Genomic DNA, 132,443 nt, shown 5'->3' with positions numbered 1-132,443 from the left:
CTGTCTGCTTCCTCTTCCTCCTGAAGAAGAAGAAGAAGAAGAAGAAGAAGAAGAAGAAGAAGAAGCAGCAGCAGCAGCGGAGTTTGGATTTGATATCCCGCTTTATCACTACCCGAAGGAGTCTCCAAGCAGCTAACATTCTCCTTTCCCTTCCTCCCCCACAACAAACACTCTGTGAGGTGAGTGGGGCTGAGAGACTTCAGAGAAGTGTGACTATCCCAAGGTCACCCAGCAGCTGCATGTGGAGGAGCAGGGAATCGAACCCAGTTCACCAGATTACGAGTCCACTGGTCTTAACCACTATACCACGCTGGCTCTCTAAGTCTCGATGTTGCTCTTATCACAGCAGGGGCAGGGGCAGGGGCAAAAGCATTCAAGAAGCATTTGCGCTGGAATAGTCTAGCACCACCTACTGGCCGGAGTTGCTACATACATCCCCCCATGAATTTCCCTTTTTCTCCCCCAGGCTGGTGTAGAAGACCATTATATAGATTCACTGGTGGGAAAACAGTCCTGGGACATTTTGTTTTAAAAGCCCAGATGGGAGGGACCTCTTTTAGAGGTGGGAAGCCAGTGGGCCTACCCACAGAGTGAACCTAAAAAGTCATTTCCAGCCCTTTGACTTTATGATAGAAACTCAAAATATGAGGAGAAACACCTCCTGGCATCCGGATAACCGCTGTGATTGATGGTAAGTTCCTTCTCAAAGAGTAAACCTAAGTACACATTTCACTTTGGTTAACAGGAACTGTCTGTTGAAGCTTTACAAGTTCCAAAAAGTTACACTCTTTCAGCTGTGCAAACACCCCACAACCTTCCATTTCAGTGGGGTGGGGTGGGTGTCCAAACATTAGTAAGTTTAAAATCAGGACCATCCCAAGAGGCTCCAGATGCAGAAAATGTGTCCCTACTATAGACAAAAGAATAGCAAACAAACCCATAGTCATTTTTCTTTCTTTTTATGGTGTCCAGAATCATTTGCATGGCAGAAAGTGTAAGGAGCTCAACCTACACTCAAGTAGGACCCTGGCAGAGACACCATGCCCTCTCCCTCCTGGTCGATCGTTCAGGAGCTTCATAAACTTCCTTCAGCCCGAACATCACAGCGACCGATGCCAACCGACACGGGCACACTTAGGGATCCGCAGAGTTTGCGCATCATGCGTGACAGACCTCAGCAACTCAGCATTTTGGCTAATCTACTTCATATACATATAAACACACACGGAGCATTGCAACATGGCTCCCTCTCTCTCTAGCATCGGACAGCAAAGAGAAAAAGAACAAAGGACAATAGTCCCACTTCACGGAACACAGTAACACAAACATCCCGTCTCCATCACTTCCCACTCTGTGGAGTCAAAACATATATCGTCATGTGATAGGTAAAAATCCTATGACTGGAATCACGGAGCCAGGAATTCTAACAGAAAGATCTTCATCTTCCTCATGACAAGTTGAAGGGAGCACCCAGGCCCCTTCTGAACTAGACATTTGAAGAAGCATCATGCTGCTTTAGACAGTCATGGTTACCCCAAAGAATCTTGGGAACTGTAGTTTGCTGGGAGTTGCTTGACTTTCAAAGATGGAATTGATGTCGGGGGGTGGGGAGGATTTCTGAAATGCATCACTTTGTCCTAGATCTTAGGTAAGTCAAATTTTTTAAAATTGTGAGTTTTGGGCATTTTTGTAAAGAAAAGCTCAACAACGTTGAGGTTTTCCTTTAAAAAGCTCAACAATGTTGGGGTCCTCCTAAAAACAGCTGAACAGCTTTCGGGGTGTCCTGGTTTTTACTTTTTGAAAGATGGCAACCCTACGTTAGAATACCCCTATTCCCCTCACAGAGTTACAATTCCAGAGCGGTTTAGCAATCTACCCTCTGGGAAACAACAACTGACGATTATAAGCAATGTGTTGGGAATGTAGAAAGAGCAGTGAGATCTTCTGACCACAGAGTCATAGATGGTGAGCGTTTGTCCTTCCAGACAAGTCTCTCAGCCACCATGAGTGCTCACAAGGTCCACTTTTGTGGCCCATGTGTTAGTCTCCACATGACAAGAATATAATTTAAGTGTGCATGGACATCCACAACTATCAACAGTTTTCCCCAGAACAACGTTAATAACGTTAACATGGACAATAATTTCTAAACAGAAAGAAGACACCACAGTACATCCATCCCTCCGGAAAGTCCCCTTCTTGTGATGCCACAACTTCTCCCCTCAAATGCCTGTCCCCTATACAAACACATATACACACAATAGACACATTTCAAGTCACTTATCCCTTTGTGTCTTGTCTCCCTGGTATCTCCTAGTCACCCTGCCTTCTCCTATGACTTCTTCTCTTGCCGTAGGTGCCCAGAAGTAGGTACAGATATGTCTACAAACTACTTGGAGCTGGTCCCTAGCCAAGCCATTCCAACTGGGTCCTTGCTCAGTAAAAGAAGGCAGGGATTTCTTTTGCCAGGATGACTCAGAGTGCCACTGAACAGTACTTAATGGGAGCAGGGGAGGAAGGAAGTTCAAATGACTCACACTTCCTCTTCGAATGCTTCTTTGGGCCAATGTCAACTTGAAGAATCAGTGACTCACATATCCTTGCTGCTCTTTACACTTCCGGATCACACCTAGGTGGCAATGTGTGACTTGGCTGTGAGTCTTGGAAGACCAGCTCCCTGCCTCACAGGCCTTTTCCCACCTGGCCTAGGACGGTGGGGCACGGACTGACTCCAACTACAAAAGCTGAGGCTGCTGAACAGACGCTTGGGTTGGGCTGTTGTTTGCAGGGCTTTGTTGAAAAAGAAAGCCAATAGACAAATCCCATTTCTGCAAAGGGATGAGAGAAAAAGAGGCAAAGAAGTGTGGCTTTGTTGCCAAGCGTGGCTTCTACTCACATGAATTGGACACCCCTGGGACACAGCTCCCTATATTTCCCCTGGCTTAATGGCTGGCATGTGATTTGCGTGGTTCGTTTCTTTCCCCCGCTCCTTCCAAGTTATCCCTAATCTTAATTTAATTTGTCATGAAAGTGTGGAACTTTTGGAAACTGAACATTAATCTCCAAAGATTAAGAAACTTTCTATGGGGAAAACTTTCAAGGGCCAAAGAAAAAGAGGGGAGGGGAATCCATCTAACCCCTGTAATTACACACTAGCGTGTTTTTCAAAGGCTTATTGGAAAGGAGGTTTAAAAGGAGATAAATTCAGACTTAAAAAATAAATACATGAAAAATGACTTAAGGAATATGTCAATGTGATTTAAAGAACGTTTTTAATGTGGGCTGCGGAGTTCCCAATCGGGGGAGGGGGGGTCCTTTGCCATTTCCACTGAAGTTGCTGGAAACTGGGGGGGGGGGGAGGTTAAGTAGAGAGATATCTGAGCCAATCCTTTATTCCTTATCCTAAGGGCACAAAATGCCTTTCATGTGGCTATTGGCCCAGTGAAGCTTCTATCTGCTCATATGAAACCACCAAGCTGGCAGTTCCACGAAAACCCCGAGCAAATAACACTTCTTCATGTTTTCGCTACTGATGTCCAAAAGTGACATATGAAAGGACTTCAGCGCACGGCTTGAGGGTCACGGAGGAAGAGATGAAGCGAGGAGCGGAGGAGCAGAAGCCACAGAGGCCAGGATAGTTATCCAAAGTTCAAATAGTTTCAGGCTGGGCTCTCTGAGGCCACATCCCCGTGATACATTTAAAGAACTCATTGTACCACTTAAACAGTCATGGCTTCCCCCAAAGCATCATGGGAACCTGTAAGGTGCTGAGAGTGGTTAAGAGACTCCTATTCCCCTAACAGAGCTATGATTCCCAGTACTCTTAACAAACTACAGTTCCCAGGATTCTCAGGGGGAAGTAATGTGCTCTAAATGTAAGGCGACGTGTTTGTCTATGCACACATCCCTCTCTGTCCTCCATCCAAGCAAGAAAGCAGCTTTGCCAGAGTTCAAGGACATACTCCTGCCAGACAAAAACATGCAAGGAGGACATATGGCAAGGTCAGTGAGGGGTGAACTCCACAGCCAATCAGAGCATGTGCTGCCTCAGTAGATGATCATGCCACTCTACCTGATGGCTAAGCAACACTTCTATCCACCCACCCTTTTGGCTGGTTGAGTTACTGATAACAGAATTAACCCTTGGAGTGCAAACTGAATGCTCCCTGCTGTTGCATTTCCAATGGCAACAAGAGAACACATTGGATGGTCACAGGATTGTCCTCTAGTTGCTTCCCCCAGGACAAAGTTAAGTACAACATTTTCCCCTGAAGATATGTGTCTTCAGCTATTAAATAATCACATCCTTGTTGTGTGCGGTTGCCTTAAATAAGTAGCTGTTGCAGGAGGAGGGTTTTATACATTTGGTCCCCTGGCTAAAATCCAGACTTACTCGCAACTATGCCAGAAAACATTTCCATGGGCTTGATTCATCTCTGTTATATGTCACGCTTTAAAAACAAACAAAAAACAAACTACAAAATTCAAATGCACCCATAGCTCAATCACACAAAAATCATGCATGCTTGAATATCTAATAATTTAAATACTTGCACAGTGTTAAAATGAATGTTTAACAAGTGGTCAGCTTTCACCATATGGCTGCTGTCAGCAAAGGGCTTCCCACATCCCTTTTCTCCTTATTGAAATGAAATGACAAGTGTAGTCTATTTTTACATCACATATATCTATATCTATATATACAACCATCTGCATCTCAAAATAGAAACATCAAGCCAGAGTGATCAATTTACATTTAGAACAAATATTTCTTTAACTTGCATTTGAGTGAGCAGCTATAAACATCGCAGCAGTCCTCTCTCACCTCTAGAAAAATCGGAGAATTGTAAGACTGCAAGTTAGGGCTGTGGGGACTAAAACCTCTGACATCCCTGGTCACTGGCTAGTCTGGCTCGGCTGATGTGGGTTTGGAAGCCCAGCAAGATCTAGATCAGGCATAGGCAACCTCGGCCCTCTAGATGTTTGTGGCCTGCAACTCCCCTGATCCCTAGCTAACAGGACCAGTGGTCAGGGATGATGGGAATTGTAGTATCAAAACAGCTGGAGGGCCGAGGTTGCCTATGCCTGATCTAGAGGGTCACAAATACCCAAATACCCCTGCTTACTATGGTAAGCAGGGGAGGTGCTCCTAGTGAACACACATAACCCTGCAGGAATATTCCATACACAAGTAAAGCAAGCCTCCTGTTCCATTATTACTCCTCCTCCTCTATCTACTGTTACCTCCTTGGGCAGAAACATTTCTCGTTGAAAATGCTGCTCTGCAAAGCACCAGCTATTCAATAATAATAATAATAATAATAATAATTTATGTATACCCCGCCCATCTGACTAGGTGTCCCCAGCCACTCTGGGCAGCTTCCAACAAAAACCAAAAATACACTCAAATGTCACACATTAAAAACTTCCCTGAACAGGGCTGCCTTCAGATGTCTTCTGAATGTCAAGTAGTTGTTTATCTCTTTGACATCTGATGGGAGGGTGTTCCACAGGGTGGGCGCCACTACCGAGAAGTCCCTCTGCCTGGTTCCCTGTAGCTTTGCTTCTTGCAATGAGGGAACCTCCAGAAGACCCTCGGCGCTGGACCTCAGTGTCTGGGCAGAACGATGGGGGTGGAGATGCTCCTTCAGGTATACTGGGCCGAGGCCGTTTAGGGCTTTAAAGTCAACACCAACACTTTGAATTGTGCTCGGAAACGTACTGGGAGCCAGTGTATACAATAGTTGTATACATTGGGCTGTAGCCTGTTATTATGATTATTATTTATTACATTTATATTCTGCCTTTCTTCCAAGGAGCTCAAGGGGGCATGCACACATCTCCTTCTCCCAAATTTTATCCTCACAACAACCCTGTGAGGTAGGTCAGGCCCAAAGTCACCCAGTGGACCTTCATGTGGTCCAAGGGAAAGCAGAGCAAGGCGTTTGGCTCCAGCTGGGCCGAAGAAGTTGCCAGAAGGAGGCATACAAGGCGTCATCCAACCGTCTTAGGGACACCACTCTAGGTTTGTGAAGGGTTCACTCCTGAGCCTTTTCTTCTCCTGAAGATATCCCACAAGGCAGTGGAGATTTAGGATCAGATATTTCCTTCTCCTTGATGGGCTACCTTCCCAGGTGGACGAGCCCCATCTGCCCCTCACTTCCGTCTACAGCATGTGCAGAAACTGCCTTCTTGATCATTGGACCCACTTTTGGCCACATTCACTCAATCCGCCAGGGCTTGTTTCTGCATGTAGGGGAACACCCTAATTCACTAAGCTGACCTCACCTGGTTTAGCCGGCCACTCGAAGCCGTTCCCTGGGATGTGGCTGTTTCACATACTGGCAGCTTCCAGGAGCCACAAATGAGAGCTGAGTGCAGGATAGGGACCAAAGGTGGACAAACTACCCCAGAAGGGACATGACATGTCCCCCAGCAGAGATACTACCCCTCCCCTAACAACCCATACACCCTGGTAGACTTAATAGACTTAGGCATTCAGATCTGTCTGCATTATAGCAGGGATGTCCAGTTTACAAGAGACTGTGATCTACTCCCACTATAAAAAAACTGCCAGTGATCTACCCCCATTGGATTGACAAAAGTTGTTGAGCTTTTTTTTAGGGACCCAAAGTTGTTGAGCTTTCTTGGGGGGGGGGATTATCGCAATTGACCGTGATCTACCACGGACCCACTGTGATCGACCAGTAGATTGCGATCCACCTGTTGGACATCCCTGCATTATAGCAACGATCAAGCAAAAAACCATCATAAATAGAGTTTTTGCTTCTCTCTCTTTTTTGTCATTTGCAGCAGGGTATGTGGGGCTTCTGAGGAATTCCTGAAGGGATGAGTCATTGAGCAGACATATAAATTAAGCAGCAAAAATCACGACAGATTAGAATTAATAGCACCGTTAAAGGATTTAAACACTCAGGCAGGCTGATACAAAACTTTTCCAGAAAGCCCATCAGCCCTTAACAGGATCATACGCCGCAGAACACAGGGGGTGAGATGCCTGCTACTGTAAATTGTTTAATTGGGAAATCAGAAAGACTGCTTAGATGTGTTTTTTTTGGTGTGGGGAGGGGGGTGTAACAAAGCAACCACTGTTTGGACTACTGACAACAAAAGCATGAAGATGAATGATAAGTAACGTCTATGTGATTTCTTTTATGGGGAGCTTTGCTTAAAAGGCAGCGTTCTTGAAGCAATAGCTTTCCCGAAGTCTCTATAAACATAGAGAGAAAGAGGGAAGGCTTGGAACTTGGTGAAGCCATGACTGTAATCGAGCCCTTCATGTAGATCAGGGATGAGGAACATCAAGCCTGAGAGCTAAATGCAGCCTCCCTTCAGGCTCTCTGTCTGGTCCACAGGGGCAACCCTAGGCCATAGCCCTCCCTGGTCCTGATTTGCATCCTTCTTGAGTGTTTTTTCCCAGGCTGGAATGCGTCCTTGAACTCTGATTGTGCTTCTTGTTTGTCTGAAATACTTTGTCCAATTCTGGGCACCACAATTTTAAAAGGATGTTGACAAGCTGAAAAGTGTGCAGAGGAAGGAGACCAAGATGATTAAGGGTCTGGAAACCAAGCCTGATGAAGAAGAAGAGAAGAGTTTGGATTTGATATCCGGCTTTATCAGTACCCGAAGGAGTCTCAAAGCGGCTAACAATCTCCTTTCCCTTCCTCCCCCACAACAAACACTCTGTGAGGTGAGTGAGGCTGAGAGACTTCAGAGAAGTGTGACTAGCCCAAGGTCACCCAGCAGCTGCATGTGGAGGAGCGGAGACGCAAACCCGGTTCACCAGATTACGAGTCTACCGCTCTTAACCACTACACCACACAGGTTCTGGATGAGGAACGGTTAAAGGATCTGGGTATGCTTAGCCTGAAAAAGAGGATACTGACAGGAGATACGATAGCCATCTTCAAATATCTAAAGGGCTGTCAAATGGAAAACAGAGCAAGCTTGTTTTCTCCTGCTCCAGAGGGTAGGACTCGAACCAATGGATTCAAGTTACAAGAAAAGAGATTCCGACTAAACATACAGAAAAGGCTTTCTGACAATAAGAGCTGTTTGACAGCGGTACACTCTCCCTCGGAAGGTTGGGGACTCTCCTTCCTTGGAGGTTTCTATGCAAAGGCTGAAATGCCATCTGTCATGTATAATCAAGTTGAGATTCCTGTGTTGCAGGGGGTTGGACTAGATGACCCTTGGTGTACCTTTCAATTCTACAATTCTAGGATTCGTGGGTTCAGCCTCAAGTTGGGCAAAAGATTATTCCATTGCAAATATCCCTGCATTGCAGAGAATTGGACAAGATGGCCATCAGGGCCACTTCCAACTCTACAATTCTAAGAGAGCTCAGTGTTATTATCTATAATCAAGTAAATGATCATAATTACATCTAAATCTGCATCTCTCTATATAAAGTAGCATATGCAGGTTGCATGCAAATCTGCGTCCTCTTCTGCCTTTGCTGTGTGTGCATGAGGGATACATTTCGCATACCGTCCAACCATCCCTATTTGAGTGGGACATCCTGAAATTACAAAAGCCGTCCCGGATTGAATCCCAGAATGTCCCAGTTTTTGGTCCAGCGCTTTGATGCAACTTAGCTGGTTTTCGCCAAAGCGCCTGGCCAAAAGACACTCATTTTTTAGTCTTGCTACCTCCCACAAGAGCTCAGGACCAAAAAAATAATAATAAATGAGCATTTTGATCAGCAAGATGTTACAAGGTTGGGTTTCCTCTCTTTTGGCAATACCTAAATGGCCCTTCTACACAGGACTGGACTCTTCCAGCTGCATTTGATAGGTGCTTCTAGGTAAATAAAAGAGCTAAACTTGTGCCAGGTAAGATGATATTGGTGGCCGAGCAGGAATTCCTGGCAACCCTATAGATGGAGCCTTGTTCTTTGTGGCTTCAGAAGGTTGGACAAGACCCCTCCTCCTCCTCATGCCCTAATACCCCTTTTGCCTGTCAGAGCAGCTGTGACGTGGAAGACACACTGACCAGAGCCATGCTTAGTTAGGGAGCCTTGCAGAGATACAGGCCCCATCTGCACTGTGCACATTAAAGCAATATCATACCACTTCAAACAGCCATGGTTTCCTGCAAAGAACCCTGGGAAGAAGGATTGGTTGCTAAACCACTCTGGGAATTGTAGTTCTGGGGACTGGGGACAGGGACAGGGAATCTCCTAACAACCCTCAGCACCCTTAAGAAACCACACGTCCCAGGATTGGGGCCTCAATGCGCAAACTTAAAGTTCTGCTTTGCGCTTGTCTCCCTCCTGTAGAATATGGACAGTCCGGAAGCACCTTTAGTAGCCTGCAAATTAGCACAGGTTGTTCCTCTTGAGGTACGCACTTAATTTGATTCCTGGAGCTGAACCAGACCCCTTTCCTCCATTTCCTTTAGCTCCCCTTACATTTGTCCGTGTTACAGTCTGTGGAACGCTGAAACGGCATGCCGTGAGCAGGGAGTGTCCAAGATGACTTAATAGGTCAGCCCTATCTTTAAGCTTTGCTCTTCAAAATAGAAACAAGCCTCTCGTCAAAGCCTTTTGAAGGTTGCAAAAAAAAAAAAAAAAAAGATGGAGAGTTCGCTAACCTTTCCTATTCTTGTGGGGTTCCTCTTCTGCCACCATCAGAGTATTTCAAGAAATCCAATGTGACAGATCCAGGCACTTAAGTTGTCGGGAAAGGTCATAATCTCCCCAAAACGGAGAATGTGGCACTTCCAAAAACTCTTATTGAATCCCTTGCAGCATATTTCGATTTTATAAAAAACCTCTTTGCTCTCAAGGGCCACCAACCAAGCCAACAATATCTCTAGAGATCTTTTTTGAGGGGGGCATGGGAGAAAGAACCATTGTTGCATGCAGATAAATGAGACCCTAGTAATATGTTAGACCCTCCAAGTGTCCCTATTTTCCAGGAACACTCTCAGGTTTACAGAAGCCGTCCTGGTTTCTGATTTGATTCCGGAATGTCCCACTTTTCCTTAGGATGCCCGTATTTTCATCGGAGAAATGTTGGAAGGTATGGAATAGGCTGCCCCTATTTTCATCGAAGAAATGTTGGAGGGTATGATATGTTCGAAGCACAGCTCCTATGCATGTTTACTCAGAACTAAGGTCCACTAAGTTTTATGGGGCTGACTCCCAGGAGAGTCTAGGATTGCAGCCTTACAATGATTAAGTGAGACAGTTTTCAGATCTGCTTCACATGAGACAGCAAGCCAAACGACGGCTCACTGAGACCACACAACTGTGAGAGCTCCCACAGAGGAGCTGGCACGCATTTGGGTCCTCCTCGGACCTTTGTAAGATCCTGCCGTGCTGAGCTGAGCCAGAGTTTGCCTTAGCGTGTCATCTGAACTAGAACTCTAGTTAGCTTCTCTGCTCACCAGCTTGCTTTGTTCTTAACTAGAACTGGAGAGCTTAACTACAGCTTAACCTTTGGCCTAGCTCAGCACATTACTGAGGAACAAAGTAGTCATCATCATCATCACCATCACCATCATCATCATCATTATTATTAATTTTATACTTCCTTTCATCACAAGATATTGGGGAGGTTCACAGGGTGAAAATACAATGTAAAAAGACAAGTAAATAGTTAAAAGAAAAACAATGACACAATAATCTCCCCTCCTTCAAACATATTTAAAAGGCTGTAGAATATTAATCAGCCAAAGGCCTGGTTAAAGAGGAACATTTTGCCTGGTGCCTAAAGATATATAATGAAGGTGCCAGGCAAATCTCCCTGGGGAGAGCGTTCCACAAACGGGGAGCCACTGCAGAAAAGTCCTGGTTTTTTGTGGCCATCCTTCAGACCTCACGTGAAGGGGGCACATGAAGAAGGGCCTCAGAGGATGGACGTAGAGTCCAGGTCAGTTTATATGGGGAGAGGTAGTCCTTGAGGTACTGCGGTCCTGGCTTCCACCCAGATAACTAATGGTTTCCCCTGGGAGGTGTAGTTAAAGGTGATAGAGAATTGATAGGAGGACCCTGTTCCCCTCCCAAGGCTACAATTCCCAGAGTTCCCTATAAAGAACGATTTATGGTTAAAGCACTCTGAGAATTGAAGCTGTGTGAAGGGAATACGGATCTCCTAAGAACTCTTAGCATCTTTAACAAGCTATAGCCCCCAGATTTCTTTGGGGGAAGCCACGACTGTTTAAAGTGGTACCATATCCGTTTTTCTCAAACTTGGGTCCCTAGCTGTTGTAGGACTACAGCGCTCATCATCCCTGACCACTGGTCTTGCTAGGTAGGGATGATGGGAGTTGTAGTCCAACAACAGCTGGGGGACCCAAGTTTGAGAAACGCTGCAAAGTGCAAATGTGACTACAGTACTGATATGTCAAAGTTTGGCTTACCAGATTGTCCTAACCAAGCCTAGGTCCAGCAACTATATCTTCAGCTGATCTCCATGGGCTCATTTCTGCCTTTGCTGGTGATGAAACTTGAGGTGAAGAAGAGAATTTAGGAGTCATAAGCCAGCCAACAGGCTCTCTTCCTTCTTCCACTTCTGAGAGAGGCTCTCTCACCCCACCAACTGTCCCTGGCTTTCATTCCTCACCTCTCCTTTTTTGGAGGAGAAGCCTCTCCAGGCAAGGAGGAGGCTTCTAACCACAACCTGTTTGAGCAGTTTTCCACCTGACCTGTGTGCCGTGTTTTCCTTTTCCATTTTTAGCACCTAAAGCCTATTCAGATACAAGTGAAGAGGGAAAGTCCATCCTAGACCTGGCAACTCTTGTGCCCATGTGAGAGAGACTTTGTCAATGGAAACCTTCAAGTGTGGTTTAGCACAGGATCCCCCTGGAGGATCACCTCAGGCTGGTTCTTCTACCACAGCCTCCTGAAAAACTGTAAACAAAGCAAATGTGCCAAATACACCAGTAAACTCCAGTGTACTCTCATCCAAAGCAAGCTAACCGCCCCATGACACTGTCCCTAGAATTTCTCACCACTTGGAAGTGGGGAACATGCATATAGTCCTGGGGAAAGCCTTGCTGGGTCAGCTAGCCTTGTCCAGCATCCTGTTCTCACAGCGGCCAATTGTTGTTGTTGTTGTTTAGTCGTGTCTGACTCTTCATGACCCCATGGACCAGAGGACTCCAGGCACTCCTGTCTTCCACTGCCTCCCGCAGTTTGGTCAAATTCATGCTGGTAGCTTCGAGAACACTGTCCAACCATCTCGTCCTCTGTGGTCCCCTTCTCCTTGTGCCCTCCATCTTTCCCAACACCAGGGTCTTTTCCAGGGAGTCTTCTCTTCTCATGAGGTGGCCAAAGTATTGGAGCCTCAGCTTCAGGATCTGTCCTTCCAGTGAGCACTCAGGGCTGATTTCCTTAAGAATGGAGAGGTTTGATCTTCTTGCAGTCCATGGGACTCTCAAGAGTCCCCTCCAGCACCATAATTCAAAAGCATCAATTCTTCGGCAATCAGCCTTCTTTATGGTCCAGCTTTCACTTCCATACATCACTACTGGGAAAACCATAGCTTTTACTATACGGACCTTTGTTGGCAAGGTGATGTCTGTACTTTTTAAGATGCTGTCTAAGTTTGTCATTGCTTTTCTCCCAAGAAGCAGGTGTCTTTTAATTTCGTGGCTGCTGTCACCAACTGCAGTGATCATGGAGCCCAAGAAAGTAAAATCTCTCACTGCCTCCATTTCTTCCCCTTTCTATTTGACAGAAGGTGATGGGACCAGTGGCCATGATCTTCGTTTTTTTTATGTTGAGCTTCAGACCATATTTTGCGCTTTCCTCTTTCACCCTCATTAAAACTAGATGGTGATGGTGATGGTGATGATGATGATGATGATGATATATTATTTGTACCCCGCCCATCTGGCTGGGTTTCCCCAGCCACTCTGGGCGGCTTCCAACAAAGATTAAAAATACATCAAAATGTCACACATTAACAACTTCCCTGAACAGGGCTGCCTTCAGTTGTTTTCTAAATGTCAGGTACAGTGGTACTTTGGGTTAAGAATTTAATTCGTTCTGGAGGTTCATTCTTAACCTGAAACTGTTCTTAACCTGAAGCACCACTTTAGCTAATGGGGGCTCCCGCTGCCACTGTGCCACCGCTGCGCAATTTCTGTTCTCATCCTGAAGCAAAGTTCTTAACCCAAGGTAGTATTTCTGGGTTAACAGAGTCTGTAACCTAAAGTGTATGTAACCTGAAGCGGCTTTATTTTTATTATTTTTTTATAATATTTTATTAGATTTCCACAATAAAAAGATTACAAAACAATAAATAGGAAAAAAACACAAGGAAAAAAAACAGCAAAAACCACAAAAATACAAAAAAATACAAAGGTACAAGCACTTAACATAGAAAAGAAAAAAAGAAAAAAGAAAGAAAAAGAACACTCTTTTCAGATTCATATCCTTCATAGCCTTATTATCTTGACTTCCACCCGCCCTCCTTTCTTGTATTCCACTTCAAATTTAATTTAGCAAATTCATTTATATTAGTTTTATCCTTTAAAAGTTCCTTCAAATATTATATTATTCAAATTTTCATCCAATGTCTATCCCTTCTTTCATATTTTTATTTATCTTAATCACTTGAACCTCTTCTTTTCATTTCAGTGTCTTCAACATTCAAAAATTTTGCAATGTTTTTGTAAGTAGTTTTTAAACTTCTTCCAATCTTCTTCCACCTGCTCTTCTCCTTGATCTCGTATTCTGCCAGTCATTTCTGCCATTTCCATATAGTCCATTACTTGCATCTGCCATTCTTCCAAGGTGGGTAGATCTTGTGTCTTCCAATGCTTTGCAACAAGAATTCTTGCTGCTGCTGTAGCATACAGAAAGAAAGTTCTGTCCTTCTTTGGCACCAATTGGCCGACCATGCCCAGGAGAAAGGCCTCTGGTTTCTTCAAGAAAGTATATTTAATTGCCTTTTTCATTTCATTATAAATCATCTCCCAGAACGCCTTAATCCTTGGGCATGTCCACCAAAGGGTCATGTACCACCTATACATGACTGGGGTCATGTACCACCTATACATCATTTTCATAATATTCTCCCTTAAGGCATTACATGCCGTAAATTTAATTCCGGTCGTCCATAACTGTTCCCAGTCAGCAAACATAATGTTATGTCCAACATCTTATGCCGATTTAATCATAGTAGATTTCACTGTCTCATCCACAGTATTCCATTTCAACAGCAGATTGTACATTCTTGATAATATCTTAGCATTGGGTTCTAACAATTCAGTTTCTAGTTTTGATTTTTCCACCTGGAAGCCAATCTTTTTATCTAAATTATAGGCCTCTCTTACTTGGAAGTAATGTAGCCAATCCCGCACCAGAAGCGGCTTTAACCCGAGGTACCACTGTAGTTGTTTATCTCTTTGACATCTGATGGGAGGGCGTTCCACAGGGCGGGTGCCACTACCGAGAAGGCCCTCTGCCTGGTTCCCTGTAGCTTTGCTTCTCGCAGTGAGGGAACCGCCAGAAAGCCTTCAGCACTGGACCTCAGCATCTGAGCAGAATGATGGGGGTGGAGGAAGCAGGATTCAGGCAAAAGAGCATGCTCCCTTCCAGTGGTTTCCAGCAACTGGTACCCAGAAGTATTACTGGCACCAACTGTGGTGGCCGAGTTTAGCCATCGGGGCAGACCCTCCAAGTGTCCCTATTTTCCAGTGACATTCCTGGAGCACCACCTCTGGCAGCAGAGAAAGAACACAGCCAACATAGCTAGTAGCCTTGGCCTCCATGGATTTGTTTACCCCCCTTTTAAAGGCCACCCAAGTTGGTGGGCATCACAGCCTCCCGTGAAAGCAAATCCCATAGTTTAACTATAAAACGTTGTCTGTCCTGAATCTTCCAAGGTTTAGCTTTGCTGGACTCAACATTACATTGGTCCATCTACTGTAGCTCAGGGTTGTCTGCAACAGAGATGGGGAAATTGTGGCCCTTCCATTGTTGCTAGACTACAACACCCATCGATCCTAGTCAGCATGACCAATGATAAGGGGTTATAGGAGCTGTAGTTCAACAACACAGGCCTCTTAGTCTATGTTGAATTGCCGTAGTTCTATGGGGCTTCAGTCAAGGGTTTTTCCCATTCCTACATGGAGATGCCAGTAACTGAACTTATGACCTTCTGAATGCAAAGTATGTGCTCTACGACTAATCCCTAGCTTTTCCCTCAAGCATTTGATAGCATTTCTATATTATAGGTATTGTCTCAGTCGTGCTGGAGAAGTAAAACTCTGATTCTAAACCTCTGCTGCCTTGAGGCTATACTCATTTGCGAGAAAGGTTTTAGGAGTAAACGCTGATGAAAAACCTGTACCTGCTGCCTTGCGGGACGCCTTTGGGAGCAGAAAAGGCTAAGGAGTAAATGCTACAGAAATCTAGACTGGAGTCGCTAAGGCAGTTGGATAGCGTCTTGTATAACTCCTTCCAGCAATTGCTGCAGTCAAGCTGGTGCCAAATGTTTATTAAAATGGTATAGAACTCCAGCACAAATGGCATATATAGTGAAAGGGTTTAGCCCCAAATGCTGGCATTGTGGTCAGGAAAAAGGACTATATTCACACATGTGATGGGAATGTAATTTGGTTAAGGAATATTGGCAAAAGATTATAAAGGTAATTTCTGGTTTATTTCAAATAAACATAGAAGTTAATAGGGATTTGTTATTTTCGGGAATACTGGGAAATAACAAAGTAAAAAGTAATAAGCAAGAGTTGTACAAGATTATGATTCTAGCTGGAATGGCAGTTATTGCTTTGGGATGGAAAGAAAAGGCCAAATGGAATATGGAAAAATGGAATGCTTATGTTTTTGAATACGTACAATCAGAAATATTCGCACAGATAGTGGCAGAGGATAGATGGGAAAATAAATGTCAAAGAATCACAAATACAGGAACTGGATAGAAAGAGGGAAAGCCAACCCTAACATACAAACTCGAATGAACAGACTGTGTACATGGATAAAGATATGAAGAAGGAAGGCCTGACCGGGGGGGTGGGGCTGGAGTGGAGGGGGGAATTATTTTTTTAAAAGCTGGTGCCAAATGTACAGGCAAGAACCGATTTTTATGCACGTCCATTTGACATGCGACCATGCAAACGTGCATCGTGGCAACCCAGAAGTGGCCGGGAAAGAGGGCAGGGCAGGGATGTAATGGGGTGCAAAGGGACAGGCCATGGTTATGTGCACTCTGCTGTCGCATATAATGACCCAAAATGCAACCTCCGCACAAATCGAGGGTTGCCTTTATTGCTCTCCTTTCCTTTGGACCACATCAGTGAGGTCATAATGTGAACAGCCCAGGACCTCCATACACACTGCCTTGCCTTGTGTCCCAGAGAGGTTTCTTTGGTGTGCTAACACAGCAAAAACATGGGAGGCAGCAGTTACGAGTTACTGGTCTCTGCAGCCACAGCAGGCGCTGTGATTCTCCAGTGGTTTGACTTCACACCATGAGACACACTCCAGTGTCTCTCAAGACAGACAGATCCCAACAACAGAATTTCAGTCATCCTTACAATGGCCCTGCCTAACAGCTGTAAAGGTAAAGGTAAAGGGACCTCTGACCATTAGGGCCAGTCGTGACCGACTTTGGGGTTGCGGTGCTCATCTCGCTTTATTGGCCAAGGGAGCTGGTGTACAGCTTCTGGATCATGTGGCCAGCATGACTAAGCCACTTCTGGCAAACCAGAGCAGCACACAGAAACACCGTTTACCTTCCCGCCGGAGCGGTACCTATTTATCTACTTGCACTTTGACGTGCTTTCAAACTGCTAGGTGGGCAGGCGCAGGGACTGAGCAACGGGAGCTCACCCCATCATGGGGATTCGAACCGCTGACCTTCTGATCAGCAAGCCCTAGGCTCTGTGGTTTAACCCACAGCGCCACCCATGTCCCTTCCTAACAGCTGTTAGGATAATTATTATCTAGGGAAGTTGTGGGATCTCCTTCCTGGGAGCTTTTCAGACATACACACACAAAATTTTGGACAGATATATGCTGGCAGTTGGTGGTGCTTTAAGGTTCCAGACACTTTGTTTCGTGATTGAATCCTTTCCAGTTTTATACAGCCAAAATCTAAGATGAAGGCAGAAGAACCAATGTGAAACCCGAACCGCATTATCCAGAGTGTTGGGGCTATCTTCCAGCCAGCTGAAGTAGCCCCACCAGAAGGTCCATATTCAATCTATATTGTAGCTTGACAGACAACCACATCTTCCTCTGGACCAAGTCCAGACCCACAAAAGGGGCGGGGTGGGAAGATGAGTGTAGGGGTTTGCCAACTGGCACCCAGCTCATGTGAGCGGTGGGCAGAGAGATACGGCTGGCAAAGAAGAATATGTGCTGGCAGAGAGCCTTCCTTTCACATCTCAGACAACGAGTGAGGAGGCACATTTCCCACTGAGGTCGCCGTTCGGTCAGGGGGATACCAGTTTCTATAAACATGCTCACAAATAGCTACGCAGCGACTAAATTAGCCTGCTCATCAGTCAGCAGGCCCAACGGCAGCATATCTGCTTACTGAGGGAGAAGGGAGAGGGAGGGATTGCTTAAATTCTTCCAGGGAGGTTCCCTTGACAGAATTGCTGTTTTATAGGGTGGGAGGATTCCTCCCCCTCCCCGATCTTGAGGGTGCATTCCTTTGTTATGTACTAAGCTTGGATCCTAGAACAATAGGCAAGTAGGATCCTAGAATGCAACAACTGATTGGCTTGCAGGAAAAGACCAATCAGGCTCCAGGAGGGAAGCAGAATCAGCCAGTCAGACAACACTCATTGTGTAAATAATTTATATAAGAGCCTGAGATTTGGGGGGCAATTCAATCACTGTTTTACAAGCTGCAATAAAAAGCATGAAGTCACTACAAGACTCCGAGTATATTTTACATAATCTGTTTCAGAGTGCTTGGTGGCTGTGAGTGGGGCTGAAGTCAGTGGTGGGCAGAGCCAGAGCCAAAAGTAAGCGGGGCTACTCATTTTCTCTCCCTTTTTCTGCCTCCTCTCCTCTCTCTCTGAAATATACTCAGAGTCGAGAGTGGATTTCATGCGCTTTATTCAGTTCATAGTGGTGAGGAGGAATGGAAGTTCCCCCAGAATGTCTGCTTTATGTACATTATTTACACAATGAGCCCCACGTGATTGGCTAATTCCGGGATTCTCCTGTAGGTCAATCAGGTCACGGATTCACTTCCACCTGGAGCTGGATTGGGTGGCTCCTGCAGCCCATCAGACTGCTGCATTTTGGACACTATTGTTCTAGGACCAATCAGACTGCTGCATTCTGAATCCTATTGTTCTAGGACCAATCAGACTGCTGCATTCTGGACACTATTGTTCTAGGACCAATCAGACTGCTGCATTCTGAATCCTATTCTAGGACCAATCAGACTGCTGCATTCTGAATCCTATTGTTCTAGGACCAAACAGACTGCTGCATTCTGAATCCTATTCAACTCAATACATAACACTCTCTCTCTCTCTCTCTCTCTCTCTCTCTCTCTCTCTCTCTCTCTCCAGCATAACATTTCCATCTCCTTCTCTCTGACACCCACATCCTTTATCACCTACTCTGTCTCCCTCTTTTCTCCTCACACATCAGGATGCCATAGGAAGGAATACGGGTTTGTGAGCAGACCCTAAACCGGAAGTGATCAGCAGCACCACACCTCGCTCCATCGCTCTCTCTTTTTGCTCCCTAATGTGGGAGAAGACCAGATGAAAATGTAAGAAGAGCCCTGCTCTCCATCCTGTTTCCCACAGCATCCAATCAGATGCCTTTGGAGAGCCCACAGGCAGGGCTGGACCACCCTTCCCTGCTGCCACTGTTATTCTTCTTACATAAGAGCCCTTGGCCAGCCTGTTGAGTTGGGTCATTGGCCCGCATCCTGTTTTCATAGGGGCCAACCAGATGCCTGTGGAAAACCCACAAGACAGATGGGATTGCAGCAGTCCTTGCCACACATAACGTCTCTGACAGTGGAGACAGAACATAACCATGGTGGCTAGTAGCCACAGAGAGACCTGTCCTCTGTGAATTTGTCCAATCCCCTTTCAAAGCCATGCAAGTTGGTGGCCATCACTGCCTCCTGTGAGAAACTATGGAACTTCTGCTCATGTTCCACAGTTTGACTATGTGTGGCTTGCGGAAGTATTTTCTTTTATCTTCCAACATTCAGCTTCATTGGAGGCCCACAAATTCTAGAGAGAGGACTTGTCGCTATCCACTGTCTTGCCAACATGCATAATTTTACAAACCTATATGATGTCACCCCTTCCTCACTTTTTCTCTAAACTGAAAAGTCCCCAACGTTGCAACCTTTCCTCATGCAGGAGTTGATTCAGCCTCTCGATCATTTTGGCTGCTCTGCTCAATCTGGCCCTGGCATATAGTTGTCATGGGCAATACCCACAGTTAGATTTCTCCAATCCCATCTGAAGGTATCTAAGCCCAAAAACATCTTGTGGCAGCCAATTCCATCAATTGATTGCTTTGTTGTCATCATCAATAAGTGCTTTCTTTTGGTCCAACCTGAATCTACCGCCTAGGAAACTGCCTTGTATCAGAAGAGACTATTTGTCCACCTGGCCCAGTATTGTCTACTCCGACTAACAGTGGCTCTCCAAAGTAGCAGGTGGAGAGGTGTTTCGTGTAAACCAGTGATGGGAAACTTAGGACCCTCCAGACATTGCTGGGCTCCAATTCCCACGAGCCCCAATCAACATGGCCATTTATCAGGGATGATGGGAGTTGTAGTTCAACGATATCTGGAAGGATACAGTTTCTCCATCCCTGATATAGTCTGTCCCCTGATCATTACTGTTAGCTGGCAATTATAATTAACTATTGTATTTTAATAGGGACGCGGGTGGCGCTGTGGGTTAAACCACAGAGCCTAGGACTTGCCGATCAGAAAGTCGGCGGTTTGAATCCCCGCAAGGGGGTGAGCTCCCATTGCTCGGTCCCTGCTCCTGCCAACCTAGCAGTTCAAAAACACGTCAAAGTGCAAGTAGATAAATAGGTACCGCTCTGGCGGGAAGGTAAACGGCGTTTCCGTGCGCTGCTCTGGTTCTCCAGAAGTGGCTTAGTCATGCTGGCCACATGACCTGGAAGCTGTACGCCGGCTCCCTCGCCCAATAAAGCTAGATGAGCACCGCAACCCCAGAGTCGGCCACGACTGGACCTAATGGTAGGGGGTCCCTTTACCTTTTATTGTATTTTAATATTTCGTTGGAAGCCGCCCAGAGTGGCTGGGAAAACCCAGCCAGATGGGTGGGGTATACGTAATAAAGTATTATTATTATTATTATTATTATTATTATTATTATTATTATTATTTAACTTTATTGTTTTAACTGGAGGTATCAGGGATTGAACCTGAGACCTTTTACTTGCAAAGCATACAGTACTCTAATCACTGAGCTATTGCTCCTGCTGAGCCTAACTTGTTGGTTCTATATCAAGCTCAGCCCCATACCAGGAGGCCAATAAAGTTACTCTGGGACTGATGGTGACCCACCTATCTGAAGAACACAGGGAGTTCCTTATACTCACTCAGACTATTGGACCATCTAGCTCAGAATTGTCTACAATGACTGGCAGAGGCTCCCCAGGATTTCAGACAAGGTTCTCCTCCAGTCCTACCTGGGATTGAACCTGGGACCTTCTGTCTGCAAAGCACACTTACTTTATGAGTAACTGATGGTTTCTTCATAGAGTTGGAAGGGACCATAGGGGTCGTCTAGCCCAACCCCCTGAAATGCAGGAAACTTTTGCCCAACAGGACCTGAGATTAAGAGTTTCATTCTCTACCAACTGAGCTATCAAGGGTTGCTCTCAAGCCCAAGAGAATGGGGTCCAATATGCGCAAGATCTAAGCCTCCATTTTCACCGTCTCCAATAGTTAAACGCTATGGCAGGAAAGTCAATCAGGTGGATTTAACTATTCTATAATTGGCAAATGTTTCAAGCACGCTGGAATGGATTCTGAGACGGAAGAAGATCTGTTGTTATGAAAAGAGCGAGAGGAATAAATTCAGCCATCTCCAACACTGATATTTCATTTAATAGCTTTTCCCCAAACTGGTCTTTCTTGCCTATAGGAGATAATTTCCACAAAGCCATCTCGATTTACCCCACATCCCGAAGAACCGAGCAAACGGGAGATGAATTGTTCAAGCTACCTTTTTCAAAGTGTATTAGAAGTCATCTAGGTTGCTGAGCCGCGAGAGATGTGTGATAAAATTTAATAGTATGAAAATGGATCACATCTGTACCTCATTTTCCACTGCGGTAAATATTATATCTGCAGGTAGCAATTTAATGGCAATGGACATCTTATTTTTGTGCTCAAGGAAAGTGGGGGAAAGAACATCAAAAACTAGCTGGCACCTGCTGTGGTTAAGATAGCAGAAGGGGGGGGTGAAATTCTCCCATGAATATTATTTACCAGGGCTGCAAGCTTTAAAGTGCTAGCCAATGCATATTTATTCAGAAATGAGTCTTGCTGTGTTCAATTGGACTTGCTCCCAGGTATGTGAGCACAGAGCTGCAACCATGGTTAGTTAATAGTTAGATTAAAATTAAAAACCTTTCGGCTGAGGGGGGGGGAGTGCCCCTGATTAAAATATTAGAATTACAGGGCTGGAAAAGGACTTCAGGGATCATCAGATCCTACCCCCTGCTAATGCAGAAATTCCTCTGCTACAACATCATTGATAAGTGGCCATCCAGCTTCCACTGATACACCTCTAACAAAGATAAATGTTTTACTCAATGGTACAGAAAAGTAAGGCTCAAAGGCTAGGTGGGACTGGTTCCTGGGATGTTGCTCCAGTAAGAGCAAGCTGGACAAGTGGGGAGTGCCCAGCTCTGCCTGGGTATTTTTTAGAAACCCTAAAATATTGTCATTTTTAAATAGATATTGTGATTCGCCCCACACAGACCACCCAGCCGAGGGTGCACAAAGTAATAATAAGAGCCATAATGAAGCCTATATTTAAAGGGGTACCTACTGTGAAGGATGGGACGTGGGTGGCGCAGTGGGTTAAACCACAGAGCCTAGGACTTGCCGATCAGAAGGTCGGCGGTTCAAATCCCCGCAATGGGGTGAGCTCCTGTTGCTCGGTCCCTGCTCCTGCCAACCTAGCAGTTCAAAAGCACGTCAAAGTGCAAGTAGATAAATAGGTACCTATCCAGCAGGAAGGTAAACGGCATTTTCATGTGCTGCTCTGGTTCGCCAGAAGTGGCTTAGTCATGCTGGCCACATGACCCGGAAGCTGTACGCCGGCTCCCTCGGCCAATAAAGCGAGATAAGTGCCACAATCCCAGAGTCAGTCATGACTGGACCTAATGGTCAGGGGTCCCTTTACCTTTTACCTTTACTGCGAAGGGTCAGATAGGGCTTATCAACCTGGGAAGGTAGCCCATCTACGAGAAGGAAAATTCTGATCCTAAACCTCCGCTGGAAAAGGCTAAGGAGTAACCCGCACACAAATCCCTTGTTGTCCCTAAGACAGTTGGATGGCACCTTGTATGCTTCCTTCTGGCAACTCCTGCAGCCAGGCTGGTGCCAAACATATTGCTCTGCTTTCCTTTGGACCACATCAGCAAAGCTGAGAGGGGGGTCTTGTTGTCTGGGCAGCCCAGGACCTTCATACACACTGCTCAAGCCCACATCCCAGAGAGGTCACTCTGGTGATACTAACACAGTAGTTTGACTTCACACCCAGAGAGCCTCTCAAGAGACACAGATGCCAACAACGAGTGTGATTTGTGAGTTAGGCTCGTCACGCCAAAAATTGGGCGGTCACACCAATGTCATGTTTTGAACCACCATCTTGATTCAAAATGGTACCTGGTGTCCAAACCTCAACCGGAGTTTGGCTATGGTATCTCGATTGTGGCTGAACTAATGCCCCCCAAAATGGGTGTCATCCCACCAAAGTCACATCTTGGTCTTCCATCTTGATTCAAGTGCCCAGTGCATTCTGGGAATGTGCCAACACCCTCCCATGGGTTGTGCACAGATCTCACAGGTATATCTCAGAGCGCATGCCCTCCCCCTTCTGATTCAAAGTCCTCACACTCACCACCTGAAGATAAAGAATTCAACTCCAGGGTCATGTCAATAAGTCCAACATGTTCCAAAGCAATTTGTTCCACAGTTAATGTCATCACTGTTTTAAAAGGATATTGTCAAGTTAGAATGTGTGCAGAGGAGGGCAACCAAGATGATAAAGGGTCTGGAAACCAAGCCTTATGAGGGGCAGTTAAGGGAGCTGGGTATATTTAGCTTGGAAAAGAGAAGACTTGAGTGATGATATGATAGTCATCTTCAAATATCTGAAGGGCTGTTACGTGGAAAATGGAGCAAGCCTGTTTTCTGCTGCTCCAGAGGGTAGAATCCATACCAACAGGTTCAAATTACAAGAAATGAGATTCTGAATAACGATTAGGAAGATTTTTCTGATGGTAAGAGCTGTTTGACAGAGGGATGGACTCCCTCAGAATGTTGTAGACTCTCCTTAACTGGAAGTTTTTAAATGGAGGTTCAGTGGCTATCTGTCAGGGATTCTTTACCTGCGAATCTTGCATTTCAGTAGATGTGGACTAGGTAACCCATGAAGGTCTATTCCAGGCATAGGCAAACTCAGCCTTCCAGATGTTTTGGGACTACAACTCCCATCATCCCTGACCACTGGTCCTGTTAGCTAGGGATGATGGGAGTTGTAGTCCCAAAACATCTGGAGGGCCGAGTTTGCCTACGGCTGGTCTATTCCAATCCTACAATTCTACGATCTTGGTTTTCAAATAGATCAAATCCGTCTTCTCACACACTGCACAGCATTCCATCAATTACACATCAGCGGCAACTTAAGAAAAATCAGGTTTCATTGTTTCTCAACTGAGGTGGAGGGAGGCCAGGCACACAGCAGCTGTAGAAAGTGCGGAGTGATTCGTTAAGCATTTGGTTGGTATCAATAGCCATAGAAAAGGCCGTGAAATTAGTGGGGTTTCCATGGCTCCATAACCAAGCATCAGAGAAGGTAAAGAGCTTGCCATGTGGCTCAGAACAGCATTTCTCATGTTTACGGGAAGAATGAACCCTCATCTTGAATGGCATTAATGGCCGTAATCCCTGCAGGCTCCGTGGAACATATGAGAGCTGGTGTAGCATAGCAGCTAAGAGAGTGAGATGCAAATTCAGTGGTTAAGTTCAGCCATGTTTTACATGTAGAAGGTCTCCAGGTTCAATCCCTGGCATGTCCAGGTTTACCTGAAAGAGACCCCGTCTGAAATCCTGAAGAGCTGCTGCCCCTCAATGTGGATTAGCTAGTTGCACCAATGATCTCATCCAATACAAGGTAGCTACCAAAAATCGCAATGTAAAAAAAAAATGTCTTACAGCAGGGGTCAGCAAACTTTTTCAGCAGACCTTTACCTCAGACCTTGTGGGGGGACAGACTATGTTTGGGGGGGGAATGAATGAATTCCTATGCCCCACAAATAACCCAGAGACACATTTTAAATAAAAGGACACAATCTACTCATGTAAAAACATGCTGATTCCCGGACCGTCCGCAGGCCAGATTGAGAAGGCGATTGGGCTGGATACAGCCCCCCAGGCCTTAGTTTGCCTACCCATGTCTTACAGCTTCCTAGATTGCTATACTACCTACCTGCGCTTCTTGACAGGCTAATTAGCTGTCAATATTATAGCTAATTGGTCTGCCACATTTTCCATTATATAGTAGCTCAGCATCTGTGTGTGGTAATTAGCACATGTGGCTTTGATCGAAGACACCCATTTCTTGGTCCTGAATGAAACTTACCTGTCCAGAGCAGCTAGATTAAAGCAGCATCCTCTGTCATTAAGTTCTGCCCATTGATTTTAAGATTACCAGCAAGTTGAATTGTCAAGGGACTCTGGTTCTGTGTGAGCCAGTGTGGTGTAGTGGTTAAGAGCGGTAGTCTTGTAATCTGGGGAACCGGGTTCGAGTCTCCGCTCCTCCACATGCAGCTGCTGGGTGACCTTGGGCCAGTCACACTTCTTTGAAGTCTCTCAGCCCCACTCACCTCACAGAGTGTTTGTTGTGGGGGAGGAAGGGAAAGGAGATTGTTAGCCGCTTTGAGACTCCTGAAGGGGAGTGAAAGGCGGGATATCAAATCCAAACTCTTCTTCTTCTGCAGCAGCATACGTATTTCTGCAGCCTGCAAATTTCTCCAGCCTTCTTTTCACAACTGCCTGGCAACAGCCCCCTCTGCCAGGGAAGTTAAAGGCTTGGATCTAACAATGAAGTAAAAATGGTGATTGTGTCATTTAAAAACTTAAGTCCTTTAATTCTTTGGGCCACTGAAAAAGTTCATGGAAGAGCTGCCTTTTTTCCAGACCACTAAGATGTGTTCCTTCTTATAGGCATTTTTCACTGCATTATATATCCAGCTATGGATGGAGGAGAAATTTGATTCAGTTCGGGTTTTAACATGAGTCGTCCTTATTTGCACCATCTGAAACAGTACAAGAACTGAAATGCAGCCCTGCTTTGTGTGGGGTAACCAGCCTCGTATAGCCAGCATGCTTAAGTCTAATTAATGCATGAAGGGGTTAAGACCATAGAGTAAGCTGTCCAGCCAGGCTTAGCTCACCTTGGGATCAACTAAGTAATCAAGCCTTTGTCCCCCACGCCAGTCTACCTGAGAAGCTCAGTGTGTGAAGAAACTAAGCTAGTTGGTCCAGCTTAGCCACTTGGCTCTCACAAGCCACTCTTGAGTTCCTATACCAATAATTTAGGAGTTTTCCCCACTTTGCAACGAAGCCAAGTTTTACTGCCTGTGAAACTTTTCTGACTGATGTATGGAAGAGCACATGAAGCTGACCTTTGAAGGGTGTGTAAGTAAACCAATTTTAAACTTACCAAATGTGTGGTCTTTTCCTATGCTGGGGGAAGAGGATGGTTTGGGAACTCTGAAGGGCATATTTTAAAGGTCTAATAACCTATGTTTCTATACTTTGTTACATGTTTTGTGATTTTAGATCTCTGCTGGGGTTTTCTCACCAAAGACCACTTGTCCCAGCCTAGATCTTGGCATCCAGGGACTTCTCCTTTTCATACCTATTTTTTCCTTAAACCAATATTTTAAAATCATATTTCTACAAATGTTACAATACAGTTCTCCAACCCAGTAATGTATAAAAAAATGCAAGTATTAGGGGAATGCATGAATATATTACTGAAAATAATGCAGAAAGATGCATTGCATTACAGAACACTTCCTTGCAAAAAATCTCCATGTTAAGCAAAATCACATTAAAAATGTGTATATTAGAAGGAATTTGCATAAAATGTTGCTTACAATCCCTACATATCACCCAGTAGTGGCTAGGAATGGAGGAGGCATTTTATTCTGTTCCCATTTAAGGGCAAATCTACCTAAATGGCAGGCAGAGCAGAGCCGTCCATTCAAATCTTCACTTTTCTGGATTTTGCAGTGAAGTTCTTCATCTAAGCAACGTGTATGAAAACACATTAGTGAAACATATTAGTGGAAAAAATAAATAGACGCATTGTCTTTGGGGTATTTGCTTTGCAAAAATGTGCGTACTGGGGGAAATTGCCTACAAAAATGTGCATGATCGGGGGGGGGGGAAACATAAAAATGCTGTTTCCCATCTTTTCACCTGCCTCCCTCATTAGCAACTTTCAAAGAAATTAATAATAATTTCCTGTTTATTCAGGCATTTACTCCCCATGGCAACCATGAAATGAACACCTGTGGGGATGTGTGGTTTCTTTTAACTGTTTTTAGATGTTCTAAAAATGTTTTTAGACAGTTTAAAAAATGTTTTTAAATGTATTTTTTCAATGATTTTAAATTGCACTGTTTTAATAGTTTGCCGTTTGTCGCCCTGTACTCCTGGGAGGTGGGGAGGAAGAGTGGGATACAAATTTAACTAATAAAGGTTACCAAGCATTTGAAAACACGAAACTCAAAAGTGCAGCTCAGGAGCTACGTTTACCATCTTTGGCAGAAAAGGAAAACACAGAGGAGAACAATAGTGAGAGCTTTAAAGGCCAGTAAGTGTTGGTCAGATTTCCCACACACAAACACACACACAAACACCTTGGCCCATTGTGTTTAAACCAGAGTTTTGAGAGCAGGATGCTGAGTAAATTACACAGGCCTCCAGAAGGCAGGTCAGATTTGGAAATAAATGGTGCCTTTGGCTCCAGTGCCAGGTGACTCTGCTCATTTGGCAAATAGGAGCGGTTGCATAACACTTCCTAGAAGACTCCGCATTCAGATTTGGCCTGGGAATTATTATTATTCAAATCAGAAGCTAAAATGAGCCAGGAATAAGCAATATCCGTACAATAGAGTTGGGCAAGCGGGAGATTGGGATCTACTGGCAGTTCATACGGTTTGCAGTAGATCAACAAGGGCCTCCTCTGACTCCCAATTGTTTAGCGAGAGCCGCAACAAGAGCAAAGTCACTTTCACCCCCAGCCGTCCTAGTTTGTCAGAATCTCTGCTCTGTAGTAGCTCCAGTGTATATTTCCGATTGTATATGGAAGTGGGCTTAGATAAGACTCCTGTAATGATAGTCCATTAGAAAGAGTGGGGCCAGGGAGAAGAAAGGGAGGGGGCACTGCCTAGCCAACCACAGCCTGTCTGTCCTGCGCCAGTCCCCACCTGCCTGCCTTCCTCCTTCCAACCAGATCAAGGCATGCCACTGCCTGCCAGCTTCCTCCTCTAAGTGTTGCCTTAAAATCATAGAATTGTAGAGTTGGAAGGGACATTGAGGGCCATCTAGTCCAACCCCCTGCAATGCAGGAATATGCAGGTGGTTCATGTGGGGATCAAACCTGTGACCTTGATGCTATCAACACCATGCTCTAAGCTAATTCTCCCCTGGCCTCTTTGCTTGCCCAAATAGGACTAATTTAGCCAGCTAGCCCTGGTGATCATCTAATGTTTATTGGATGGATTTCCCCCCTAAACTGATTTTTGAATTCTGAATTTATTGTTATTCATGTTTCATACTGTATTTTATGCTGTTTTCTGTTGCATCAATTAAGTGTTTTAAATTTGTTGTTAGCCGCCCTGAGCCCAGTTTTCTGAACCGGGAAGGGTGGGGTATAAATAAAAAATTATTAGTAGTAGTAGTATTATTATTATTATTATTATTATTAACCAACTGAGCTAACGGAGTCCTTTGTAGAACTGAACAGGGAGCAGGAGGAGGACAAAACTGTCCTGGCTCCCATCCCAATGTTTCCACAGAGGCTGTGTGTAAGTAAGCTGTATCCAGGTCAGACTACACATATAGATTAATAAGGCATAACTGTAGAGTTCAAGAATGACATCAGGAGCCTGAGACAGGCCAAAAGCTTCCAAGATGTCACAACAACTAGTCACAACCACACCCGCCAGCTTTTAAAGGTGAGACTGGTGTAATCATTTGCAATACCCTCTCTTCCTTCAAGACTAGTGTGCTTGGAGACATGCGAGTTCCCAAGGGACTTGAGTCTGTTGCCAGCAGTGAAGTTTCCCAGTTTGTGGCTGTTTGCATGGGTTTTGCTTTCCACCTTGCTAGCATACTGCTGTTGCTGTTCTGTAGATGCCCATTATAATTCACATACAGCACCAGTCTTCCAGTCCACGGATACATTTGCCCTCAAGGGGAAATTGCACTTGAAACCATTGGCTGCAGATGCCATTGTACCGAGAATATTTTATCAATGGGTAGAATGAAGCTCGGTGCTCATCTAATTTGAACTCCGGAGGCAAACAGAGCTTTTTTCCAATTCTCCCGATTCCTTATATGGCAAAATGTTAGAAAATGGGGAGTTATTTATATCACACTTTTTTGGGTTTTGGAGGGGAGGCTGGAATGTTTGCAGTTCAACCGAAGTATCACGAATGACATGGAAATCTTCAAACAACAGTTGCTTTAGTCCCATAACGTGGTGAATTGCCATCTCCGTGGTAATTAAAATGTTTGTGGTCATGGCTCTGAATACTTTAAAAGTACAAATCATAGGCTATATAGATAGGCAGGGAATATGATTTATTTGCATGCTTTTCGAATTTTATGCTTTCTTCTTTTCTCGTAAGAGACCCTAGAAGGAACATGTTTTGCAAAGGGTTCTTGGTTCCTTATGGACGTAATACTGGCTCCCTGTAAACCATGGTTTGCAAATCAGGAGGGGACTCTCAAACATGCTTTAGCAACACATCTGCTCTGGTGCAAACCATGGTTAGGGGAAGGACCATAGCTCAGCAGTAGAACATCTGCTTTGCATCCACAAAGTCCCAGTCCAAAATCCTGGAGAACCACTAGCAGTCAGAGTAGACACTATTGAACGAAACGAACCATTGGTCTCATTCAGTATAAGGCAGCTTCTTATCTTCTTATGTTCCAAATGCCAACCAGGGTTTCCTGCCTAACCTGAATTTGGAAACAGGGGTTTTTAATGTGTTTTCAGAGTCCCCAACCTCAGTTTCAAAGGAGCTTAAAATAATTCAGCTGTCTGCTAGTGCTGAACCTGAGGGGTCCCCCTGCTCCTGTTTATTACAGCCTTTTTGTGAAATCAGTTTCAGAAACAAACTTTATTTTCAGGGGGTGGGGGAATCTTGTGGGGTTTATATTTTATATTTTTTTAAAAAAAAAACCCTCATCATATTTATTTGAATAGAAACCAGTGACCTTTTCTTTAATAGCAAGAGATTTATCGAAGCCGACTTCGAGGGCATGGTCTCAGAAGGTTCCAGAAACCGCTGCCCAGTTACCCTTTCCAAATGTCAGCGACTTTCTGCTTCATGAGAAAATAGTTCTGTAGGGCGAGGGAAATGTATTCTCCATAGAGTTTCTACTCAGCCTAGATTTTTCATAGTCAGAAAGGGCAAGGTGGAACTACATCTATGCAATGTTAAGTTGCGCCCATTGTCTGTTGCGCACAATTCAAGGTGTTTGGGGCTTCCAGATGTTCTCGGGCTCCCAATTCCCACCAGCCCCAACTCCCATAGGCAATGATCAGGCATGATGGGACTTGGAGTTCGGCCACATCTGGAGGGCCACAAGGAATGCCAGCATGCTGCCCTCCAGATGTACTTGACTCCCATCAGCCCTATTTGTTTTGAGATTCCAGAGTGCTTTGAATTCATTATCCCAGTAAGTAGGAAACTCTGAGATGTTTATACCACCTGGGTGCCAGCTGTATCTTTGCAGAAGATTCCAGGTTCAGTCCCTGACATCTCTCAACAGAGCTGGGAAAGCAGTTCCCCTGAAAACAATGCATTTCTTGTATGTTATTTTCACCACTGTTTGCCCTTTTATGGGCACTACCCCCAATATAAACATTTTTGTACTGGGGAATTGTGCTGCAAAGTTCAGAGAATTGATGGTTTTGAATGATGGCTGTGTTTTGGTTCATGCATTGTCTTGGGAAAGGTGGATTCTGTAGGTTCACTTTTAAATGTGGAATGAGTCAGGATATGCCCTCCACCCACCCACCCACCCACCCACCCACCCACACTAAACAGCTTTTATTGGAAGAAGCCAAGGTGCAGAGTCTCCCCAGTCCCAAAGTGAGCCCTGGGCACTGCAATATATGGCAACATCCTTGTCATTCCTGATTTACACTCAGTTCCTCTTGGCATTACGATTCCTGCATCCTGTTTTCCTTTCCCCACCGCAGCTGTGTGTTAAGGTGAGAGCCCAGTGATTATTTTTCAACCCAAGAATAACTCATGGAAGCATTTTTGGTGTCAGTGTGTTGCAGTCTCTCTCTCTCTCTCTCTCTTTCTCTCTCTCTATATAAAGCACATATTTCCAGCTGGATTAACAGACAGGAAAGGGGACATAGCCTCACCAATGACCCAGTAGACATCAAATTCACTGGACCTCTTCAAAACAGGCTAGGGCATTGGCCTTTTAACTGGTGGGTGGGAACACAACTGGCTCATGATCTGATCTAAGTTGGGTCATAATAGCAGCATCATACAAATGGATTGGGGGGCAATGGGTCCCCCAATGGATGTTTGTGTAAACAGTCCTGCTAGATCTGAAACAGTGGAACCCAGCGCATGGGAATCCAGGGGGCAAGGGGACAGGGGCTCCCCCACACGCAAATTAAGCATAACCCTCAGATTTCCAGCTTGCTTTTGGTTTAAGTACATTTCCAACATTTGTAAAAAAAAATGAGAAGGTAAAATGTGCAGGCATTTTTATTCTCATTTTTGGTGAGAAATTAGCCAAGGTGACATATGCGGGAATAATGTGGGATAAGAACATAAGCAGTCAAATACAACATTTCCTGTTTGCCTAGAGTGGACATGCAGGGGGATGTTGGTCCAGCCAGTTGAACTTCCTGTTACACCTGGTCTGGAGCATCTTTCCTTTGCATGTGACCAGGTAGGTGGGCGTGACACTTGCAGACCCCATAAAATGGGTCATATCCCTCTCTTGACTCATGCTTTAGCTTTGCCTTTCACCCTCCATGCCCCGCATCCTTCTGGTGCAAGTGAAAGTGCCTGCCCATTGGTGACAAGGGCTGGAGGAGTGCAAAAGGTAAAGGGCACCCTCTGCACTCTCCCAGCCCTCGCCGCCAATGGGCAGGCACTTAGAATCATAGAATCATAGAATCATAGAATCATAGAGTTGGAAGAGACCACAAGGGCCATCGAGTCCAACCCCCTGCCAAGCAGGAAACACCATCAGAGCACTCCTGACATATGGTTGTCAAGCCTCTGCTTAAAGACCTCCAAAGAAGGAGACTCCACCACACACCTTGGCAGCAAATTCCACTGTCGAACAGCTCTTACTGTCAGGAAGTTCTTCCTAATGTTTAGGTGGAATCTTCTTTCTTGTAGTTTGGAACCATTGCTCCGTGTCCGCTTCTCTGGAACAGCAGAAAACAACCTTTCTCCCTCCTCTGTGTGACATCCTTTTATATATTTGAACATGGATATCATATCACCCCTTAACCTCCTCTTCTCCAGGCTAAACATGCCCAGCTCCCTTAGCCGTTCCTCATAAGGCATCATTTCCAGGCCTTTGACCATTTTGGTTGCCCTCCTCTGGACACGTTCCAGTATGTCAGTGTCCTTCTTGAACTGTGGTGCCCAGAACTGGACACAGTACTCCAGGTGAGGTCTGACCAGAGCAGAATACAGTGGCACTATTACTTCCCTTGATCTAGATGCTATACTCCTATTGATGCTGCCCAGAATTGCATTGACTTTTTTAGCTGCCGCGTCACACTGTTGGCTCATGTCAAGTTTGTGGTCAACCAAGACTCCTAGATCCTTTTCACATGTACTGCTCTCAAGCCAGGTGTCACCCATCTTGTATTTGTGCCTCTCATTTTTTTTGCCCAAGTGCAATACTTTACATTTCTCCCTATTAAAATTCATCTTGTTTGTTTTGGCCCAGTTCTCTAATCTGTCAAGGTCGTTTTGAAGTGTGATCCTGTCCTCTGGGGTGTTAGCCACCCCTCCCAGTTTGGTGTCATCTGCAAATTTGATCAGGATGCCCTGATCAGGATGCCCTGATCACTTGTGGGCACAGAGAGTGCTACACACACACACACACACACACACACACTCACCCAACCCTCACTGCCAAAGCCAAGCAAGGCACAATAAGAATCTCTGTGGGGAGCACCTGGTTCATGCCTCCCCCCAATTTTGCACCTGGGGACACAGCCCCCTGGCCCCCCCCCCCACTATAACCCTGATCTGACATGTTAATTAAGGTGTTTCTGTCATATGCTGAAGATGTAGCATTTTACCCTGGCTTTTGAATTTTTTTTTACAACTTTAATATTTTGGGACCCACCTGGTTCTTCTGAAGGTGATTTACTTTAAATCAGCTTTAAGGTTTTATTTTAAATTGTTGGGACCTCAGAGTTGCAGGACAGGTAAATCATCGTTTCATACAGGACTCGGCAAAGGCTGCGTTCCTCACACATTTCTACACACAGAGAATCTTGCCATCCGTTGATCCATCTTTGAGATGGTGGGATCTTTTCATAAAATGGCACACACTGTTAGTGCATTAGGCATATTGACGTAGTTCCATGTTCAGAAGGCCCTGAACAAAACTTCTATATCTGATTCAAATCAAACTGAGAAATTCATGGGCCTTCCCTGCCCCTTGGAGCTCCCTTCAAACAACAGTAATAAATAAAGTATGTTGCCAGCTACTCCTCAGGGATGTCTCCGTTTTTCCATGAACATAACCTTTGCCATGTTGGGATATACACTGTTTGCCTTGGCAGCCTGAGAAGTCTGCAATTTCACCATGGTAACCATTATTTTATTTTATTTTTAGTTTGGGTCTGGAGATTTGGATTGTTTTGTTTTGGCTGTCTCGTGGCATTGGGACAAATCCAAGCGCACCTCTTCATCTGCATGGACCAATCGATTCGGAAGAATTGAACTCTGGCCTCAGTCTGTAACCTGAGCTGTGTACACCCCATGCAGTGGTACATCTGGTTACAAACTTAATTCATTCCGGAGGTCCGTTCTTAAGCTGAAACCGTTCTTATCCTGAGGCACACTTTCACTAATGGGGCCTCCCGCAGCGTGCGATTTCCATTTGCATCCTGGGGCAAAGTTCACAACCAGGAGCAACTACTTCCGGGTTAGCGGAGTTCATAACCCAAAACATTTGTAACCAGAAGCATTCGTAACCAGAGGTACCACTGTACATTTAAATGATGTTACTCCCCCGCCCCCGCCCCCCAAAAATTCCAGATTTTGGTCAAGGACAATCTCCACAAAAAAATGCTCAACAACTCAGGGCGATCTCCCCCCTCTTAATTTTGGGTTCAAAAAAATAGGCATCATACATGTGGGCGTCTTATACACAGAAAAATACATGTCTAACACACACACACACACACACACATCCATCTCTCCAGCCCACATGGTTGTGGAACTTCAAGAGTTATACCAATACATTTGATTGAACCAATAGCAAAGTCATTTCCAATCTAGTGCTATAAAGCAGGGGTCTCAAGCTTGGTGACCCCCAATGATTTTAACACAGCCTTAAGATCCAACGACCATAGCCTGGGGCAAAGGATACACATGTAAGATTAAAGCGTCTAGGGATTTGTTCTGAGCACCAGAACTGATCGGAGCTCACAGTCTTTCAACAACACAAACGTAAGCACATACAAAACTCCTAGTAAACACCACCACCACCCCTTCCATTGGGGAGGGGGGACTGATTTTGCTGGTCTTCTTAAACTATTGCAAATCAGAACTCTTTCCTGAACAACTTCAGGTCACTCAGAGATCTATCAGTAGCTCTCAATCTCCTTCCTACTGCAGAGGACACCTTTGCCTTAAAGTGCACAGAACGGTTTTGATAAACAACATTCTACTCCATCGAAGTTGCCTGCTTTGCTGCTAATTAAGTGCACAGCAAAAAAGCAATTTTGTGAAGTGGCATTGGGAGCACCATGAAATGAGCACATCTTTCCGCCGCATTGGGTGGACTTATTTAACCACTTGTATTTTTAGAACCACCGGCATGCTCGGTCAGGTTGTGCTTGTGTGTTTTAATTGCCTCGGTTCTACCATCACGAGCACATGATTTCTCTGAGCTGATCTATCTTCCTTTCGTTTCAGATTTGCTGCTCGCCGATAAGCAAATAAATAAACACAGCTAATAAACGGCAAATGCTCCACGTTGCTGTCTATGCTCCCTTTTGTTTGAGGAACTGCAATCCCCAATCTGCAGGCTTCAAAACATGTTGCCATGGGAATGATGATTGCGCTGGTGTAACTTAAAAAAAAAAAGTATTGCAGGATCATTGGGACTGAAGAGTAAACAAGGAGAGAGATTCGGTGCTGGCAGCAGGATGTGGGTATGATACATGGAAATCTTGGAACAGCCAGGATATGCTGAAAGATAAACCCAATGTGTGTTTGTGTATGTGTTTTTATAAGTTATCATCAAGGTCCACTGGAAATAAAGGGAGCATTGGTGCTGGGTGCAGAGCAAAAAACCCTCTTTTAAAAAAAATGCGAACACATTTTTAGAAAGTATTTCCTCTTAGCAGCGATGAGATGGTTTACAAGAAATGATGCCCTGTCTGTGCTAACAACAATATCATTGTTTCAGATACTTAAGCCAGAGTAGTTGAATATAAGCCACTGTATCCTACGGACAGGCAAATCTGTCAATTTCAGTTTCTCTCAGTTTCTGATTGTTCCAATCTTGAATTCAGTGTTCCACATTTCCAATCAGCTTTAAAAAAAAATTTTTTTAAAGTCTTCATGAAAATGAAGGAGGCCAGCACAATTTGCCCAGACAGCCTCCCAGACCTGGAACTGGCACTAGTCGCTGGTTTGGACTTTAGCATCCCTGACGCACTTCCAGTGCCTGTCTGCTTTTGAGGTAAGGGCAGGTACATTCATGTTTCCCACCCTGCTGTTCGGAGTGTCAGTTGGTGTCAATCAATCAATCTCTTGATCAGTAGTTCAAAGAAACTTTGTACAAATACATAAAATAATACACAATAGATCAAAAGAGAGAACCATACCAGTAAAAATTGCAGATAACTTTATTGTACCGTAGAACGCCAGGCACAAAAAACAAAATGATAACTTTACTAAAATTAGACTGTGGAGAATTGACCCTCGTGGTCCCTTCCAACTCTACAATTCTATGATTCTAATTTTACATGCAGCTGCACGGTAATTTGCTTCCTTGGAAGATATGGGTGTTTTCTGATCTGAAAGGAGTAAAAATTTATAAAATGCACCTAATCATCTTGGGAACTCCTATATTTCACAATAAAAAGAGCAATACAAAAGAACACAAGTTATCAATTTTACCTTTCCAGATTCACATGGGCATTTCTGTTGAATGTGGAGGGTTTTTTTGAAACCTCTTGTCCAGAACTGCTCATGGGATAATATTTAAATGCGCCAGAGTAAAGTCTCTGCAATGTTTTTGAACAGAGAGCACATAAAGATAGTTTATAGCGCTGAAGTGCGGTTGGGTCAGTTGGTGCCATCACCTCGGTGCCTTGATTGTGCGCGAAAGGATGGAAAAACAAAGCTTCAAAGGTTATCCTAACCAAAATGATAGATGTTGTGGGACATATCCTGACTTCCTTCCTGGGCCAGTGGCAGAGTTAGGCGGAGATGGACAAGGGAAGCCACAAGCTTACAGCCCGTTGCCAAAAATACTTAGTATATAAATCATCCCAATCAATACCAAACAAATGTTGTTTAGGAAGCTGCCCCTCCTGCAACCCATTAGCTGGTCGGATGCTGAAGCAACTGCCCTGACAGACGGGCATCTCACATCCCTGCTCCCCTTCAGACCTTCTCTAGCTGGTGCTATAAATGGACCCTTAACATTAGGAAGCTTCTCACTCCTGGTCTGTCATTGCAGCAGGTCAAAGTTCTCAAGAGCAGGGTTTTCGATTCTCATTCACGAGAAAGGTGTGTGTGACTACAAGATGCCATTTGAGAAGCCGTGAATGAGAAATGAATCAGATGCTCAGATGTGTTTACAAAAGCACCCTCATGCATGAGAAGGGGGAGAAAGGGAAGGGAAGGGGGAAAGGGTGTTGTGCAACTATTGAGAAGAAGGAATTGCTGAGATTTGGCGCTTGGAAGGGCAAACAGACCTCTGTGGGTTTAAACAACCTATGCAAGGATTTTAGCCTGTTGCTAAGGAACCGAAGGCATCTTACATTTAGGTGAACACTCCCCTGCCTTTACCAAAGCTGACCAATACGAAAGAGGCAGAGAGAGAAGACAGCATCGCTGTGAACAGAGGAGCCCCTGCATTGATTTATGTTTGCATTTTTTAAATGGGAGGCATTTCTACTAAAGTTTCTTGATGTGGGTGACCCCCAAAGCAGTGCTAATACTATAATGGCATGATAGCAATTACGAATAATGGTTTAAAATCAATTTAAAAGCATTTCTTTCGGGGGGTGTAGAAAAGCAGCAGCATGTAAAATAATAAGAGGGAAAGAGCCTAACTATTCCACAGATCATGAGGAAGACCTTGACAGAGCTGCAAGAAGCCATCAGTGAAGGAACAAGGTCGTCCTCTTCCAAGACGGAGATCCCAAACCTGGGTGCAGCCACACATAAGGCCCTGTCCTGCATTTTGGCTCAATTATCACCCAACAGTGGCAGGGCATGGTGAAGCTGGTTCATCTGGGAAGAGATGGTCCTTCAACTTTGTCTGGACAGGTTCATCTGGGAAGAAATGGCTGCCAACCTGGATGGCTTTAAAAGAGGACTAGGCAAATTCATGGACAATCAGTGACTGCTAACACAAATGACTGTGGTCTCTCTCCACTGCCAAAGGCAATATGCTACTGAATACCACTTGCTGAAAAGAGTGCTATTGGGCAATCAGCCCTGAGAGTTCACTGGAAGGACAGATCCTGAAGCTGAGGCTCCAGTACTTTGGCCACCTCATGAGAAGGGAAGACTCCCTGGAAAAGACCCTGATGTTGGGAAAGATGGAGGGCACAAAGGAGAAGGGGACGACAGAGGACGAGATGGTTGGACAGTGTTCTCGAAGCTACCAGCATGAGTTTGACCAAACTGCGGGAGGCAGTGGAAGACAGGAGTGCCTGGCGTGCTCTGGTCCATGGGGTCACGACTAAACAACAACAACAATTGGTAGGGTGCATGCTTTGTATTCAGAAGTTCCCCTGTTCTGGGGAGTGGGGAATCTGTGGCCGCTGCATATTGCTGGACTCCAGCTCCCATCAGCCCATGAAGAAAGCTGCTAATGGCTTCTAGCTACATGGCAGTCGGAGGCATTGTGCTTCTGAAACCCACTTGAAGAAAAGTATAGGAGCGGGTCCTGCATCCCATAGACATCGGGTTGGCCACTGTGAGAACAGACTGCTGGACTAGATGGACCACTGGCCAGATCCAGCAGAATTCTCTTACATTCTTACGTTCCTAAGCCTTTTAGGGTTTTCATATCCAGCACTTTGAATCGGGATGAGAAGCAGATCAGAAGTCAATTACATGTGTATATTGGGAAGAACTGTATGTAAAATTGTGTGTACTGGAATGCTGATAAAGTCTTAAGAGGACTTTTATTTAAGGAAAAGAAATGGGAAGTGTAAAGAACTGACCTTTCAACTGGATAAACGAGAAAGTGAGAAAAACCTGAAACGGACAGATTTGCTTGTCGCTTATTTGCACAGGGGACTGGAGCAGTTTGGACCTTTGATCAGTTTGGACCTTTGATAAAAGGGACTTGTCTGTCCTTCTTCAGGTAAAAAGGGAGGGAGGGTGTGAGAGAGAAGAGGGGGAGAAGGAGGAAATTCTTTTGGCTCTGGCCTCACCAATCACTGGCTTATTTCCCACCCTTTGATATCACATGGCCTATGACATCAAATTGCCCCACCCACTTCGACTTCTCCCCATTCACAGAAAAAGGTGGGCTATCCCAGGATAAAAATTATGAATTAATTTCTCAAAGCATCAAGGCACTGTATCATGCCCCCCCCCTTTTGCAGACTATTATACCTATGCTACAATTATCCAGCACTAAGCTTTTCCTGCCACGGTGCATTTGAAATGCTCTCCTTGTATGTATTAATAACTGTTCTCTGCTTCAACATCCTCTCCTGCCAACTCTGCTGCCATAAGATTCATGTTTGTTTGACAGTCATGTAAATGAATCCCTTTCACTCAAATGAAGCAATTAATATCGTTTGGTACTTGAAAGGGAGGCCTTTTTTGCATTAAAAAGGGGGAAAAAGTCTGCAGATGAGTTCATTATTCTGACAAGATGAGGTGGCAGCTTTGTGAAAGCAATCTTTGCTTAGCTCATAGTTCTTTCTCCCCCCGACAGCGAGCAAACATGAAAGATTAAAAACATTTCATGGATTATAATAATAGAACATTGGTTTGCAGCAGAACTGCTTTTGCCCTTCAAAACATTTAATAAACATTACAGAGCAAATTGAGAATCCGGATTATTGACCTCCTAAGAACTGCCCAGTTTTCTTCAGCTCGAGGAGCAGCTGGAGGAGGAGGAGGAGGAGGAGGAGGAGAGGACTGAGGAGGAAGAAATAGCTGTGAGAGGAGGGGGGCCCTTTCCCCATCCTCTGGACCCTCCAGGAAACTCAACAAACATGCTGCACCTGCAACTGGGCCTGGAAAGTATACCTGAATGAGACATTGCTGTGGGCTACCTGAGGCAGTGGGGACATGGGTGGCGCTGTGGTCTAAACCACAGAGCCTTGGGCTTGCCGATCAGAAGGTCGGCAGTTCAAATCCCCTCCCCGCGACAGGATGAGCTCCCATTGCTTGGTCCCTGCTCCTGCCAACCTAGCAGTTCAAAAGCACAAAAGTGCAAGTAGATAAATAGGTACCACTCCGGCGGGAAGGTAATCAGCATTTCCATGCGCTGCTCTGGTTCGCCAGAAGCGGCTTAGTCATGCTGGCCACATGACCCGGAAGCTGTCTGCAGACAAACGCCAGCTCCCTCGGCCTGTAAAGCAAAACGAGCGCCACAACCCCCCGAGTCGTTCACAACTGGACTTAAATGTCAGGGGTACCTTTACCTTTACCTGAGGAAGTACCAATCATCTTGCGCCTGCCCGTAAAAAGCAAGTCTAGAGTGAGAGACTAGAATGAGGTCCACTGTCTCCAGGAACACTTCTCATTGTGAGATATTTGTAGGTGAGCTGAGAATTCGTTTGAACCCTGGACATGTAGAAAGGTAAAAGAATATTGGGAAATGATTCATAATGAGTTGGAGGGGAAATGTTTAAATTTACCTTCCCAAAAAACCGGGGGGGGGGAGGGAATTTGTTTGAACTCTGGGTGAGAACCTAGAGACTGAGAGGGAGGGTGTCTCAGAAGAAAAATGAATTGAATAATTGAGAAACTTTTTGTAATAGATAAAGATATAATGCAGTAGAAAACCCTGTGGGAAGTCCATTTATGAAACAATGTAACTATTTGATAGGAAGATTATTGTGAAACTGTTTGGAAAATTTAATAAAAAGTATTATACAGAGAAAGAAAACGAATTGGTCTTAGTAACTTTGTACCCATGTATCCACGTTTTTATATGTAACTGTACTTTTGTTATATTTTGTTTAAGTTGTCTGTTGTTGCTTCAGTTTTTTGTACACTGCTTAGATACATTTTTAATATATTAAGCAGTATAGAAATTTAATAATCAATCAATACCTTGAGAATGTCCACCAATCTTGCAAGATGGTTCATATCAGCCCTAGTACTGAGAAGAAGAAAAGCTGAAAGCTTCTTAAAATGAGCTGCTTAAATTATTACTGCTGACTGTGATCAAGAAGAATATGAACTAAGTTTCTCCAGCTCAATTCCTAGGAGTTCTGCCAATTGGCAGCAAACTGTTTGATTTTTCCATCCATACATAAACATTTTTGCCATAAAAGGATAGAATAAAGATAATGAGATGTGTTTAAAGCACGCTATTAGCTCTCTCTTCCCCCACCATGCTAATTGCAGTTCCTATCAATCCACTAGTAAAGATTTGTCTACCAGTATCACACACTCACAAAACAGTCGGTTCTCATTTGAACTTGCCCAAATGTTAAGTGTGGCCTTTTTTGGTCCTTGTCCCGACCCCTCACCCTCTGAGACTAGACTAGTTCTCCCCAGCCTGGTGCGTTCCAACAGCCAGCCAAGTTATAGGAAGGGCCATGGGTGTACTTGCTTTCCATCCTGAAGATCCTAGGTTAAATCGCCAGCATCTCCAGATAGGGCTAAAACTATCCACAGTCCAAAGCCCTCCAGAGCTGCTGCCACTCTGTGTAGACAATACTGAGTCAGTTGGACTGGTCATGTTGTGCGGATGCCTGATGATCGTCTTCCAAAGCAACTACTCTATTCCGAACTTAAAAATGGAAAGCGTAATGCTGGTGGTCAACAAAAGAGGTTCAAAGACTGTCTCAAGGCAAATCTTTAAAAATGTAGTATAAACACTGGCAATTGGCAAACAATGGTCTGTGAGCGCTCCAGTTGGAGAACAGCCTTTACCAAAGGTGTCATGGGCTTTGAAGACACTCAAACTCAGGACGAAAGGGAGAAACATGCTAAGAGGAAGGCACGTTTCGCAAGTCCTCACTGTGATCAACTCCTTCCCGGAAACTGATGTCCCCACTGTGGAAGGACGTGTGGATCCAGAATTGGCCTCCACAGCCACTTACAGACTTATTGTTAAAATTGTGTTTATGGAAGACAATCTTACTTGGCTACGAGTGATGGCTCTTGGCTACAAGAGATGGGAGTTGCCCCCTCAATCCCATATCGTCCCGCCCCAGCCAGAGGACCTCTGTCTTCAAAGGATTTAACTTCAACCGGCTCCCACGTAACCATCCAGCCACAGCTTCCAGACATCTCGCCAGTGTATCGGGGGCCGAGTCAGGATGGCCATCCATCAACAGATAGAGTTGGGTGTCATCGGCATACTGATGGCAACCCAGCCCAAAACTCCGGACAAGCTGGGCGAGGGGGCGCATAAAGATGTTAAAAAGCATCGGGGAGAGAATCGCACCCTGAGGCACTCCACACACCAAGGAGTGGCGCGATGACAATTCCCCCCCGAGCGCCACCCTCTGTCCCCGACCAGAGAGAAACAAGCACAGCCATTGAAGGACTGTGCCCTGGATCCCCACGTCGGCAAGGCGGTGGTCCAGGAGTTCGTGATTGACCATGTCGAAGGCTGCTGACAGATCTAGAAGAATCAGCAGCCCCGACCCGCCTCGATCCAGCTGCCTACGGAGATCATCTGAAGAAGAAGAAGAAGAAGAAGAAGAAGAAGAAGAAGAAGAAGAAGAAGAAGAGATGGACCAATGGTCTGACTTGATACATGGCAGTTTCCTATGTTCCTGACTGGGACTGATGGGAGTTGTGGTCCAAAAAGATATAGATTGGGTTGAATGATCGGTGACTGTGAAGATAGATTTTTCACTGATGCCTCATTTCACTGAATCTTGTGTCATTCTGGCTTCAGTTGAATACATTTTTGTTTAACCAGTCTTTTTATAATAGGGGGGATATGGAGTCATGACAGCTAGATCTGCTCTCTGGTGACAACATGCCCATGAAATGTTACACGGCCTTTGGGACTTCCAAATCACATGGGGTTGTGGTGTGGATAAGGAATAGTTTGAAATCTGTGGAGAAAGAGGTTAAGAAAGACTCCGATGGAAATAGACATTTTTAAAAGGGGTGGTTGGAGAAAAAGTAATTGTTTTGGGGAACACATTTTGTCCACATGTAGATCTATTGCCATTTGTAGAAAAGACGTTAATGGTTTTTGGAAGACTTTCACGTTGGTGAAATAATTTTGGATGCCATCCTAAACCTAATAATAGATTCCAAACTTGACAGGACAGAGCCTGTACCAAAATGTATGCAATGACAAGGGAAGAGACTAAAAATTATGCCCCAGTGGTTTGGTTATAACTGATGTGTGGTATGGCAGTTCTTCCTGGTCAGCGAGTAGGAGAAATCATGTATACACTAGAATTGATTTATGTCTTAACATTTGATTCTAAGGTTTCCCATCTTAAAACACTTAGAGATAGATTCCATAATAATTCCTTTTTTTCAAAAAACAACAACCACTTTATTAAACTTTTTGAAAAATCAAAACAAGAGAAAACAAGTGCAGAAGGGTGAGTTCTTGTCGCTGCTACAGATGGGTGAAACTGTCATTTTTATTTCTTTCACTTTTTCATTTTCGCAGTCTTCAGTTCTCCATGTTAAGTTTGCAACTGAAGGGAGAAAAATCTCATGAGATTTCACCAACATTTTTAGTGTGAATTTATCCTAACATGCATATTTTGGCATGCAATTTTGCCTAAACATTGTGCAAAGCAATTTCCCCTCATATAATGCATTTTGGTAGGCTATTTTCACCAATATATGCATTCTTATGCTCACTTTACCTCGTCGTACATGTAGCTTGGCTGGAGAATGGCATTACAAAATTCAAATGATTGCGAATTTTAAAGGATAGCTGCGTTTTGGTTCATACGTTGTTTAAGAAAGTGAGAACTGGGTAGGTTCACCTTTAAATACAACCTGAATTGAAATTCACCACCACCACCACATCTGTATTTCCTTCCCCATCCCCTGCTTGCCTCGGTGTGTCCCAGTCCCAGCCACACCCCTCACTGGGATCCTCTTCTTACTGCCTGTCATCCTACCAGTTTATGACACCCATGTGGTATAAGGGTCAAAGTGCTGGACTATGACCTGGGAGACTGGGGTTCGAATCCCCACGTAGTCACAAAGTTTACTGGGTGATCTTAAGCCAGTCAATGCATCTCAGCTGAATCAATCTCAGAGGGTTGTTGGCAAGATAAAATAGGGAGAGGTGAACCACACACACCAGTTTGAGCTCCTTTGGCAAAAAGGGTGGTATATAAATCTCATTAATAAACAAACAAAATAATTGCCATTCTACTGTGTGATCTGGATTGGGTGGTGGTGCAAGGCGAACAAAACTCCATTCCACCTGCCCCTGTACTGTGGGTGTTGTGGGTGGCGCTGTGGTCTAAACCACTGAGCCTCTTGGGCTTGCCGATCAGAAGGTCGGTGGTTCGAATCCCTGCGACGGGGTGAGCTCCCATTGCTCTGTCCCAGCTCCTGCCAACCTAGCAGTTCAAAAGCACGGTAGTGCAAGTAGATAAATAGGTACCACTGTGGCACGAAGGTAAACGGTGTTTCCATGCGCTCTGGCTTCTGCCACAGTGCCCCATTGCGCCAGAAGCTGTCTGGGGACAAACGCCGGCTCCCTTGGCCTGAAAGCAAGATGAGCGCCGCAACCCCTTAGTCGCCTTTGACTGGACTAAACCATCCAGGGGTCCCTTACCTATACTGTGGCCCAGATCTGCCCCAATCAGGACTGTCCAAAGCTGCTTTTACAGAAATAAAAGATTACTCTGGGCTGCTCTGAACACGGAGGTCCGATGGAACAAATCATTTGGCTCTTTTGTTGAGACCTCTGGCTTCTGTGTGCATTCAGAATGGTGGCTGAGGGGAAAAGGAGGCAACGCACACTTTTATTTCCCAAGTGATTTTTTATTTTGTTTCCAGAGACAAAACCATAGCATACTAATGGAACATAGTCAACACCAAAGGCATGAAATTCTGATTACATAAAGAGCAGACAGCTGCATGTTCTGATAAAACAGGCCTTTATGGGGATTTCCTCCTCCCCATTTGCTTTCATGTTGCCTCTGTGCGCAAAAGAATATAATTTCTTTTATTGGCAGCAAGCACAACAATAATTTGGCAAGTCACATTAGACAAAAGAAAAACTGTCACAGAAGAATAACTTGGAGTAAATTAACTCAGTTTTCATAAGTGCTGGATTCCGTGCCATAGGCTAGCTTTGGAACACAGGAACCTGCCTTATACTAAGTCAGACCTTTGATTCCTCTGGCTCAGTGTTGTCTGCACTGATTGGCAGCTGCTGTCTAGGATTTCAGGCAAGGAACATTCCTGGTCCTACCCAGGGATGCTGGAGATTGAAACTGGGAGCTTTAGCTTGCTCACTTGCCTGACAGTCTCTTGTTATGATGGAGTTGGTGTGGCCACCTATAGGTGGTTGTGGGAACTGGAAGCTGACAGCCTTACATTTTTATGTATATAGGAAGAAAGAGCAAATCATTTGCTGCCCATTCATAAAATCTGGGGAGGGGAGGGAATGTTCCTGTGGCAGCTGCCTCTCTTTGCCTAATAGTATTTATTTGTTTACTTGTCTATCCAGTCACATAGCTTCTCCTCAAGTCACACTTCTCCAGAATGTTTTTTGCCTAGCTGAAATATGTCCTTGAACTCTGATAATGCATCTTGCTTGCCTGGATGAAGGCTAGAGAAGGCTGTGTGAATGTGTGTAGAAACTACAATTTACTTATCTATTCAGAAATGGGTGGGGAAGAAATGAAATACAATTGTTGCCTGAAGTAAGGGTGAACACAACCCCTTTCACAAAACACCTTCAACGCCCATTCTTTCCCTCAAAGAATATTGACCCTGTAGTTTACCCTTAAGGCCCCAACAACTCTTAACTAACTACAACGCCCAGAATTCTCGGGGGGGGGGGGATAAGCTGTGAATGTGCTTTAAGTGTGCTATAATCCCAAAACTATTAATTTGAGGAAAGGATGAAAAGGCCATTCTGTCTGTGGCTGTCAAAGGTCTCAGGCGGCCAATTCACTCAGCCGTTTCTCTCGGTTTTCCACAAGGGAGTTTTGGCAATCAGCTTGAGGAGAGTTTCTCATTTGTCATGTGGACAAATAAAGACATGAGTAACGAGGGCAGAGAGAAGCCTGACAGCTTGGAAATTGGAAATGCTCTTCTCGGTGGAAGGGGCAACCCAGCGATCCCTCCTTGGTCCGCAAATGTCACATCAGTTCCACAATTCTTGATCCCTCCCCTCCACCACCCGCATCATCTAAGGCAGTGGTTCTCAACCTGTGGGACCCCAGATGTTGTTGGACTACAACTCCCATCATCTCTGAGCTCTGGCCTTGCTAGCTAGGGGTGATGGGAGTTGTAGTTCAACAACATCTGTGGACCCACAGGTTGAGAAGGGCTGATTTAAGGGATCGTATTCTATCACTGGAAGGACAGATCCTGAAGCTGAGACTCCAATACTTTGGCCACCTCATGAGAAGAGAAGACTCTCTGGAAAAGACCCTGATGTTGGGAAAGATGGAGGGCACAAGGAGAAGGAGACGACAGAGAACGAGATGGTTGGACAGTGTTCTCAAAGTGACCAACATGAGTTTGACCAAACTGTGGAAGACAGGAGTGCCTGGCATGCTTTGGTCCAGGGGGTCACGAAGAGTCAGACACGACTAAACAACATTATCACAAAGTATCCACCTTATATTTAAAGCATAGTACAAAGAATCCTGGGGTAAATTGGAAATGGTTCTGGATTAGTTAGCATCTCAGGATCCTTTAAGGTAAAGGAAAAGGACCCCTGACAGTTAAGTCCAGCCGCGAACGACTCTGAGGTTGTGGCATTCATCTCGCTTTACTGGCCGAGGGAGCTGGCGTTTGTCCATAGAGTTTTTCTGTGTCATAACTAAGCCGCTTCTGGCGAAACCAGAGCAGCGCACGGAAACGCCGTTTACCTTCCCACCGGAGCGGTACCTATTTATCTACTTGCACTGGTGTGCTTTCGAACTGCTAGGTTGGCAGGAGCTGGGACCGAGCAACGGGAGCTCACCCCGTCATGGGGATTCAAACCACCGACCTTCCGATCGGCAAGCCCAAGAGGCTCAGTGGTTTAGACCACAGCGCCACCTGCGTCCCCCAGGGTCCCTTTAACACGGCATAAAAACCAAGATACGAGCTCACTGGCGATGCCAATACTGTGCAATGCTGCTGCTCAATTAAGCGAGCTCCACCTTGTGAAGTTTGCAAGTGTCTGCTATGACCCTGTGAATTTTGCCCGTAGCATCAGCAAATGCTTAACGCCACATTTAAATAGATCGTTCCATGAAAGGCAAACAAATACTGGAGGAAACAGGAATCAGAGGTATTCCCCCCCCCCCCCAGTTATTAGGCAAAGGTCAGGAAAAGTTCACAAGTGTAAAACGCTTCTATGAGATATGAAATTACACCAAGTGGGTAGTCTTCACGTTGTAGCCCTGAAAGCAGATGGCGATTGCAGCGGCAGTGACACGGCAACAAGTTACGGCAAGCCTCTCCCTCTCTGGGACCTTCAGATTTTTTGCTCTACAAGAAGTCGATGATCATTGCAATCCTCTGGGGGCGGCTTCACACACTATTCTTTTCCTACACTGGAAGAAGTAGGAAGTAATGTGAAACTAATTAGTAGACTGACTCATCTGACAATCCCTGGTGGATTTCTCTGGCTTCCCAGATATTGTTGGACTACAACTCCCATTATCCCTGGACAGTGACTATGCAGCCCGAGTCCAACAACGCTGACAAGGAGCTATGTCTTGCCCACCTCTGTGCTTCCCTTATGCTACCCCAATTGGCCACAGTTTCCCTGTGTTTAGGGAAGGCAGAGAAATTCAATTCAGTTCATATCTGAAGCCGAATCTTTCAAATTCTCACTTTCCAATACGAGAGCCGAAAAAACAAAGTCATTCTTTGAAATTTGCACTTTTACGAATTTTGCAATGTGGTTATCCCACCCCACTGTGTCTACTAAAATGTATACATTAGCTACAATTTTCAGAGTGGTTTAACAATCAATCCCTCTTCACAGGGAACTCTGAGAACTGTAGCTCTACAAAGGCGGTAAGAGCTTTCGGAGGACTCTGAGCACCCTTAACGAACTACAGTTCCCATAATTATTTTGGAGGTGGTTGAGTGATATTTGGCAGCCCCCCCCCCCAAAAAAAGCTCAAAAACTGTGGGCAATCCCCTCCAAAAAAGCTCAACTCTGGGCCATCTTCCTCATTTTATTAAATCAGAGTTCCCAAAAATAGGGAGCGTCTTATACATGGGGGTGTCTTATAGACAAAAAAATACAGTATTAACACTGCTGAATTTATCTTAATGCTACCAGCGTTTTTCAAACTTACACAATTTTCACTGATATATTCAGTAAACATTTTCCAGTCTTCTTTAAATGTGCATACTTCTTGTTCTCTTATTCTATAAGTCTGCAAGCTGTGTGTATTCCATCAGTTGCCGTTCTTCTTTGGTTGGGACCTCACTTATTTTCCATTTTTGGGTTAACAAAACATGGGCTGTGGTACTAGCGTACATAAATAGCCTTTTTTGACACCTGGGAATTTCCCTCTGAATTATCCCCAACAAAAAGGACACTGTTTTTTTGGAAATGTACTTTTAAACATTTTCCCCCAATTCATTATATATCACATCCCAATACTCTTTTATCCTTTTACAAGTCCACCACATATGATAAAACGTACCCTCAACCTCTCTACATCTCCAACATATATCTGATTCAGACTTACACATTTTAGCAAGTCTAGGTAAAGGTAAAGGTACCCCTGACTGTTAGGTCCAGTCGCGGACGACTCTGGGGTTGCGGCGCTCATCTCGCTTTACTGGCCAAGGGAACCAGCGTACAGCTTCCGGGTCATGCGGCCAGCATGACTAAGCCACTTCTGGCGAACCAGAGCAGCGCACGGAAACGCTGTTTACCTTCCCACTGGAGCGGTACCTATTTATCTACTTGCACTTTGATGTGCTTTTGAACTGCTAGGTTGGCAGGAGCAGGGACCAAGCAACGGGAGCTCACTCCATCACGGGGATTTGAACCACCAACCTTCTGATCGGTAAGTCCTCGGCTCTGTGGTTTAACCCACAGCGCCACCCATGCCCCTTTAAAGCCATATAGGTTGGTGGAAATCACTGCCTCCTGTGGGTGACAGTTCCACACGGGTGCCAAGGCACCACGCCACTGAAGGCAGCAAACGGAGGGACACTGGAAGCTGCCTTATACTGATTCAGTTGGTCCACCATTAATCTACACCATTTGGCTCTCTGGGGTCTCGGACAGGGAAGGTCTCCCAGCCCTGCTGGGAGATTCCTGGGATTGAACCTGGAGCCTTCTGCATGTGAGGCAGTGTGTATTTTGTTCTGTTGACAGCAGACTGCAGCACAGTTACACAGTTGCTGTTTTTCCAAACGTTAAGGTAAAGGTAAAGGGACCCCTGACCATTAGGTCCAGTCGTGGCTGACTCTGGGGTTGTGGCGCTCATCTCACTCTATATGCCAAGGGAGCTGGTGTACAGCTTCCGGGTCATGTGGCCAGCATGACTAAGCCGCTTCTGGAGAACCAGAGCAGCACACGGAAACGCTGTTTACCTTCCCACTGGAGAGGTACCTATTAATCTACTTGCACTTTGATGTGCTTTCAAACTGCTAGGTTGGCAGGAGCAGGGACCGAGGAACGGGAGCTCACCCCATCGCGGGGATTTGAACCTTCTGATCGGCAAGTCCTAGGCTCTGTGGCTTAACCCACAGTGCCACCCGTGTCCCGTTTTCCAAACGTTATCTTTAACCAAATTAAGTTGGCTTTTAAATCCACAGAGGAGAAATGGCTGACAATATGGACTGGATTGATATTTGGAGAACTAAGAACCCCCTGGGAAGAGAGGGAACATTCTTCTCTGAAGCCCAACTGACTTGGACAAGAATCGACCAAATATGGATATCTAGAGGTCTGGCACCCAAGGTCAGAAAAGTGGAAATCTGCCCAAAGACCTGCTCCGACCATAATGCGCTGAAGATGGATATGACACTATTGCCAACCGGCTCCTTTAGATGGAAGATGAATGATAGCTTGTTTAGAGATCAGGAGATTGTCAAGAAGGCCCAAAAAACTTTGAAGGATTATTTTGAAATAAATATGAACACTACGGTGGAAAAAAGAACTATCTGGGACGCAAGCAAAGCTGTGATGAGGGGGTTCTTGATACAACAGAACACTGTAAAGAAAAGAACACAAAATGAAAGGAAAGATAAGATTTTGCAGAAAATTAAAGAATTGGAGAAGAAATTAAGATCAAACCCGAAGTCACAGCCGATTCTGAGAGAAATTAAACTATATCAAGCCCAATATTCTAAATTGATAAACCAAGAAATAGAATGGAAGATTAAATTAATGAAACAAAAAACTTTTGAATCGGCAAATAAATGTGGAAAACTGCTAGCTTGGCAGTTGAAGAAGAGACAGAAATTAAATACAGTTACAAACCTAGAAATTGAAGGAAGAAATATCCAGAACCCCATGGAAATTAGAAAGTGCTTCCAGAGATACTTTAAAAAATTATACACTCAAGGGCCGCAAGATGAGGTTGAGATTAAACAATTTCTGGAAAGAAATGGATTAACAAAGTTGTCACAAAAAAACAGATTAATCCTGAACAACAAAATAACACAACAAGAGATTGAACAAGCTATTCAGAACATGCAACTGGGCAAATCTCCAGGGCCAGACGGTTTGACCTCCAAGTATTACAAGACATTAAAAGACTATCTGACCCAACCAATGATGGAGGTCTGTAATGAAATTATGGAAGGGAAGAGGGCGCCGGAATCGTGGAAGGAAGCCTTTATCACATTGATACCAAAATCTGAAGCTGAAAAGACACAACTCAAAAACTATCGTCCCATCTCCCTTTTGAATGTGGATTACAAAATATTTGCAGACATTTTGGCAAGTAGATTCAAAAGAGTGCTTAATGAAGTAATTCATAAAGACCAGGCAGGCTTTCTCCCAGGTAGACATATGTTTGCAAATACTAGGAACATTATTGACGTTTTGGAACTTTTGCAAACAGACATAAATACAAAAGCAGTGTTAATTTTCATAGATGCGGAGAAGGCCTTTGACAATATTTCTTGGAAATTTATGAAGGGAAATTTGAATGAAATGGGAGTGGGACGGGGGTTTGAGAATGGGATTGACGCAATATATTCAGAACAAAAGGCCAAACTGATAGTTAACAATGTGGTTACAGAAGAGTTCAAAATTGAAAAAGGAACACGACAAGGCTGCCCGATTTCCCCTTTGTTATTTATTTCGGTTCTGGAGGTGCTCTTGAACTTGATCAGAGGGGACCGGTTGGTGGAAGGGATTCAGGTCAGAGCGAAACAATATAAATTGAAAGCTTTTGCAGATGACCTAGTTTTGACCCTGCAGGAGCCAGAGTCTAGTACGAAAAGAGTATTACAATTGATACAGGATTTTGGTCGGGTGGCGGGATTTAAATTAAACAAACAGAAAACTAAAGTGTTGGGGAAAAATTTGACAGATATAGAGTCGGAACGGTTTCAGAGAGAAACAGAACTAACTATGGTTAAAAAAGTAAAATACCTAGGGGTAAACATAACAGTAAAAAACCTGAGCCTATTTAAGGATAATTATGAAAAATGTTGGTCTGAAATTAAGAGAGACTTGGATAGTTGGACAAAATTGAAGCTTTCTTTGTTAGGCCGAATTGCTGCTATTAAGATGAATGTATTGCCAAAAATGTTGTTTTTGTTTCAAACATTACAGATTGTGGACAAAACGGAGTGCTTCCGGAAGTGGCAGAAAGATATATCTAAATTTGTCTGGCAGGGCAAAAAGCCCAGAATTAAGTTTAAGATATTAACAGATGCGAAAGAAAGAGGTGGCTTTGCCCTGCCAGACTTAAAGTTGTACTATGAAGCCGCAGCTTTCTGCTGGCTAAAAGATTGGCTACTTCTCGAAGACACTGACGTGCTGGATTTGGAAGGTTTTAACAATGCTTTTGGTTGGCATGCATACTTATGGTATGACAAAGTTAAGATCAATAAGGCCTTTAAGAACCATATTGTCAGGAAAGCACTGTTCAATGTCTGGACGAAATATAAAGACTTATTGGAAAACAAAACTCCAAGGTGGCTCTCACCTCTGGAGGCTAAGGCCCGAAAAAGACCCAATATGGAGGCCAAATGGCCAAAATATTGGGAATTATTAGAAAAAGATGGAGACAATTGGAAATTGCAGAGTTTGGAGAAAATGAAGGATAAGGTGCGAGACTGGTTACATTATGCTCAGATTAAAGAAGTTTTTAAAAATGACAAAAAGTTAGGGTTCCAGGTGGAGAAATCGAAGTTAGAAACAGAATTGTTAGAACCCAAAACCAAGGTACTATCTAGAATGTATAACTTGCTGCTAAAATGGAACACACAAGACGAAATGGTTAAATCGGCTATGATAAAATGGGCACAGGATATTGGGCATAACATTATGTTTGAGGACTGGGAAAGGTTGTGGACCACTGGGTTGAACTTCACTGCATGTAATGCTCTGAAGGAAAATGTTATGAAAATGATATATAGATGGTACATGACCCCAGTTAAACTTGCCAAAATATACCATTCGTCTGACAATAAATGTTGGAAATGTAAAGAAAATGAAGGAACATTCTTCCACCTCTGGTGGACATGCCCTAAGGTGAAGGCCTTCTGGGAAATGATATACAATGAGCTGAAAAAGGTATTTAAGTATACCTTTACTAAGAAACCAGAGGCCTTCCTTCTGGGTATTGTCGGCCAGAAGGTGTTAAAGAAGGATCGAACATTTTTCATGTATGCAACAACGGCAGCAAGGATTCTCATCGCAAAAAATTGGAAAACTCAAGATTTACCCACACTGGAAGAGTGGCAGATGCAGCTGATGGACTATATGCAACTGGCCGAGATGACTGGCAGAATCCGAGATCTGGGAGAAGAAAAGATGGAGGAAGACTGGGAGAAATTCAAGATGTATCTACAAAAACATTGTAATTTGTTTGAATGTTAAGAAGGATGCTAGATTATAAAAAACTGGCCACCACTAAACTAGATTTAAATTTGATGATAAGTGAGACTAAAGAAAATATAAAAATTTTATTGGAAAAAGTGTTAAATCATATTGGAATGTGTGGACATGAGATTGTAAACAAGTTGATAATTTGTTTGGAAAAATTTTTTTTAATGATGTAAATGGGAGAGGGGGACGTGAGGGAGTCCAAAGAAGTGAAGAATTTGTTGTTATAAAAGTAAGATTGTTTTATGTGTGCATTTATATTTTAAAAAAAACCTTAATAAATATTTATAAAAAAAAAAAAAATAAATCCACAGAGGAGAGGGCAGATCAATGCACCATTTAGCAGGCAACGTAGATCCTGGGGAGAGATCCTTGGTGTGGGAATTGTGAGTGTTAAAAGCACATTCCTGCTTTCATCTGTGAAACATGGGAGGTTGTGCGTGAATCTGTAGCTCCTCAGTGGATGATTGGGGCTGTGAAGGAGAATTCAGCTGGCCAGCCTGAATATTGAGGAGACGTAACAGGGAGCCCTGTAACTTGAGCTCCACAGGCCCGGCCTGTCTCTGTGGAAATAAATGCTTATTTCACACGGGATACGCGGGATGTATTTATATTCATTCCGCCCTTGGAAGCAAAACAAACCCATTTTCACGAGTTATTCTACTCGCTAATTGGGACAAATGTCTGATAAGAAATACTTAACATATTTTACAAAGCAAAATACGTCCTGACCCAAAGTAGATGAGCTTTTCATGTTTTGTTTAATTTGTTGAGTAAAAAAGCCACAATTTCCCCCTCCATGTTGGTCTCATGCCATTATATTTACCAGGGCAATTCAGCTTCAAGAAAGCCTTTGTGGGAAGCTGTCTTTCTGGAAGAATTACGCATTGCTGTTTGAACGGGTCCAGGAAATAAATCTATTTTTATAGCACTAATAATAACACAATAATAAAAAGAGGGGATTGTTTTTAAGCAGATGCCGAAAAAGAATTAAAGGCTTGAGGGTTTTATGGTGCAGACTGCATTCCTAAAGAAATGTGATATATGCGTTCTATCCTTCCTGTAAAGAGATTAGGGAGGTATATATAGGGGGATATCCCATTTTCTTCTCACAACAACCCTGTGAGGCTGGTTAGGGTGAATGATAATAAATGGCTCAAGGCCAGCAAGTAGACTACGTGGGAAAGCAGGGACCTGAACAATGTTCTCCACATCTGGGGTAGTCAACCTGCAGTTTTCCAGATGTTGTTGAACTCCATCAGCCCTGGTCAGCATGGCCAATGGGAGATGCAGTTCAGCAAATTGTCCAGAGAGCCACAGGTTCCTCATTCTTGCACTACATAAAAAAGCAAAGTTGTATTTTTTTAAGCCATTTCCCACACTGACTTCAAATGGTACAAATCAGGTCAGCTTTGGAACCTAAAAAATAATTAAATTAGTTGTGAGAAGAGAGTTGTTAGGAGACCCCCTTAATCCCCTCACAGACCTACAATTTACAGAATTGTTCAACAATCAATTTCTCTTCAAGGGGAATTCTGAAAACGGTAGCTCTGGGAGGGGAATGGGGGTCTCCTAACAACTTCTCAATGCCCTTAACAAACTACAGCTCCCAGAATTCTTTGGGGTGGTTTTTTTTGTGTGTTTTTTTGTTTTTGCACAATCATCTGGGTGGCCACTGTGAGAATGTGATGCTGGACAAGATGGGCCATGGGCCTGATCCAGCAGGCTTTTTCTTATGTCTTTAAATCCCTTCTAACAGACAACACCTTCAAAGAGAAGGCAGTCTATATACAGTGGTATCATAGTGTTTTCAATGTGTGTTGTGACTGTGGCCTATGAGACTCTGTCTTAGAGGCGTTCAGTGGTTTTTTGCTGGGATTGTATTATGTATAATTTGACATTGCTGCTTCATATGTCTTAATTGGGCCCACGATGGATTGACAACACGGAATATAATAAACAATGTATGTCAATACATCACATCTCCCTACAATACAAAGAACCAAAACAGTTATGTAGATAAGATTCATAGTACCACTATCCCACACTGCTCCTTGTGGCTACGCTGACTGGGGCTCATGGAAGTTATAGTTCAAAAGACCAAGGTATGCATCAGTTTGAGGAAGGATGGCATAATGCGCCCAGTGATGGGCTCTTTGCATGGACAGCCGTTTGGATGAACCACGCAAAGATTAATTTCTTGCCAATCCAAATATCACCGGTTTCTTTGCGTTCCATTTCTCAAGCATGAAGTTGACAGGAGGCAATGAAGAATTGCTCAGGGGGCGTGTGTCTCTCTCTCTGTGTGTGTTCAATACTGTCTCTGATGAATTGCTGGCAATTCCCATGAGATGCGTGAGTCTGAATCTGCTGAATCGGTGCTGCCTTTGCATACTCCCACTGCCATGGGAGTCACGGGAGACTGGATATTTTGATGTGCAGGAAATGACTATCTGGTGATAGCATAACAGACTTGTTTCTCCCCAGCGCTATTTATTTGTTATGAGAAATGGGCCAAACTCTGGATTTTCATCAAGACCATCAGGATGATTCATAGGAATGTTGAGATACCAGTTGGTTTCCGTGGTGGATATGTGAAGGTTTTATCCATGTTCTTGTGGCTGCTTAGAACAGTTTATTGTTTCAATCTATGCAAAATTGTTTTTAATATCTGTTAAGATACCTGTTTTTATATCTGCTAAGTCCATTGCACATATTTCTACATTTAGGCACCAGGCAAAAATGTTTCTTTTTAACAGGTTTCGGAGTGTTTCAATATTTGTGGCCTCTTTGAAGAAGAGGGGTGTGTTAGACCTGCCTTTCATAGGTATGGAGGGGTTACTTTCCTCTTTTAGCTTTAAACTGGTTTTAAATTTTGTACTATTTTGTAAGTCTATTTGAGATACATTTGGTAAAAGGGAGGGGGCAACTAATAAATCCAACACAGTGGTACCTTGGTTCTCAAATGCCTTGGAACTCAAACAACTTGGAACCCAAACACTGCAAACCCAGAAGTGTTCCGGTTTGCGAACTTTTTTCAGAAGCCGAACATGCTCATTTTTGAGTGTTACGCTTCTGATTTGAGTGCCACAGTTCCAACGTGAGTGTTTCGCTGAGGTCTGTCTGTTTTTGCTATTTATTTTGCATTTTTGTTTTTGCAGCTCTTTTTTGTTTTGTTTTTTGTGACTGTGTGGAACCCAGTTCAGCTACAGATTGACTGTGTGACTGCAGTACATTGTTTATTACTTTCATTTTATGGATCAATGGTCTCGTTAGATAGTAAAATTCATGTTAAATTGCTCTTTTAGGGGTTGTTTTTTAAAGTCTGGAACGGATCAATCCATTTTGCATTACTTTCTATGGGAAAGCGCACCTTGGTTTTGGAACCGACTTCCGGAATGGATTAAGTTTGAGAATACATCACTTCTAGAAGCCCTGCAGGAAGTGATTCATAAAGAAAATAATAATAATCAGTGGCAGGTGATTTGCAGAATCAGAGGAAAAGAGGAAAGCTTGCAGGATCAGGGGAGGTGGAAGAGATGAAGTCTAGTATGCTATGCCCTGCAATGGCCCAACCAGTTGCCTCCAGGAAGCTCGCAAGTTTGAGGCATGAAGGCAATATCCCTTCTCTGATGATGTCCCCCAAATAGCTGGGATTCACTGACGTTCTGCCTCCAAATCTGAGCAGTCCCCATCTCCAAGCCAGCCTCTCTTCACAGAGGTACCCAAAGGTTTTCAGAGTTTTTGAAGAGGTGCATCAAAGTTGTGCTTTTTCCAGCTGGTGCTGCAGGGTTAGAAGCCACAGTTGTTGCTAAGGTTCCTTCCAATATAAAGCACTCTGGAGTACAACCATTGATGCACACCCCTAAGCCCCTGGACTTTGGTTGGCTCCACGCAGGCAGTGGGATGTTGCGGTATAATGGACTAGGTCACTTCAAACTACAGCGGGGGGTGCCGCTGCTGGATGGTCCCAAATATCTAAAACACAAAACAAAACCTAACAGAACAACAGATTTAATGCAATTCTGTATACAAACCATAGTATGCAACTAGACAGCAATGCCAAAAGGCTTCAACTTCTCCTTTTCTTTGGATGGTGGCCTCAAAATGACAAATTAGGCAATTCTGGGATGTTGCCCAGGCACAACAATTGCCCTCAAGGTCAAGGGGCCACATTAGGGGCCGCCACACAGCGATGGTTTGAGTAAGCTCCATGGATGACCAGCCTGCAATATTTCTGGGTTGAGACAGTTGCTTTGCTTATCGGCAAACCAGCGATTGACTTGAAAGGAACCTGCTGGAAGCTTTGCTGTGGACTTCCAAGCGCTCCAGAGGGCTTTAGGCTTCTCTTTAAGATATGGTGGTACTGAAATTGCCTTCAGGCTGCAAGTCTCAGACGCATAATTACTGAAAAGCTCTTCATCCAGTCTTCAATTTCCCATCCTTTGAAGGCAAAAAATTTGGACTAGTGCTGATAAAATGCATGTCTCCACTTGCTTGTGTGTGCTTGGAAGGAAGGGGGATCTTCTTCTGCATAAGGCTGCAGTCCTACATCCACTTTCCTAGGGGTAAGTCCTACTGAACTCACTGGGATTTACTTTTGAGTAGATATGCATGGGATTGGGCTGCAAATCCGCTAGCATCCACAGCTCTCAGTGGCTGGGGACACATTTTGGGAACTTCTTCCACTGGAATATATCCTACTGAACTCTCACAGGAATTCCAGATACTTCTGCTATCTGCTGTTGAGTACTGTTACCACACAGTTTATCCCCCCCAAATCAAGGTGTGTGGGTTGGTCCAGTTAACACTGGTTTTCCCAGAGATCAACAGCGCTGACAAACACCAGCAATATTCACTCTGACTGGTTAAAAGGAAGGTGTCTTCCTTTCCGGTTCGGTTTCTATCTTGCCCACATAATGCAACAGAATCATGGACAATCTCAGAAATCTGCAAGTCCACAAGCGGCAATGGAATCTTTTCAAACCAGTGAAATCTACAATTGTCACCAGTATATGAAATCTATTAAAATATAGTGGCACCTCAGTTTTTGAATGTAATCCGTTCCGGAAGACTGTTTGACTTCTGAAACATTTGAACACTGAGGTGCAAAGGGTGGACTGCAAATTTAATGGAGAAACACTCAGCGGAAGCTGTTTGACTTCTGAGGCACGTTCGAAAACAGAAGCATTTACTTCCGGGTTTTCGGCGTTTGAAAACTGAAATGTTTGACTTTGTTTGAAAACCGAGGTACCACTGTATTTTCTTTTTTAGATGGGAGGGGTGAAAGGGAATCAAGATTGAAGCAATATCACTGCCACATCCCACTCAGACATAAATATATAAATTACACTTTATACATTTCTTTTTTCAGTAGACATACATTCATGTGCATAACACTGTGAGACTGTTATACTCAGTGGTAGACAAGCACAGACACTTTAAAGTACAATTCTTCCTATCCACACCATTGGGGTAGATGCTTTTCAGCTAACAGGACTGTGGCTTTAAAGTCTGAACACCCCAAAGCCAGGAATACCTCTCCCATTTTTTTCATTCAAATGCTTTGGCTTAGGTCAAGTTGCACAAGAGGGATGGAGCAAAAGGAGGAAAAACAAATAAGTGCCGGAAAGCATAAGCAGGAACCGTAAGCAGATTCTGGCTACAATGAAATCAAGAGCAAATCACCCTTATTGACATCAATGAGAAATGTCCTTCCTTTCCCTTTTCTTAGATGTAGTTTTTACTTCTGAAAATGAGACAGATCAGTCAACACTGCACACAAAAAAGCATATCCACATTTGAATGCACAGATTAAAGACAGTGACATTATCTTCGCCGTACCTCGTGGTCCGTACCTATGAGATGTGAGGAAAAGGCTATTTCTTTGGAAACTTGTTTTGTAAATAATTCCAGTTTTATTTTACACGATCGGTATAACAAAAAAAAAGTGGGGCGCAGGAGGGAGGGAGGGAAATAATCATTTTGGGGAGAACTGTACTTCTCCCAGGCTCCTTGTTATCCAGATTCATTGTGGACCACTTACCACATCGTCAATTTATGTAGTCCACTTGCCACACTTTATGTACTCCCAAGTGCTCCTACATAAGGCTAGGAGTATTCTGCAAGTGTGAAGCTGCAGAACTTGGGAGCCTTGACACACATGCTGCCAAAATGAAAAAACCTCAACTCTTCTTTGAAGCAAGTTTGCAATTCTTACGAGAAAGGAGACAACCAGAAAAACAGACAAGTTAACCAAGAGCTTCTTGTGTTCAGGTTATAGCTCTAAGTGCTTGGCATAGCAAATGCTGTTCCTCCACATTCAGCAGGAACAGACTAAAAATGATGTCGAACAAGAATATGTTTTCTAAAAGAAGCAAGGTTTTATTCCCATTTCAGAATGTGGTCTGTCCTGATGTAGGGTTTGGGTAATCCTAGTCCAGAATTGGCATTTTGGGTTGAATGTGCACGAAACCCTAGTTGCCTGGAAACGTAACAGGGGAATATGAATACAATGTGCTTTCAGTTTAAATTCCAACGCACCTCACAGTGCCCAAATCCATAACCAAGAGTCCCTTAGGTACTGAGGGTCCCCATGACCAGTGCTTGGAAAGAATGATCTACGTGGACATTGAGCTGTTTGCTCTTCCACAGCCAACAGTCTGATCCAAACTGATGGTTCACAGCCTAGGAAGACAAGGTGAGGACCAGTGTGTAGTTTTTCTCCTTTGATATAAATTCATAATGTGTGAAAGGAACCTCTGGGTCCTCACAGAGTCAGTGTAAGCAGCACTTAGTCTGACCTAACAACAAACACTTGAACTTGAACGGCCTGGGGAAGAGAAGGTGCCACACCATAAGCTAAGGCATGAAAGGGAACTTAGTAAGGCAAGTTGGCCAACTGGGCTACCATAAAACAGCTTGCATAGTCCTGTATTCTCAAAGGGTCAAATCAGGTGGTCTGAGGCAACATTGAAGGTGGTCCAGTTCTGGAAGTACTTAGACATGGGCCAATCCTGTTCCCATCAAGGCAGGCAGAAACTCTGTGCATTTCACATTCTAGGGCATAAGCCCTAGAATGGCAGCAGTTACTGCCTGTGTCCTACGGCAAGGGTGGGTAGAGAGTAGATTAGATTACTGGTGGATCTCTGGGGGATTTGGAGTAGATTTCTGACCCTGAGTTGTTTTCGTTTTTCCCAGAAGCAGGATGATGGAAAGAAGAAACCTAGTGGGGGAGCAGGGGGAGACCAGGAATTGATTTTTTTATTCTTAGACTAAAAGCTCAGATCTGGTACCAAAAGCAAAATCCTGGGTGTACACTTAACCACGCCTTGATTGTAAGTATATGCTCACTCTTCTAAAACAGTTTTTCACTTGGTGGACTTTGGGGTTCAGAGGGGGGAGATAAATTAGATTTTACAAGCTTGAAGTGCCCTCAGGAATTGCACTGTGCCTATGGAATTATTTAGAGAAGGTTGGAACATAAAATGTTGTCCTTTGAGCATACAGGACAGCACCACCACCCAGAGTCTGGTGCCCTCCAGATGTTGTTGGACTACAACTCCCATCATCCTTGACTATAGGCAATGCTGGTTGTGGCTGATGGGAGTTGAAGTCCCACAAGGTCCAGAGGAGATCCCAGGTTGGGGATGGATGCTGCAAGGGGCGAGGCCTAAGTCTTTTCATTTACCCTGCTACAATGAAAAGAGTATTTAAAATTATATGGACTATTAATGGCGGCTAGAAAAACACACCCATAATATGCATTCCCTGACCCCCGCCCCTGTGCTCTTTTTCCCTTCTTCAAGAAAACATAGCAGGCTTTCTCGGGTATATAAATCCATTAATTTTAGATTTTAAAAAATACAAACTTCACCTTTACAAAATAAACCACTTATTTTGTTGAATACACTTAAAGCATAACTTTTTTTTAATACCAAAAATAAAGAAATTTAGGCTTTTCGGCAGGGTCACCCCCGTGCCACAGTGACATCATACAATACGGATAACAAGAAGAGTTTGTACATCTCACATAGATTAAACATGTGAAATAGTAAACGGGATTTGTCTACGGAGAGGCATGGCAATTGCTACAACATCACTGATCAGCAACTGGTGTCTTCCCCCCACCCCAAACACACACACACACACACACACACACACAAACAAACTGCTCGCATATAGCCAAAGGTTGCTTATGCACATCAGGGAGTTGTGGAGCTGGGTTTTTTGTCTCTAAAAAAACAACACAACAGTGACTTTCAAACTTCTTCCCCTCAGGAAGATCTGTTGACCTGTCTTGTTGAGGGAACTCTGGGCATCAGCCACAAAACTCTTGCATGTTGCTGAGGATTCTGGGTGCAGCGGACGCTCGGGTTGCAAACGTGATCCATGTGGGAAGCACGTCCGCAACCCGCAGCGTCCGCATCCCGCAGTGCCACATCTGCGCACGTGTGGGTCGCGATTTGGTGCTTCTGAGCATGTGCCGAAACCCGGAAGTAACCCGTTCTGGTACTTCCGGGTTGGGCGCTGTGCGCAACCTGAAATCGCGTAACCCGAAGCATCTGTAACCTGAGGTATGACTGTATATTCTCGGGCATCCTTTGACACACACAAGGGCCAATACTATTGGGCCTTGCCGTTGCCTCATGTTAACGGAAATGCACCCAAGAATCCACCCCACCTCCACCTGATCTCTGCTCTGTGGCTGTACATGGCAGAGGAAGATCAGCAGGACCAAACCTTCCATCATTACAATCCTTTTCGCCGACAAAAAGCAAACAAACCCTGGCAACACTTTTGAAAAGCCACTGTTTTAAATAACGTGTGCGGGAATGGAGGAGGTTGGGGGGCGGGGGCGGGGGTGGGGAGAAGAGAGGAAACGGGACATAAACCAAGAAACATTTAGAAAATTATGCATAGGTATACCATTTTTATTTTAATACATCTCATTAGTTTGCATCCCACTAGGAGAAATTCCATACTTGTCTGTGTGTCCCGTTTCGCCATCGCTACAGCAGTCTTCTATATGGGTTATTGGTAAATGTAGTCCAAAAAAGGATAATAAAAAGCTAGGCAAAGAGTAAAAAGAAAGCTTAATAATAACTTTATGGTGTAAAAAACAAAAAAACAAAATAAACCAAAACATCCACTTAAGGCGCCCCAGAAGGATTTTTTTTTTTGTATAGACGTTAAAATACCGTCAAGCAAAATCGCACTGCTTCTATTAAGTGTCTGCTGTGGCATTTGATACATTCCTGCTCTTTTTTTTCTCTTTTTTTTTTGTATGTGTGCCTAAACTCCATCAGTGTCCATCCATCTTCATCAAGAATGCAGGCACATTTCTTGACAGAAACAAACAGAAAAGAAAGCACCATTGACTGCTCTTCTCAGAGGAAATCTGTTCTTCACTTAATTTAGCATTGTCTTTTGTCGTGTTGCCAGGGTACTTTTGGTATTCCTCTACCAATGCCATTTTGTTTTTCTTGAGTTGTCTTCTTGGGTTGTTGATGTTGTTTTGGACAGGGAAACTTCGTATTGTTTCATAGAGTGCTACAATACTTGCTTTGATGTCGTATTAAACAAATGTACATTGTCTCTTTCTTCTTGTGAAGTCTCTCTCTCTCTTTCTCTCTCTTTCGTTAAGACAATTTCCCCCCCAACGTAGGAGAATGAATGAAGTATACAGTCATTAAAGCACCATACACAGTAGGTTCAGGAATGTAACAAACAATGTACATCCATGTCCCAGAGAGAAATGTTTTCTAGCTTATTTTCACCTTACATCTGCAAAAGAGAAAAGGGATGGGGAGCACAAGGCAATTGTACGGTTAGAAGATTGAACTTCCTTCTTAAGATCATTTTTTTGGGGGGGACCCCCTCCTCATTCCTGACTAAAAAGTTACTTATGTGGCCTTTATATGACATAACAGGGGTATTGGGAGTGGCTTTCTCACACTTTAATTCAGGGGTTGCTAACTTGCGGCCTTACGGAGATGGTCAGCCTCCAATCGCAAGCCAGAATGGCCAACGGTCAGGGATGGTGCGAGATGGAGGCAAAATGGGGGGAGCAAGGGGCAGGAGGAGGCAGCTTACCACCCTTGCTTTTAAAAAAATTAGGCATTAAAATGCTAGCACCACAGGAGTTTTCCACACTCCATTCCCTGAATGGATATGGGAAGGACCCATGGGATTGGCTCCATCAGAAATGGAGCTGAACCTTTCAACATCTTGGCAGTGCCATGAGATGAATCATATTTATGTAGAATCACAGAGTCCCGTAACCTTGACACTATCAGCACCACACTCTAACCAACTGAGCTGTCCAATGGTCACAGAAAAGTGGTGCCCATGCCCCTTCTGGATGATGATGATGATCATCATCATCATCATTCAAGTTTATATACTGCCCTTCATCTGAGGATCTCAGGGCTATTCACAACATAAAAATACAGGATAAAAACACAAACTGTGCAGGGTTCCTAAATCCAGCCAAGAAACTACTCGCTGTTGTTCTCTTTTGACTGTGTTGCATGCTTAGATTTAACCTGCCCAAACCTTTGCTTATATAATACAGTTCCCACAAGTTCTGGGCTCACCTAGAAGACAGGACTTGCAGCAGACCAGAGAACTATCCTTAGCAATCCCCCCCCCCCCAGTAGTTCATAAAGACTATCCAGTTGACATAGAATACATTCGGTTCCTTTACACATATCATTTGCGCAGTGCGTTAAATAATTCAGCTTTTTCAGTGCAACACCCAGGAACTTTTGCCTTCATCTCGACTACGCTAAGGGAGATTTCTTGTATGGGGCATGCCTGGTGATGTAGATCTTCTTACAGCAAAACTCTACACCCTCGGTTCCTAATATATCCCTGAAGACTAGGGCCACGTTCAAATCTGGTGCAAGCCTGTTGGAAATAGGAATAGAAGTGGCAGGCCGTATTTTATTGATGGTGTGTGTTTGAGGGCCAGAATGTTTGAGGGCCAGTGTGGTGTAGTGATTAGAGTGCCAGACTTAAACCTGGGAGACCAGGGTTCAAATCCCCTCTTGGCCACGAAGGGTGACCTTGGGCCATTTGTTGCCTCTCAGCCTAACCTACCTCACAGGGTTGCTGTGGGGTTTAAGTGAGGAGAGGGAGAACTGTGTCCCCACCCCCTCAAGCTCCTTATAGAGAAGGGTGTTATATAAATGCAACAAATATCAAGCAAATAAGGATCCTTGTTCAATAACATTTCAGTATTATCACAGAACACCTGAACCACCCTTGGAAATCAACGGCAATTCAAAAATAGCAGGGAGCTGCAGATTGCAAGAGTTTAATATTAATCCCTCCAAAATTAAATTATGGAAAGGAAAGGAAAGAAAGGATGTGAGGTGCTTGCAGCAACAAGCATAGCTGTCAAGGGGAAAGAAACTCGTGAAAAGAATTATCTGAGCCAATCATTTCTGATTTCTTGGCTGCTCCACATGTAAAGATTTTTGAACAGTGATTAGGTGGGAGAGTGAGAATAGCTGATTATATTTTCAGTTGCTTGTGGTATTAAGGGTAGTTTCAGCAGACAGGTCCTACCTGGTCAGCGGCAGTATTTTTTTATGAGGGTTTTAACTTTTTTCTTTTCCGTTTTTTACCTTTCCCCCCAGGCCTTCCTGTTGACACAAGGGCAGGGATGGCGTAAAAAGAAGAAGAAGCAAACACCCAAAGGAAATGCATTTATTGATTTTAAAAAATTCAATCGTTTCCATTATTCCTTCTCCAAAAAAATAAAAGAACAGTAATTTGTTCCACCTGGTTAAGGTGTTTAGTTTTACCTCTCCAAGGTATTACCTGCCGGGTGCAGAAAATGCATAGCATTTGGGACAGGACCATTCAGATATCACATGAAACTGATGTAAAAAGAAGAGTGAGATCAAGACCACTCGTATCTCTTGCCCCCATACCATTTATGTACGAACCTGTACACTCCCAACTCCATCAGCCCCAATCAGCATGTCCGGTGGGGGGGAAAGGCACCATAACTGGACACAGCATTGGTTAACCCTGGGGTTACAGGCTCTGTAGCCGCAACTAGGTATCTTGGGGTACAGGTTCTTTCAAGCTCTATGCATATATTGCACGTGAGAGTAGGGCAAGTACCACAGCTCCACTCCCTCCTCTCTAAGTGTGTTCAGAATGATAACTGAACAGCCAAAGGAACACTGGAAGCTGTCTTAAATTGTATGAGTCAGGCCACTGGGGCTGTTTAGCTCAATAGTTGTCTACATTGACAGGTAGATGCTCTTCATGTTATCTGGCAGGGGGCAATTCTCAAAACTGCCTGGAGATGCCGGGGATGGAATGAAAAGACTCCATGACTGAAAAAATGGCCCTTTCCCATTAATCCTTACCATTACTCAAATTTGCCAGCAAAACAGCAGCAACAAGTGTGAGCCAAATCTAAAACAGTACTTGATTTTTAGAGATTTCTTTCGTAATCTGTCTGTTGCCCTTTCACCTCTGCTTATGCTATACAGTGGAACCTCGCAAGATGAAATTAATTCGTTCTGTGATTTTTTCGTCTTGCGAAGCACGGATTTTGGAAAAGCTTCAAAAATCACCAAAGTCTTCAAAAACCTCAAAAAAGGCTACCACACCGCGTGCTATGAGTTGCTCCTCGAAGTCAAGTCGCAACTGCACCCCCTGAATGCACGGTTTTAAGAAAAAGGAAACAAACTTGCAAGACAAAGGAAACAAACTTGCAAGACGTTTACGTCTTGCGAAGCAAGCCCATAGGGAAATTCGTCTTGCGAAGCAACTCAAAAAATGAAAAACTATTTCGTCTTGCGAGTTTTTCGTCTTACGAGGCATTCGTCTTGCGAGGTACCACTGTATAGTCATACCTCAGAAGTCGAACGGACTCCGTTCCAGAAGTCCATTCGACTTCCAAAATGTTCGGAAACCAAGGCGCGGCTCCTGCAGCCAATCAGAAGCCCTGTCAGACGTTCGGGTTCCAAAGAACGTTCACAAACCGGAACAACCACTTCCGGGTTTGTGGCGTTTGGTAGCCAAAACATTTGTCTCTCAAGGTGTACGACTTCCGAGGTATGACAGTACTCTGCTTTGCCCTTTATACAACTCGCCTAGTGATCGATCCCTTCCCTTAAAAAATAAATATTAAAAATTCTACAAGGGAGCTATTTAAAAATTAGATGGTCGTTGGCCGATGTCAACAAGTTTGTTACCTGTAATAGGGTAGTTTTGCATGTGCTGGCAGTGAAAAATCACACTGGCTGCCAAGGGAATTTTTAATTTGTTTAATTGATAAGAGGATCTCGACAAGGTAAAAAAGCAAAAACAAAAAAACCCCAACAACCCACATTTCTGAACATTTGCGTGTTACCTTCCTCTGGGTGTTTTGTGAATTATATTGTAGCGGCCATTAGCTATAAACAATGCAAATCTGACTGACTGCATCCTCCTGATATAAAGCGAGCACAAGGCATGGATTCCTGGCCACTACACCTGGCTGTGTTGCCTAGAGGAAGGGGAGGACTTCAAAGTTAACTAAGGAGACTCGCCACACTCCCTCTCTGAAGGCCTTTCATCACTTTACGAAGAGCTTAGGCATTTGGTCTGCCCAGATGATAATTTTAGCTCTCCTAGCATGTGAATCCTCGGTTTTAAGTTACAGCGTTGTAGCCAGCTAAGTAACACACACACAGTGGCCAATCGAGATGAATTTAAATCCACTGATTTCAGTGGGTCTACTCTAAGTAAGATTTAATTGGCCACAACCCAAAATCTGCCACCTATTGCTGCTTTTCATCGCCAAATTTGTGTTTTATTGTACTGTTTTCCAATACTGCGCTGCAAGTCGCCTTGAACGTTTTATCAGAAAGGAGTGATATAAGAATATTCAAGTAAACGAGTAAAGCACAGTTCCAAATGCTGTGATTGGAACTTCTCGCCACCACCTGTTCTCCTCTCCAGGTTTTAAGTGCTTGAGGCCCCTCCCCGCTCCCCAGAGAACCTCAAGAACCACATTGTACCCAGACGTTCCAGCTTAAATTAAAGCCCATCCCCACCCGAATGTCAACATACCCGTTTCTTCTTCTCGAAAATCTGAATTAGAATTTGACGACGTACAGGTGCATTCCATATGCTCTTCTAGCTTCACCAGGACTTCTTTTAATTTTGGCTTTTTTCTAACATATTCCACTTTTGCCACCTGCATTAGAAACATACAGGCGTTAAAGGCTTGTTAATGCATTAGGTCAGCAAAGAACAAAGTTTCAAGTGTCCAGTTACGCAAGACCATCCCAATCCTGCTAGGAGAGGGGGTCATTTGCATGTACACACACACAGAAGCAAGTGTCCTAGACAGGCATCCTTTTAGCTGGATGAGGAATAGCACAAACGTCACCGGCAGTGACTCCTCTGCTCGAGTTGAGAGCTACTGCAGAGCTTCCAGGGTATGGTTTTAAAAAGCAGAGACAAGCCAAATGCGAATCAGGGTATATTGGTTTGCTAGAGGGTTTGCAGAAGACCACTAAGGATTTCTGGCTGCTAATTTTTAAACAATTATCGGCAACGAAAAGACCTCTCCATACACACACACAAAGAAACACACACACAAAGAAAAATAATGGGCTGTTAGAATCTCTGTTCTGCACCATCTCAGATGTAGATTTGCACAGGCAAGCAAGTTCTGTACCTGACACCTGGGGTTGGGAGATGCAACTGGCTCTGTCCCATAAGCCAGCATGTTGGGTCTGGCTCCTTGAACCACTGTTTTGCCGCTGGCTCCTGCTGGTGAGCCTTGGGTGTTCTAGCGCAAACCCATGAAGATCTTGCAAGTTTGACATCTGCCCACACCTGGCTTCAAGGCACATGGCTCAGCAACCTTCCTGAAGTGAAGGAAATCCGGATGCTGTCGTTGCCTGCTAAAGCGACCACCTGGGAACCCTACAAATACTGCCTTGGGCTCAAATTATAGAAGGCAGGCCGGATGTAAATTTAATAAATAAAATTGGCAACGGTACAGGGGAGCTGTTCAGGAACCGGATTTGGGCCTCATCGTCACTCGGCTCTCCCTGCCAAATTGGCACTGCGGCCGATTTTCTGACAGGGTATGTACGCAGCTGGACTGAGGTTTGTGGGTGTTTTTGTGCATCCCGTTCTGCAGCAGAAAAGCATTGTTACTTCCAAGCGGGGAGAAGTTTGAGGTGTAGTGCTGCCGAATGGGTTTTGCTTCTTTTGAAAAGGGGTCAAAAGCTTACGGGGTCTTTGTAATAGCTGCTTTCTTTACAAATATATACAAGCCAAGCATGAGTACAGACAGACAGACTTTCCTACTGCAAGGAGTATAAGGGCCTCAAGAGGTTACTGGGCACCTCTGGCCAGCAACTCCAGCTGGAAACCTTCTGACTTTTGTCTCCAAAAACCTGCTGTTCCTCAAATCTAAATCTGTCTGCCTGTGCCATTCCTACAGGTGAACTGTCCATTCAAACAGGTCCAGCATCATCTCAGGAAGATTGGGGGGGGGTGGCTACAGCGTTTGGGGCAGCAAAGAGAGGTGATGGGTTGGGATGCTGCGTTTTGTGCCACGTGGGACCTATCCTGCACCCTGTGCCCTAGTTTAGTGTCCTCAGGTACAGTGGAGGTTCCTGCCCTGTAGCCAGGCATAAAGTAAGGTTTGACTTCCAGGCCAGTTAACTTCTGTACAGTGATACCTTGGTTCTCCAGCACCTTGGTACTCAAACAACTTGGAACCCAAACACTGCAAACCCAGAAGTAAGTGTTCCAGTTTGCAAACCCTTTTCAGAAGCTGAATGAGCTCCGTTTTGAGTGTTATGCTGGGGTCTGTTTTTGCTATTTATTTTGTGTTTATGTTTTTGCGACTCTTTTTGTTTTTGTGACTGTGTGGAACCCAGTTCAGCTACTGATTGATCAATTGATTGTGTGACTGGAGTACATTGTTTATTGCTTTCATTTTATGGATCAATAGTCTCGTTAGGTAGTAAAATTCATGTTAAATTGCTGTTTTAGGGTTTGTTTTTAAAAGTCTGCACCAGATTAATCCATTTTGCATTACTTTCCATGGGAAAGTGTGCCTTGGTTTGGGAACGGACTTCTGGAACGGATTATGTTTGAGAACCAAGGTACCACTGTACATGGAATTGGGGGTGCCCATCTCTGGCCCCATCTACACTATCAAAACACTATGATACCACTTTTAGAGACACAGCTTCCCACGAAGAATCTTGGGAAATGGAGTTCGTTAAGGGTGCTGAGAGTTGCTAAGAGACCCCCCGTTTCCCTCACAGAGGTACAGTTCCCAGAATTCCATGGGAAGAGGAGTTGATTGTTACACAGCTCTGAAATTTTTGAGGGGAATAGGGGTATCCTAGCAACTCTCAGCATCCTTAACAAACTCCATTTCCCAGGATTCTTTGGGGAAGCCATTGCTCTTTAAAGTGGTACCACAGTGCTTTTAATGCATAGTGCAGATGGGGCCTTTCTCTCAGGCAGCAAAAGGCCTTGAAGATGGCTCCGCAGTCAGGAAACATCCACAAATATTGAATAATATTTAAGGAGTGGGTGTCCCCTCCCCAAAATCCCACACTTTAGTGTATTCATTCATTGATTTATTTTGCACATTTAGACCATCTTTCATCCTGAAGGGTCTCAGAGCATTGAACGGTTCAGATGAAACCATGGCAATAGTCTCATTCACAGTAATCAGATCGTAAACACCCAACGGTATTTACATTCCTATTTTATTGCTTAAGGTAAAAAGAAAGAAAGAAAGAATTGCTAAAGGTCTTATTCTCTGGGCCTCAGTGGTTTAGATTTCTGCTGTCTTTCCAAGAGGTAAGAATAAAATATTGTTGGCTTCCCATCTACCAAGTTTCAAGCGAGTCTACATTTCGGGACCTTCCGTTATAAGGAACGGTGGTGGCTTCTTCGTTTGTTTCCAAAAAAAAAAAAAAGTATAAAACACACTCAAACAGGCACGCCTGCCAAAATACCCCAGATGCAAAAGCAGGACATTTTAAAACAAGCAAGCCCACAAGGGAAGTCATGCTATGCTGGGAACCCAGGTCTGAGTAGTATTTGGCCAGGAGCCACTCATATTATAAATGCTTGTCCAACTATCTTGGATAACTTCCGGCTGATGAAAGATGCTGCCTTCCTTTTCGAGAAGAATTTCACCTACTCCCTTGGCAGGAGGGAAGCCGGAGTCTATTGCTCTCACGCAGGCAAGGGCTCCTCCTCTTGCTATTAGAGCTCGAGAGCCCTTCCCCTCTGGCTTGTTCCTCTTCCTTTGCCAACAAAAGCCCTGCTGGTATGCAAACCCCCTTTGATCATTTCTGCCAGCCCATATTACAAAGCAGCAAAACGTCAACAAAAGTCTCCCAAACCCCTGTTTCGGTTTGAAAGATCTCTGTCTCGGGCAGCTATTATTATTACATTGTCATCATCGACTGCAGCTACTACCACAACTATTAATATTTAACACTGATAAAGCACCTGATTTATTTTTATTTTTTAAGTACTGTGGTATTAAAAGACAAGACAGCCCACAGGATCACTAAACAGAGGCAATGAAAAAGGAATGAGGGTAGGGGGAGAGGAGAGCCAACATTAGCACAGCTGCTCCTTCATGGCCAAGTTGGTCTCCCCTTTCCCATGATATTTTGCTCTGAGGTGCAGCCTTGGCACCCTGGCTGATGGCAGAGGCCAGTGTGTGTCTCCCTGTAGTCCTGCCACCCTCTGATAACTGGCAGAGAGGGGGTTAATTTAAAAAATGTTGCCTCTACGCCTCTGGATTCAAATTCTCTCCACTTATCAGAAGAAGAAGAATAGTTTGGATTTGATATCCCGCTTTATCACTACCCGAAGGAGTCTCAAAGCAGCTAACATTCTTCTTTTCCCTTCCTCCCCCACAACAAACACTCTGTGAGGTGAGTGGGGCTGAGAGACTTCAGAGAAGTGTGACTAGCCCAAGGTCACCCAGCAGCTGCATGTGGAGGAGTGGAGACACGAACCCGGTTCACCAGATTACTAATCTACCGCTCCTAACCACTACACCACACTGGCACCAGCACTGAACTATCTAATCCTAGGCTTGCTGTGACATCAGAGCAGGCAAGCCAATGGCACAGAGAGGCATTGCTTTTGCCTGCAAAGCCTCACTGTGGCCTCAGAGTATCCAGCAGCACCCAAAGAAGTGGGGCGAAGAGAAACCAGCAAAGAACATTTTATGAAAGGACAAAAATACAGCCCGTCATGTTAACAGGGCTTCCCCACAAGAGCTGGAAGGATCTTAAAGGCCATCTCGCCCAAACCTCCTACCCAAAAGACAAGACTCACAGATCAACCAATCTGGCATATCCAGGAAGTCCATTTCCAACTGAACTTGGAGAAGGGGTGTATGTGGAGAATGAAAGACAACAAAGTCCCAGGGCGAGTTATGAGCCTATCAAGCTAATTCCTGGTATCTGTGGACTACAAGGCACTAAAAATAAGAACAAGAGTCCTGCTAGATCAGACCAAAGGTTTATCTAGTCCAACATCCTGTTTCCCACAGTGGATAATCAGATACCTCTGGGAAGCCCAAGGGCAGGAATCCTCTGTTGTTGTTCCCCAGAGACTGCTACTCAGAGGCACGCTGCCATCCATCGTAGCCATCAAGATTTGCAATCAGACAAAGTCACAGGACAATTTGTAGGTCTTTCAGGCACTCTCATTTTGCCCCAGGGACTGAGGGGACTGAGGACAATGTCAACCCAAATCTAGTCCTTTGGCTGTCAAGAGACTTCGGTAACATGGATTGACTGTGCAACCTTACAACCAGCAGTTTTTTGAAGTTCATTTGTTCCATATTTTAAAGCGAACAACAGGTAAATAAGCAGGTTGTGGAAGTGATTTATGTCCTGCATATTCTAGATTTTCTGTTTATATTTTTTGCACTGACACAGCAAAAAACTCTTCCAAGGAACAAAAAACAGGACTGTCCTGTAAGAAGAGAGTTGTCAGAGCACCCAGGGGAGCAGGGTCTGACGAAGTATACAGCTGCACACATGCTCAACAGCTAGAACATGCTATTCATCTGAGTTGAGAAGCACATTGCATTATTGCTTTGAGAGCACATGATGAGTCCAGCTTCCTATAGCCCAGTTTTCCATCTAGCCACCAACCCTCGGTATTGTCTGCATTGCCTCGCACCAGATGTCCAAGATCTCAGGTGAAGTCTTTTCCAGCCTGGCTACCAGAAATCATTTGGTGCTCTCCAACTATTGGTAATGGTGGCTGAGTCTAATTGGTGTTGAAGCCCAACAGCATCTGGGAAGCCATAAATCCCATATCCCTGTTCTACATGCAAGGCATGAGCCCTGCTGAGCCCTTCTACTTCCTGTACCAAAGCATGATATTTCCACTAATCCAAAATCTCTATGGAATTAATTCATAGTACCCAAAATATTTTTTTTTCATTAGTACGTAAGAGTTACTATGTCAAGGCATCTGAAGGACAGGGGGGAAAGCTCCCTAAATTTATTTCTTAGAGGTTCAAGCAAGTTGAAATACTTTATTGTCACTTGTACAACTTCTATACAGTGAGATGACACAATTTATCACAGATAAATAAGATAAATAATTAGAAGTTATCGCAGATGCTTTGGGAGGTGAAGATCTTTCTAGGGTTAGCACTGGCCACCGTTTTTTTGTCCACAGACGTCATGTCTGAAACGTTCGCATTTGCAACATTTTCCAAGGCTGACAGTTTTCCACCAAGATAGATTTACAGCAGGCTACGACTCGTAAGAATGCTTTGCTTGAAAGGTCACCCATGGGTTGAAGCAATACGCTCCGAGCCTCCTCTGGCATGGTCTAAATTCTAACCAAGTGCAAAGTTTGAAGGAAAACGTATGGCAAATCTGAGTCACCCGGCATCAAAGGATGACTAAGCCGGTCGCATTCACAACAACAAAACACAGATTAAGACCTTTGTAATCAAAGATACAGACAAGAACGCCAGCAATAATGGAACAACTTTCATATTGGCTGCACTTATTTCAGACATTGGAATGAATCAGCAATGGGGAAAATTACATGTGTCAGAAATAAACTGTAATCAAAAAAAAAAAAAAAAAATCCCCAGCGCAGATAAACTATAAACCAAGAGCACACGTACTCCTCAAGCTAAGCATACTATACACGTATGATAACAAAGTGTTTGGGGATTCCGTAATGATAGTACTGAGTCAATTAGCAGGTACAGTCAACTCTATAAATGTTTGACCCGAGTAATGTCTCACAACAAATGTAACTGATCTGTAGAAAACACAACCTGAAAAAAGAGACAATGAACGTGCTTTTGTAAACTAAGAAAACCTTTAATAAAAATTATTTTAAAAGCAAACAAACAAGGGGCACAGGAACACAGCTGTCTTACATGTAGTCAGTCCATTGTTCCACCTAGCTCAGTACTGTCTACACTGGCTGGCAGCAGCAGCTTTCCAGGATTTCATGCACAGTATCTCTCCCAGCCCCACCTGGAGATGACAGGGGTTGAACCCGGGGAACTTCTGCATGCAAAGCAAATACTCTGACATTGAGCTACACAGACATGCTCGGCTTCCAGGTATTCCACTTCAGGTGGTGGATCGATGGTCACCTCGGCATCGAATGATTGCCCTGTCCTCCAAAAAAGTCAGCATAGTAAACCACCCAACATTGTGCCAATATGGTGGCATCTAGTGTTGATCTCGATTCTTTCATGCTCCAAGACACCAAAAGCCAAAACTTGTCCTCTCTTTGCTCGGCCACTGCCCATCCTAGTTCTTGCCATTGGCTTCTCACAAAGCTTGCCTTTTTGTTCTCAAAAATTTTCTTGTATGCTGCTCTGCTCCTTCCCGTGTTTTCCTTGTTGATTTCAGAAGGTTTTCCCCGATAGATTCTAATAGCCCTTAGCAGATCTCTCTCTACATCCTTGCATTGCCCATCAAACCAGCCTCTTTGATTTCTCTGTGTGCTGTTTGTAGCATTGGGCTTGGCTAAATAAGGTCTGGAGAGCGTGCTGATTTGTAGGAAATCCGAAACTGGGTTTGCTGAGATGTTTATGAGGCGATATGTAGGTGTATATATAAGTCAGATATATAAGCTAGGTGGCCAAATGGCTCCTTCAACTGGCGTTACAGTCACCAAAACAAAACACCCAGTAGCCATATGGGGGCCAAGCAGCTTGAAAGTTGTGTTTTTCAATATGACTTTTTGGTTCCTGAAATTCATTCTGGTCGCGGAGATAAAAAAAATCATGGATACATTTCTACAGGGTTCGTTGCTAATGTATAAAAACAGTCAAGATCTACGGATCCCCAGGCACACGCCTCCAGATGGTGGAGACATCAGACGCCATCCTGGCACCTGGGCATATTCCTTTGGTCACAAGCGACCAATAAAAGGTAAAGGGACCCCTGACCATTAGGTCCAGTCGTGACCACCTCTGGGGTTGCGGAGCTCATCTCGCTTTACTGGCTGAGGGAGCCGGCGTACAGCTTCTGGGTCATGTGGCCAGCATGACTAAGCCGCTTCTGGCGAACCAGAGCAGCACACGGAAACGCCATTTACCTTCCCGCCGGAGCGGTACCTATTTATCTACTTGCACTTTGACGTGCTTTTGAACTACTAGGTTGGCAGGAGCAGGGACCGAGCAATGGGAGCTCACCCCGTTGTGGGGATTCGAACCGCCAACCTTCTGATCAGCAAGCCCTAGGCTCTGTGGTTTAACCCACAGCGCCACCCGCGACCAATAGCCAGGTTCAAAATGCACCTGGCAAATTTCAAATGCTGCTGTTCCCCTATTATTATTTTCTGCACAAAAACTTTTCTCTTTATCTCCAGATAGATTTTTAAAAATATTTCAAATCCGTCAAAAAGAATCCATGTTATATATTGGCAGATCTTGTTTAATAATGTAAAAATTAATTGCGGGGAGAACTTTCTGCATAAACTTTTCACTAGTCATTAAAAAGAAAAAAGAAAAAAATTCTTGAAGAGCTCCCACATGATGGAATGCCTTTTGGAACGGGAGTCACGTTTCTCAAAGGACATTTATTTGCCGCAGCTCTCAAGTGGATTAGCAACAGTGCGATGGAATGACGGCCGATGGAAGTGGTCCATATCCCCAAAGGGCCGCAAGGGTCAGGCTAGAGCGCTGGGATACAGGTCTGGCATTCTGTTGGGGTTTAAATAGACAACACAAAAGCCAGCAGGACAGAAAAGTGACAGCTGAGAGACCAAGAATGTTTGCACAAAGTGGCTCAAGAAGCGATAGCTGGATTATGCTTCAGGGGGAAAGGAATTAATGGATGGGGCTTTTTGGAAGGCAAAGTGGATTTACAACATTCATCCATCCTACTGGAAACGCCGAACAGAAGACAGCATCTTCTTAACTACATGACAAGGGAGAAAGGCAGTCCAGGTGGACAGAGAAGATATGTGGAGATCAAATTACAAAAGGGCAATTTGGTAAATGGAAGGCATTCATTTGTTTAGTCACCAGCAGCCTAATGCCAAGATGGGTTCAATACTACTGCACTTGACACAAGGCACAGCAACGGCTACACCATGCACTTAATTCAGTAGAAGTTAACATTTAAAGGCTACTGGACTCCGTACGAATACGGGAGGGAAGGGGAAGTTTGCCGGAATGTATGAGTAAAGGTGCAGATTGATAGTACATGATTTAGATGTTTCAGTTTGGCGATTCTTTGGTGTGGCAGAAGTCCAGGAAGCAAACTGAATGTTGCTGGTGTGTAACCAAATCTCTTTTTTTGTTCAGAGATATGCTCAAACTTACTTATCGTAAGTTTAAGTTAAGTCTGCTGCAACTGGATTTCTTATGGACAGTGCCAATCCTGACTGTATGGGATTTGTGACCATTTGCCTTCAGTAGCAGTAAGGCTCTGCTGGATGAAACACAATTGCCTCTGGTCCATTTTGGGGGAATCCTGCAACGTGTTTAAGTTTTCATTCTGCTAACTATACACTGGAGTTCTCCTCTGGATCAATGTTGAGTAGAATTCCATGACATTGGAATTATTCTGAAATATGGGAAGTCAAGGTGGGAATCAACATGACTGACTTTTTAGGATTAGGCTAAAATCCTTTTTAAAAAATGCAACAGCATGAAACCAGATTAATACTCCAGAAAAGGTAACACCCCAGAACAGGCAGTCAACCAGGCAGACTATATAAGGAACCAGGAAATCAAGATACAATTTGGCTAAAGCTAATTGCGCTTCCTGATGTGGTGTGATGAACCTTAAGAATAGTTGATTAAAAAAGAAATGTTTAATTATTACCACTCACTCTATCGGCTGTGCTGTGAGAGCATCAGACTGCCTCAGTGGGAGAGACAGGGAGCATGGCTCATTTTACCAGCTTTGCTGGGTGCCCAGCTCCATCAGGCCCCATCTGCCCCTGAATGTGTGCCAGCTGGTCTTTATAGAAGCAACTGTTTAGAAAGCAGCGCCTGAGCTTGATTTTCATCTTCCTCTTCCCTCCCTGTCCCTCTTCCCTTGCGTGCCATGCTTTCCTTTTTCTTCTTCTGAAGACTGTAAGCCTGTAGGCAGCGGGTGTCTTGCGAAAAGCAGGGTACAGTTGCTCTTAAAAAAATAATTTTGTTGGATGCTAACATTGGGAAAGGACTGGAACAGAGCAAGGTATGGAATGGACAGCTGCGATTTTGACTGCTACACAGAAAAGGCCAATCAGAACATCACCACCAGCGGAACGGCGTGACATCAACATGGAGCCACCATGACAGCAATAATAATAATAATAATAATAATAATAATAATAATAATAATAATAATAATAATAATTTTAAAGCATTCACAAATGGGGCATTAAATAAGGAATGCAAGGAACTATTCTTCCCCCTCCACTAGTTCCAGCTGCATGTCCTGGCCCATTCACCATGCATGTACCATCTGAGACGAATATGATGATACTGGAGCAATACAATCCAGCTTTCTAGGGCAGTTGATCCTGCTCATTTGGCAGCATTCTCCAGCAACCAGCCTAGGGAGGAGAGGCTAGCACCATGGCACCATGTCCCTGGCTCAAGACAAGCAGTGCATTTGACTTCCCGATGCTCTCGTCAGTCTCTTGGCCTCTGCTGTCCTTGCATCCTACACAGTGACCTCTCCACTAACTGGATAAACTTGCAGTCAGAGGGGGCTTATTAGGGAAGGCGCGATGATCTCAACATCTTGTCAATAAAGCACGGGTGAGAAATGGAGGTCTTTTTCAGTGTCAACCCCAAAAGGGGGCCTTTTCCATAAGCTTGACATCATGGAAGCAGAACAAGGGAGCCTCTCAACTCTGTTCTGGGAATAAGCAAAACAGATCCCATCCTCCAGCCCTCGCCACCTTCCGTGTGACCCCCAAAGAGGATCTTCTGGATTATGATACACTCAAGCCATTCATCTCCGCAACATGGGAATTCCCAAGAGCTTGAGAAGCAATTAATTATATCAAAGAGAGAAAGAGAGTACATCTGACGCAGGAGGAAATAAATATGGATTTTCTTGTTTGGAGACTACTGGTGTGGTGTGGTGGGGGTCAGGCAGCCCTCCTCTACAAAGAACACACTGCTCCAAAGTGACTCCTCGTTTTTAATTAACGTTTTGAAGGGGGAGGATTTTCTCAAGACCTCTGGAGCACAACATTTAAAAAACAGTGGGCATGGGTCACAACGTGATGTCACTTGTTAATCTAAGCGGCTAACACCAGCAGATAAGAATTATCCAGTTTCTCAAGAACAGCGATGATTCAAATCCAAAGAACTGTACAAACAAAAGGGGGCTTTAAAAGATTTTACAGGCAACTCCCCGTGCGGTGTGTTCGAGTCATGGGCGACCATGCACATGCGCACTGCCACAAAATAAATCAAACCGCAAAGTGGCCCTCAAACAGTGTGAAAACAGCTTCAAGCAATCCCATGAGCCTTTTCCATTGCAATCCCACGAGCCTTTGCACCAATCTTTGAGGTCTGTGGAGGGTTGGAGTTTGGAGGAAGTCTAGTAAGTGCTGATGGTTTTTGAAAGGGTTTTACCAAGGTGTGTTTCCAGAGCTGGACATCAGTGTCCGGACTGAATGATGTGGGTTCCAGACACTCCTTCAGGTACAAAGGGCTGAAGCCATTTAGGGTTTTAAAGGACAGCACCAGCACTTTGAATTGTGCTCGGAAACACACAAAGAGCCAATGGCTATAGCACTCAAGTGATATGGTTCTAAATGCCTGCGTTTCCGTTCTCAAGCCCAGGGGTCACCAACCTTTTTGGCCCAATGGGCACATTTCAGTTTTTGAGAGTGTGCTGCGGGTGCCAGTCAAAAATTAGCTGCAAAATAATTGATGGGTGTGGCAGAACACAAACCTTACCATGGGAAGTGAGCTTTGCCCTGCTGGTCCTGATCGTGGAGACCACACACACACACCAGGGCCGGATTTAGGTTTGATGAGGCCCTAAGCTACTGAAGGTAATGGGGCCCTTTATATGTCCAGCTGTCCTTTGTCAACAACAAATTGTCACTGAATATATGCTATATGGTAATTTATGGATCTAATTACATTATAGGAGCCAACACAACACAAAAGACTGTTGCTGTATGTAGGTTTTATCTTATATTTTGGAAATGCACATCCAGGTTTTTTTCTTTAAATGTTTTTGCAGCCCCCAAGAGAGTGGGGCCCTAAGCTACAGCTTGTTTAGCTTACACACACACACACACACACACACACACACAGAGAGAGAGAGAGAGAGAGAGAGAGAGAGAGAGAGATGGATGCTGTCTAATAGCAACAGGGAGCATTCCTCAGTACCTGAAAAAATATACAAGGTGCCTGCAATACACTCTCCTTTCACAGAAGTTGCTTTGAAGGCACCGGCACAATTCACCCCATAACTTTCTTTCTAGGACAGCTAGAGACTTACTTTTTAAGAAAAGAAAGAAACTTTCCCAAGCATCATGGCACCCGCTGACTCCTAGCTGGCACCCCCTGCTCTAAACATTTTCATGGCACACTGCAACTTCAGCAAGAACCTCCGGCCTCCCCCACCCCGAGCAACTGCCCCCAAATGCCTCAAGGAGGCCCAAGTTAAATGATGCTCAGAGCTAACCAGTCAACTCTGGCAAGTCAAAACCGCTTCCAGGCTTATCTGCAGTGCAGAGTTACCTTTGAGGACCCCAATCATCTCTCCGCATCAGAAGGAGCAACGCAATCTCCATCCACCATAAATACTGCAGCAGCAGGCAGCTCATGTTTGCTAAACAGCTGTGTTTGTTCTTGAGGCTGCAGGTTAATTAGATTTGTCTCTGATCCTCCTTTGCTTTTAAAATTAATGTTTGCCAAGCGTATTGAGGAGCTATATATATGTATTTAAGGACTCACTTGAAAATAGAATTGGTTCCGGGAAGCCTGATGAAGGTTGCATGCAGCAACAACATCTGAATATCAAGACTGCACTGCGCCCTTTCCCAAAGTGGTTTGTTTTCAATTTAAGATTAACACAAGTGGGTGAGAGAGAATCGCAGAATTGCTGAGTTGGAAGATGCATTTGGATCGATGTGGTGCTGTGCTACCTTAGTTGCAAAGTAGCGTTGCTTTCTCCCAGACACACCTGCCCAGGTATTTCGAATCTTCTCCAGAAGGCCTTCTATAGGTTCTTCCATTTATTTAACTGCCAATGCTACGTATCAACACAAGTTATAGGACAGGACAGGATAGGGTATCCTGAGTACAACCCCACACCCCACCCCAGCCTATGGAATTTTGTCCTGCAGAAGATGCATATGGCCTCTTCAGCAAAGGTGAGTAAATACATATCTTTTCACCTAGACTTTCAGAAAGAAATGAAGATTTAGGACAGGGTTACTAAGATGACCACTGAAGTATTTATATGACGAATGAACAACAACAAATTTGGATTGTTACTTTTTAATGTTTAACTGATTGCTTGCTTCATCTGGAATTTTAATAATAATAATAATAATAATAATAATAATAATAATAATGTTTTATTTATATCCCGCCCTCCCCAGCCGGGCTCAGAGCGGCTAACAACAGTAAAAGTAACACAGTTTACATATAATCACAATCAATTAATTAAAATACATATTAATTTGAATGTTATGGTTTTACTAGATTGATTTGCTTTGTTTTGGTGGTTTTATCACAAATTGTTTTTGGGTGGGGGGTTTCTTTTAATGGAAATTGCCCAAAGAACTTATACAAATGTAATAAAGCAAGTAGAAGATAAAAGAAAGTAATCAGATGATAGCAATCTCCAGGCTATTAGGAAAGGAAACCCAAGTATGTGTGGGCAGGTGAGATAGCTATATTTTAGGGGCTATTAACCAGGGAAGTTCAATTACAGATGTCTCCAGCTAAAAAAAAAATGATCTTGGGGAGCAAGTGCCCAGGACCATGGACAGCTGCTGCTGTTGCTGCTAGCCAGAGGTCTAGATGCTCCTGTAGATGGGCCAGTGGTGACTCCGTATAAGGCAGTCCACACTTCTAATGAGAAAACACAGCAACCTGGTCTCCTTCTTGACATAATGGTTTTCTATGTACAGGGAACATTATTGTGCAAAGGTGAATTCTATCATATTGAAATCTTGGCACCAATTTTAAATAAAGGAGTTATCAGCACCAGCTGAAAAGCCTACCTATTTGCACAGCAAAAAAGGGAAACAAACCAGGCAGGCAATATCTTATCAATTACTACAATAACATTTGCTCCAACGAAATTTTATCTTGATATTTTTACTGGAGCTTTTCGTGTTAAAAAACTTCCTTCCCCACTGATAAAGCTCTTTCACAGGAACTTACTATTGTACGAAATTTGCTTCTCTGTTATATAATACAGATTACCGGTACTTATCTATTTCGCATTATTCACTTCTTCAGCTATATGTCTGCACAAAACATATACATAATAGCTCCCATCAATGACCAGTTTTCCTCATTCATAAACCCAAAGACCTGCTGACCCGATGAGGAGCACTAAGTATACATGTGCTGACACTTAAAATGTGCAGATTAAATTAATAAAGTTGATACAAACCTCTTCCTATTCTCTTTCATACAAAACAAGACCGGTATTCAAAATATATTTGAATGAATACTTTCTTTTCAAAGCTTTTATCTATCAGGTCTTGGGAGGAGTTTCCTGAATTTGTTGTTTATGTGTTTTACTTTTCATGGAATCATAAAATTGTGAAGATGGAAGGGATATGTGTGTGTGTGTGTGTGTGTGTGTGTGTGTGTGTGTGTGTCGCAGATGCATTGGCAAATGGGTGCTGCTGATTTGAACCAGCATAGAGTTAACAGGGGGACCAAGCCCAACCTAACAAACAAATACCACTCATTTCCCAAAATGTCTGTTTGATAGATTGTGGCAAGCAGAAAAAATGGATTTCGCCTAATGAGTAAATGTGGAATCAAGCCATAAGGAATCTCAAATCCCAGGAGATGAGAATATATGAAACACATTTCCCTCCCACCAGCAGATCAAAAGCACTGTATTTCCACAAATAAAAGCCCAATTTAGCCTACATAATATTTAATTAAGGAAACATGACTGTACAAGGATTTTTACATTCAAAATGTCCCCTGAGTCATTTTATCATTTAAAATCAAGAACAAGGCTGTGGGAGTTTGTGGGAAAGGCATAATCAGGCCTGTTTGCTTGTTAATGCTATTTAGCATTCCTACACATTTGGGGTCATAACTGACCCCAGAGGGGGATAAAACAAAACAAAAAAAAATTATTTTTTAAACAAAACACCACCCCTAATCTGTGCCACTTCATTCTTTACATACTTCCCTGCAAAAAGGCGAAGGATTATTTAGTGTGTTCCAGGCCACACTTGCAGTGTGAGCATGGATGTTTTAATTTTCAGGGTTTCTCTAAAAGGTAGTAACTTCGGGTAGAACACAATTGTTTGAATGCAAAATGTCTTCAGGAAGAGCTGAGAGAGCCTTGTCTGAAAACCTGGAGAACCACTAAGCCAGAAAGACAAATGGCCTGATGACTAAGGGCTTGTTTACACTGACACTTGTCCTGTGTCTAGAAAACTGGGTCCAAAAGGTTTTTTTGTTTCTCCCACTGCTTTCTCTAGGAAAACCCGCTGTTGGCCACTGAATTGGAACCAATGTCCATCAGACAGAAAAACCAATTGATGTTTGCTCCGATTCAGTGGTAAGCAGTGTATTTTCCTGGGGGGAAATGGCAGGACAAACCGAACCACAGAATTGTTGGAAGGGACCACAAGGGCCATCCAGATTAAGATTCTGATGCTCTACTGACTGAGCTATCCCAACTCAAATGTGGATGAGCCCTCAGCATAAAGCAGCATCCTAGGTTGTAAACAGCTAAATGGGCCAGTTTGCTCTTGCTTATAATGGGAGAGAAACAAAAGCACTGCACACCGAAAGTCACTACACTCAGAGTTCATCCACACTTTGTTTGGAAGCATGGGTTTGAGTGGTTTTCTGCTCGTTCCGTAATTTCTAGGCATGTTTCTAAGTGGTTTTCCATTTGCTCCACCACTTTACCCTGGAAATCCCACTCTTTTAACACTGAATCGGAGCAAATCTCTAGTGGAAGTGTGCAAGAGCCCTCATTTATCACCACAACAGCTAACTTGCTTAGCTATTCTTTAAAGTGTTTACCATCAGCACTGCTTGCAGCGCACTTCCAGGAAAAAAAGTTTAACTAAAAGGCAGCTTTCCCCAATTTAGGTGTCATCCAGTCATTTAGTACCACTACTGACCATACCAACAAAGGGTGATGAGACTTGCAGTATGAAATCAGCTGCAAATAAATAAATAAATAAATAAATAAATAAATAAATAAATAAATCAGCTGAAATCAGCTCAAACGCCTTGGTACTCAAACGTCTTGGCTCCCGAACACCACAAATCCGGAAGTGAGTGTTTCAGTTTGCAAATGTTTTTGGGAAGCTGAATGTCCAACGTGGCTTCCGATTGGGTGCAGAAAGCTCCTGCAGCCAATCGGAAGCCACACCTTGGTTTTCCAACGTTTTCTTCCGGAACAGATTACATTCAAGAACCAAGGTATGACTATACCCAGGATAAAAAAGGCTGAGCAAAGTTGTAACCAAATGAGAACCAGTAGGAATTCACACTGAGGGATGATGATGATGATTTTTAAAAAAATATTATTCAATTTGTATACTGCCCTATACAGGCAGATCTCGGGGGGGGGGGGCAGGTTCACGGGATAAAATCACAGAATACGTAACCAAAATCAAAACAGAAACAACCGAATAACCTCCCATGGCTGCCAAGGCGAGAAAAATGAAAACGACAGGATCCGACCAAAATGCTGAACCACCTCTTCCCTCAAAACACCCCCCCCCCGCCCGCCCCGCTGCACCTGAGTTCCATTTCTCCTCACCTTGACGCTTCTGTGGTGTATCCGTGACGGCTGGCATTTCACACTGCTGGTGTTGCAACAGCCTGTGCAACGCTTCACCTCCACGCACGGCGGCCATATCAGAAAGTTAGCAGACGTCGGGTCGATCTGACTCCGAGGTATCTCATATATAACGGTTCGCGTTTTGCAGACGGCAGGAATGGCTTCCTCTGCAGAGGGGGAAATGGTGTACCCAGATAAGCGACGGCCTCTGCTTTGAAACAAGCCTGCCAGCTGTGTACCGGATCCCTGGTCTGCGTGTGGCAATGCTAGGGGGAACCCCTCTCCCTGCTCTTGCAATATATAATAAACAAGAATCGTTACAAGCATAATGGGATGTCCTTGCATTCTTCACCCATAAGGGCATTCAGGACATGATGAACAAAAGGCTATATTGGCACACTGTACAGATAGCATGCAAGAATATCCTCTAACCAAGGAGATCTCTCCAAAGTCCACCGTGGGACTGTAGGGGAGTCTATTCTTCCTGTCCTGTGTGAGGTATAAATGATTGTCACCGTATTTGTGCCTTCTGATCACACCTGAAATAACATACCAGCCTAGCTGTGATGAAGCTCTGCGTTTTGGCTTAAAGGGGGGGGGGGGTAATTTCAAATAAATAAATAAATAAATAAATAAATAAATAAATGCAAGCAGCACACAGTCCACAATGACTCAGGAACAATAAATGCAAAAATAAAGAGCAAAAGCAGTGCAGCTTTCAGTGGGCAGTCCTGGGTAGCAATCTAGGTCTATGTGATAGCAAAACAGGCTCCAGACGATAGCAATTCTGCTCTGTTTTAAAAGCAGCCTTCTGTTCTGATAGTTCAGATATTATATTTGATCTGGCAGAGGGTATCTTCAGAGCAAGCAGGTTGCTGAATCAGTTGTAAAAATGCACGCTCATAAAACACCGCTGTTTAAGGTCAATTAGTACCCATTTAATTCTAACACCCTTGCTTCTGCCAGAACATTACTATTAACAGCACTGTTTATTAGGGTGAAGATTGATGTAATATTTTAAAATAAATTGCAGCGACGTCCTCCCAGCTCCGCAGTTTGTATGATACATTTTGTTAAGTTAAAGGCTGTGTATGATACATTCTGTTAAGTTGAAGGCTGCGTTGGGCATCAGCTTAGCCCTTAGGCTTTCCATTATTTAATTAACTCTTCCCAACGTGATCTCAGGGTTGCACCAGTCTGTGGCCGGCGCCTAATCTGAAAACGACTGAAAGGCACAGACACTGCACTGCATTTCCTAACTCACATTTCCACATGAGCATCCTGCAGCAAAAGAAATAATTTTCTGGATGAGCTACCCCACTAGAAGTTGACTGACTTGTGCAAAAGAGCAGAAAATAAGAATAAAAAAGTGTATGGGGGGTGTCCTCCTTGGGTTTATAACAGGCATAGGCAAACTTGGCCCTCCAGATGTTTTGGGACTACAACTCCCATCATCCCTAGCTAACAGGACAAGTGGTCAGGGATGATGGGAATTGTAGTCTCAAAACATCTGGAGGGATGAGTTTGCCTATGCCTGGTTTATAAGGTCATTTTTCTTTCTGCCCTTAAAAAAAGACTCGTTTTTCAGGACCAGTCCTTCTATCCCAACCTCGTGGCATTTTTTTTTTTTTTTTTAATATATGTTTGGTTTTCCCATTCCTTACCAACACTTCTTTTCCTGCGAATAGGTCTGGGACGATTTTCTTGCCCGTGTTTGACAGAGTGAATGCTATGCGGTATCAAGTTTGTCTCTGACGGATCATCATATCCTAAAAACGAGACAACAAAACAGTCAGCCCTGTTTGTTATTATTTATTTGCTTATTATTTATTTATTTAAAAGAACCTACTTCATTTGAATATACATTTTTCCAATTACAAAGGAGCAATACATTAACCAACATTAGATTAAGCCTTCATTAAGTCTTTTACACACATGCACTTTAAAAGAGTCATTCTATGCCAGAAACAAAAACCACTTTCCTAGGAAATCATCCTTGAAATTATTTGTTTTATATATATCGTTTATACCTCTCCCTTCCAGCTCTACCATTTGGGAAGTGGCTTAGCAGCAATAAACTCCATTACATTTTTTTTAAAAAAATCTAACACATACCTTTCCAAGAAATATCAGGAAACCTATTTTATGTCTACAGGCAAGAAACAGATTATTTGCCAAGTACTTGGGAGTCAAATTCCAAACTAAGGGAAGCAAAATTAACTGCTCTAACCACAAAACTTCAGGATGCAATTCAGGCCTGGAGGCCAGAGATTATTTCCATAATGAATAAACTCTCAAGCTCCAATCAGAATAATCTTTTTTTTCTTTCTAGAATGGTTGAATATTGGGCAGTGTATCTGTTTTGCTACGAGAAGGATTCATACTCACCTGTAGTATGCCAAGTTTCATTAAAAACAATAAACATTAAAACATAAAAGTCAAAAATGACAACATGAAAACATAAACAAGACCACAGGGCAAGCAATTTTGTGCGCGCTCAAGTACCCTCTGAAACAGTCATATCTTAACCGGCTAGCTGGGATGCTACCACTGAAAAGGTGCTACAATGGAAAGAAGCACTTATTATTAATAATAATCATTTTTACTATTATTTATTAAATTTGCATACCATCCTTCACCCACAGATCTCAGGGAGGTACACGGCATAAAAACACAATATAAAAACACAAAATGCAGAATAAAAACAAAACAATAACCCTCTTTCTCACAACCACATTTTGAATAAAATAGGATATTAATCAGCCAAAGGCCTGGTTGAAGAGGAACCTTTTCACCTGCCATCTAAAGGTTTATTTAAAAAAAAATAAACAAAAATAAAGGTTTATAAGGAAGGCACCAGGCAGGCCTCCCTGGGGCAAGCATTCCACTAGCAATGGAAGAAAAGGCCTGGGCCATATGTCACACTAAGACAAGCCTTGGCTTAGCGCAAATGCGCCCGCTCCCAGAAATGTGCTTGCAGCTGCTTTGATCCTCCCCAGGTCTTTCGTGCCTATCTATTTCCTGTTTTTCAGCTTGCGGTTAGTCTGGAGAGACCTGAACCACAAGCATGGATTCCTAAAGCATGCAATGCCAAACCTTAGTCCTAGCAGACCAGCGAGCAGCAAAGCATTTGCAAAGGGCTCTCCAGGAACCTACGCACTGGCTCACTGTAGCAGAGCATCACTCCTTTGCTTTCCTTGTCCCATGAGACTAGGGCCCTTCAGGATTTAACCTCCTTCCGTCGGGCCTGTAAGACAGAGCTATTCCGCCTGGCCTTTCATTTGAATTCAGCCTGATCTTTTATTTCCCTTCTCTTCCTTTCCCCCTCCCCTTTTATGAAGATCACCCGCTCTGAGACCCCACAGCTAATTCTCCCCTGGCCTCCTCGCTGGCCCAAGTAGGAGCAATTCAGCCAGCTAGCCCTGGGGATTATCTAATTGATTTTTGAATTTTATTGTTATTCATGTTTTTATACTGTATTTTATGCTGCTTTTATAATTAAATGTTATAAGTGTTTTAAATTTGTTGTTAGCCACCCTGAGTCCGGTTTTTGAACTGGGAAGGGCGGGGTATAAATAAAAAATTGTTGTTGTTGCTGTTGTTGTTGTTGTTGTTGTCAATTACCCCAGCAGCTTTGCAATCATGGGACAAAGCACTGGAAGGTGGGAATAGGTTTGCTTCTTCCTAATGGCTAATTGTGAAGAAGATACTCTAAACCAGGGGTCGGCAAACTTTTCCGCCAGCAGGCCGGATCACCTGCGCGTGTGAGCATGCACACGCCCCCCAATCTTTCCTCGCTGGCTTTCGGAGCCATGGTGGGGGAGGAGGTGGTGTCTGTGGCTTCCTATTGGCTGCAGGAGCTTCCTGCAGCCAATAGGAAGCTGTGGCTGCATCCCGGAAGTCAGTCCCTGCGCAGAGCTAAACCAGTGCGCCACACTGGTTTAGCTCCACACGGGGACTGACTGAGTGGACGCCAAGGGACGGTTTAACGACCCCCTCAGGCCGTATCCGGCTCGCAGACCGCAGTTTGCCGACCCCTGCTCTAAACATTTTCCTTTCATCTTGTGGGATGTAACATCACAGAAAGCAGTCAAAAAGTGGACACACAGGGAGATGTTACTCCAGCCAGGTGGACTTCCTGTGACACTGGTCTGGTCCTCCCCCGTGTGACCAGGCAGATAAGTGTGACCCTGTGAGACCCCATAAAAGGGCTGGTCACACAGCCATCTTCCTCTCCTGATACTTTTGCTGTCTGCTGGCTCTCAGCCAGCAGCACATAGGCTCAATCCCCACGTGGGATTAACCCACACTTTCTTCTGTAGCTACAAGCTAAAGCCTGCCTTCAGAGAACCTACTGTGAACTGAATGTAAGTAAACTTCTCGTTACTTTCAAGAGAAGACTGTTGTGTCTTTATTCTTTTTAAGAGGGAATTAAAGGGGAATTGACCAGGAACAAATCCAATCTGGACAAGCTAGACTGGATGAGAGATTCAAATTAATCTACCAACTAGCTTCCTGCAATATACAGGAGAATGTACTCTGCTACAAGCTCACTAGGCGTGAGTGAGGAAGAATAATATTTAATCAATATATCCTCTCCTGGTATCCACAACATTCCAATTTATTTCATTATTTAAAAGGCCCAAAGACTTTCTTTTTCACCCTGCAGCTATTGTCCAGTAACCCTGACTCCTCCACCCCATTAAAAAGATGTCATCACAGAGAAATACACAACAGAGAGAACATTCTATCCCCTGCCCATGTTTTTGCATGGAGGTTGGGAACGGGATATGAGATTGTAGCTGTTTGGGGATATTCTGTGCACCGCTATGCAACTGCATAGTGGATAGGGTGCATCTAAACCTTCTGGCTCTGTCAGTGCTCTCATGTGCTCTCACAGCCACCACCCCACCCCCGGGGGAAAAAGAGAAAATAATGGAGTGAGCCTATGAACATGCAACACTTCCCCGAATATACGGACAAAGAAGGTGAGGCCAGGAAGCACAACTTCTTCTCCCTCTCCACACAGTCATAATCATACGAATAAGAATAATTTATTATTTAGACCCCACCCATCTGGCTGGGTTTCCCCAGCCATGCTGGGCGGTTCCCAACAAAATATTAAAAACACAGTCAAACATCAAACATTAAAAACTTCCCTAAACAGGGTTGCCTTCAGATGTCTTCTAAAAGTCAGATAGTTGTTTATTTCCTTGACATCTGATGGGAGGCCATTCTACAGGGTGGGCGCCACTACCGAAAAAGCCCTCTGAACGGAAATGTGTGAAAAAGCTTGGCTGTTATTGTATGGCCTTTTGCCTGCACAATTTACTCTCCCACCCATACACACACTCGTGATCATTGATACTAGTCAACTGATCAGAATACTTTACACTCCTGAGAATACCCCATTTATTTATGTCAAAATAAATTTAGGTTTAAGGCAACAACTAATGCCCTGCAATTCAGGAATCCCAGCTAAAGCATCAGCTAAAGTAACAGATGACCATTCAACCTCTGCTTAAAAACCTATGAAGGAAATGTTTTGGACTACTAAGTCACTGATGTGCCACAGATATGCTAAGACAGGCTGGCTAGTAAACATTTCTATGGGCAACTAACTTTTGCAGGCTTCTTTGCAAGGCTCTTATGCAACCTGTCCATAATGTAGGAAATGCCAGCTTCCATATGAAAGCACACAGAGACCATGAAAACCTACGGATTAGGCCTTGTTCCTGCTTCCATCAGCAGCTTAAGGTAAACTTCACAGAAGAACAGGGTGTTCGTGGCAATCCCTCCCAAGAGATGCCAACCTGCAAATTTACTTGTTTAAAAATGTACTTGTTTAGACAGGTATTTGCATACAACTCTCCATAAAAGCTGGGTTTTATAGAACTTAGTGGCACGATTACAGCATGTTACGCTGTTTTACATGAGATTCATATTTTTTATTGTTCTGAGAGTGGCACAAACCACTCTGGTCTTCCTTTTGGAAGTGCAAGTCAGAAATACTGCTTTAAACACAAGAGTGTGCATCTTTTTCTTGTCTCTTTAATGTAGATTAGATGAGTAAGACTGTATTTCTTATAGGGAAGGCTCATCTACATCTAGCCTGACATTCTGTTCTCACAGAGGCTAACCAGATGCCCGTGAGAAGCCCATAAAGTGAACATGACTGCAGCAGCACTCTTCTACTGTTGCCCCCCAGGGACTGATACCCTGGGGAAATAATACACAAGCCATCGTGTTTAGTAACCATAATATCTAATGGCCTTGGGTAAAGGTAAAAAAGGTAAAGGACCCCTGGATGGTTAAGTCCAGTCAAAGGCGACTATGGGGTTGCAGCGCTCATCTTGCTTTCAGGCCGAGGGAGCCGGCGTTTGTCCACAGACAGCTTTCCGGGTCATGTGGCCAGCAGGACTAAACTGCTTCCAGCACAACAGAGCACCATGATGGAAACCAGAGCACAAGGAAATGCTGTTTAACTTCCTGCTGCAGAGGTACCTATTTATCTACTTTCACTGGCGTGCTTTCATGACTTACCCACTTTTAAAGTCATCCAAGGCAGTGACTGGCGGGAGCAAATTCCATAGTTTAACTATGTGTTCCGCAAAGAAATGCTTCCTTTCATCTGCCCTACATCTGTCCCCAAGGCCGTTTTTAAGTACTGAGGGTTTCCTCTCATCCAAAAGACAACTTAAACCCACAATGCTACTCCTGGAACTGAGGAAGTGCATAAATATATGAAGATGGGACACTATACCTTTAAAGCACCCCCCCCCCCAATAATTCTGGGCAATGTAGTTTGTTACGGATATGGTGTGTATGCATTTGAAAGTTCCTGCTTTTCCAGCCAATGAGATTTTAAACTATAGCCCTTCTACATGCACAGCATGTGGTTCTACCTCTGAGTTATGGGCCCTCTCCAAAACAAACAGTTAATAGCAGTGCGGAAGTGTACATTTATCCAATGTACAGTTATCAAGGAGAGTGCTGAACAAACAAGCTCTTATCAACACACATCCGGGGTCACTTGAGGCAGATTTCAGAGGCAGCAACACCCTTTTAGGAATGAGTGGGGCCGCCCTTCTTGTTTCAGGAGCTTCAATATTTGTGGCCAACTCACTCTCTCTACACATCCAGGACTTTTTATATACAATTAAATGGGCTCTGAGGTTTGAAACCTAACAACATTTTTATGATGCATGAAACACAATCACCAAAATCCACTGGTGTGTTTCCTTGCAATATAGCCTTGAAAGTGGGCTATATATTTGATCCTCACAAGATGATTACTTTCTCCACTCCCATGAATGAGATCGCACCCACATTTGTCCTACCACCCTCATGAATGGTCTTCATTAGTTCCAAGATGCACAGAAGTATATTCAGCAATCATAGAGGGCAATTTGGATCCCAGCCAAAGCTTATCGAACCCAGTTCAAACAGATAAAATTCTCAGTAGCCATGCATTTTTCCACTGGTCCATATCACTCAACTGAAATCCAGGCACGCCTCAGTGTTTGATACTGCAATGCTGGTCTTTGACAGGCTGTGCTTAATAAAATTGGTTCTGTATAACCATCCAGGTTGTTCCACATTTCAGCCTCCAATATTGAGCAAATTGTTAAGCCTTCTAGGCTCAGAAGAATACAATGAAGGACTGGAGGACAGCAGATACTTTTAGCACAATTCAGTTAAGCACAGAAGAGGATATCTGCAATCAATTTGGAATCAACACTGGCTGCCTCTTAGCCATCAATCCCAGTTTTAAGATTCTGCTACTTGCATACAAAGCCTTAAGTAACTCTGGAGTAGGATACCTGAAAAACAGTCTTCCTCTATTCCAGGGGTCAGCAACCTTTCTCCAGCCGTGGGACGGTCCACCGTCCCTCAGACCGTGTGGTGGGCCGGACTATATGCCCCACAATTCCTATGCCCCACAAATAACCCAGAGATGCAATTTAAATAAAAGCACACATTCTACTCATGTAAAAACACCAGACAGGCCCCACAAATTACCCAGAGATGCATTTTAAATAAAAGGACACATTCTACTCATGTAAAAACACATTGATTCCTGGACTGTCCGCGGGCCAGACTGAGAAGGCAATTGGGCTGCATCCGGCCCCCGGGCCTTAGGTTGCCTACCCCTGCTCTACACTGCCTGCTAAGGGCAATATGGCTGGCTAATGCAACCCAGGTCGTTTTGCCACAGCCTTATTATTATCTGCTTGTGGTTAACACAGAAGCAGGGCTTTCTCACCAGTGGCCCCAGTGTTGTGTAATGCCCTCTCTGCTGAAACAACAGCATCTCTATCAGCGTTGGCATTCCACCAGCTGCTGAAGAAAACTCCTGCTTACGCAACCATCCTATGCCTTCGAACACCCTGAAGCCCAAATCCGGGGCTCCATCTTCCCATTTTTCATATCACAAGAGCACAGCGGCCATTTTGGTTGCTGTGATCTCGCACTGCAGTTCCCCCCACAAGTACTTTTTCAGGCAGAGCGCCCAAAAATACGCATTTTGGGGCACTGTGCAAGATCACAGCCCTGAAAAGCACTTTTTTGGAGGGGGGGCGAAATTGTGTACGATCGTGGGTGGAGTGGAGAAGACAGGACCTCAGTTGTCAAACAGGAAGTGGGTACCCACTAGAAAGCAAGTATGGTATAACAGTTACAGCATGAACAGGTGAGACCCAGTTTCAAATCCTCATAAAGCTCATTGGAGTACCACAGTCCCACTATGATCTCTCAGCCTAATCCACCTCAGAGAATTCTTGGGAGGATGAAGAACTATTTACATGGCCTTCAGATCCTTGGAAGAAGAAAAAATAGGATATAAATGTGAGAAATATATAAAAAGGTGGACTTTAATTCTGGCAGATTTTCAGAATGAAAGCCTGGAAGGCAGTGCCTTGGGATGTTTAATTATCATTGCACAGCACCTAGCATAAATTTGATGATTGCAGCTCCCCCTCTGCGTAGTAACAATGCTGCCTCTATAAACTATAAACTCTTCTGACTATTTTTAATAATAAAATAACTCAAATAATTTGAGAACAAGAAGCAACTCGTTGGGTTTTCCTTTTCAGCCTCTCTGTTGCAGAACCAATCTTTTACAGAGGAGCCTTAACCTTTCAGAGTGGCATCTGAAACAACTGCAGACTCTGGGACTGTATCCAAACATGTCCTGTTCCTTAAATAATCCAACCACATGGTTCAAGGGCCATGAGAAAAAGCAAAGATAGAAAACTTGGCATTTTGCTTATCGGAAGACAATGAAGCAGTTGGGGAGAATGGCCAGGCAACCGAAAGCTAGAATGCGGGGAAAGAGATGGGAGTGAAATTAGCAAGATGCCAGCACATTAAGAGCTCTTATTATCAATGTTGTGGTTTGCAAAAATGCCATTTGCAGCAAAATGGGGAATTTCAACATGACGATGCTTAGGGAATGCAACTGGCGGAGACTGGCTGTGGGCTCAAATCCGATTATCTTGATGCACAGAAGTTTCATAGGGAAAGTTGGAACAACTTGGTAGCAGTTTATAAGTAAAACGAGAAACTAACAAGAAGCCTGAATGTACGTATCTTGTGGGGGAAACCAAACCCTTGTGATTTCTCAAACGTATCTTGTGATTTTGGGGAGTTGATTCATCATGTTGAACATTTTCAACACCTGATCACCCTCAAGTGGGTGGAAGGCTGACTCATCATGCAATATGTTTATAACATGATAACGGGATCATTTATATCTGGAGCAATAAAGCAGCCAGAATAAAAAGCATGCATGATGCAGCAAAAAAAAAAAAAAAAAAAAAAAAAAGTGAAGCAGGAGCCAATGGAGAGAACAAAAAAAATTACTATTGTCATTTTATACGCTGGCCATTAACCACACATATCCTCTGGGCAGCTCAACAAAAAAAGGGAAGAACAATCTATTATGAAACAGAATAAGGCAATATGAATAACAGCATCAACAGCAAAAAAAAAGCCTTCTAAAAATCATTAAAACGCAGCTAAAAATAGTATGGATTAAAGCACAGTTGCACTGAAGCATAATTTAAAAGGATCAAAGGGTGTGAATCTGGATGGACTATTGAACAATTGAGAAAGCTGGTATGTGGTTAGAGAGAAAGATTAGGGCTGGAATAAGCTTGTGTTCAAATCCCTGCTCAGCCATGAAGCTACTAGCTGCATAATTTACTTATATGGTTGCGCTTTTTTTTTTTTTTTTTTTTTGCCACGGCACCTCAACGCAGCCTGCCATTATTTTAAACAAATAAACACAGATGGACATTAAAACCAGCATTCAAACAAAAAAAAGAAATAATCGACCTGATCCTGTGGGATCTGCTAATGTTCTTAAGAGCCTCTGCCGGCCAGTGTAGTCGATACTGAGGAAGATGGACCAGTGTTGTGACTCAGCGTAAGGCAGTTGCCTAAGGTGACTGTGAGAACAGGACGCTAAGACTAGATGGGGCCGTTGGTCTGATCCAGGAGGGCTGTTCTTATTATCTTTCTGTTCATTCATTCCCCCACCTTTTTCTCCAAGGAACTCAATGTGGCATGCATCATTTTCCCTCCCTCCTAATTTAATCTCAATAACAACCCTGTGAGGTAGGTTAGGTGAGAGGAAGTGACCGGGCCTAAGGTCACTCAGTGAGTTTCATGGCCAAGTGAGAACTTGAGCCCTAGTCTCCCAGGTCCTAATCTAACAAGCTAACCACTATACCCCGCCAGCTCTCAACAAATTAAAGGTAAAGGGACCCCTGACCATTAGGTCCAGTTGTCACCGACTCTGGGGTTGCGGCACTCATCTTTCTTTATTGGCCGAGGGAGCCGGCATACAGCTTCCGGGTCATGTGGCCAGCATGACTATGCCGCTTCTGGTGAACCAGAGCAGCGCATGGAAATGCCGTTTACCTTCCCGCCAGAGTGGTACCTATTTATCTACTTGCACTCTGATGTGTTTTCGAACTGCTAGGTTGGCAGGAGCAGGGACCGAGCAATGGGAGCTCACCCCATCGCGGGGATTCGAACCGCCGACCTTCTGATCGGCAAGTCCTAGGCTCTGTAGTTTAACCCACAGTGCCAGATTACTTGCATGTAATTAGAATGGCAGAGGGCAGAATTGCTTCCTGATACAGTCGGTTTAGGTTTAGTTTATTCTCTGGATGACAGCAGTTCTTCATGGTCTTTCCCCAAACCAGGTACCTGAATTTTTCCCAATCTGGAGACAGTAGAATTGGGAGTTTTCTGCATGAAAAGCAATATTAAAAGGGTCCCCTTCCAACTCTACAAAAAGAGACACAATACTTGAGCAAAAAGACAAAAGAAGCCATGCTGGGTCAAGGGTGGGGGTACTTTACCTTTAGTAACACATATAGGCTAGGACGGTGCCTTACACCAAGTAATACCCTTAGGCCCATCTCACTACTGTCTACTCTACACTAACAGGCAGGAGCTCTCCAAAATTTCAGCCAGCAGGTTTTCCCCAGTTTGGAGAAGCTGGGGACTGAGACTCATGGAATGAAAAAGTTTATCTACCACAGAGCTATGACCTCTGACTCAACAGCGGAGATAAGCTTCCCTGAAAGACCCTTGACTACTGATCTTTACCTGCGAACCACAGCTGTAGGCCAGCATGCAAAATGCTCTAGGGTATTATGTTCAAGTTGGATCTCTATGTGCAGCAGAATTTGATGGGAACCAGGTAGCAGAATGTGCTGTGATACTTCAGAATCATATTATCTGGAACACCAGTTGATATTTGAGACTAAAATTGAAAATCTCTCCTTAGCTGGCTTCTTGAAGGGTGGTTTTGTTTTCTGTTTTTTGGATAATGTGAAGTAGAATTTTTTTTAAAAAATGTATTCAGTTTGAATTCCTCAGGATTCTAGTACCTCATTTCATGACATTTGAAGCTCAGGTTTCAGTTAAAGCAGGGCAACTGTGATGCCCAAAGGGTATTACCGCTATTAGTCATTTAATTTATTGCCCACCCTCAGGCCCCAGGGCAGGTGACAACAATGTAAAACTCAACACTGAAAACAGATTAAAAGGAACGGGTCACAAAAGTAGGGTGGGTCCTAAAAATATACAATTCAGTTATCAGAGGCCAAGATAAACAACATTCGCCGAAAACTGTACTTTGAAGGTGCCAGACCCACCTCTGTACTGAGGGAATTTCATAACTGAGAGGATGCCAGAGAATGGCCTCTTCTGGGCCGCCAACACACAAATTTCTGAGGGCAGTGGAAATACCAAGAGTCCCCTCTGCTGATCTTAACATCCAAGGGGGCCTGTAGGGAAGGAGGTGTTATTTCCAATATCTGGGGCCTAAGTCACTTGGGGTTTTAAACACTAATGTGAGCATTCGAACTGGGCATTGAACTGGACCTGGAACAACCAATGCAGCTCTTTTAAAAGAGGGGTAGACTTGGACCACACCTCCTAATGCAGCATCTTTCATTGTTGAACTGCTCTTACAACCACCAAGTTCCTCCCAGTGTTTAGCCTCCATCCATCTCCCGGTAGACAAAAACCCACGTCTTCCTGTCCTCCCCCTCTGAGTAGGTGGATGGACGTTTGCTTGCCTTATTTTTATTCATGATGAACAGATAGGAGAGTTGGCTGCAGCTACACTACATTCCCACGGCCTGTTTTAATTTCAGAGCTTCTGCAAACACATTAAAGGAGAATGGGTAACATGCATTAAAAATTGCCAAGTGGGTGGCCGTCAAGAAAATGAAGAGAAAAAAGGAAAACAAAATCAATTACACTCTGCTGGTTAAGAGAGCATGTAATGATCTCCCTGTTTCTGCGCCTTTTTGCTGTCCTAAAACTTTGCACCTCCAGCCCTTCTTATTTTTAACCCATCCGCATGCAGATTTCACAAGGCCTTTGTATTAGGTCATGCCCTGTTTGGCGTCTGACTTATGTTAACAGCAGAGCTCACACCCAACAGCTCGGTAAACAAACCAACCCCTTTCCTTTTACTTTCTCGAGGAATCACACCCAACCAGAGCCTGCGGTCATGAAATCATTTCATGCCTCAGGTGTACAGTAAGATGAATAGACGCAAGCCAGGTGCCTGCAGTACCTTTAAAACGAACCACGTGACTCTCCTGGGGTGGAATGCATCATTGTGTTGTCGTTCTCATTTCAAAACAAGTTGTGGTTTGGTTGTCAACATGCAGGCAAAATTAACTGCCCCTCCAAGTCCTTAGTAAGCCATGACTTATACACCTTTTCTGAGCAAGCCTTATTATTTTAAGACTTTACCTAATTGAATGTTTGCTTTTTAGTTGACTGCTCATCTGCTTTTAAACATTTTTTTTTTAAAAAAAAAGCAGTGTGGTAGTACTGATCTCATGTAGTTCCCATAAACCTGATGTGTTTACAAATGCATGGTCTCAATTTCTCACATTTATAAATTCCTCACCTGTAGCCATCCAGGTAGATTTCTGGAGCAATTCGATAAACGAATGTGATGCCATCTTTGTTTCTTTAACTCATTTCTGTAGCAAGAGACCTGTATTTGTTTTGTTGTTATTGTTACTCTATTGTAAGATTTAGACTGTACAAAACTTGATGAACACATTTTTTATATTAAAAAAATACAGATCTTTTGGACAGTGTCTCTTATCATTGCTAACTGGGGCTGAGGGAGCTGGACTCCAACGTAGGATTTGAAAGATGGAAGGGGGGAAAATATGTGCCATCACGCCTGTGGTTTGGAGTGTACTTCACCAGGAAAGGAGCAAAAAACCCTTGAATTGGTGGTGGTGGTTGCAAGCAATATCAAAACAATGGAAGTTAAAACACTTCAAAAGCTAGCACCATGTGGATTTGAAGTTACAACGTCTTACAGGAGCAACTTAAAACAAGTTAGATTTATAAAAAGGGTTACTGGTTTTAAACTAAGTCAACATAAATAAATGCCTTTTTTGAGATGCTAAAGGAAACATGACTTAAACATACAGCTTAATAATAAACCCCTTTCTCAGAGGGTCATTTTTAACATTTCACAGAATCATAAAATTGTAGATCATCTAGTCCAACTCCCTGCAATGCAAGAATCTCAACTAGATTGTACATGACAGATGTCCACCCAACCTCTGCTTTAAAAACCTCCAAGGAAGGAGAGTCTACCACCTTCCGAGGGAGACCGTTCCACGGTCAATCAGCTCTTACTGGGACACAATCTCCTGTCTTTTAACTTGAAGCCACTGGTTCAGGTCCTATTCTCTAGAGCAAGTGAAAACAAGCTTGTTCCCTCTTCCATGTAACAGCCCTTGAGATATTTGAAGATAGCTATCTCATATCCTCTCCATCCTCTCTTCTTCAGGCTAAACATCCCCAATTCCCTCAACCGTTTGGTTTCCAGACTCTTGGATCATCTTGGTCGCCCTCCTCTGCAAACGTTCCTGCTTGCCAATCTCCTTCTTAAATTGTGGTGCCCAGAACCGTACGCAGTATTCCAGCAGTGGTATTACTACATAGTAACTTCAATAGGCATGGCACAATGGAGAAGAACAGCCAAAACAAAACCAAAAACCCAGGCGCTGCCCCAATGAGCTTATAATCCGTATCAAGCCAGCCTCAAAAATAATCAAATGCCCTTATCTTCAGCCCCACCAATTACAATTGGGTCCTATCAGTTAACTAACTAGAGCGTCCATGAACTTGTCTAGTGATTAACGCTCACAGCCCTTATTAATAGTTATCCACACACTGTTAATTATATCATCTGCATGTGTTTCATATGCAGAATTAAATTTTTGAGTTTCAAAAGTAATACATGATGCAATCCTCACTTGGCCTTCACTCTTACTTTCTCCCCAAACCCCAGAACTCAGAGCAAGATGGGCCTTTGGGCCTGATCCAGCGACTAATGTTCAGTTGGGAATCTAGCCCAGTGGTTTTTAAATTACAGTTCTGGAGTCTCCTTTGAAGTAAATGGGACTAGAAAGTGGTTTTGATCTTAAATAGCCTTTAATGATCCACTGTAACATGGGGTTTTTCTCTCCTCCGGACTTGTGGCTACTTTCTTTGCCTCAGCATACTCAATCATTCTCCAAAGAAAGATGCATTGATTTTTCTCACATAAGATCCTAGCTCAGCATATGAACCTTTCTTACTTAGGGTTTTAAAAATAAACTTTAAAACAATCTGTTAAAAAAAACAAAAACCCACATGAACAACCTGATTCTTGAATCTCATTGTATTTTAACAACCTCCATATTTTAAAATGGAACAAATAAAGGTCAGAATGTGTATCATCCATAGGTTCTATATGTTTCCTACATACAATATCCCAATCCTAAAATCCTAACTCAATCCCCAAGATTTTGCAGATTGAGTCCTACTAGTCGTCCCCCATGATACAGGAGGTCCAGCCAACCTCCACCGGAAGACAGGCATCTAGCGTCACTAACTCCATGCTGTCAAATGCTTTTCCTGCAGAGATGCGGCAGGCATCCTCACTTTCCAAGAATCTCTTGGAATAACATTTTTGCTAACTAGCCAGCAATCTTAATGATGATCTTGTGCTGTTTTTAATGGTGCTTTATGTTTAAATGCATACATATTGTGGTACATCGCCCAGATATTTTATGAGATGGAGGCTTTGGACTGGACTGGTTTTGCTTTACATCTTATGCTAATAAGGCAGGATGTTCCAACAGCAGCACCATCAACCCACAGTTCTTTATGACAAGACTTTGCTGGGTTAAAAACTGTAGACTCCATGCTGCACATATCTAAAATTGGAAGGTACCACTGCTAACACCTGCTTTGTTTGTTATCTGTATTTTGCTTTATTTGTTATTTGCGGTTTATGAACATCTGAATTAAGGTATTTGGAGAGAGGGAAACTTATTCAGGTTGGATAGTAAACAAAGAATGGGGCAGGATTGGATTCAAATCTGGTCTTTCTTAAAGTCCCATTTATGTCAATGGGTGTACTCTTTATGATACTAATATCGGGAGATATTAACATAGACTTGTGGTGTAATAAAGGTAAAATGTAAAGGACCCTTGGATGGTTAAGTCCAGTCAAAGGCGACTATGGGGTTGTGGCGCTCATCTGGCTTTCAGGCTGAGGGAGCCGGCGTTTGTCCACAGACAGCTTTCCGGGTCATGCGGCCAGGACTAAACCGCTTCTGGCGCAATGGAACACCGTGACGAAAACAAGAGCACATGGAAACACTGTTTACCTTCCCACCACAGTAGTACCTATTTATCTACTTGCACTAGCGTGCTTTTGAACTGCTAGGTTGGCAGGAGCTGGGACAGAGCAACGGGAGCTCACATGTTCGTGGGGATTCGAACCGCTGACCTTCTGATCGGCAAGCCCAAGAAGCTTAGTGGTTTAGACCACAGCATTTGGGTTACTCCAATGTAAGTCACGCTGTCTTCAATGGGCTTACACTCTAAGAAGTGTATATAGTACTTTATCACCACAACATCAACTGATGACATGAACAAAATGGGCCATCGCAGACTTAATACCGAAGACCAGCGGTTCACCTAGTTCAGCATCGTGTTCCCCCACAATGGCCCATCAGATGCCTCCAAGGAAGCCCATGGGCAAGGCACTGTTGCTACTTGACAGCAAGCTATGCCCTGCAGATGTTGTTGCACAGCAACTCCCATCATCACCTTGACTACCGGCCATATTGGCTGCAGCTAATGAAGTACAACACTGGAGGGGAGGTCACAGAGACGCCTGCTCATTGCACTAGAGAAAGATCCCAACTACTGCCGCCTTGACAAAAGAAACATTTGACTCGGCAGTAGACCAGGGTGTCTCCAACTTTGCCGTAGCAAATGAAATTCCACCAAAACTCCAATATGCTCTCAATCTTTTGTTGATGCTGTTCGTAAGAAAAATGAAAACAGAGATGTCATCTATATGAGCAGAAACGCATGGATGCAGACAGCAAGCGCCTTTGACAGTCGTTTTATTCCTTTCAGCAGCTGAAGCCTGGAGTGAGCCTGGCTAAAAACAATAAAGGTTTATAGTGTGCTCCTGAGATTACAACCATAAAATCATGAATAATTGTTTCGGAGTCAGGTCTGCAAACACGAGAGCTGTGTTGTGCCACCCAGTTTGCAACCAACTTTACACTCCAGAATAAACACTAAAAGATTTTCATTTTTGCCCTTTTACAGTGCAAACAAATATGGCATTTGAAGGGCTCTCACAGATCCAGCTGATTTGCTTTCTGTGGGACCCAAACAAATGAGTTCAAACTACAATAGGGAGGATTTTGATCTAATATTAGGAAGACCTTCTCAACAGCAACAGCTGTCCAACAGTAGGAAAGACTGTGCTGGAAGCTGGTGGACTCTCCCACAATAGAGGATTTAACCTAAGGCTGAGTTGCTACTTCTCCAGAATGCTATAATACAGGATTTCTTACACCATCAGAAGGTTGACAAAATGAGCTTTTAAGAGTTCAACACTGGCCCCATCAGCATCACACATTTAAAGCAGTATCATGCAACTTTCAACAGCCAAGGCTTCACCCAAGAAATCCTGGCAACTGTCGTTTGTCAAGGGTGTTGAGAGTTGTTAAGAGACCCTCTCAGAGCTACAATTCCCAGAGTGGTTTGACAGTCATTCCCTGATAGGGGAAAAAACCCAAGAAAAATTGAAGTGAGGTGGGGTGGAGTTTTTTTCCTAGGCCTTCACATCACTAAGCATGGCATCCAAATCCAGAAAGTCAGAATCCAAACTCCAGTAACAAATCTTGATTTAAGTCTGGGTAGCAATCCTGGCATGTCAGGGGAACAAAGTATCAATCTCACGTCATTCCTGTTTGGATGTCACATTAAACTAGTTTACCTGCTTGAACCACGGCTTACCGTTACGTCTAAACACAGGTCATGATCCCTAGTATTAAGAACGTAAGAACTGCCTTGATAAATCAGACAAGGGTTCATTCCCACCTGCATTCTAGTCTCCAAAGCAGCTGCCCAATTGTCCCCAGACATTCACAAAAATACGGCACCTCTGCTGTTTATGCCCAGCACTTGGAACTGAAAGATGCTGCCTCTGTATGGGGAAGTTCCATTCAAATATCATGATTAACAACCCTTGACAGACTGATCCATGAACATCCTCCATGAATTAAAAAGCCGAATAATCCCTTTTTAACGCCATCGTTCCAACCCTTGCAAGCCGGTTCCACAACTTAATTCAGGCGCAATTGAAAAAGTGCTGACTTTTGTCCGTCCTCAGCACACAGCCACGGTTTCTAAACATGGCACCAATCGAATGTGGTCTCTGGACAAACAACTAGCCTCCTCAACATATGATTCCCTGGGGTGACCAGCAACTGCCTCAAGGGGAGCAAACACACAAGAGGCAAAACTGACCCAGCCTCTTATCACAGCCTCAGTATCACCTGTACGTTTTTCATTTTTTTGAGTGCTGGTTTATTTCCCCCTTGAAATCCTCATCATGTTATTGAACTCTGTGTAAAATTTTAAAGAAATCTGATCATTGGTTATGGTGGGGGGGGGGGAAATAAAATGTACACAAGGCTGAGGATCTCAAAAGGGACAGAAACGCAGAGTTCACGAAACTATGAAGTGCTATAAAATTAAAACTGTTTGAGATAGAGGGGGGAAAATTAAGGGGGTTTCTTTCAACCATAAGGGAAGGGTGTATACCAAGATTCATTAAAATCCAAGATGGTGGGTGACGAAACCCTTGTTTTTTGCGTTGATTTGATGGAATGACCACTTTATAGTAGGTAACATTCCAACCATGCAAACATTGGATAACTCAGTTGGGTAGAATGTGGTGCTGATAACAAGGTTGCAGCTTCGATCGCTGCATGGGACAGCTGCACATTCCTGCATTGCAGGGGTTTGGACGAAATGATCCTCGGGGTCATTCCCAACTCTACAATTCTATCATTGCAGTCAGGGAAAAGCAAAACAACAACCACCAGGGGTGACCCTGGAGAAGGCCATTGAGGGTGGATGATTTAGTGAGATAGAAACACTTCAGAGTGGCACATTTGTCCCCTGGGTCAGAGGTTCTTCGCCCCATCTCCTTTGTAACAGGGGGATCTGAGCAAGTACAGTGGCACCTTGGTTCTCAAACTTAATCCATTCCTGAAGTCTGTTCCAAAACCAAAGCATTCCAAAACCAAGGCGCGCTTTCCCATAGAGAGTAATGCAAAATGGTTGTTCCAGACTTTTAAAAACAACCCCTAAAACAGCAAGTTAACATGAATTTTACTATCTAATGAGACCATTGATCCATAAAATTAAAGCAATCAACCAATCAGTAGCTGAATTGGGTCCCATACAGTCACAAAAACAAAAACGCAAAATAAATAGCAAAAACAGACAGACCTCAACATAACACTCAAAACAGAGCACGTTTAGCTTCTGAAAAATGTTCGCAAACCGGAACACTTACTTCCAGGTTTGCAGTGTTTGGGTTCCAAGTTGTTTGAGAACCAGGGCATTTGAGAACCAAGGTACCACTGTATCTCTTTCTTCCTCCCTTTCAAAACAACATGGTGCTGCTTCCTCCTTTCTGGGATTGCTGTGACACTTCAGAAGGGGGGAAATCACATTACCTCCCCCTCACTTGAAAAAATAGGAAGCTGGCAACAAAGCAGGGAGAAGTCAAGGCTACCGCCCTTCTTCCCCATATGCATTAACTTTCCCAGGGCAAGAAATCTTTAATGTGAGGTTTAGGTGTTCCCCACATTTGGAAAAGGGTAGCATATCTTGTACCCAGAAGGGCTGCATTCATTCCCAGGCTCCTCTAGGTATGACTGAGAGACCTGTCTAAATTCCTGGAGAGCCACTGCCCATCAAGATAATGGAGAGCAGTGTTAGAAACAGATATGAAAGCTAGGAGCTAATACGGCACCTTAAACCTAGGTTACGGGCGCAACAACAGAGTGTCTAAGTGCGCTTTTTTAATAACAAGAATACAAAGCTGAAAATGAACGAACTGCAGATAAAATCTTATGTTCGTTTTTCACAAGGTCTACCCTACAAGGTCTGCCCACCCCCTCCCCCCAATATTCTGAAGAGGGTCTCCCCTCCAGTCTTCAAAGAGTAACTGGAAGTGAGGAAGCAGATAAAAGGGCCTCCTTCCTTCCACTCTGCAGTTTTAATCTGAAATATTCAACGCAGTATTGTACCCAGAGCTCAGAAACTGCTTGCCCTAGTGAAATGGGAGTTTTGAACACTGGCTGAGAGCTAGAGGGACTAAGGGTCTGTATCATTATAAAGTGACTTTCTATGTTCCTATGATCACTTGACTCTCCACCTGCAATAAATAAACATGTTTTTGGATCAGCGACGTGTCAACTTATTTGCTGGGCTGCTGAACCTCTTCATTCCCACATTAAAACAAAATATCTCTCACACACAGGTCAGACTTGTGGAGAGGGTTCAGGCTCACACTCCTCATAACTTCAGATCCCTGCCCCCAGTAGAGTCGCTCAGCTTCTGAACCCATTTTTTTTAAGTTACTCACACAGCATTCCTTTCTGATGCAGAATACCCCTTGCAGCATCTAAGCTAAGTCATCTCTGCATCATTGCGCCCAAACAACCAACAAATAGCCCATGCATGCACTGTTCTTATCAAGGCTTTGAAAGGGACAGGGGGTGGGGTGAAGAATTTCAGTTTTGGGAGGAATAAGCAGGAAAGATGTCTAGCGAGTCAGCTTTCAGTCAGGCGAGTCCAAGAAGAGAACGTTAATATAGTAGGAACTGGGTTTAGAATGAGAGAAATACTTCAAATTCTTGCAAGCGAGAATTCGGGTTCTTAGAAGCGTGTATCAAATACAGGCAACTCCTCATTTACACACATTCTGGCATGTGCAACTGTACATGGACCTGTCGCCGCAAACCCGGAAGTGGCATAAGGGGCAAAAACAGCCCTAAAAGAACTTGAAAACAGCAAAAATGGCACAGAAACAGCATCTAGCAATTTCACGAACCTTTGCAAGTGCAATCCCAGGAGCCTTTGCATCAACCTTTGAGGCTTGTAGAGAGTTTGAGTTTGAGTGAGGAAGTTTGGAGTTATTGAGGCGTTTGAAGGCTTTTTTCAATGGTGTTCCCAATATACGCGATTTCACTTAAATGTGCAGTGCCTCAGAACATACTTGAAGGCTAGCCCTCTGCAGATGAGTAGCAAACGCCTTAAAGGAGAAATTCTGTCTTAAAAGTAAATGCATCTTCCGATATGATGCTTCCCATCTGCCATTTTTTTATAAATATTTGCATTTTTAAAAATTATGAGTCTTTTATAATCTGCTGCTACCTGATGAAGCACGTGACTTTACCTTCTTTACTATTTTTTCTAAAGTAAATCAACCATTTTTTAACGGCTACAATCCTAAACACACTTATCAGCGAGGTAAATCCTATTGAACTTACTTGTGAGTAGAAAACTTATAGGAGAGCTGCTGCCAGTCAGTGTAGACAATACTATGCCAGAATCTTCCTAGAGTGGACCTCCTGGTATATCTTGGGAGGAAGCAGAGAAGTGGGACCTCCTGGCTATGGGATGCTTTTCTTAGAGAAGCCCACCTGGTACCCAAACTGCTGCATTTTGGGCACCAGGTTGAGGCTTTTAAGTTCTCCATGGCCTTTTAAGATCTGGTTTTAAGTTCCTGTGGTTTTAAAGTTTATATTTTATGGCTGTTTTAGTTCTGGGCTGCAAAGAATATTTTCAATGTGATGGTTTTGTATTCAGAGTTTTATGTTGGTAGCCTGTTAATCTTACAGTGGTGCCCCGCAAGACGAACGCCTCGCAAGACGGAAAACCCGCTAGACGAAAGGGTTTTCCGTTTTGGAGGTGCTTCGCAAAACGAATTTCCCTATGGGCTTGCTTCGCAAGACGAAAATGTCTTGCGAGTTCCTGCGGGGTTTTTTTCCCTCCCCCCCCCTTTTCCTAAGCCCTAAGCCGCTTATCAGCTGATGCGCTGATAAGCCACTTATCAGCGGATCCGCTAAAAGCCGCTAAACCGCTAATAGCGCTAATCCGCTAAGCTGTCAATGGGCTTGCTTCGCAAGACGAAAAAACCGCTATACGAAGAGCCTCACAGAACGGATTAATTTCGTCTTGCGAGGCACCACTGTATTGTGGCTTCATTATAATGTGGTTTTATACTATATACAGTGGTACCTCAGGTTACATATGCTTCAGGTTACAGACTCCGCTTACCCAGAAATAGTGCTTCAGGTTAAGAACTTTGCTTCAGGATGAGAAGAGAAATCGGGCTCCAGCAGCACGGCAGCAGCAGGAGGCCCCGTTAGCTAAAGTGGTGCTTCAGGTTAAGAACAGTTTCAGGTTAAGTACGGACCTCTGGAACGAATTAAGTACTTAACCTGAGGTACCACTGTACACACACACACACACACACAAATATATATATATTGTACAACATATATATACATATATATATATATATATACACACACACACACACACACACATACAATAAATATATATTGTACAACGCCTAGAGAATTTATTTTACGAGGTGGCTCACAGATATATAAATAATCAATTGCCTTTCTTTTCTTTTTTTAATGGATTTTCCCCAGCAGCTAGCTAACAAAACAAGTTTTCTTTTTCATCTCTCAGGCTTTGCTTTACTGACATTTTTGTTATGAAAGATCTCACATCTCAAGCAATTTGTCCTACTTTGTCCATTAATGTAGCTAAATTTGTTTTTCGTTTTGCTTTCTTCTTCTGCCAGGCTGGGGTTGTTGTTGTTTTTGTTGCTCCTCCATCATGTCATTGACTCGCTAATACATAAATAGATGAAGAGGCTTTCTCGGATACAGTGCCAATGAGAAATTGCTCCTCAGTCTAATGGAAAGGGCCCAGGGAGCAGGCCTCCCGTTGAATAAACAGGTCAATTTGCGAAGTGTGCCATCATTACGTCTCTATTCCTCCCTGCGGCAATTTGACACAGGAAAATGAGACAGACTGGCTGTATGACAAGTCAACAAGAGGCATTCGAATTATGACAATGCACAGGGCTAAGGGCCACAAAAGGCAGACAAAAGACCCACTGTTAACTCCAACCAGGAAAAACAGAGCTCGTTGTTTTGTACCAACCTTCTCCTTCTCTCTCTAGGGTGGCCAGATAGCAAGGAGGACAGGGGCCATCTAACAAATGCAAGGATGGGGAACCTGTGGCCCTACTGTCGGACTACAATTCCCATTGCCCTTGACTGCTGGCCTTGCTATCTAGGGCTAATAGGAGTTTGAGAGTCAAATAATCTACGGAGGGCCACAGTTCCCCCACTTATGGCTTCCATCATCTGCCAGGTTCAGACACAACACAGCGAAACCACAGTTCCACAAACGGGGAGCAACTGCAGAAAAGGTTATTTTTCTATTGATCCCCAAAATCTTTCACTAGCAGCTGCACAGACAGATTCTATTCAATGAGTTTTGTATTATAAACTCCTGCAGGATCTCCTATAAACAGGAGAGCTAAGGGGGGAGGGGAATCTCTGCCTGCAATTTTTCTTTTTACAGAACAAGTCAAACACATCATCTTGGACTTTTGCAGCTTCAGAGTGAACTGTATTGGACCACACAGACCAATGGCTTGGCTCAGGGAGGGCAAGAGAGGGTGGAAAATCTCAGGTTTGAGCCCCAGCATCTCTAGGTAGGGCTGGGAAAGGCAGTTGCCCAAAATCCTGGCCAGCTTGGGCGACCCCTGAGCCAAGGAGATAAGTAACTATACAACCTTTAGAAGACATCTAAAGTAGTTAACAAATAATAATAATGTTTTATTATGAAACTGCTCAGAGTGACTTGGGCAATCGTCAGATGGGTGGGGTATTATTATAATTATTATTATTATTATTATTGTTGTTGTTGTTGTTGTTGTTATTGAATAGACCGTCCCTACTTTCATTGGAGAAATGTTGAAGGGTATGCTACTGCCAGTTTTACTGAGCTGGGCAGATCAACGGCTTTCAATATACCCCAGATTCCTACATCTCACTACAAGACTGCTTCTTCATATTCTCCAAAGCTAACCAGGTCATCCACTTCCATGAAGGCTGATGACTAATCCAAAAAACGTTTTAAGTGCAGCGTTCAAAACAGACACTAAATAAACGTTTACACTCAATATGTCACGAGTGTGTATATTTTCATGGGCAACGAAACTGTATCTTCACTCCTCAGATACAAAAATGGAAACTCCCATTAGGAAGATGCCATAATGAAGTGCTGCTGTGGGGAATTATAATGGCAGCTAGACCTAGTCTCCTGTCATTGATTTAAAAAAAAAGTTTAGGAGGGGCTGTAGGGCAGGCATTAGTGGTGGGCCTGCCAGGCAGCTAGGGTCTTAACATGTGGCAAAATATTGCCAAGTGATACCCACAGCCTTGATCTGGGCCCTTCACATGCACCTAATTCTCTTGATTCTGCATCTGGCATCTTCACCATACAAATTTTGGCGAATACTGAAAACACACCTCTTTACCCTGGTTCTCTGACAGATGACATGTGTGTTTTGAGAACCCAGCCTATTCCTGCGCCTGTCATCTGTTTTAACTTTTTGAATACAGTGGTACCTCGGGTTACCTACGCTTCAGGTTACAGATGCTCCAGGTTACAGACTCTGCTAACCTAGAAATATTACCTCGGGTTAAGAACTTTGCTTCAGGATGAGAACAGAAATCATGCTCCGGAGGCGCAGCAGCAGCAGGCCCCATTAGCTAAAGTGGTATCTCAGGTTAAGAACAGTTTCAGGTTAAGAACGGACCTCAGGAACGAATTAAGTACTTAACCTGAGGTACCACTGTACTGGACTTTAAATTGTTGTAACCCACCCCGGGAAAGGCAGGCAATAAATTTGTTACTAAGAGTAATAACAATACTTGAGGCCTGTATTTAGGCCTAGCCTTTATAACTAGGCCTCTAGGCTTACAACAGGGGCAGTGGGAATAGCCCCAAACACAAAGGCCAGTGGTCAGAAACAATCCAACTAGTTCAGTCCCTCATCATTTTCTTGGTCAACAAATGCATGCGCGATACCACTTTCAGCTTCCCCCAAAGGATTCTGGGAGCTGTTGTTTTAGGGAGCTGAGGGTTGTTGGCAGACCCCTATTCCCCGCCCAGAACTATAGTTTCCAAACAATCCCTCTTCATAGGAACTCTGGGAACTGTAGTTCTGTGGAATCGGGGTCTCATAACAAACTTAACACTTAACAAACTACAGCTCCCAGAATCCTTTGGTGGAAGCCATGTTGTATGTATTTAAAGCAGTATCATGATGCTTTAAAGATGTGGGACAAATGCAGCCTGTGTATCCCATTAATAAATCCATTAGGCAGACATATCTCGCTGCTTGCTTTGGACTCAACGAATATTCAGAGATACCAGAATCCCCCTTGAAGCTGAGCATGGTTCATAACAGGAACCTTGGTCCAAAAAAGAAAACTGTGTCCGGGAAAAGGGGGCTCTCATACAGTGTCATTTGGATTCCAGAGCTCTGCAAACAGTTGCCATGCTGCTTGAAGCCGAACAGCAATACTGTAAGGAGCCTTTCTCAACCTGTGGGTCCCCAGATGTTGTTGGACTACAACTCCCATCATCCCTAGCTAGCAAGGCCAGAGCTCAGGGATGATGGGAGTTGTAGTCCAACAACATCTGGGGACCCACAGGTTGAGAACCGCTGCAGTGTAAGGGGTACTGCTAACATCTGGAAGCAACCCAGCTGCCAAGGAAACTTCATTATTTAGGCAGAAATTCAGCAGACAAGAGACAATAGCTGCTGTACCTACTCAAAGCAAACAACTGGAAGGCTTGCAAGGTGGAGGGCTTGTGTGCAAAAACAAAGCCTTGAGGGTCCTTTGATGCCATGCTCATGTTATGAAATTCTTGACTTTTGCCTTCAAAGAATTCAGCCAAACGGAGCCCAGTGGATTTCCCACAAATACCCTCAACGAAGCCTTGGGTAAGAGTAGTCTGTTTTATCCGAACATCACTCTGAGTTGGCGTTGTAGATTTTTAAAGAAATGCACCCAACTCGCCCCTAACTCAGTGATCCATTACACTGAACCTATAATCTAATAATATTAATAATAAGAAGAAGAAGAAGATGAAGATCACAATAGCAAAAGTACGCTGCATCTATCTAGTGATATTCAGTCAATGACTTAACCAGAAAGAATACCATGATAGCATGTAAGCATTCCTAACTATGCCTGGAGGCAGGGAGTAAAAATACAGAGGTTTGCTCTAAAAACTGACAGTTTCCAGGTGGCTCACGAGAAGATGCTATCATACCATTCTTACACATTACCTCTTTGAGGAATTACCTGATCTACTACCCCTCTACCCATGTTTAAATCAGCAAAGGACTGCAATGGATTAGATTTCCAAAATACTAGGCACACTCTCTGATTTTTGTGGGTGAGCAAGATGCCCAAGAGTGGCAATGAAGAATGAACAAGCTTAAGTCAGAGGGCAGAACAGAAAATGTTCAAACCTCTCCGGGTGGGAGGGGGGCTCCCTCTATCAACACGCATACATGCTGCACATGAAAATCTCTTGTGAGAGCAATAATCATACAGCTGGGGTCCAAGAAAGCCAGGTTCCAAATTAGAATTGCAAACTTTGTTTCCAAAAACCTATTATTATTATTATTTCCACAAGCCATGTACAGAGTGCCCCCTAGGAAAGCAGCCATTATTGGGTTGGGTTTCTGTTTTCGTTGGAGAGGGTTAAGCCATCGGAGCACAATCAAGTTGTCATTATTTTTAAAACAACTGTTTCTTTTTCCAGAAAATAGTGAAATACTGAGAATGCCAAGCAAACCAATTAATTGTGTTTTTACATCTCCTGTGGCGGCAAACAGCCAGGAGGATGGAATTCTGGACTGCCTCCATAAGTCACCTTGACGATTCTTTTTTCTTCCCTTTCTTTTAATTAAATAAATAAACAACATTAGCAGAAACAGCAGAAACTGCTCTACCAAAGGGGAGGGTGCTGCTGTAGCTTCAGGGTCAGATCAGGATTGTGCCCGGCTGAGGGAAGCTTGGGAATACTGTCCGCTATTCTCTGAACAGTACGCACACTGTTTTTGAAGATTAAAAGAGCTCATAGTAATAGCATGCGATCTTCGTTTTGGTGGGCAAGAGGTGTGTTTGTTACTAACAGCCCACATGAAAAGTAGACCATACAGAACCACCACACATGCCTGCAAGTACCCATGGAACATTTGCAGTGCAATAGCTCAGCCTTTATCTTGCAAATATCCCTTCACACAAGGCTGGTGGCCCTCAGGTGACAACAGAGAAATATCTGAGGGAAGGGACCCTGACAAGCCATCTAGTCCAACTCTTTGCAATGCAGGAAATGCAAAACGAGCTAGTGAAAAACAAGGAGGCGGCAAGCGAGATGGTCCAATTCATGGCATTTTCATATTCTTCTTTGGAAGTCATTCTCAATGATTTCTTTGATGAATTGGCCCACACAATGGACGTAAACAAGTCCATAATCTGTACATCACTTTGTGCACCACATTGATCAATAAAGTAGGTCCATGAGTTGCTGTCTGGCAGATGTGTACAAGAAGCAACTCATGGACCTACTTTATTGATCAATGTGGTGCACAAAGTGATGTACAGATTGTGCACAAAGTGATGTACAGATTGTGCACAAAGTGATGTACACAAGAGTCCCAGATGTGTACAAGAAGAAGAAGAGTTTGGATTTGATATCCCGCTTTATCACTACCCTAAGGAATCTCAAAGCGGCTAACAATCTCCTTTCCCTTCCTCCCCCACAACAAACACTCTCTGAGGTGAGTGAGGCTGAGAGACTTCAGAGAAGTGTGACTAGCCCAAGGTCACCCAGCAGGTGCATGTGGAGGAGCGGAGACGCGAACCCGGTTCCCCAGATTACGAGTCCACCGCTCTGAACCACTACACCACACTGGTAGAGCCATTACATTAATTTCTTGCCACTTATTTGATTCTACTTGCTATCCTGCAAGGAAGCTGTAATGTAATTTCTGTACGCAGACTTGCAACGGTCACACACGAAAGGCAGTATAGTTTGAATGAGTAATGAGAGTTAGCAAGGATTCACAGTGGCCATCAGAGCTGAAGAGTTTGCCCGCTCCTGAAATGCAGATGACTCCTGTGCAACAAGTTGTTCTTATCAATCATCACTATGGAAAGCTATAACTCATCAAGCAGTGATTCTGTAATGCTACTTTCTGCACAACTTTCTTGCCTTCTCTTCCTCTGTCCCAGGTTGCAGTCACCATATGAGACAGCTTACTGTAAAGAGATATATTTACTTTCTCCAGCTGCCCCTTCCCCACCTCCACTTCTCACCTCTTCACTCTGACAAACTCCTCCTTGACCTCTTAGTTCTCTTATCGCCCTGCCTCTCTTGATGATGTGATTGGCTAATCAGCTCTTATGTCACAGTGAGCCTGGGCAGCTGCCATTGGCTTAGCTGCTCTGATGTCACAGAAAGGAGGTGGTGAAGAGCAACCCAGCATTAGGCAGTGACATGCTCGGAAGTTGAGAGAAACACTTGTTGAATTTGAACTCTTAATTCCCTAGACATGATGGGATTTCAGATGGTAAGAAAAAAACTCTGCTGAATCAGACTAAATGCCCAAGAAATCCAGCATCCTGTTTCACACAGTGGTTAACCAGAAGCTACAGTGAGGAACAGAACCCTGAAAAAATGGTATACAATAAGCATTCTAAGCAAACAGAACACTACCCACATAATTCTCTGCTGGATCAGACAGTAGCTAACTCACCACCCGGGTCTGCCCAAAACCCAAATCTTCCTGTTAAAACTCCAACAAGAGCTTCCATTGTTTTACAAGACCAGACCGTAAAAGAACAATCTGGCCTTTTTGCAATAAAAAAAGTCAGAAAGATTGATTAAAGCGCTGTGTTGCCGAATGCTGATTATTCTTAACATGATGGCAGATGCTCTGGGGGTGTGGTTTCTAATTTTATGAAAAGGCATTATCAGTCGTTCATCCTCTAAAATGCAGCATCAGAATCTGTTGCAAAGCAAGAGAAAACTCTTTCACCCAACAAAACGCAAAAAGTAAGGGGCTGTTTTTAATCACAATTCTCCTTCCTGAATTCCATAAAGGGAGACAGTTTGAAGAACAGGAGACTCCTTGGGACAGTCAGGGAAAGAGAGGGCACCAACAAATCAATAATAATAATAATAATAATAATAATAATAATAATAATAATAATAATTTTATTATTTATATCCCGCCCATCTGGCTGGGTTTCCCAGCCAATCTGGGCGGCTCCCAACAAAAGGACTAAAAACAGAATAAAATTTCAAACATTAAAAACTTCCCTGTACAGGGCTGCCTTCAGATGTCTTCTAAAAGTCAGATAGTTGTTTATTTCCTTGACATCTGATGGGAGTGCGTTCCACAGGGTGGGCACCACTACTGAGAAGGCTCTCTGCCTGGTTCCCTGTAGCTCAGCTTCTCGCAGGGAGGGAACCACCAGAAGGCCCTCGGAGCTGGACCTCAGTGTTTGGGCTGAATGATGTGGGTGGAGACGCTCCTTCAGGTATACTGGGCCAAGGCCGTTTAGGGCTTTAAAGGTCAGCACTAACACTTTGAATTGTGTTTGGAAACGTACCGGGAGCCAATGTAGGTCTTTCAGGACCGATGTTATGTGGTCTTGGCAGCCACTCCCAGTCACCAATCTAGCTGCTGCATTCTGGATTAGTTGCAGTATCCAGATCACCTTCAAAGGTAGCCCCACGTAGAACACATTGCAGTAGTCCAAGCAGGCGATAACTAGAGCATGCAGCACTTTGGCGATACAGTGTGCAGGCAGGTAGGGTTTCAGCCTATGTACCAGATGGTGCTGGTAGACAGCTGCCCTGGACACAGAACTGACCTGCATTTTGGACAGCAGTGAGTCCAAAATGACTACCAGGCTGCGCACCTGGTCTTTCAGGGGCACAATTACCCCATTCAGGACCACCAGCACCACCATTTATTATCCATCCTTCATGCAATGTTGCCAGGGGCAGGTAACAACAATATTAAATCCTTCCTTAAGAAACCAGTGTTTACTTGCATGAGTACCTCAAATAAATGAAAGGGACCATTCAGTTGACAAGAGTCTAGTCGTACTGGAAATTTAATGAAGAAATTTGTGGTGGGGATGGGCATTCATCCCAACCTGGCTGGCACATCAAGGTCTATAGAATCTGAGACTATCACTAGGTTCCGAAGCCCAAACCCAACAGAACACAACGTAATTGACAGACTAGGTTCTTTGCCATTTAGGTGGGGTTTTTTAATTTTTTAAAAAAATTGTACACACACTTGAGTCTGCATGGATAATTTCTGATATGCAGTTTTAAAAGGGAGATGTAAAAAACCGAAACTCTCTGGACATTCCCAAGCTTTTGAGCTTGCTCCTCAAATCACAAGCAAAAACTACAGAAAAGTCACAGGGGGCAGAAACAGATCTTGGCAACTCAAGACGACACCGGGGCCTTCTCATGCTCATCTACAGCTGCACAATAAAATACTCCTGGCTTCTCACAAATTATGAATCAAAGCTGTCCGCTTGCAAAGCATCCTTTGTTCCAAAATAACATGCCAGTCCAAGGAATGCCTTATGCCTTCCATAAACATGCAGAACCTACACAAGAATTCCTTCAAAGCAGCCCACACAGTATTTTCAGCGCCAATTCCTACCAACCCTGACAGTAGGATGGTGCCACAGGATAGCACCATCAGGCTAAGGCCCCACAAGCATGATGATATCACAGCCCTGTCAGATCAGGAAGGCTTGACAAAGACATGGAACAACTCGACTTGAGTACATCTGGAAACAGGTAAAAGAAAATACAGTGGTACCTTGGGTTAAGAACTTAATTCGTTCCGGAGGTCCGTTCTTAACCTGAAGCAAAGTTCTTAACCTGAGGTACTATTTCTGGGTTAGCGGAGTCTGTAACCTGAAGCGTCTGTAACCCGAGGTACCACTGTACTTCCTTCGCACAGAGCAAGGTTAACTATGGAACTTGCTCCCATGGGAAACAGTGATGGCCATCAACTTAGATGGCTTAAAATCGATTGGGCAAATTCATGGAGAAGAATATCAGTGGCTACTAGTCACAAAGGCTATGTTCTGCTTCCAGGTGCAGGCAGCAATGCTCCCAAATGCCGTTGCCGAAAACTACAGGAGGGGAGACTGCTCTTGTCCTCAGGATCTGCTTGCGGGTTTCCCGCGAGCTCTTGTCCTCAGGATCTGCTTGCGGGTTTCCCGCGAGCTCTTGTCCTCAGGATCTGCTTGGCCGGATCCAGCAAGTTCTCTTTATGTTCTTATGCATGCAAAAGTTGAGGGCTGTTACCTTCACACCCTGCTTGTAGACTTCCAAAAATATTTTGTCAGACGCAGTGTTCAAGTGGCTGAGGCCAGCCCCCCCCCCCCCATGAGGAAAGTTTGCAACATTTGGGGCTTCTTGGTTAACAACAAAATAAAAAGAGGCAAATAGGAGAGGACAGAGAATCATGCAATCGCAGAGCTGGAAGGGACCCTGAGGGTCATCCAGTCCAACCCCCTGAAATGCAGGAACATGCAGCTGTCTTGAACCTGCAACCTTGGTCTTATCAGCACCATGCTCTAACCAATGGAGCTATTTGGGGCATGATGGGGGCAGGTAAAAATATGCATGAAGCGAGTGGAGATCACTCAGTTTGCTTCATGACTGAGTGGAGATTTGAATCCTGGCCACTAACCAAAGGTAAAAGTTAAAGGACCCCTGGATGGTGAAGTCCAGTCAAAGGTGACAATGGGGTTGCGGCGCTTTCAGGCAGAGGGAACCAGCATTTGTCCACAGACAGCTTTCCGAGACTAAACCACTTCTGGTGCAACGGAACACCATGACGGAAACCAGAGCGCATGGAAATGCCATTTACCTTCCCACAGCAGTGGTACCTATTTATCTACTCGCACCGGTGTGCTTTCAAACTGCTAGGTTGGCAGGAGCTGGGATGGAGCAATGGGAGCTCACCCCGTCACAGGGATTCGAACTGCTGACCTTCTTATCAGCAAGCCCAAGAGGCTCATTGTTTTGTTCTTACATCCTACATACAAGGAACCCAAAGAAGTGTACATGTAGTTCCTAGGCGGTCACCCATCCAGACACTGACCAGACCCAGACCTGCTTAGCTTCAGCAAGGTGGTGGCTTCATGTTCCTTCAGACAATACCTTCAGTATCAGGGACAGTAAGTCCCTAATATCTGATGCTGGGGAACATGAGCAGGAAAGGGCAAGGACATTGTGCTCATGTCCTGCTTTTGGGCTTCCCACATGCCTCTGACTGATCACTGGGAGAACTGGGTACTGGACTGAACGGCCCTTTGGTCCTGTTCCAGCTGGGTTCTTCTTATGCGCTTCAGGAGACCCTGCTAAGGACACTCAGTGAGTTCAAGGACAAGGTGAGATGTGCAATCTAAGCACACTTTCCATTTTGAGACTTACTTCCACACCAACATACATAACACTGTAGTGTTAAATCAGAGATGCTCTCGGTTTAGTTCCTTCAGCCACTATGTTACACCTGCTCCTTAATCCTAACTGAAGTGAGGAGTTACTTAGGGGTGTGGGGAGGGAACTTTGCATATTGGCTTAGCGGCAGCTTCACTTGCTCCAGGTCACAACTCCTTGGATTAAAAGAAGATTGCACTACCGTCACTACTGGGTAGAATATGTCTCTCAAAACCATGGAATCATCAGGAACCTGACTGGGAACAGTGTTCATGCCTTGCTTGTAGACTGCCCATCAGCATCTGACTGGTCACTTTAAGAACAGGATCACTGGACAAGATGACCTCTGGACTGAGTCAGCAAGACTCTTCTTGCATTCTTATGACAATTCTAATAAGCAGCTTGGTGGGCTAGACAGATCTCTTGACATAGGATTCTAAAGGCCCACCTAATCCTGCTTCCTAACCAGACAAGTCTAGGAAATTCAGAGGAGGCTATGAAGGCAGTGAAGACTGTTGCCCATCTCTTACCTCCTGGTGGTATACTGCCCTTGAACATGGAGGTTCTATGTAGCTATTAGGGTTCCTTGGATTAGATCCAACATTAATCATGCTCCAAGCAGACCCATTAAAATTAATGACCTTAACTTGCTTGGGCCCATTCATTTCAATGGGTCTACTCTTGAGTATGACTAACACTGGAATACAACCCTATATATAGTAAGTCTGGGGGACTTTTAGCCCTTCCAAGTGCTGTGGAATTACAACTCCCATCTTCCTCAGCCAACAAAACCACGCTTGCCAAGGTTGATGGGAATTGTAGTTCAGCAACATCGAGAGACCCCAAAGTTCCCTACATCTGCTATGCAGTTATCATGGCTAGCAGCCAGTCACAGACCTCTTTCCCCCCAAATTTGTCTGATCTCCTGTTAAAGACCTGAAGACGGTGGTTTTGATACATTCATTAGAAGTTGGGTGAAGACTTGCTTTGTTTTACCCAAACTTTCTAACATTCAGATTCATTAAGTTTTCCATTTCACAACCGGCATGGAGCAGGTGTTACACAGCAAGGAAGGAAGCCGCCATTATGTTGCCGGGACTACATCTCCCATCATCCTTGACAACTGGCCATGCTGACTTTGGCTGATGGGAGCTGCAATCCAACAACATCTTGAGGACCACAGGTGGGCCACACCTGCTCTATCATACTCTTCGCTGGGCTTCACACTTAGCTGGGACCAACTCCCATTGAACCCAGCAAGGCTGACCTCAGAGCAGATATTGCAACAGGACTGTGCTGTTAAGTGGTCTTCCTCCTGCCCAACTCCCCCAAATGCCCTCAACTGCCCTTGCAGTGAAAGACACAGTCATTTTGGTTGCAACTTCTGCAGCTCTATGGAAGTAAGACTTGCCAAGGAAAACTGTTCCCAGTGGATCCTGCCTTTTGGATGCAAACTTGACGCTATGTCCCCTTGAGTAGGCCCACTGAAATTAGAGCGCTCCTCCTGAGGCGGGGAGGAATGTATCTGTGAAGTAACTCAGGAGGAACTTTCAAAGGGCCCCTGCAATTTTATTTTTTTGGAAGGGAAAAAAAAAGCATAGCAACTATGCAGTCTTTGTTTAAATGGAGCAGCTCCACTATTAACAACACAAGCAGCGACATGCCAGATTCCTGACTCAGGATACAAGATTGGTAGAGACTTCCCTTGCCTTTAAAAGAATAAATAAATAAATATGCATTTTCCCCCTCCTTTTTCATATTTTTTTTGCAAAATAAACAAAGCAATCACTCCCGGCATAGTACATAATCATGAAATCTGCTTGGACTCAACAATGACAACTGTGAGAGATCAGATTTAATAGCAGGATGGGTCTGTTGCAGTTCAGAAATATTAGCAAATTGCACGTTTGCCCTTCGAAGCATTTGTAGATCTAATGATGCAGAAAATAACCTTGGGCTATTTAATAAAAAATAAAAAATGTGAATGCTGATTGTTTGGAAGCTCAATGGAGCAGGCTTTCTGTTTAAAGTCAAAAGGAAGGAGTTTATTTTTCCTTTCACTGGAGAAGAAGAAGAAAGCAGTCACCACCATCTTGTAGAGACATGACTTCATTCATAAACACGACTTGGAATATTTTTTTACAAATGAACCCAAGGCAATAGATCTTGAAGATAACAACACAGTGGCATGAATTAGAGGCAATGTGGTGGGAGTTCTTCCTGGCTAGGGAAATTATCCTGAACATATAAAAGTCACAGCCACCTACAACACTGCTGGATTGTGGGGAGGTTTAAATTATGAGGCTATATTGAAGCTGCATTGCTGATCATGCAAAGCGTAGAGTTCTGACACACAGGTATAATATCTTGCAAGAGAAGGCCAGTTAGGAACTCTACACACAAATAAATATCCAATTTTTACATTAGGAAAGAACCACCACGTCCACAGGATCCCCTATCGAAGTTTGCCTGTGGCACCTGAAATTCCATGGTTCACCCAGACCCATTCATCACTTGATGACTGCAACATCAGCTAACACTGCAGACAGAACTTCCGCATTGACTCAATCCAAACACAATACTTTTGGGTGGAACTTCACACATTAAGCCAGCAGCCCTCAGGAAATCTTCTGCATGCCTACTCACAGGTAGGCCTCCCCGAGTACAATGGGGCTTACTCCCAGGAAAGGATTGCCTGCTGAATGGAGGAAAATCACGTGATGGTAAAAGCATGGGTGAACCAACACTAAATCTGTCCAATCAAAAGTAGAGGAACATTTTGATTTTATAGATGGGCAGAATGCTTGCATCCAACTAAGTCCTACTCTGAGTTGCACCACTGAAATAAGTGGGCCAACGAGAACTGTGTTGATTAATTTTAACAGGTTCTATTCTGAGTGGGACAAACATTGGGTGCAACCCTGTGAGTTCAAAGTCCAACTTAGTTAGGCCTTAGCTGTCATCCTCAGTTCCATGCTGCAAAAATGGAATATTAACAAAACAAAACAAAAAACCCGCACAACACAATCTAAGATTACTGCACATGTGAACCCAATGAAGAGTATAAAGTACATTTTTCACATTTTGTGCCATATAAATGAAAAGTCATAGTAGAATTTCACAATTCTTGCTTTGAAGAAAGGCAAGGCACAAATGCCAAAAAATAAAAACAACTACAGCAGCAGAAGTTCTCTGCTCATGTAGACCACCGAAAGCAGGAGTTCCGTCACTGTATGTCAAACACAATCACAGCCACACAACCAACAATTCAAAAGCATGAGCACAGCTGATCTGGTCAGACACACAAGTGCTGCTAGCCATAATGGCAAAGGCTCTGGACTGCAGAATTCAGGCTGCCTGGGGAGCAACCTTCTCGGGAAGGCGACTGCTTCAAACCCTGTTTGTAGAAGCACCCAGGAAAAGGCCAATAAACCAAGCCAGACCACTCCTTCCTTCAATCCAGCAAGGTTGCCATGTTTTTTAAGATGCATCCCCTATACACACAGACGTGCAGGAACTCAAAATACAACGCTGGGCCAGGCTGGAAGCAGTGACTCTCTGTCCTGAGGCCGAAATGTTCCCGCGGTTCGGGAAAAATGCCTGACTCAGCCTGCATCCCTGAAAGCTGACCTTTGGGTTCCATCTGCCTGCCCAAAGCAGGAGCGAATTTAAGAGTGGACAGAAGACATTTGGAAAGCATCGGTCCCATGTGCAGAGCCGACGGTGACTCCCCACAGAGGTTTTTAAGGAAAACGCATCACTCCCCAAAGCAGTATCTCTCTCTTTTTCTCTTTGACCGTTTCGTAAGATGACATGGATTTAACTGGCAATTCGTTTATCATCTCAAAAAAGCAGAAAGTAAGGGGGAAAAGCATGGAAATAATTTACCTACGGAGTCAATCTCCAGGAGGCGCTGCAGGTCACGGATGCTGTGGATCTCGCTGTGAGCCAGCCTTTCAATCACCTCTTGAGGGATCTCAGCTTCCTTAAAAAAAGAAAACAGACAGACAGACACAGACTGATCGCTCTCTCTTCTCACTCCAAAAACACTTTCTGAGTACAGCCTGTAGGGTTGCATCTTGTGGCCACTGAAACCTCTTCGCCTGCTCTCTAATCTACTCTCCCCCCTTCCTCCAACTGCTAAAGGGCAATTTAAATCATCATCATCATCATCATCTTGAAGCCGCATCCAGCATTGCACCAAGCAACACAAATCCTTGCCATGAAACTCTGTTGCTATCTGGCAGGTGCCTACATTTTGCCTGTGTTCGCCAGGAGGTTGGAAACTGTTTGGGGCCCCACCTGACTGTGAGGAGGGGGTCAGAAAGACTGTGTTTCTCACCCAGGGAATTTCGCTTCCTTGATTTCGGAGGAAGTCCAGCAAGTTTGAAAGGCAAAAAAAAGGGGGGAACACTGGTTGGTTGGTTTTTGACTCGCATCCCAAGCACACTCCATTGGAAGTAAATCCTATTGAATTCTGCAGGGATTAGTAACCGTATACAGGTACAGACTGCTCAGCTGCCATTTCACGCACACTTACTTGGGAGTAAGTCCTGCGCAAAATGAACAGAACTGATTCCTGAGTAACCCTGTTTAGGATTGGGCTGTTGGGGCAGGGAGAAGGGTGTCCCTGGGCACCATCGTTAAAAAAAAAACCACGGCATGAGATAGATCAAGTTTAAAGGCAGCACAGCTCAGTAACCCAGCCAACTCCTGGGAGCCTTTCCAAGAAGGCAATCCTATGAGCTCTCCCTGGGGAGTAAGTCCTCTTGAACTCAGACAGGGCTTTGCAAACATGCATTGGATCAGACCAGGAAGGACTTTCCTCCTCCTCCTCCTACGTATGTACTTGAAAATCGCCTCTCTTTCTTAATTACACACACTCGGTTTGCAGCGTAAGAGATATTTATCCATGCATTTCTTTTCAGCAGCAGGAAAGTTAGCACAGTAATAAAGTTTTAGGTTGGCATTGGTGTCAGCTTAGTACTTAACTCCCCCTCACTTTAAAAAAAAATAATCTGTCTGGTTGGGAATGCGAAGGAAGGGGGAGACAGAGAGAGACAGAGGGAGGGGGAGATTATAGATCCAGAACTAATACGATCCTACAGGTTTCCCACGTCGGAAGACTGCAAAAAAGCTGCTTTGGGAGCTGTAATTTTACACATCACAGTGTTTACAAGCAAGGTCAATCCAGTGTACCTTTTAAAAGAGATGTCCTTCCTTATAAGTCATTTAATTCCCACATCTCTTTCCCCCAGAAATGGCCACCTGTAATAATCCTCACAGTTGGAAGAGGAGAGGAGAGGGAGAGATTTTATCAAATCCAAAATTATGCCTGTGAAAATCCAAAATATGCCCATAAAGAGCAATAAGCAGACTTAGAGGGAACTCGTCCTTTTCCCCCAAATAAAGCCGGAATCCTAAACAGTGCACCTACTTTGGTCAGGGCAGGTGGACCCACTGAACTCAGTGGGATACGCTTCCAAGTAAACACCCTATGATTTTATCTCTTCTGACCTTATAAAGTGAATTCCTAAGGTGGATGGAGGTAACGCGCCGCTCCCTCTGGAATGCCAAAGCAAGGCTCTGCTACATCAATTAGAAACCCACTAGCCTAATTGCTTCATTATTATTCTATTTTAGCAGATTCATGCTAGCTTCTCATTAACAGGAAACCGCGCTATTAAAATCCCTCTTCCCAACTCGCCTCCCCACCCCGCTCGCCAGGCGGCACTCGCGCCGACCCAGGGCGCCGTTTGCAAACCGTTCCAGGGGACTTGCAACGCGCGTTCGAACGCTCGCACGTTTTACACGCGTGTAAGAGCAACCCCCCGCCTCCATGCCAGCCCCGGGGAAACCAGCGTGCTGCACGATCTTAATTCGGATCGCAGCCATGCATCTTAACCTGATAAGCGGCTCTCCACCACCACTACCACCACTCCCTCACTACTTGATCTTTTGCAAGATTTTAGAAGCGAGTCTCTCTCTCTCTCTCTCTCTCTCTCTCTCCTTTTCCCCTCCCTCCTTCATCCAGGGCGAAGCTAAAGCCATCCATGGTATTGCAAACATAGGTCTTCCGACTTGGGCTGGGGGGGGGGCGGTTTGGAGAGATCAGCCTCTCTCATGCAAAACATTAAGAAGCAAAGGGGAAGAAGGAAGAATTACACTTGTCATGCAAAACTATAGAAATAGTTCAGGCTTAAGAAAAATAAAATAAAGACAGGGATGTTGAGCCTGCTACTGCCGCCGCCGCCCGGATCTCTCCCCCCCCCCCACCTCCAAACCCCCGATTTCCAACGGCGAAGCACCTACCTCCGCCAGCACGAGGGCCAGGTAGCACAAGCCTATGAGCCAAAATCCTGCCCAGGTCCTCATCGCGGTCTCATGCACTGTAGCCAGGAATACAATTCAACGGGGCTGCGAAGGAGGAGCACCAGCCCGCCTCCCTGGGCTGGGAAAATAACAACCATCCCTCAGAGGGATCGCCACACCGGTGTGGAGTTCTCTCCGGCTTGGGCGCTGATCGGGGGGGCGGCGGGGAGGATGGGGGGGGCGGCTCTCTTTGGATTTATTGATTTCACAGAGGATCGATCGGGGTCTCCTTTTGCGCGCGGGTGTTTCTCTCCTCGGGTAGAGGCGCCACGGGGAGAAGGAAGAAGAGGCTTACAAGGGGGTGGCGGTTCTTGGTTTCCCCACCACCACCCCACCCCGCTTCGCTCTCCAAAAAATAAAAAATAAAAAAACGCGGGTGGTGGTGGGGGGGGGGAAAGGGGGCTTTGCAGCTGATCGCTGTCGCTCCTCTCGCTCGCTTCTCCTGCGCGTTGCCTCCCTTGGCTTTCGCAGGACTAAACCAGCCGGTACTTCTGCATATTTGCTTAGATCGCAGCGAAGTGAAACCCTAGCAGGCCGCCGAAACGCCCATCACCTGTGTCTGGAGACAGCTCGCCCCCTTCCAGACATGCGGAGAGTTACCAGTCCCTCCTTCTCAATCGCTCTTCCTCTCTCTCCACCCGCCCGCCCCCCCCCCCCGCTCACCCCAACCCGCTTTCTAAATACCCACCCACCCCGCAGCGAGATGGGAAAAGGAGCGAGGGGAAAGATCGCTAGCTGATCTTTTGCGAATGCACCCTTCTCTGCAAGGCGCATCCACGCCCCTTTGATAATATTAGATTCGCATGTATATACAGTACTGTACTTCTGTTGGGAGCGGGAGGAGGGGTGGGGGGAAAGAAATAATAAAGGATCAACGTCCTTTCTGCAAGTGTGCACCCTTCTTCCGCGAGGGAAACAGGAATCTTCTTGCTCGTTTGCTTTTTCGGGGGGAGAGGAAGGGGAAAAGACCCAAATATTACAAGGACCGGAAGATTTGCTAGAGGAAACGGAGCCACTTTGGGCACGGATTCTTTGCAAAAAAATAATAATATATAAAATAGTCACTGTGGTTTTTAATTTAAAAAGCAAAAAATCCAGCAAGGTTGATCAGGCGGAGACATGAGGGCGCACGGACTCCGAGGGAAGGGACGGCTCTTTGCAGCCGGCGTCCCTTTTCGGAGTCTCCAAAATGTTCCCCAGGCGGCGCGGTGCGGAGTCCCCTCCCTGTGTCCCTGCTCAGGCACCAGCTCCACCTCTCCCCCCCCCCCAAAAAAAACCTCCGCCCTACACCGTGGTCGGCTCCCGGCAGGCGGCCCTAGACTCGTGTAGGTCTGCCGCCTCCGAGCCGAGAGGGAGAGTCTAGGGCGCCCGGCGTACCGCACTGCCAGCGCCGAGCTGCACCACGCCGCACCGGCGTCCGCGCCACCTCGCGCCCCCCCAGCCCCAAATATATATAAAAATAAAAGAGGCGGAGGTGGAAGGAGCAAAGGGATTGGAGATCGGAGCCCGAGGGCTGGGCGGGAAGAGGGCGATCTTCTGGCAAGCGCCCCGCAACTCTCCGGCATTGCTTTATATCAATGGTCTGGGAGGGGGGGGTCCCTTTTTCGCCTCCTTGCCGCCGCTGCCTCCAGCGCTGCCTTGTCACCTCGCCCCGGGTTTCTCTGCGGCACTGGGGAGGGAGGAGGGAGGGAAGGAGAGAGGGGGAAGGAGGGATCAACAGCCGACGAGGCTTCTGCGCAGATCCCCCGTTGTAACCTTAAGGAATCCACCTTGTACTTTATTTATAAGGCGAAAGGGAATCGCCATGATTAAGCAAAAGCACGCCCTCTGCCTCCCAGCAGCTGGGTTCAGGGGCGAGGATTGTATGGGAGCATGCATAGAAATAGATACAGAGATCTAGATATACACACGCACACACACACACACTTACATTACATATAATTATGTACTCAAACGTACTTGAATTGCTTTTAGCTGCAAAGGAGAGGAAAGGGTTGCTCTCCTCATTTTAGTCTGGACTGCAAAACAGCCCAGACCTTACACGTGTCTGTGCCAAAGGGGATCCCACTGAGCTCAATGGGACTTACTGCCAGATAAACAGGGAGGAGGAGTTCAGCCTTTAAAGATCGCATTTCCACGTTGGTCTCACCAAGTCAGAAGTTTACATCATTATCATTATTATTATTATGACACATTTATCCAAGGCGCTCAATGTGGCAAACATGGCTCTCCCCCCACCCACGCTGTTTTTATCCTCACAACAACCCTGTGAGGTAGGGCAGGCTGAGAGTCTGCGGCTGGCCCAAGTTCACCCTGCGAGCTTGGGTGAGGATTTGAGCTCTGGTGTCCCCAGGCCTAGCTAAAAATCATAGAACTGTATAAAGGGACCCTGAGGGTCATCCAGTCCAACCCTCCTGCAATGCAGGGATCTTTTGCCCAACACGCAGCTTGAACCCACGGCCCTGAGATTAGGAATCTCATGCTTTACCGACAGAGCTATCCAGCTATGCCTCGGATGGGGTGACTTGTTTTGCTTACCTGCAGCGTTCGCCAGCTTGGTGGCTTCCAGGTGTTGCTGGACTACAACTTGAAGTGACTTAACAGAAACAATCCTGTCTTCTTAGCGAAATCAAAAAATAAATATATTTAAAGCATTTCTATCTCACCTTTACCTCCAGGAAGTGTGGATAGCTCCTCTTATTTCAGTGACAGTCTTACAAATGGCTCCCATTTTGCTGCCTGAGGGAAAGGAAAAGATGGCGGCTCTCCGAGTTGGGCTGGCAGCTGGAGTTTTTGCCTCAGGGACCAAAAAGTCATCCGATTCACAGAATTGTCCTGGTTGCAATGTACATCCTGTCCATTGAAAGCCTATTCTTCCCACCCCGTTGTCAGAATCCCGGGAACTGTAGTTTGCGAAGGGTGCTGGGAACTTTGGCTCTGTGAGGGATAAACTACAGTTCCCAAGTTATTGGGAGTGTGTGCTTTAATTGTATGGTTGTGTACATAACCACTTTTTTATAAACCCTTCTTGGTATTAAGGACACGGTTTGGAGTTAAGGCCTGTTATGTCCTGCTCTCCAGTGGCAAAGTATGGGCCAAGCCCATTGTTTTGATAATATGATAACACTTGCAACCTACGAGCAGACTGCTTACAAACGTAGACTCTGCTCGGATAAATACGACAATATTAGGAACGAATCTATACAAAACGTAGTAGACTATTAATATTCCTATTAGTATTAGGATTCCTATTAGTATTAGGATAATGATATCGAATTTACAAAAGAATGTATGGGTTAGGGTATTTTTTGTATATATTCATATAATGTTTCCTTCCCCCCTCCCCAGCTTTACACAGTTCTGTGTTTTGTTCTTTCCCCCTTTTTCTTCCTTTTGTGTCACTTTACTGCTTTACATTTGATTTTCCCCCAATAAAATATCAATTAATAAATGGGGGAGAAAAGCATGGGTCTAGCCATGCATAGACCTGGCTTAGTTGTATCTATTGATCTCCTCCTGTAGGGCCTGTAAGAGAGCTATTCCGCCTGGCCTTCAATCTGAACTAGCCTGATCCTCTATTCCCTTTTCCCCTTTCCTCTTCTATGAAGAAACCCTTCCCCCCCCCATGCCCCCTGAATTTTTGAATTTTATTGATATTGATGCTGCATTTTATATTGTACAGTGGTGCCCTGCAAGACGAATGCCTCGCAAGACGAAAAACCCGCTAGACGAAAGAGTTTTCCGTTTTGGAGGTGCTTCGCAAAACGAATTTCCTATGGGCTTGCTTCGCAAGACGAAAATGTCTTGCGAGTTCCTGCGGGGTTTTTTCCCTTTCCCCCCCCTTTTTCTAAGCCGCTAAGCCGCTTATCCGATAAGCCGATAAGCCGCTAAAAGCCGCTAAACCGCTAATAGCGCTAATCCGCTAAGCCATCAATGGGCTTGCTTCGCAAGACGAAAAAACCGCTAGACGAAGAAACTCGCGGAACGGATTCTTTTCGTCTTGCGAGGCACCACTGTATTTTATGCTGCTTATGCTGTTTTTAAGTCGCATTCGAATCAATGTTTTATATTTGCTGTTAGCCGCCCTGAGACCAGGGTTTTTAAACCAGGAAGGGCAGGGTATAAATAATTTTTTATTATTACTATTACTAACTTGGAGATATATATATATATATATATATATATATATATATATATATATATATATTTCTGTATGTGGTTTACATATTTCAACAAAAAAAAGATGTAAAAATACAGATTCCACACCGAGTGCAGCTACTGCTGAGAGCCAGAGTGTCAGATTAGGTAGGACTTGGGAAACCAGGATTCAAATCCCCGCTTGGTGACCTTCAGCAAGTCATCATCTTGGCCTAGCCTCCCTGGAGGAAAAAGTGGTATATAAATGCAACAAATAAATAACACAATCATAATTTTAAAAAACCTCATTTTATGTAACATAATTAAACAATCCACCTCTCAAAACAATGTACATAAAATAAAGGAAAAAACTAAAGCGAATCATATTTTAAAAATGCATGAAGATACAACATCAGAATACAGCACCATGAAAATATGTACAGTGGTACCTCCGGTTACATACACTTCAGGTTACATACACTTCAGGTTACACACTCCGCTAACCCAGAAATAGTGCTTCAGGTTAAGAACTTTGCTTCAGGATGAGAACAGAAATCGTGCTCCGGCGGCGCAGCAGCAGCGAGAGGCCCCATTAGCTAAAGTGGTCTTCAGGTTAAGAACAAAACAAATTCCTTCCAGTAGCACCTTAAAGACCAACTAAGTCAGTTCTTGGTATGAGCTTTCGTGTGCATGCACACTTCTTCAGATACACAGAATGTATCTGAAGAAGTGTGCATGCACACGAAAGCTCATACCATGTGTATCTGAAGAAGTGTGCATGCACACGAAAGCTCATACCAAGAACTGACTTAGTTGGTCTTTAAGGTGCTACTGGAAGGAATTTGTTTTGTTTTGACTATGGCAGACCAACACGGCTTCCTATCTGTAACAGGTTAAGAACAGTTTCAGGTTAAGTACGGACCTCCGGAACGAATTAAGTACTTAACCTGAGGTACCAATGTATCTTTAAAAAGAAGAAAAAGAAGAGCCTCACATGTAATAATGCAAATCAGGAATTCAGGAACCGTAGTGCTCTTATAACCACCTCACTCTCCTTATAGCCTCCTGATCACTCCATCCAGTCCAACCTCACTTCCATAAAACAGTCAAATGGTCCCCAACCAACAAACAGGCCAGCAACAGGTGAAAAGCCAAATGAAAGCAGCCATTTCCATCCTATGGATGAGACTTAATGACTACTATTGAATTACTCCTCAGAGTAATTGGTTAGAAAGTTTATAGTCAATGCTTGGATTAAGCAAGCAGATGATTCCCCTCTTCTATTATTATTATTATTATTATTATTATTATTATTATTATTATTTTATATACTGCTCAGCACCAAAATAGATTCCTGCTTTGCATTTTTAACACAAGTGTTTATGCAAACAGGAGATCACAAGTGCCATTTTATGGCTGCATTCAGACCTGGGGTTTATTGCGTTAGTTTTCCTGGTTATAATCCTCACGCTTCTGTCCCAATTTCAAACATTCCCTTTTGCACTGCAGCAGCAGCAGCAACACCTGTTGCATTATGGAACAGTGGCTTTTTAAACAGTGGGAAAGAACTGCGTGCCAGGATACTGCCCCAAATTTCTCCCATGAAAACACAGTGCAACATTCCTGCGATTTTCTAAATTAACAAGATTGCAAATAGTTTTTTTATTATTTTTAAAAAAGAATCAGATGGAAATGACACCTCTTAAAGTTGTGTGAAAGATCCAATTAAAAGGCAGAAATTATCAGGTCAGGAAATATCCAAAGTCCGTTTTGGGGGTGCAATCCGGCCCGCCAGTCAGTTTAATCCGGCCCCTGTGGCAACCCACAGCTGTCAACTTTTCCCTGTTCTTGCAAGGAATCCTATTCGGAATTTCACTTAACAAAAGGGAAAAGTTGACAGCTGTGCTTCAATCCTTTTTTTAAAAAAGTCAACAACTTTGGTCGGCCCCCACAGCCCTTCACTTCATCAAATCTGGCCCTCCTTGAAAAAAGTTTGGACACCACTGGTCTAAAAGAAGTGTTTGCCCTTACCATGTGCCCTACTCTATGCATACACACCTGGCAAATTTTGTACAAATCTCTGCCCTCTTGCCCTCTCTTTTGGGGATGTGTTTTCTCTTTTTCCAGGGTCCCTTCAGCTTCCACCCTGCCTCTCATACACAGGGCAAACGCTTCTTTCAAGTTAGTTCCTGCCTCAAGACCTGTGTGCACCTTCTAGAAACAAAGGAAATGTCGCTTCCCAATTCAGAAGCATTACATTTACACAGCTGAGATAAAGTCAGGTGATTAAATTGTTTGACATTTCTTGACTTAAGTTGCGGCCATGGACGTAGGGTGGGGTTTCGCGGACAGGGAGACTTTGCTAGGCACTGCTAGAGCTGCCTGGGTTTCCGCCTCCAGGGTATATTTGAGGCAGGGCCAGAAGAAGTTCAAAGTCAACATCACAGCCTTTGAGTTACACATTAAACCCATCTCCTATTGATTCAGCCCCTCCTTGGCCTTCTGGAAGCCAAGAACCCAGTCGGAGTTTACGCAACCAAACTGATGCAGCTGTCCAATTGACTTCCATGCAACCCTGTTAAAGATTAACATTTACTCACTTTCTCTAGAAGCAAGAGGTGCTTTCCATGCTCTGCTTCCTTCCAGGGATGAGATATACATTTCCTCCGTCTCATGCACAAGCGCTAACTCACACATCAGCGTTACTAATTTTTTTTTGGGGGGGGGGGAATAAAGAAAAAAAATTATTTCCCCCCCCAGCCGCAGGGGAAGCCCGAGCTTTTAAAAACGCACCTACCATAGTTTTTAGAGGAGAAAATGATATCTGCCCGAAGCTCAGAGCACTCTGCTTCAGCACGCCCCGCGCTCCGAGCAGCAGGCTGCTATCCGCAGCCTAGGGAGCCCTGAGGGAACTCCTGCAGGGCTCCCTAGGCTGCAGATATCTGCCCGAAGCGCGGGGCCTTCTGCTTCAGAGCGCCCAGCGCTCCAGGCGGCAGGCTGCGGATATCTGCCCGAAGCTTCCTGAAGCCTGGAGAGTGAGAGGGGTCGGTGTGCACCGACCCCTCTCGCTCTCCAAGCTTCAGCGAAAGCCTGCATTCGCCCCATAGGACGCACACAGATTTCCCCTTCATCTTTGGAGGGGAAAAAGTGCGTCCTATAGGGCGAAAAATACGGTGTGTTGCGAAATGAAAATTGGTACAGATCAGAAATTGTTCTTATATGCAACAACATTGGCGAGGTTATTATTAGCCCAGGTTTGGAAACAACAGCAATTGCCAACAGTAGAAGAATGGCGACAGAAGGTAATGGAATACGCTGAAATAGCTAAATTAACGGGGGAAATTCGACAACAGGGCGATGAAACATTTCAAAAAGAATGGGAAAAATTTATGTCGTACATAGGAAAGATAAGGTGAAATAGTGAAACCAGTAGAACTGAAACAAACCTAATAATGTGAAATATAAAGAAATTTATTGGATAATAAAAACAATAAGAAGTAGAAAGTATAATGTGACTAATGTAACTGATAGTAGCTGTAAATGAATATAGACAGACAACAAGAATTATATATAGAAGGATTTGTTTGTTTATAGATATTCTATGGACAAATATAGAAGAAGAACAATATACAAAATGGATTGAGACAATGCGGAAAATTTAGATGCAATATAAAAAAGCCAGAAGAAGGAAGAAGGGAAGCCAGCTCTTAGGAGCAAGTATAAATGTAAAATCCAATACAATATGTGTATGTGGAGTATGTAACTGAAAAACCAATAAAGAGTATAAAAAAAAGAAAATTGGTACATGTGTTTTATTGTTAGAAAAGCTATATTACCTGGTTTGTTTTTTTAAAAAATGGCTGATTAATAAAATCCAATTAGTTTTAATCAGTTTAAATCTGACTAAATGATTTCTTCGCTAAATATAGTGGGTCTTGGGTTGGTATCCAACTAGCATAGTCCATCACAACAAAGATTTCCACTTTCATGGGGGAATTCTCGCTTGTACACACCTTGCACTCTCCCCTATTCTCTGGAGGCTTGGGGAAAATCTTTAGGGGGCACACAGGGGGAGAAGAGAGGGGAGTTCCATTGCACAAGCCGAAATCCTTACAATGATGGAATGAGTTGCTTGGATGTCACCCTGTGTTCCAATTAAACATGTATAGGATTGGGCTGTAAATCTGCATAATATATGACGAAGTGTTTTGGAAGGGGGTGCCTGCTTAAAGAAAAAATGTTCCAAATACATGTTGGAGCAGAAGGCACCATCTTAGAATATTACCTCCTGCGTGGGGGACATGGGAAGCTGCCTTACCCTGCCTGAGTCAAAACACTGGTCCATCTAGCTTCGCAATGTCTAAACCAGGGGTCAGCAAAGGAGTAATTTTACCGCAATAGCCACATTAGAAATTATTACATTTACTCAAGTACTCAAAGTGTTCAGAGTGAGGGCAAAGCAAGGAGGAAGGAAGGGCAAAAAATATAATTGCACACTTTTGCACCACAGTGTGAGAAGAATGGGAAGCTTCTCCTGCATTTCATTGTGTGTCTCCACCCCTATCGTTCAGCTTGGACACTAAGATCCAGCTCCGAAGGCCTTCTGGTGGTTCCCTCACTGCGGGACGTGAAGCTACGGGGAACCAGGCAGAAGGCCTTCTCGGTAGTGGCACTCGCCCTGTGGAATGCCCTCCCATCAGATGTCAAGGAGATAAACAAGTATTTGACTTTCAGAAGACATCTGAAGGCCAGTTTTTAATGTTTGAGGTTTTATTGTGTTTTTATATTTTGCTGGAAGACACCCAGAGCGGTTGGGCGTATTATTATTGTTATTGTTATTACACTTAGTTGCCAGCATAGCATTCTTGGTCTCCTATGGCAACCAGCCCAGCACTGAAAACCTTAAAATACAAGCCTGACCTAACAGATTAATCAGTGCAGATTTGCAACCCTGATCTTTAATGGTATGCTGTTGTCATCTGGTATTTTGCTCTGCTTTTCCATCGAGGCAACACACACATCCCCCACCCCGCCTCTGGATTCCCCAAAAGTCCGTGCATTTTTCAATATGTGGTATTCGCCTGGATTTCAGATCACGAAATGTCAAATGTGAATGCACAGGCAAAGTCTTTAGGGCCAGAGCAAAGATTGCATAGGGCGATATAAATAGCTTGACGGTAACGTATACGTTTGGCATGTGTCAATCTCGGGTGTCGGGGTGGGGTAAGATCTCTGCACAACATGACCCTGCAGAGCAGCTGAGAAAAGCTGGATTCTGCAGTTGGCATCAATTATGCAACACAAGCCAGGCAGCCTCTCATACATTTGCTTGATTGAACATCCTTTCTCCTGCTGCATCTGCTAAGTCCATGGACAGCAAGAAAGTCTGAATCAGTGATAATCCTGCTCTCTGCTTCCCACTCCCTTCCTGATCTCCTGAGATTTTTCTATTTATTGTGGAAATGTTCAGGGAGGCAGGAGAGGATATATTGTTTATTAATATCCTTCCTAACTTGCGCTAACAAGTTCCTTTACTTAGCAGAGTTTCACATTCCCCTTTTAAACACACAGCAGGTAGCTGGTTGCTTGTGTAAGCCTCTCACTAGTAGGTTCCTGGTAGGTTCCCTTATATCCCTCTTAAAAGACTCAACATGCCACAATCTTGTGTAATGTATATAAAAAGCAGTTTACTCACATTCAGTTCACAGTTGGATCCCTGAAGGCAGACTTAGTTACAAAGTATATACAGTGGTACCTCAGGTTAAGTACTTAATTGGTTCCGGAGGTCCGTTCTTAACCTGAAACTGTTCTTAACCTGAAGCACCACTTTAGCTAATGGGGCCTCCTGCTGCCACTACGCTGCCGGAGCACGACTTCTGTTCTCATCCTGAAGCAAAGTTCTTAACCCGAGGTAATATTTCTGGGTTAGTGGAGTCTGTAACCTGAAGCGTATGTAACCTGAAGCGTATGTAACCCGAGGTACCACTGTACATGTGGAGCTATCCCATATGCGGATAATCCTAGTGTCTAAAAGCTGCTGCAACAATGGAGGAAGTCCTGGACCATAGTCACATGCAAAAGGAAGGATGCTCCAGCCCAGGAGGAAACAGGAAGTGTTCGACTGGCTGGACCAAACATCCCCTTGCATGTCCGCTCTAGGAAAACAAAGAATGTTGTATTTGACTGCTTCCAGTGGATTACATCCCACATTTATCACACACGTTTCAGCCTGTTTCTCCACAGGCTTGAGGACTAGATACTTGTTGGGGAGTGTTTAATGAAAACCGGTTTGCGAGGGGGGGTGGTTTCTAAGGAGCAGCTGCACCAAAATAGCTAAAAGAACTGCGCTGGGAGCATCTCTGGTTAAAAGTACAGTGCATTACGCATGTTCATTTGGAAGTAATTCCCACTAAGTTCAATGGAAAGTGCACATGAGATGGCATTGTACATCTCACCTCAGAACCGAACTTAGTGTGTGTCCTTAGCAACCTCCTTTCTCAGTCCTCACTGCCCAACTGCAATATACTATAAAGGTGAAGGGATCCCTGACCAT

The 132,443-nt window shown here is 44.2% G+C and overlaps 1 protein-coding gene across 2 annotated transcripts; it reads right to left on the bottom strand.

Annotated features, from left to right (window-relative positions):
- Positions 1-61,246: 61,246 nt before the first annotated feature.
- Positions 61,247-122,401, bottom strand: PDGFA (platelet derived growth factor subunit A). Of its 2 annotated transcripts, XM_081840106.1 has the most exons (7): positions 121,694-122,401; positions 119,270-119,366; positions 84,499-84,603; positions 82,814-83,001; positions 66,417-66,543; positions 63,909-63,985; positions 61,247-62,120 (listed from the first exon to the last, which is right to left on the bottom strand). In XM_081840106.1, the coding sequence occupies exons 1-6, from the start codon at positions 121,754-121,756 to the stop codon at positions 63,930-63,932; spliced, it is 636 nt and encodes a 211-aa protein (XP_081696232.1). In that variant the 5' UTR covers positions 121,757-122,401; the 3' UTR covers positions 61,247-62,120; positions 63,909-63,929. The 2 variants fall into 2 exon arrangements, with proteins under 2 accessions (XP_081696232.1, XP_081696233.1); XM_081840107.1 differs by lacking the exon at positions 63,909-63,985 and having other exon boundaries at positions 121,694-122,398.
- Positions 122,402-132,443: the final 10,042 nt, after the last annotated feature.

The sequence above is a fragment of the Podarcis erhardii genome (assembly GCF_964252035.2).
Source record: "Podarcis erhardii genome assembly, chromosome: 14".
NCBI lineage: Eukaryota > Metazoa > Chordata > Lepidosauria > Squamata > Lacertidae > Podarcis > Podarcis erhardii.
The sequence above is the reverse complement of the archived record's forward strand: the minus strand, read 5'-3'. Positions and strand labels throughout refer to the sequence as shown.

What these genes read in the sequence shown, in the direction of transcription:
- PDGFA (XM_081840106.1), bottom strand. Translation starts at nt 121,756, where the DNA reads ATGAGGACCTGGGCAGGATTTTGGCTCATAGGCTTGTGCTACCTGGCC. An exon ending in TCGCAGGAAAAGAAGTGTTG is followed by an intron (nt 83,002 to 84,498) that starts GTAAGGAATGGG and finishes CCCCCTCTGCAG; the next exon opens with AGGAAGCCATTCCTGCCGTC. An exon ending in TACACCACAGAAGCGTCAAG is followed by an intron (nt 66,544 to 82,813) that starts GTGAGGAGAAAT and finishes TTTCTAATGCAG; the next exon opens with GTGGCAAAAGTGGAATATGT.